A 121,896-nucleotide genomic window follows, 5' to 3' on the forward strand; every position below is an offset into this window, starting at 1 on the left:
CTTGAACTTAGATTGAGCAATTTGGAACTATGCCCAAAGGGCTATGGGACTGTTCATACCCTTTGACCCAGTAATACCACTACTAGGTCTGTATCCCAAAGAGATCATAGAAGAGGGAAAAGGACCCACATGTACAAAAATATTTACAACAGCTCTCTTTGTAGTGGCAAAGAATTGGAAATTGAGGGAATGTCCATCAATTGGGGAATGGCTAAACAAGTTGTGGTATATGAATGTAATGGAATACTATTGTGCTGTAAGAAATGATGAGCAGGAGGATTTCAGAGAAACCTGGAAGAATTTACATGAACTGATGCTGAGTAAGAGGAGCAGAACCAGGAGGACATCTTACACAGTAACAGCAACATTGTGTGATAATCAACTGTGGTAGACTTGGCTCTTCTCAACAGAGCAATGATCCAAAACAATTTCAAAGAACTCAGGATAGAAAATGTTCTCCACATCCAGAAAAAAGAACTGTGGATTCTGAATACAGATTGAACTATACTGTTTTTACTTTGGGGCTTTTTCCCTTCTTTTTTGAGATTTTCCCCTTGTGTTCTGATTCTTCTTTCACAATATGACTAATGCAGAAACATGTTTAATGTGATTGTACATATATAACCTATATCAGATTGTTTTCCATCTTGGGGAGGGGTGAGGGAAGGGAGGGTAAGAGAAAAATTTGGAACTAAAAATCCTATGAAAAAAATGTTGAAAACTATCCTTAGATGTACCTGGAAAATAATAAAATACTTTTATGATTAACAAAACAAAAAAATAAAATTTTTAAAAAGATTTGAACTCAGATCTTTCTGGTTTTAAAGGTGACTGTCCATTGTGCCATGCTGACCCTCTTAAAAGTATTTTTAAGTGTATATTAAATCTAATACAATAGCACCAAAACTTCCCTCTTTTCCATTTCCTTCTATTTTTTTAGATATTTCATTAATCCTCTCTTCTTTTTTCTCTTTTCTTTTCTTTTTAAATCACTCTTATCTCTCCCCACAGATCCCCTCATAACCCTTACCTCCCCAGAAAAACAAAAGCCCCACCTTGGAGCAAATAAGTAGTCAAACAAAACAAACCCCGTCTGGCAGCATCTGAAGTGGTTGCTTCATTCTGCAGCTCCCTGGCAAGAGGTGGGGGCCATGTTCACCATTGGTCATCTGTAACTGGTCATTCTGTTGATCAAAGCTGTTTCCCTTTACATTATTGTACTTATCCTGTATAAATCTTGTTTGTACATAAATGTTTCCATGTTGTCTCCCCCATCAAACCATGAGCTCTTTGAGAACAAGGACTGTCTTTTACCTTTCTTTTTTAGCATTTAGAACTGTGCCTAGCACATAATAGGCACTTAATCAATGTCTATTGACTGATGACTACTGATTAAATTGTTCCCCTGCTTCTGCTCCTCTTATTTTGCAGTTGTACTCTGAGCCTTTCTGTCATGAGAGGACCTGCCTGGGCCTATTCTCCATCATACCTCCAGGAACTTCAATCAAATCCACCTTTGTATTCATCCCTCATCAGTTCCCTACAGCTGGGACTCCTCCAATTGCAAAGCAATGAGCTCCTCCCAGAACCTCCATTCACAGAAGGCTCCCAGACCAGCCATCCCTTCCTTTCTCACCTAGCTGCAGCCCTCACGATTGCTTTATCATGCTGGGCACTTTCTTGACATTCTGTGTTCTGCTCTGAGGCCCCTCCAATGCCTGACATGCTGTGTCTTAAAGTCCCTTCCTTGCCCTGACATTCCATGTTCTATTTGAAATCCATGCAGAATGGCTCTTTGTGCCTTCTTTCAAACCTTTAGAGCCCTGGAGTAGGCAGAGTTCATTATGGTCTTATAAATACAGCAAATTAATGGGGGATGGAATGCCACCACCTTGTCATTATGCAAATTGGAGTGCCAACTGAATCAGATCCTCCACAGTCTCTTGGAGGTAACTGCAGGCAGTCCCTACTCAGTGTTCATTGGGGCCAAGCTAATTAGCACCACCTTGAAACACTTGGGGAAGAAGCTTTTCCTTTAACCCTTGGTATCAGGAGTCACACTGCTCCCACACCAAGGATGAAGGCCAGGAGAGCATGATATGGGCTAGGAAGACTTAATAGAGTCACAGAATCTCAGTGCAAGGGGTTTTATCTCAGCTGAGTGAGAATCCTTCTACAATATCCCTATCAAGCAATCATCCAGGCATCATTTGAAAATCTCTAATGATGGGGGCAGCTAGGTGGCGCAGTGGATAGAGCACCAGCCCTGGAGTCAGGAGTACCTGTGAGTTCAAATCTGGCCTCAGACACTTGACACCTACTAGCTGTCTGACCCTGGGCAAGTCACTTAACCCTAATTGCCTCACAAAAAAAAAGAAGAAAAGAAAAGAAAAAAAGAAAATCTCTAACGATGGAGAGTTTGCTACCTTCCAAATTGGGGCCAGTCTATTCCTCTTTGAGGTACCTCTGCCTGTTAGAAAGTGTGTCCTTATACTGAGCCAAAACTCCTTCTTGAACCAACCAGAAAAAACCCAGTCCTTTCTTCCCCAATGAAGTGCTCCAAATACTTGGAGACAGTGATCAAATCTCCATCCCCCGCCCCCCCCATCCTTAGCTTCCTCAGTCTAAATATCATATTCAGTTCTGGGCACATTTTAGGAAGAACAATAACAAATGGGAGAGTTCAAAGGAGGGAGACCAGGATGGTAAAGAACAGGCCTTATTAGGGTTGGTTGCTGGATCTGGGAATGGTTAGTGTAGAGAAGATTCAGGAGAACATATCTTCAAATATCTGCAGGGCTAACAGGTTCCTCTTGAGGCTGGAGGGAAAACCTGAAGACAGCACAGTGATAGGGAAGCAGATTTTGACTATATATGAAGAAAATCTTCCTAAAGATTAAAAAAACATTTTTTAAAAATAAAGATTAGAGACTCCAAAGTGGAATAGGCTCCTCCTCATAGCAAATGAACACCCCATCACTAGTTATCTTCATTGCTGTTTGTCCTTCTCTTTTTCTTTCTTTCTTTTTTGTTTTTTGTTTGTTTTTCTTGTGAGGCAATTGGGGTTAAGTGACTTGCCTAGGGTCACACAGCTAGTAAGTGTCAAGTGTCTGAGGCTGGATTTGAACTCAGGTCCTCCTGAATCCAGGGCCGGTGCTCTATCCACTGCACCACCTAGCTGCCCCGTCCTTCATTCTTTTTTTATTTTGCGGGGCAATGGGGGTTAAGTGACTTACCCAGGGTCACACAGCCAGTAAGTGTCAAGTGTCTGAGGCTGGATTTGAACTCAGGGACTCCTGAATCCAGGGCCGGTGCTCTATCCACTGCACCACCTAGCTTACCCACCACCCCCCACCCCAGTCCTTCATTCTCAAAGAGGACCAAATGAGATGAGTAATTTGCAAACCTTAAAGTTCTATCTAAATGCTAGCTATTACCTTCAGTTACCGGGAAGAGTCATTTTTTTGACGGCCAGGCGGATGTTTGGCATTTTTTCCTTCTTTCTTCAGAATCATTACTCAAATGGCATGTGGTACACTGCACACTCCATGGAAGGCAACTCTAAAATTCTGTGGTTCTTTGACAAAGATACAGGTGGAGTCTTATCTCAAGACTTCCTCCCCTTCCTCTGCCTTTGCCTCTTGACATACATATGAAAGATCAACTGTGTTATAAGGACCTTAAATCCAGTTATGCCTATAGTTAGAAAGTATAGATACTTTCTGTAGTTAGAAAGTATAGCTATAGATACCAGATATAGTATATAGATACTTTCTGTAGTTAGAAAGTATAGCTATAGATACCAGATATAGTATATAGATACTTTCTGTAGTTAGAAAGTATAGCTATAGATACCAGATATAGTATATAGATACTTTCTGTAGTTAGAAAGTATAGCTATAGATACCAGATATAGTATATAGATACTTTCTGTAGTTAGAAAGTATAGCTATAGATACCAGATATAGTATATAGATACTTTCTGTAGTTAGAAAGTATAGCTATAGATACCAGATATAGTATATAGATACTTTCTGTAGTTAGAAAGTATAGATATCAAAAAACCTTTTGGGGATGGTGAGAAAGAATCAGGAAGTTCCTGGAGAACTTCTAATATCAAGGGCCCCATGATCGAAATGATCAAGATATCAGAGATCCCACTTTGAGAGTCTCTCTACAGATGAAGGAATTGAAATAAATTCTGTGGGGGGGGGGGGGGGGGTGATGTGTGTAATTAGCATCACAGAAGCCCAGTGCTTGTGGGGAGGAGTCAAGCAAACACAAGATAATAAAAACCAGAGTCATAAAAATGGATAGATTAGGGTCATAAGGTCTAGAAAGGGAAGGAATCCTAGATACCGTCCAGTTCAGGGACTGTCCCCCTTCTTTGTATCCTGGTCCCTTTTGACAATCTGGTAGAGCCCAGGGACCCCGCTCAGAATAAGGTTTAGAAATGTATAAGATAGAATATGTAAGATTACAAAGGATACCAATGATATTGACACAGTTATCAAAATATTTTTTAGAAAAGTTTATGGACCCCAGATTAAGAACCCCTGATTTAGCCCAGCCTTTTTCATTCTATAAGTGAGGAAACTAGCTCAAGAAATGGATGAGACGTGGAAGCCCCAAAATGAAATATTTAGATCTGGAAAGGCCCATGGGAATCAAATCCATCCCCTCATTTTAATAATAATCATAGCTCTTATTTTTATAGCACTTTAAGGTTTGCAAAGTGCTTTACATGTTATCTCATTTGATTCTCATGGTAATTCTGGGAGGGGGGAGATGCTATTATTGTCCCATTTTATAGATGAGAAAACTGAGGCTGGGACTACAGATGAGGAAATGGAAGTCAGATGAAATGATTTGCCCAAGGTTGCACATATTATAAGCAGCAGAGGTATTCAAACCTACAAAGAGTAAAATGAAGTGTTGTCCTTTAATTGCAACAGAGTCTAGTGAAAGGAGGCTTGGACTTAAAGATAAGAGGTAGGTTTGACACTTAAACTATGATCCAATTCTTTAAAAGTCTTATTTACACTTTCCATGAAGGGAAGCAACACCTGGCTACTCGTTACAGTGCCCCCTAGTGGCTTCCTGATTTATAACCAGTGAATGACTCAAGAATATTATCAGGGGCCCTCTGCTGAGTGAGCATGAGACAGTGTGAGAACATTATTACCAGGCCCCCTGCTGAGTGAGCATGAGACCACCCTCAACCAATCAGCTTGAAGCAGTGTGTAAGGCAGTTGGTTTTGTCAGCTAATGGTCAGTTGGTGGTTGGAACCTCGGGAGAGGTGGAGCTCTGATTGCTCCTGGAGGGTAGTTAGGTTTTCCTATTCTTTCAGAGACACTTGTTCTCTCTTTGTTAACCTCTAATATATTTTATTAAACGTTTAATACCTAAACTGTTAAACTGTTGTCCTAGTTAGCTTTCCCCACACTGGGGACAGGTAAGGTGACCACACACATTTAGTTTTACCCATCACATGACTAAGATAGCATGGAAAAGCTCATTGAAGGAACTCAGAATCCCCTGGCTTATTATCTCTGATCCCTCTCCACATGTAGCCAAAGTTTCCTTTTGGAGAGAGGTTCATAGATTAATCCGTGCCATAAAATAATAGATTTAGAGCTGAAAGGGACTCTAGGGGTCACCTGGTCCCACCACCTCATTCTACAGATTAGGAAACTGAGTCATACAAACAGGTCGTGGCAGAGCCAGGATTTGAACCTGGAGACACTCCAAATCCAGTGCTCTCTCCACTGTACCACAGACTCCCCAGCACCCAATAGTATGTGTAATAAAAATGGTAATAGCTTTCTTCTCCTTGGCATTTCATGGTTTGCCATTCAAATGACTGCCCCCAGGGAGGGAGGGGTGGAGTACAAGTATTATCCACAGTTTAAAGATGAGGAAACTAAGGCGCAGAGCCCATGGTCTCATAGCTAATAAGCGTCGGGGTCAAGTCTCTTATTTCAAAGTTCCAAGCTCTCCCTAGGTACCATGTTAGTTTGGGGACAGCAGAGTCCTTTCAAGTCAATGTAAGGGGCAATGAAAAGCTTGTTTTCCATATTTCTGCGAGTTCCAGAAGCCCAAACAATTTAAAAGAGAGAAAAAGATCAAATAACAACACCAAAAAATAACAATTTGTATTTCTCTGGTCCTTTAAGATTTACAGAGCACTTTTCTCACATCGGATAACAGAACTAGAAGGGACTTTAGACACCATCATGTTCCCTCATTTACAGAGGGGGAAACTGAGGTCCACAGAAAGACAACATCTTATCCAAGATCACATAGCAGGTTAGCTGTAGAGCTGGTCTTGACATCAAATCTCTATGACTCATTCTATTACACTATGTGCCTAAGAGGATTTTCTAGGCACTGTGTACAATGAAAAAATCATGTTAACAACAGTTTTTATTCATTACAATAGTTGATACTAATAATTATTATTACAAACAATAATTTAAAATTCATGTAAGGCTCAGGAAAGTTATAAAGAGCATCACAGTGACAATGTGGTCCTGTGTAATATGATACAAATTCATTTCTGCCCAGCCCCAAGACCAACACAAAACTGATGGAACCAGAAGGTGTAATTCATTTCCAGTGTACCCCTTGAAAAGCAGGCAGTCCCTCCCCATGCCACACTTGGCATAGCCAAGCATGAGGTAGCACCAGGGACTGTAGTCAGTGTGGTGGGCAGAATTTAAAGAGCTTCAGCTGGGGGCTGACATTGATGGACACCCACACACTTGATGAAGCTAAACAGCCCAGCCCAGGCCCCAAAGACCGGGAGAATCAATTACATCAGCCCACGAGCAAGGAAAGCCCCTAGAACTTTAATTAGAATATGTACAGGACATTCCATAAAGCTCATTATGTTTAGTGTCAAGTCCAAGTAGTTACCAGCTGATGTTAAATATACACACTCGTGTCTGGCCCCGGTGTTATTGCTAAAAGCCATGTTCATCATCAAATCTCAGAGTTAACAGATGGGACAAGTTGATTTGCTGGCTGGAAGAGGCCACATGAAGGTCTTGGGAGATTCCACATACACTTAGTTCCAGTCCCATAATGTTGTGTCTTCTCCCCGGGGATCAGTTTGGAAACAATTTAATTTAATGCGTAGTTAAACTGGTTGGCAAACTTCTCGTGCTTCTTCTGGTCCATACGATTCATGGCCTTTATCACCCGTTTCATCGCTCCTCTGCAGAAAAAATCACCCAGAAGAGTCAGTTATAGGACACATTGGGCAGATGTTGAGGGTGGGAGACAGATGGAGGGGGTGAGAATCATAAAACCACAGACTGAGAGCTAGGGGGGCCCCAAGAGGCCATCCAATCCCAAACCTTCATTTTACAGATGTAGAAACTGAGCCATAGAGGTTAAATGACTGGTGTCTGAGGCAGGATTTGAACCCAAGGCTTCCTGACACCCTATGCATTCCATCCCACTGCCTCTCAAATGTCCACATTATGGCTATCCCCTTCCTAAGAGGGATCTGGGGAGGCCATGTATTTCCCCCAGCAGGCTGCCATCACCTTGTCAGCACCCCAACTACAAAAGGCCTTCAGACTCAGCAGTATAGGCATCTTCTCACTTTGGGGAGGAGGAGGCAGGGGACAAAACTTCCTCCTCTGAGGATCACTTGCATTTCTGGAAAGGATCAAGACTCATCCAGAGCCCAGTATGGTGAAGCTGCTTTGGATCCAAAACACAGTGAGCCTCTCAAGTAAGGAGGGAGATGACTAGTCGGGCCTCTGAGGCCATGCCCACAGGAGCATCTGAGCACCTTGTGCCTGGCACCAACAAGCCCAGAGGAATTAGTTCCCGGCCTAAACAAGGTCTGCTCTGGAGAGCACAGCCTTCCTGTGGCATCCGGCCTGCTCGGCTGCTTGTGATGAAGTTTGCATCCTTACTGGATAGCGACACCTCATAGTCTGAGCACAAAGAGTGGACCCATGCATCCTGAGTCCCAGCCCACTGCTCCCCCACTAAACTATGATGCCTGAGTCATGAAAGAACACTTAGGAAGGTCTTCAGGAAAACTGAAGGAAGGACAAGTCATCACTCATCAGGTCTAATGTTGCACTAATAAGGCAGAACAAATTTGTCATGATAAAAAAATTAGCTCTTGTGATATGCAAATACTTTTCATTTAGCAAGGTTTTATGAACAGAAATAAACAAGTTCCCATTTTATTTATTCCACTCTCAGTATCATGCTGTTCTTGGGGCACCGGCCCAGCAGGCGGCAAAAATCCTTCATACTCATGAGCTTCTTGTGCCCTCACAACAGCCCTGAGCTGGGCAGGGCACACAGCATCTGTTTATCTGGAAAAGGAAGCTTAGGTCATGGAGCAGAAGCAAAGGAACAGCTACACTGCTTAACTACTGCTCCTCTTCCTCTTCTTTCATCCCTTCCTCTTGCTCCTGCTTTGTCTCCTCTTGTTCTTCCTTTTCCTTGCCTGCCCCCTGGCTTCCTGAAGGAGGCTCCATCCTACCGCCTTGCTCTCCTGACAGGTTACTCCCCCCATGAGACCACCCTTCACCTCACTCACATTCTCTCCTCATCTTTTGCCTTGACCTCCCGGAAAAGCTTTCAAGCTCTGCTCTGCCAGCTCCCACTTCCAGCTCCCTGCCACCCTCCCCCATTAGAACCTAAGTTTCTTGAGGACAGGAACCACCTTGTTGGCTTCATCTGAATCCCAAGAGCTTAGCACGTTGCCTGACACACTGAAGATGCTTCATAACTGGGTGAATGATTATGGTGTGTGCCAGTGCAACAAAGAACTATGATGGTGAGACTGTGAAACACCTAGAGGAACAAAGCACTATTGTCGCCGTCCTGTGGGTGAGGAAGCTCAGGATCATCAAAGGTAACACATGCCCAGTCACACAAGTGTACAGGGGTAGGGCTGGGACAAGAACTTGAGTCTCCAAACTCTTAGTCTGCTGGACTAAGGCTAGTGGACAGTCAGTGACTGAAAACTATCAGTTGTTTTGAGCTATTCAGTAGCCCAATAATAACAGTAATAACTCTGGATAATAATAATTACAGGGGTAGCCTGGGTTTCAATGAGTCAGCTAACATTAAAAGCATGCCATGGGGGGCAGCTAGGTGGTGCAGTGGATAGAGCACCTGCTCTGGAGTCTGGAGGGCCTGAGTTCAAATTCGGCCTCAGACATTTGACACTAGCTGTGTGACCCTGGGCAAGCCACTTAACCCCAATTGCCTCACCAAAAAAAAAAAAAAAAGCATACCGTGGGCTAAGTAGGCATTATGCTAAGCTGGGAGTACAAAGGCAAAAAGCAGTCCCTGCCCTCAGGGAGCTCACAGTCTAATGGAGGAGACAACATGCAACCATGTACTGGTTAAGTTGGAGGTAGTCTAGAACCTAGCTTCTTAAACTGTGGGTCACAACTCTTTATGGGATCATGTAACTGAATGTGGGGGTCATGAAAAAATGTGTCAACAGCAAAAAGATCCACCAGGATCATGTAAAAATTTATTGGGAAAAAAGGGGTCATTAGAGGAAAAAGTCTAAGAAGCCCTGATCTAGAAGGACGGCTCTAAGATGGAAGTCCTCTAGGGAGGACTAGGAGGGGGTGCTTGCAGAAGGCCAGAAATCAGCTGAGAATAGAGAAAAGCCAGGGAAGCTGGGAAGGAGGTGGAGATAAAGTGAGAGAGTATTCTAAGCATGGGGACAGCAGTGAAAACACTTGGATCTGGGAGATGGGGGTCCCTGGAGTGACACACATGGAGGCAAGGAACAGCAAGGAAGTCAGTGTCACTGGATGGGTGTAAGGGGTAAGAAGACTGGAAAGGCAGGAAGGGACCAGGTTGTAAAGGTATCTGAAAGCCAAATAGAGGATTTTACTTTTGATCCTAGAGGTAGCAGGGAGCCACTGGAGTCGACTGAATTGTCGGACTTATATTTTAGGAAGATCAAATTGATGTCCACTTGAGACTATTTGATATATTTAATTTTTTTAAATTATGAAGTTAAAAGGATGGATAATCATAGTGAATATTCCTGTTTTTCCTTTTAAGTATATAAAAAACTCAACATGTAACTTTTCAAAGCTATTCTGCTTGTCTGTGTTTCTTTCTGGCCCTCCAGTTCTGTGCTTTTAAAAAATTATTTCAATGACCCTCTTTTCTTTCTTTTTCTTCTTTTTTTGGGGATAGGGGGGCACAACTAAATAACTGGCTCCCCTCTCCCTCCTCACCCCTCAATCAAAAATAGAAAAGAAAAAACCCCTATGACAACTATACATAGTTAACTAAAACAATTCCTACATTGGTCATGTCTGAATATGTATGAGCCTATCTGACATGTCAAGAGAGAGAGGGATTGGAGTTAGGAAGACATGTGTTTGAATTCTGTGTCCAAAACTTACTAGTAGTGTGACCAAGGATAAGTTCCTCATCTGTAAAACAAGGATAATAGTCCCTACCTTACAGGGCTGCCATGACACACAAATGAGATAAGGTACCTTATTGCATTTTACAAACCTCAAAGCACTTTACAGATGTCAAATATTGTTAATATAATCTGCAAATATCCAACCACTGAATAGCTAGAGCAAAATCAGTGTGACCATGAGTCCGTGGCACATACTGAGCACCTATTGTGTACACAAGGCACCACTGATGCAAGTTGTCCAATGAATGTCCCCAACAACATGTCCCTAAGTTTACTCTCCCACAGGCCTCTGCTTTCTGAATCACTGCACCAATAATGACAGGTGGGGCTTACGACAAAGTCAGCCCTCCTCCTGGAACACAGGGTTCACCTGGTGTAACCAGCAGGGAGCAGCAGGCCCTGTCAGTACCTGGGCTGAGGCAGTGCAGTGTAATGCAGAGAGCCTCCACCATTACCAGCAGGGTGAGTCTGAGGGAGGGGGGTCATCTCTGTAAGCTTTCATCTCCTCCTTTGCCAAAAGGAGATAGTGCTACTTGCATAGCATTGCCTATCAAGGGTTGCTAAAAGGCTCAAATAGAACTATTGGTGACAACAGAAAGCGATGGCTTCCATTTCTCTACTGCTTTGAGATTCCCACACCAGATTCCTCACAACAGCCCAGTGAGGCAGGTAACTGACCTAAGGTCACAAAGCCATGGTGCATCAATGTGGGAAGACAAACATAGGTCTGCCAACTCTTTCCAGCACACTGCCTGCCTCCTGCTGCATGGAGGGGAGCTGTTATCATGATGCCAGGCTTGATGGGAACAGAGATGAGGTGAAGTTCACTTCCCCATTTCCTTCTAAGCTAACATTTCTGCCCTCTTCATTATTCTTCACTCTGGACATGCAGCCTGGTAATCTAAGTCTAGTCAGAGAGGAGAAGAGTGAATATTCAGCACAGAGAGGGGAGCTGGTGCTCTGGAAGACTTGGGGCTCCACTCAGGGGCAGGTGCTCATTCAGAGTTGAGCCAGCTCCAACAGCCAGGACACAAGATCCTTCCCTTCTGCCAGCAGGGACAGCTTCCCAGTGACCCGGGTAGATTCCCACGTGGCAGGGCCATCACCTCCTTTAGTGTGCTCGTCTCCCCCTGAATCCTGTTTACTTCCCTAGGACCATGGTTACACATACGCACAAAGCCAATGGCAAGCAGGACTACAACCTGGGTAAAAGTTGCATCTCCATGTGAGACAGAGAAGAGAACAGGTAACAGATTATTCTGGTTATTCAAACTTTCTGGCTATTAATTTTTTCATGTTTAAGAACATGAAAAGGTCAGAAAATTTTAAAACAGAGAGACCTGGTGACTGGATAATTTTTTAAATTTCAAATGAATGAACTACAGGACAAGTCACTTAACATCTCATTGGCTGGGGCAGCTAGGTGGCACAGTGGATAAAAGCACCGGCCCTGGATTCAGGAGGACCTGAGTTCAAATCCGGCCTCAGACACTTGACACTTACTAGCTGTGTGACCCTGGGCAAGTCACTTAACCCTCATTGCCCCACATAAAATTTAACATTTAAAAATTTTTTTTTTTAAATCTCATTGGTCCAGCCAACTCTAAGGCTCCAGGCTGCAGAGAAGGGGCTCACCTCTGCCAGCAGAGGAAATTCTTCACTGGCAAGTTCTCCAGACCAAAGAAATGCTAGGCCCAGCCTTCTGCCCTCCCTTTTCCTCCCTTTTCTTAAGTGGATCACAAATGCTCTCTGAAGGTCATTCCCAAAGAGCAGCTACAGGCACAGGATCCCAGAATGCTCAGAGCTGGAAAGAGGCAGTCCATTCCATTTTCCAACAGCTTTGTTTTTAGGAAGTTCTTCCTTGTGCAGATACCTGCCTCTCCAGAACCTCCTCCCATGGATCCTGTGAGGCCAAGTTGAACGAGCCTCATCTCTCCCCATCAGGGCTTTGCAAATCTTCAAAGGTTCCTTGGGTCCCATCTGCCCAAGGCTTCTCCATCCCTAAACATCACATCCTGAAGACAACCACCCTGCAAAGGCCAAGGCCAACCTTCAGGGTCACAAGGAATGTCCTCATTTTACAGAGGAAGAAACTAGACCCACAGGGCAGCAATTTGCCCAAGGTCCCATAGCCACTGAGGGGTACAGCTGATACTTGAACCAGGTTCTTCTGATTTGAAACCTAGGCTGCCTTGGAAAAATAAGACTAACACAGCAATGGAGAGGGAAGCAAGGCCAGGAGGAGGTGGCTTTGGGTGGTGGACATTACTTACTTGTCAAACACCTTTTTCCCAATCCTTGTCCGGGACGTATTGGCTTGCTGCTTCAGGTCGGTCAGATTTGGGTACTTCTTTTTCTTTCCTTTGCTCTTCCCCTCTGTTCCTTTTTTACTGTACCTAGCAGAGCCGAGGTCCACTCCAGTAGCTGCTTCAAGTTCCTTCATAAACTCTGCATCTTGCCATTCTGTTAAAAGGAAATCAGTGTTTTAGAAAAATGCTTTCTATTCCCTTTTCTTCTATAATTCAAAGGCCTCCCAAAAGCCTCACTGTGGCACAGAGGTGATCCTGGCTTCACTACAGCCATTCACCAGGGCACAAATTCTGAGAGGCTCTACCAAGCTGAAGGGCCTCCAAGTACAGACCTGGTTTGGTCAAATACAGGACTGGGCCCGTACAGATGATGAATTATTCAGCCTTTAGCAACCCAGGAAAGGGAAACAAATTACAAAACAGACCTTAGGTGTAGCCTCCTCTAACCCTATGGAGACAGAGGCAAAGAAAAGTGGGCATAGAATGCCAAGAATCACACAGCTTTTAGACCATCTATAAATAGTCATTGAATCACTGGTACTCTAAACGTGAGATCTACTACCTGTCACCTAGTAGGTGCTTAATAGTAGGTCTGTTTGTTGATTGACCCTTTGTCCAATGACCACTGACTTTATAAGCAACATCAATGATGCCATTCTTGTTGTATATGAAAGCAGACGACACAATAGCTGACTGGAAGGGTAACTTAAAGAGCTAACAAAGAGTTTACAAGATTGGTTCCATCATGTACTCAAAGACAACAAGAAATGTAATTTCATGAGACCAGATCATCTCATCTGGAATGAAGACAATTACAGCTTTTATACTAAGATCTGTTGCCAAAGATGAAGGAAAGAAATTCTACAAAGAACTCAGCAGGATCTTCCAATCTAAGTACATATAAACACACACACACACACACACGTTGATTTCAATGCAAAAGTAAGCACAGGGAAAAAAATTTTTTGGAAATTATGATTCAGGATTAAAAAACAAGAGAGATTAGGGGGTAGATAGGTGGTACAGTGGATAAAGCACCAAACCTGGATTCAGGAGGACCTGAGTTCAAATCCGACCTCAGATACTTGACACTTACTAGCTGTGTGACTCTGGGCAAGTCACTTAACCCTCACTGCCCCACAAAAAAGAAAAAGAAAGAAACAAGAGAGATTAAGAGGCTTATAGACTACTCAGAAGCCTCATGCCTTCTATAATAAAAAGTTGGAAGGTACTGGACATGGTAAGAACAGAACATCATTACAAGAAATAAAACTGACTATATCTTAACAGACAGAAAATAACTTGTTAGTATATGAGACTTAATAATCAATGGATTATGTATAGTCTGATACTATTTTATTAGGGCAAAGGTCAAGATTAACTCCAAATTAGAAGAAAAAGTAAAGATAAGCAGATACAATGGGCAACTGCAACAACTTCACCTTACCATATTCCAATAAGCTGTTGACTTTGAAAAAACAGGAAATGGATAAAATAAGACACTGACAGAGAATATCACCATTTCCTGTAGAAGTTTAACCAATGGAGAGCACTCAACACAATGATGACGCTAAAAGAGCCCACAACTGGCCTGTCTAGTAAATATTTGAACTCCTTGCCAATTTATTTATCATATAAACTACTCTACAAAACATTACATAGGAGGATAGTGAAAGATTACAAGCAGTATCATCTCATAAAATAGAAAAGTGCAGTAGAGGGAAAATGAGTCTTTAAAAGCTTGAAATGAGTCTGAAACAGGTCAGATTATCTCAAGAACATTTACAGGGGGCTCCTGAAAGAGATAACAAATAAATGGAAAATGGAACAGATCTGTCAATTTTCGATAACAAATTATTTTCATCATCGAAGACAGTGGAACCACATCTACATTCCAATCCCTCAGTCTCTGATGTGCTGCATGAGAAAGAAAAAGCACACCCAAGAATACAATTATAGGGAAAAAGCAGTTGGACAAATTTATTACATTTAGAAGAAATTCGTGCCGGAGTTGACACAAATTTGAAAGAATTAAGGAATAATTATTCAAGATATCTGAAAGAGCAGAAGATACTAAATGAATGAAAGCATGAATGTTATTATCAAATAAAAAGATAATTAAGAGGATGCTCATAACTAATGATTTATATGCCTACTTTCTCATCTCTATAAAATTTTTATGAGAATGAGATACACATATATTTGCTTGCCTCAGTTTTCTTTTCTGTTTTTGTTTTTTTGTTTGTTTTTGTGAGGCAATTGGGGTTGTTAAGTGACTTGCCTAGGGTCACACAGCTAGTAAGTGTCAAGCATCTGAGGCCAGATTTGAACTCAGGTACTCCTGACTCCAGGGCCGGTACTCTATCCACTGCGTCCACCTAGCTGCCCCCTCGGTTTTCTTTTCTGAAGCCCAAGGGACCATGACAACTCATCACTGACCTTCCTCACTGACTGTAGTGAGCTCATTATGACATGCATTTAAAATGCATCTATGATGTCATCCATGTGGATACTCCTTTCCCACAGGAGTGGGTTTTTACACAGAAATTTCTCCTTAAGACTACATCTTTAGGGGGCAGCTAGGTGGCGCGGTGGATTAAGCACTGGCCCTGGATTCAGGAGGACCTGAGTTCAAATCCCGCCTCAGACGCTTGACACTCACTAGCTGTGTGACCCTGGGCAAGTCACTTAACCCCCATTGCCCTGCCCTAAATAAATAAATAATATGGGAAGACTACATCTTTATAGTAGTCACCTAACTGACTAAAATATATAAAGAATATAAGATCCTACTATTTGTTGACTGCAAAAAAAAAAAAAGCATTTGACAGAGTAGAGGGAAAAATTAAGCCTTAAAGGCTCTTTTCCAGTATCTTGTTTCTCATTAACATGTTAACTATCTTACAAGATTCCCATTCAACAATCCTTTGATTAACAATATCAAGTGGGACATGTGCACTTCCTATAGATATTTGCCAATTCTGTCTTGCACATAGAACAAATGCAAGAAGGACTTCCTATAGATGGTAAGGTCTTCAAGATGCTCCTTTCTGTAGATGACATCAGGATGACTGCCTCAAGCCCCATAACACTGCAACATTTCCTCAATGAGATCTGTAATCACCCAGAAGAGATCAGTCCAATATACATAGGGAAAAAAAATGAATGTAGCCCACTTATGTTCAGAGAAGCAGCTTTGAGTTAGTCTGTCAGTGCATGTATCCTGGAAAGGCACTGCAGAGAGATAATTAGTTAGACCTAGAATGAATCAAATAGGGAAAGAAGAATGGGCTACATTCCATTTGTGAAGTTATGCAGTGCTTTCAACAATCCCGAACTACTGCTCCTGGACAAAAAAAAAACACATCGTTTGAACACTAGGACTCTTGCAGTTATGTTATTTAGTCAGGAGTCATGAAAGGCCACAGTTTTCTTTTTTTTTTTTTTTTTTTTTTGAGATATTTTATTTTTTCCGTTACATGTAAAGATAGTTCTCAACTTTTGTTTATACATGCTTTACAATTTCAGATTTTTCTCCCTCCCTCCCTCCCCTCCCTCCCCCCTCCCCTAGACAGCAGGTAATCTGATATAGGTTATATCTATATATATCTATACATATACATATAGATATATATATACACACACATATATATACACATAATAACATTAATCCTATTTCTGCATTAATCCTGTTACAAGAGAAAGAATCAGAGCAGTGATGCAAAACCTCAAAATAGAAAAAAAAAACAACAGCACCCAAAACAAAAGAAATAATATGGTTCAATCAGCATCTATACTCCACAGTTCTTTCTTTCTTTTTTTTTCTTGGATTTGGAGATCCTCTTCTATCATGAGTTCCCTGGAACTCTTCTGTACCATTGCATTGGTGAGAAGAATATAGTCCATCACAGTAGGTCAACACTCAATGTTGATGATACTGTGTACAATGTTCTTCTGGTTCTGCTCATCTCACTCATCATCAGCTCACGTAAGACCCTCCAGGTTTCTCTGAACTCTTCCTGCTCATCATTTCTTACAGCACAATAGTATTCCATTGTATTCATATACCACAACTTGTCCAGCCATTCCCCAATTGATGGGCACCCCCTCAACTTCCAATTCCTTGCTACCACGTAAAGAGCAGCTATAAATATTTTTGTACATGTGGGTCCCTTTCCCCCTTCCATGATTTCTTTGGGCAAAAGACCTAAAAGTGGGATTGCTGGGTCAAAGGGTATGCACAGCTTTATCGCCCTTTGGGCATAATTCCAAATTGCTCTCCAGAATGGTTGGATCAGCTCACAGCTCCACCAACAATGCATTAGTGTTCCAATTTTCCCACAGCCTCTCCAACATTTATTATCTTCCTTTTTTTGTCATTTTAGCCAATCTGATAGGTGTCAGGTGGTACCTCAGAGTTGTTTTAATTTGCATCTCTCTAATCATTAGAGATTTAGAGCATTTTTTCATATGGGAATAGATAGCTTTGGTTTCTTCATCAGAAAACTGCCTGTTCATATCCTTTGACCATTTCTCAATTGGGGAATGACTTGGATTCTTATAAATTTGATTTAATTCCCTATATATTTTAGAGATGAGGCCTTTATCAGAAGCACTGGCCTCAAAAATTGTTTCCCAGCTTTCTGCCTCCCTTCTAATTTTGGATGCATTGCTTCTGTTTGTACAAAAATTTTTTAATTTAATATAATCAAAATCATCCACTTTGCATTTTATAATATACTCTATCTCATGTTTGGTCAAAAACTGTTCTCCTTTCCAAAGATCTGATAGGTACACTATTCCTTTCTCTCCTAATTTACCTATGGTATCACCTCTTATGTCTAAATCATGTATCCATTTTGACCTTATTTTAGTATAAGGTGTAAGATGTTGGTCTAAGCCTAATTTCTGCCATACTATCTTCCAGTTTTCCCAGCAGTTTTTGTCAAATACTGAGTTCCTATCCCAGAAGCTGGAGTCTTTGGGTTTATCAAACACTACATTACTAGTGTCATTTACTACTGCATTTCCTGAGCCTAGCCTATTCCATTGATCTACCACTCTATTTTTTAGCCAGTACCAGATAGTTTTGATGACTGCCGCTTTATAGTAAAGCTCCAGGTTTGGTACCGCTAACCCACCTTCCTGTGAATTTTTTTTCATTATTTCCCTGGATATTCTTGATTTTTTGTTTTTCCAGATGAATTTTGTTATTATTTTTTCTAGCTGTATAAAATAATTTTTAGGTAGCCTGATTGGTATGGCACTGAATAAGTAAATTAATTTAGGCAGTATTGTCATTTTTACTATATTAGCTCTGCCTATCCATGAGCAATTGATATCTTTCCAATTATTTAGATCTGATTTGATTTGTGTGAAGAGTGTTTGGTAGTTGTGTTCATAGAGTTCCTGGGTTTGTCTTGGCAAGTAGACTCCCAAGTATTTTATATTACCTACCGTTACTTTAAATGGAATTTCTCTTTCTATCTCTTGCTGCTGGACTTTGTTGGTCATGTATAGAAATGCTGATGATTTATGTGGATTTATTTTATATCCTGCTACTTTGCTAAAGTTGTTAATTGTTTCAAGTAATTTTTGACTTGATTCTCGAGGATTCCTTAAGTATACCATCATATCATCTGCAAAGAGTGATAGTTTTGTTTCCTCCTTGCCTATTCTAATTCCTTTAATTCCTTTCTCTTCTCTGATTGCTAAAGCTAACATTTCTAGGACAATATTAAATAATAGGGGTGATAATGGACATCCCTGTTTCACCCCTGATCTTATTGGGAAGGCCTCTAATTTATCTCCATTGCATATAATACTTGCTGATGGCTTTAGGTAGATACTGTTTATTATTCTAAGGAAAGCTCCCCCTATTCCTAAACTCTCTAGTGTTTTTATTAGGAATGGGTGCTGTACTTTGTCAAAAGCTTTCTCTGCATCTATTGAGATAATCATATGATTTTGGTTGGTTTTCTTATTGATGTGGTTGATTATGTTAATAGTTTTCCTAATGTTGAACCAGCCCTGCATTCCTGGTATAAATCCCACCTGGTCATAGTGTATTATCCTGGTGATCACTTGCTGTAATCTCCTTGCTAATATCTTATTTAAGATTTTAGCATCAATATTCATTAGGGAGATTGGTCTATAATTTTCTTTCTCTGTTTTTGCTTTGCCTGGTTTTGGTATCACCACCATATTTGTGTCATAAAATGAATTTGGTAGAACTCCTTCTTCACCTATTTTTCCAAATAATTTGTATAATATTGGAATTAATTGTTCTTTAAATGTTTGGTAAAATTCACCCATAAACCCATCTGGCCCTGGGGATTTTTTCTTAGGGAGTTCATTAATAGCTTGTTCAATTTCTTTTTCTAATATCGGTTTATTTAAGGATTTTATTTCCTCTTCAGTTAACCTGGGCAGCTTGTATTTTTGTAAATATTCATCCATTTCATTTAGATTGTCAAATTTATTGGCATACAGTTGGGCAAAATATTTCCTAATTATTGCTTTAATTTCCACTTCATTGGTGGTAACATCACCCTTTTCATTTTTGATACTGGTAATTTGGTTTTCTTCTTTCTTTTTTTTAATCAAATTAACCAGTATTTTATCTATTTTATTGGTTTTTTCATAAAACCAGCTCTTAGTTTTATTGATTAGTTCTATAGTTTTTTTGCTTTCAATCTTATTGATTTCTCCTTTAATTTTCAGGATCTCTAATTTAGTGTCTAATTGGGGATTTCTAATTTGTTCTTTTTCTAGCTTTTTAAGTTGCATGCCCAATTCATTAATCTCCTCTTTCTCTTTTTTATTCATGTAAGCATTTAGAGCTATAAATTTTCCCCTAAGCACTGCTTTGGCTGCATCCCATAGATTTTGGTATGTTGTCTCATTATTGTCATTCTCTTGGATAAAGTTATTGATTGTTTCTATGATTTCTTGTTTGGCCCATTCATTCTTTAGAATGAAATTATTTAGTTTCCAATTGATTTTCATTCTACTTTTCCCTGGCTCTTTCTTACATGTAATTTTTATTGCATCATGATCTGAGAAGGATGCATTTACTATTTCTGCCTTTCTACATTTGACTATGATGTTTTTGTGCCCTAATACATGGTCAATTTTTGAAAATGTGCCATGTACTGCTGAGAAAAAGGTATATTCCTTTCTATCCCCATTCAATTTTCTCCAGACATCTATCATGTCTAACTTTTCTAGTAATCTATTCACCTCTTTCACTTCTTTCTTATTTATTTTTTGGCTAGATTTATCTAATTCTGAGAGGGGGAGATTCAGATCCCCCACTAGTATAGTATTACTATCTAATTCCTCTTGTAACTCATTTAACTTCTCCTCTAAGAACTTGGATGCTATACCACTTGGCGCATACATATTCAATATTGATATTACTTCATTATCTATAGTACCTTTAAGTAAGATGTAATTTCCTTCCTTATCTCTTTTAATGAGATCTATTTTTGCCTGCACTTTGTCTGAGATAAGGATTGCTACCCCTGCCTTTTTTACTTTAGCTGAGGCATAATATATTCTGCTCCAGCCTTTTACCTTTACTCTGTGTGTATCTCTCTGCTTCAAATGTGTTTCTTGTAAACAGCATATTGTAGGGTTCTGGTTTTTAATCCACTCTGCAATTCGCTTCCGTTTTATAGCAGAGTTCATCCCATTCACATTCACAGTTATTATTACTGACTGTCTATTCCCCTCCATTCTATTTACCCCCTTTGTACTTTTCCCCCCTTCTTTCACCCTATTCCTCCTCACCGACGTTTTACTTCTTACCCCTGCCTCCCCCAATCTGCCCTCCCTTTTTATCACCCCCCTCTCTTTTCTTTACCCTTTTCTCCCTTGCTTTTGTCCTCCCTTCTCAGTCCCCCCCTTTCCCTTCCCCTTTTGTTTCCCTAAAGAGTGAGTTAAGTTTCTTTATCCCAATGAACGTATATGTTATTCCCTCTTTGAGTCAAATCTAATGAGAATAGGGTTGAAACCATGTTCCCCCCTCCTTTCTTTCCCTCTATTATAATAGGTTTTTTTCCACCTCTTCATATGATATAATTCATCCCATTCCACCTCCCCTTTCCTCTCCTCCCCATAGACTCCCTTTTTATCTCCTTAATTCTTTTGTATCATCACATCAAAGACAATTTATATTTATACCCTCTATATAAAGTCCTTCTCTCTGCCCAAATACATTTACAGTTCTTAAGAGTTATGAGTATTATCTTCCTGTGTAGGGATATAAACAGTTTAACCTAATAGGGTAACTTTTTTTTTCCCCCTCTGTTTACCTTTTTAAACTTCTCTTGAGTCTTGTATGTTGAGATCAAATTTTCTATTCAGTTCTGGTCTTTTCACCAGGAAAGATTGAAAGTCCCCAATGTCATTAAATGTCCATCTTTTCCCCTGAAAGAAAATGCACATTTTTGCTGGGTAATAGATTCTCGGCTGCAATCCAATCTCCTTTGCCTTCCGGAATATCATATTCCAAGTCTTGCGGTCCTTTAATGTTGAAGCTGCCAGGTCCTGAGCAATCCTGACTGTGGCTCCATGATATTTAAATTGCTTCTTTCTGGCTGCTTGGAGTATTTTCTCCTTCACCTGATAATTCTGGAATTTGGCTACAATATTCCTTGGAGTTTTCCTTTTGGTGTCTCTTTCAGGAGGTGATCGATGGATTCTTTCAATGATGATTTTATCCTCTGATTCTATGATATCAGGGCAGTTCTCCTTAATAATTTCCTGGAATATGGTATCTAGATTCTTTTTCTGGTCATGGCTTTCAGGCAGTCCAATGATTCTCAAATTGTCTCTCCTCGATCTGTTTTCCAGATCAGTTGTCTTTCCAATGAGGTATTTCACATTTTCTTCTATTTTTTCATTTTTTTTATTCTGCTTGACCGATTCTTGGTGTCTCATGGATTCCTTTTCTTCCAACTGTCCCACTTTAATTTTTAAGGCATTGTTTTCTTCAGTGAGATTATGCACCTTTTTTTCCATTTGGCTAAGTGAATTTTTTAAGGTATTGTTTTCTTCAGTGAGATTATGTACCTTTTTTTCCGTTTGGCTAAGTGAATTTTTTAAGGTATTGTTTTCTTCAGTGAGATTATGCAGCTTTTTTTCCATTTGGCCAAGTGAATTTTTTAAGGCTTTGTTTTCTTCAGCTTCCTTTTCTAAGCTGCTGATTCTTTTTTCATAGTTTTTTTGTGTTGCTTTCATTTCTCTCCCCATTTTTTCTTCTACCTCTTGCAATTGATTTTTAAAATCCTTTTTGAGCTCTTCCAGGAAGGCTTTTTGTTCTTGCGACCAATTCACCTTCCCTTGTGAGGCTTCAGATGTAGACAATTTGAGGCTATTGTCCTCATCTGAGTTTGTGTTGGCTTCTTCCCTATTGATACAGAAGCTCTCAATGGAGAGGGCTCTTTTTTGCTTCTTACTCATTATTGCAGCTTATTTATTTATTCTTTAAGTTGAGGTCTGCTCTGGGGGCACCAGGGTCCCTGTTTTGGGCTTCTTGTGCAGGTGTATAGGTGCTGTGTGACCGGGCTTTTACTCTGAGGCCTTTATGGTGTGTGGAGATCCCCTGTCCTGCACTTCCTGTCTGATTGTGCTCGGCCAGCCAGGCGCCAGACCCCGTCGTCTGATCCCGCCGTTCGTGGCCCTCTCGGCCGGTGCAGGTAAGTTTTTCCACTGTCCTTCTTGGCCACCAGATTTTTGAACCAGGTTCCGGGAGCCTCAGTTGTTCGGCTGTGACCCGCAGCTCCTGCTGATTTGCCCCGACCCCCTCGGCGCTGGGTTGCTGCCCTGCGCTGGGCCTCCCTTTTGCCCGAGTCAGACCGACCTTTTCCTGAAGTCTTCTAAATTATCTCTGGTTGGAGGACTGTGTCTCTCTGTCTCTTTGCAGGTTCTGTAGTTTCAGAATCCGTCCAGAGGCTTGATTTAATGTTCGTTTTGAGGGAACAGAAGGAGAGCTCAGGCAGCTTGCTGCTTCCTCTCCGCCATCTTGGCTCCGCCCTCAAGGCCACAGTTTTCAAAAAGGCAATAGGAAAACATGAATCACACAGGATGAGAAGCTGTGGGTGGACTGGAGTCCATCCTGCGGCAAAGGAGTATCCACATGGATGACATTTAAGTGCATGTAATAATAAGCTCACAACACCCAATGAGGAAGGTCCCTTGGGCTTCAGATAAGAAAACCGAGGCAAGCAAAGCTTTCCTTATTCACAGAATCACAGAGTTGGAAGGGATCTCACAGGAGACCTAGCCCAACAAATTCCTGAACAATAATCCCTTCCTCAATAACCTCAACAAGTGGTTACTCAACCTTTTCTAGAAGAACTCCAGTAAAGAGGAAATGCACCCCATCTTCAGGCAGCCCAGTCTACTTTAGGATAGAGCTTATTATTCAGATCTTTTTCCTTATTTTAAACCTGAATCTGCTTTTTTTTTTTTTGCAACTTCCACCCAGTGATCCTGGATGCAAAGCATGTTTGATACCTTCTCAACACGGTAACCCCTCAGATATTGCTATCCTGTCCTCTGCCCTGACAAATATTCTCTAGTTCTAAAGGAACCAATCCTCAAGGCTATCCCATCATTCTTAGATACCCTCTGGTGGATGCTTTCCAGCTTATAGCTCTACCTCCAAAACTATGTCCCCCACAATGGAATATAATACTCTGGATATGGTCTGGCCAGGGTAGAGGACAGTGGCATTATCACCTTCCTAGTGCTGGACACTGTGTCCCTCTTCATGCAGCCTAACGCAATGTTAGTGGGGTTTTGACTGCTGTAGCAAACTGTTAACTCATGTCAAGCTTTCAATTCATCAAAACTCCAATCCCTTTTTCAGATGAACTATTCTTTGGCAAAATATTTCCTCATTTTGGACTTGTTAAATTGATTCTACAAGCTGAATTTAAGATTTTACATTTATTGCTATTATATTTCATTGTGTGAGATTTGACCTGCTAAGATGTTTTTAATCCCCACTCTAACATTCAACTTGTAAACTCTCCCTCTTGGCTGTTTAATTTGTAAATAATTTGATGAGTATATCATTTTTGCCTTTAACCAAGTCACATTCAATAAATACGTAATAAATACTTACTATGAATCATGCCAAAGGTGAACAGAAAGATAAAAGCAGGTAGATACAGTATGTTACCCAAAATGACTTGAATACAAGAAATGGTATAAAAGACATTATTAGCAGGAGGAGTTCAGAGAAACCTGGAAGGACTTGCATGAACTGATGATGAGTGAGATGAGCAGAACCAGAAGAGCATTATACACAGTATCATCAATATTATGTGTTGATCAACTATGATAGACTAGATTCTTCTCACCAATACAACAGTACGAGAAAGTTCCAAAGGACTCATGATAGAAAAGGCTCTCCAGATCCAGAAGAAAAAAAAAGAACTGTGGAATATGGATGCTGATTGGACCATAGTATTTCTTCTATTTTTGGTGCTGTTGGTTTTTCTTTTTTGAGGTTTTCCCTTTTTGCTCCGATTCCTCTCTTATAACATGACTAATGCAGAAATATGTTTAATGTTATTATTTATATATATACCTATATCAGATTACCTGCTGTCTAGGGGACAGGGGGAGGGAGAAAAATTGGAAATTGGAAATCTTATATAAATAAATGTTGAAAACTATCTCTACTGGAAAATAATAAAATACTTTTTTTTTAAATACATTACTGATCTATGATTTATTAAGTGCCTGCATACTATGTGCGAAGAATGGTGCTGGGATGCTAGGTGACGCAGTGGATAAAGCACTGGACCTGGAGTCAGGAGGACCTGAGTTCAAATCCGTCCTCAGACACTTTACACTTACTAGCTGTGTGACCCTAGGCAAGTCACTTAACCCCAATTGCCTCACCAAAAAAAAAAAAAAAATGATGCTAAGCACTGTGGATACAGAAAAAAAAACCATCTCTGATCTCAAAGAATTTACATTTAAATTAGAGGAGGCAACATGTATTCATGTAACTATTTACAAAATATGTGCAAAGAAATACAAGGTAATTTTTTTGAGGGGTGGGAAGATCAGGAAAGACCTCCCCTATAGGAGATAGCATTTGAGATGAGTTTTGAAAAACTCAGGATTCTAAGAGGGAGAGATGAGGAGGGTGTGCACTCCAGACATAGGACACAGTCCCTGCCAAGGCATGGAGATGTCTGGATCATGGACATGGATGACCAGAAAGAGAAGTGATCTCGTCATATATCGATAGTGAGAAGTGGGGGAGGTATCTGGATGAGGCAGAAAACTTATGAAAAGGGGGCAGCTAGGTGGCGCAGTGGATAGAGCACAGGCCCTGGATTCAGGAGGACCTGAGTTCAAATCCAACCTCAGACACTCGGCACTTACTAGCTGTGTGACCCTGGGCAAGTCACTTAACCCCAATTGCCTCACACACACACACAAAGAAAACATGAAAAATCACAGACAAAAATCAGACAGGATAAGAGAGCATGAGAGTGGGGCAGCTAGGTGGTGCAGTGGATTGAGCACAGGCCCTGGATTCAGGAGGACCCGAGTTCAAATCCCGCCTGAGCCACTTAACAATTACTAGCTGTGTGACCCTAGGCAAGTCACTTAACTCCAATTGCCTTACACACACAAAAAAAGAGCATGAGAGCATACATACATAGAGAGATGATACACTGTACTAGTGAAGACGATAAATAAAAGATTCCAGAATCTTTTAAGCATTTAAATATTTTTTGCAGTTATTTTGAGCTGGGAATGCAAAGATGAAAAAGAATTCAGGCCCTGCCTCAAAGAGCTCACAATACAGTAGGAGAAGAATTATGACATGGATAAGAATAAGGTACAGCTAAGGGAAGGCTTTATCGAGGGACTGGAAGCTGAGCTGTCTATTTGACTGAAGTGATTGGTCATTTCAGTAAAAACAGACAATTAATGTGGTCACTCCTACAGACTCAGCTTCAGAATGATGAGCTATCCCAGTGCCTATCACCAGACTGAGAAGTACTAAACAAAAGAGGGTTGGCTGAAGGAGGTCTCAGGACTTATATTCACAGTAAAGAAAACCTTTTCCCCCCTTTAACCTAAAGATAGCTAACTTTACTATCACTACATGTAACTGGAAAATAATAAAATACTTTTATGGAAAAAAAATAGCTAACTTCCACCATCCAAGGCTCTGCAGAGAAAGAGGATGCATGGTAGACACAATCAATACATATTAGAAAAGCAGGGTTTTCATTCCCTTAAACAACATCCTACCTACCCAATCAATTTAAATATACATTTGTTCTAAGCTACAAACATATGGCCCCCTGAGATCCATATGCCACAGAGGAAAGAAGAAGAGATTACGGCTACCAGAGGCAGGAGAAGAAATCTTTTCCTGTTGTCCCATACAATCTATAAGAGCAAAACAAATCTCAAATCACGCCACATCCATCCTGCCCAATGCTAAACAACTCCAAGAAAACCCCTATAAGTCTGGGCACAGTTTGCAATGGACCAGAAGATAAATATTATCAACTTATTAGCTCCTGATGTAAAACATTAGCTTTCAATAACTTCCAAGCCCTCTTGAGTGTGGGGTAGGTACTTAATAACTGTTTGTTAAATTGAATGGAAGTCAAATTAATGCATGCTGAGAACAGCCCTGGCCTTTCTCCAGGCACTGTCATTGGCCCAGCATTAAAACCATAAGTGCATGTGGCTAAATGTGTAAAATTAAGAGTCAGATTTAAACACAGAGATAGAAGGAGAAAGAAAATGAAGCTGTGAAGCAAAAGTTAAGGAAAAGAAACACCCTGGGGAATACAACACATACATTTGACAGATAGGAAGACTTCGCCAAGTTTATTTTTCTGAAGTGAAGGAATACCGGGGAGCACAATTCAGATACAGGAACGATTAATCCAAGATTAAGGAAAACTGTCTAAACAGTTTATCTCCCAGTAATAAGAAGGCGTCACAGTTTAAGAACCCAGTGAATGGAGCAATTGTTTAAACACAACGAAAAAATGCCCGCATCCAGTAGAGACGAAATGAGCATTGGAGTAAAATGAAGGAGCAATTTAAAAGCCTTTGAAAAAAATCAATAGACTGGCAGAGAAGAGCAGCCTTTTTGAGCATTGATGGGCCCCTAAAGCTCTTCATACATTGTTACTGAGTTTAGCAGCCGGGAAAAGAAAATTACACAGTTTGCAAGGGTAGGCGGGAATCAATACTGTAGTTAGTAAAGAGATGCTATTTCACATCTGACTGGCCAGAGGCCTGCTTTCCTCGCTTGTCCTGATACCTGTTTGTTAACAAGTCACTAAGGGCTGAAAAACCAGATACTCTTCAGGGTTGACACAAAAAATAGGCACTTAATTTGCTGCCCCGTGCGCACTATTGGGGAAGGATGAACGCAGCAGATTAGTGGGGTCAGCACGATCCCTCACAGGGCATTGTCTCAAGACTGGAGTTTCGAAGACTGTTGTCTGGGCACTTAGTTAAAATCTCATATTTTAGACCAAGAATTCCCATACACACAGAACAGTCACTAATTATGACAAATAAAGAGCAGAGAGTGGCACTGTTGCTCAAAAAACCTGGGCTGGGTGCTCCCATGAACTCGATTATTCTCCCAGTGTATTCATTATTGCTTTTCCCCTCTGTTATATCACCTGAGGTTGAAAATGTAATTTCTCTTCCAAAGGAGCCTAGAATAAAGGAAGCAGTGCTAAGATCATGCCCAATAAAATATAGATTAAACCGTTATTACATACCAGGGTAAAGAAATAGGGAAAAGAACATGTTATGAACTTAGAAGCATTAACACCGAACTAAGGAAGGGCAGGGAAGGGAATAAGCATTTCTGTAGCACTTGCAAGGTGCCAGGCCCTGTTCTAAGCTCTTTATATGAATGCTGTCTCATTTTATCCTCACAACATCCCTTCAAGGTAGGTGCTGTGAACATCGATATTTTACAGTTGAGGAAACTGAGGCCCACAGCGGTTAAAAACCAGTGAGCACACTAGGTGCTGGCATGAAAGGAACAAATTGGGGGTCCTAAGCCTGGGGTTCACATCTTGGGTCTGTTACTGTGTAATCTCAGGCAGGTCTGAGGCCTGCTTGGGAGCTGAGCTACATGATCTCAGAGGTCCCTACTATCTCTGAATGCCATTAACCTGTGACATTAATTTGCATTATGTGGAGCACAAGGCTGAATACCTGGGCTCCCACAGAACCCTTAATAGTTACACTTGGGGGGCAGCTAGGTGGCGCAGTAGATAGAGTACCAGATCTGGATTCAGAAGGACCTAAGTTCAAAACCAGCTTCAGATACTTGACACTTACTGGCTATGTGACCCTGGGCAAGTGACTTAACCCCCACTGCCCCGAAAAAAAATAAAATAAAAATAATAATAATTAGACTCAGGATTAGGTGATGACCGTGTCCTTAGAATTCATCTAGTACAAACCCTTCATTTTCCTGATGAGAAAACTGAGGTCTAGAGACAGGAAGGGACTTTTCCAAGGTCCCACTGGCAGTAAACAGCACCCGGTCCCTTGGACTCTCAGTCTCGTGCTTTTTGCACCAAACAGCTAGGTGGCGCCATACTGCATAGAGTGCTGGGCCTGGAGTCAGGAAGACTCACCTCCTGGAGTTCAAATCTGGCCTCAGACACTTACTAGCTGTGTGGCCTTGGGCCAGTCACTCAGTTTCCTCAACTGTAAAATGACCAAGAGCACGAAATGACAAATCACTCTATTATCTTTACTAAGAAAACTCCAAAATAAGGTCACAAAGAGTTGGCCACAACTGAAAAGACTCAACAATAAAAACAAAACCCTTGTAATAAATATTAAGATGCATTTTCAAAAGAAACTGAGTTAACACCCACCAATTTAATGTTATTTAAGCTCAATATTTATTGGCTAGAAAACTGTCTTGAGGGGGTGAGAGTTAAAGGCTAACTTGCCTTCTCTGACCCTATTCAGGGAAGTCCAAGTTTTCTCATCTATAAAATAAACCAGGTGTTTGAACTAAAGTGATCCCTGTATCCCTTCCAGCTCTATGCTTTGTGATGCTAAGTTGAAACATATTCATTAGGCTTCTGAAAATTAGAATTTTATTACCTCTGAACACTTGCTAAGAAGCCAAATGCCAGAAGTCTCCACAATCACAGCACATTCTTCCCAGAAGGGTCTCAGCAAGCAGCCATGGGGCTATCTCTCCTTTGAGCTAGAGGAAGGATTTAGAACTTCATTTGCTGGGAATTAGTCAACATTTCACAATGGCTCATTATTGTTATTGTTCATCCTCTGAAAACCTGTCTCCAGGATGGTTAATGGCTGAACCAATCACTGGTTTAAAAATCACTTCAGAATGGGTGGAACTCTATTTGACACAGGCGGGCTAGGAGAAATGTGTCTTACTGAGAAGAAATGAGGTTAGCTTTAAGTAAGTACTATGGCTAAGTCAATTAACTTCTCTTGCCTCAACTGCTTCATCAAAAAGAAAAAACTTTAATCTTTTAAGGGTCTGTGAACCCCACTGGTGAGCTTCTCTCCAACAATGCAGATCATAACTTCTCTAAGAGATAGATGTTCTTCATGAATTCATGAAGTGGCTGAAAAACGCATCAGCCTGTGACCATCATCCGGTGACAAGTAAGATTCCCTGTACTTAGCTCAGCTGGTCCTTGGACGACAGTTCATCACTGGGGCTACTATGCTCAAAGCCTGTCTTCCTTGACTGAATGTATTAGAAGTTGGTTGTACTTAAATCACCTTTGAGAATGTCCACAACACAAATAGGTGTCAGAGGAGGGATTCTAGAGCAAAGTTTCTTAAACTGTGGGTCAAGACCCTATATGCGGTCGGGTTACTGAGTTTTGCAGTCAATGTTTGATTTGTATACCTATTTAAATATCTATATACCTGGGGTTGCATAAAAATTTCTCAGGTGAAAAGGGATTGCAAGTAGAAAAAGTTTAAGTCCTGTTCTACAGAAAAGAGATTAGGGGAGATATATAGAGTGAGGATAAACACAAGTCACCCAGTCTTCAAGGAAAAATGAGACAATTTCTAGGAAGTGAAGGATATGCTTACATTTTATGTTCAATTGAACCATGAAAACAGAGCCCAAATGGAAAGGTTCACATGGTCAATAATTAAACCAAATTAGGAAGCAGGAGAACTTCCATGACATGATTCTTCCTTATGTGGAAGTACCATGTAATAAATCCTAACACTTCCCATGAAAGCATGTACCGGTCTGTCTCAAACTGATGAAGTGTCTGAGTTCCAAAAGCGTATTTCACAGTCAGTAGTTTGGAACTCAGGACCCATTTTTCCAATGCTAGAAAGGGACACAGAATCACAGAACCTCAAAGGCTACCTAGTCCAACCCATACCTGATGAAGTATTTATAACAGAGAACCACAGAATCAAACAGATGAAAGGGCACTCTGAGACTTCAAGTACAACCCATGCCTGAACAACAATCTCTTCTACAAGATCAGTGACAACTGTCATCCAATCTCTATCTGAACCCACCCCCCACCAAGGAAGGGGCACCCACTGCTTCCTGGGGCAATATGTGTGTATACACATATATGTGTGTGTGTGTGTATATATATATATATATATGTGTGTGTGTATATATATATATATGTATATGTATATGTATATGTATATGTATATGTATATATGTGTGTTTGTGTATATACACACGTATGCACACACATATATACATATGTACACACGGGATATATATATATCTAATGCTCTTTCTATATCTATCTAATGCTATATGGATATATATATATATACTTAAGGGATATATACATATATATGGGGATCTAGGGATATATGTATACACATGTATAATATATATACATATATATCCCCTCATATATATGTATATGTATATATGTAGTGTGTGTGTGTGTGTGTGTGTGTGTGTGTCCCTTTGGGACAACCACAGTGCTAAGAAGTTTTTCCTTGTATGAAGCCAAAATCTTCTGCCCTCTGCTCATAGTTCTCTCCTCTGGAACTAGCCCAGCCCAAAAAGCCATTCACTGAAGCCTTCCTCCAATGGCTCAATGTGGCGTGAAAGTTACTATAGGTTCTCAAAGGCTGGGCAAGAAAAACCACAAGCTTTGTCAAGTGCCACCCCAGCTGGAAAGCTTCTGATTACTAACTGATAATGGACCATGCATCCGTCTTCCAGGAGGACCCCAGTTACACTGGGAAAAGTTTGTCCTTAGAGGGTTGGCTACCAAGTGATAATATTTTTGGTCCACAGCAACTCAGGAAAATCATCTTTTCAAGAATGGCAGGGTTGGAATTGGAGACAACTGAGGGAGGGTCGACACCCCCAGAATCACAGCATCACTGAAGCAGCTAACTAGCACTAAAACAGAACCACAAGACTAGACGGGGTTATGGGCAGTGGGAGGCAGAAGGCAACATCCTCATAGGAAGGATGAGGAAGAACGCAGAGCTCTAAGCAAATTTTTGAAGTGGGCAAAGGTTATCTTTGGAATCCTCCTATATACTAATTCCACGCAGACCAGCTGTCACTTCTCAGTGCCCCACATCTCCAACCATAATCAAACCTCAGAGCTATCAGTTAGGTGCTAGGAAAAAAGGAAAGCTTATTGACCTAAGGTGTGAAGGACTGAATTTTTAAATGAGGACATGTAGTTAAGTCAAATAAAGCTTTGATAAGTGGAATTTCAAACAGTGAGCCATTATCAACTGGGAGCAATGGATAGATCAAGCCTACCTGGGAATTTTCTCAGCGTCCGTTCCTTTAGCCTGTTCCTGCTTTTCCTGATTTCTCCCCTTTCTCTACTTCTGAAACCATGAGGCTTATGGTCAGAGCACCAGATGTCAGGGGGAAAAGAGGGAAGAGAGGAAGGGCCATTGTGAGGTTGGGAATGACTGAGAAGAGTACAGGGTTTGCCATCTGTATGTAAGTCAGCTGTATCCAGTCCTTCTCTCTCCTTGAAGCCTATTTTATTCCCTTCCACCTGTTACCTACCTGGGTGCTGTGCCTGCTTCTCAAATTTCTTCTTTTCCTCTCTGGCTTTGTCTTCTGGGTTGATAGGATTGCCACACTCGTCCCGGGGAATGATTTTCCCATGGAATGGGCACTAGTAAAAGAAAAAAAAAAGGAGGAGGAGGAGGAGGGTTTGGATCAAGGAGGAAAGAGGACATGTCTGAAACAGCCTCACGTCCATGCTGGAAGGCCAGGAACACTCAGGGAGAGAAAGTACAGTACAGTGGAAGGTGAGTTAGACCTGAAGTTAGGATTCCTGGCTTGGCTCAGATACTTATTAGCTATGTGACCACAGGCAAAACATTTCCTCATTCTGGGCCTCAGTCATCTCATCTATAAAATGGGGGTAAACAAACAACTCTGATACACTGGAGAATACTGACCAATGCAATGCAAGACTATTCATGATTCCAGAGGACTGATGATCATCTGTGTTACTCATCTCTGAACAGAGGCAGAATGAGACATACATTTCTGGACATGAATGATGTGGGGATTCAGTTTACCTGATTCTGCACATTTGTTTCACAGCTGTTTTTGGTTTTTGGGTTTTTTTACTGAGAAAACAGGATGGAAGGCTGAGAAGATAAAGGCCTTTTCATTGGCTGTCCTCCATACTGGAATGCTTTCCCTCCTCAACTCTGCCTCTCGGCTTCCCTAGATTTCCTCAAGACTCAGCTCAAACCTCATCTTCATCAGGATGGCTTCCCAAGGACTTATCTGTACAAAAATATTTCTAGCAGCTCTTTTTGTGGTGGCTAAGAACTGGAAATCAAAGGGATGCCCATCCATTGGGGAATGGCTAAACAAGCTGTGGTATATAATGATGGTGGAATATTATTATGCTAAAAGAAATGACAAACAGGATGATTTCAGAAAGGCCTGGAAAGACTTATATGAACTGATGCAAAGTGAAGTGAGAACAACCAGGAGAACTTTATATACAGCAACAGCAATACTGTACAATGAAGAATTGTGAGTGACTTAGCTATTCTTAGCAATACAGTGATCCAAGACAATCCCAAAGAACTAATGAAGCATACTGTCTCAAGAGAAAGAACTGATCTAGTCTGAATACAGACTGAAGCACACTATTTTTCACTTTCTCTTTTTCACTCTTTTTTTTTATTTAAGCCTTCTTGTACAAAATGACTAATATGGAAATGTTTTACACGATTGCACATCTTATCCTCTCAGGGAGTGGGGAGGGGAAAGAAGGAAAGAGGGATAAAATTTGGAGCTCAAAACTTTTTTAAAATGTTAAAAAATGTAATTAAAACATGTAATTTTTTTTAAAAGATGGCTTTCCCAGTCCCCCCCCCCCACACAATGCATTTGCACTGTATATATCATATATGTGCATAATTGTTTGTATCTTGTCTCTTCCATTGGAATGTGAACTCCTTGAGGGTAGAGACAAAGTCTGTGCTATTCTTTGTATTCCCAGGGCTTAGCACAGAGCCTGGCACATAGTGGGAACTTAATATATGCTTATGGATGGTGGTAATTACTTGTTAATTAGAAATAAAATAAAATTATAGATTAAAAAATAAAATAAGATAATAATTTCACTTGCACTACCTACCTCCTGGTATGTTGTGAGTAAAATGCTTTGTAAACCTTAAAAGCGCTATAGCACCATGATTTGTGACTCACTGCCTCCATGTTATTAGGCAAGAACATCCCCCTCCTGGAAGCAAGAAGTTCAAATTCTATAAAGACATAACAGGCTGTTAAGAGTTCCAAGGGAGCTAAGAAATGCTCTAACGCAATAAGGTCCGAGAAACTCAAGGTCCCAGGATCATATATCTCCCTAAAGAAAGTGAGAGCCAGAGAAATTATATGACCTGCCTAAGAGCCCTCAGGCAACAGGGTCATGATTAAACTCCAGTCCTCTGACTTCCAATCCAGCCTTCTCTCTACTCTTCCATGTGGCCTCAAGTGTCCAACAAGCTAGAAAAGGGACAGATCAACTTGTGGCAGGAGATCCAAATCTTCTAGCTGCAAATTCAGTGCTCTTCTATCACACCATGTTATAAAATGATTTATGATCTAGAATTTCTAGAAATAAAGTATTAAGTTGGTATAGGAAATTTAAATCTAAGAATTTGTTTGAGATTAGAAGGCTAAAAATTCATGTGCTACTACCAAAATTTCTTTATGCTTTGGGAAGGAAGGAAGGAAGGAAGGAAAATTTTTAATCTTTAATGTTTTTACAAGTGACCAGCTATATGAGAAGACAGGATTCAGAAGTTTCAGAAGGGACTTTCCCTGCATAAAAATACTCTTCTTTGGAATTTTGAAAGGAAGGTAAAGACTAGAATTTATATGGAAGAATATGACCAGGTTACAGAATCACAGAATTTATAGTTGGAAGAGCCCAAACTTATCATCTAAGCTTCCTTCTCCCTATCATTCTCCTCCCATCTCCATTTTACAGCTAAGGAAACTGAAGTCCAGAGAGTGTAAGGGATTTGTCCAAGACCACATAATTATTAGGCAGGATTTGAATCCATGTCTTTGGATTCTAAACCCAGTGTTCTTTGCTCTACAGCATGTTTCCATAATTATCCTCACCTATCACACACAAGGTTTCTTTTTAGCTAATTAAGAACAGCCCTCTTCCCCATGACTGAAAATATTTAATGCATTCCACCTCTCACAACTGAAAAAGCATAATTTAAATAACGTGCTTTATGTATGCTTGATTTCCAGGCACTGCATGGAGGATGCTCTAGAAAGTGCTTTTTTTAAGCAAGCCAGATTTCCACAGCTCTATGAATTTCACTTTTGTTTTCTGCAACGTTAAACATTGTTTGCATCCCCAAAAAAGTAGCCCGCCTTCAGAGAAAATCCTGAGTTGTTCCCTCCCTCCACACATATACATTCATATCCCTATGAAATTAGGTTATCATGAAGGGGAGCCTGGAGAGCAGGTCAGGGAAATAAAGATGAGAAGGAGGAGACCCAAGTGATGAGAACCCCATTCTTTTGTTCATAGAGAAAGACAAGGAGTTTTGTGTCTTTGTATAAAATCAACCCTGAGTCTCTACCAGCAAAGCAGGCCTGGGATAATTCATTCATTTTCTAGTAATAAAGCTATCTCTGTATATCTTTAATATTTTTATTCTGAACTTATTAAACACAATAGCATATGTAAAGAAGAAAAAAAAGATTATACATGAAAACTAAAGGTCTCTATTATAACCAACTCACTTTTCTTTTTAAGTATTTGCCATGATCTACTTGTAGCTTTCAAAGCTACCCTCCTGTTCTTTTCTTTCCATTTATTTTTTGTTTTGTTTTGTTTTGGGGGGGTGGGGTTTAGGCAGGGCAATGAGGGTTAAGTGATTTGCCCAGGGTCACATAGCCAGTAAGTGTCAAGTGTCTGAAGCTGGATTTGAACTGAAGTCCTCCTGAATCCAGGGCCGGTGCTCTATCCACTGAGCCACCTAGCTTCTCCCTTTTCTCTCCATTTAAAAAAAAAAAAGTGCATCAGTGACTTTCTGTTCTTTCTTTCCTCTTTTTCCTTTTTATCCTACCATTTACCAATGCTTTCTCATCCTTCTCCCTGGATTCCCCTCCCTCAAACTGGGAAAAGCTACAAGCCAAGCCCTCCTGGCCCAGGCACACCTTCAGTCGATCCTGCCTCTCACAGAGGCTCCCATTGGGCATCAGGGCCCCACACTTGTGCTTCACAGGCTCAAACTTTCCAGCAAAGGTGATGTAGCGACTCTTCAACATCTCAGCAATTTCTGTACTTTCTACTTCCTCTTCTGTCTCGTTTGGCTTCCAGAAGCGATGCTGGGAACCAAATCTGAAATTAAAAACAGAGATATTGTTATACATAAAAACATACTTTTTCCAAATAATTCCAGAGTCCCAAACTCTCTGTGGGTACATCCCTTACACTTGTGAGTGTTTTGCTAATGAAAACTTATCATTTGTCCAGAGAGTATTTATCAAGTCCCAGCTATGCAAAAAATACTGTGTTAGGTACTGAAAATACAAAGCTGGAAAATAACAGTTCCTCCTCTCAAGAAGCTTACAGTCTACAAAGGGGAATATGAAACCTATAAAAATAAGTATGATAGGGGCAGCTCGGTGGTGCAGTGGATAGAGCACTGGCCCTGGAGTCGGGAGGACCTGGATTCAAATCCGGCCTCAGACACTTTACATTTACTGGCTGTGTGACCCTGGGCGGGTCACTTGACCCCAATTGCCTCACCAAAAATTTAAAAATTTTTAAAAATAAGTATGATATGGGATAGAATATGTTCAGAGCAAAGTAGAAATAAAGTATGCTGGGAAAATTTGAGGGAGAAATCACTTTCAACTGGGTGGGAGAGAGTAAGAAAAGAGAAGATGATAGACTATTTGTTTTAAATTAGAAGAGGACCAAATCAAGTACCTTTCACGACTATCTTGAGGGGGGTAAATTCTTAACCAAATAAAGGACAGATGTAATTACTAAAGATAAAATAGTTAAGTTTGATTACATGAAATTGAAAAACTTTTGCACAAACAAAATTAATACAACTAAGAAATAAAGTAACAATCAAATGAAAAAAAATCTTTGCACCAAAAATCTTTGATAAGAGTAAAAATATAGGCAACTAACAGAAATATGTAAGCCCAAAAGCCATTGCCCAATAGATAAATGACAAAGATTAGAGACCGTTCTCAGAAGAAGAATTACAAAATATAAATGACTATATGAAAGTACACCAAATCACTAATAAGAGAAATGCAAATCAAAGCAATTCTGAGGATTCATCTCACATCTAGAAAATTAGCCAAGTTGATAAAAGATGGAAATAGTCAATGTTGTGGAAATAGACATTCTGTCCCACTGGTGAAGCTGTGAATCAGTTCAACCATTCTGAAAAGCTTTTTCGAATTTACACAAAGAAAGTACCTAAAACAACTATGCATTTTGATCTGAAGATTCCACTGATAGGCATATGGCCCAAGAAAGTTAATAATAAGGAGAAAAATCTACCAAATATGCACCAAAGTATATATAGTAGCATTTTTTTTTCTAGAAGCAAAGAATTGGAAACAAAGTAAATGTCACTAATTGGGGAACACTCAAGCCGTGGTGCATGAATGTAATGGAATATTACTGTGCTGTAAGACATGAGGAATATCATGAATACAGAAAAGCAAAGTAAACAGAACCAGGAAAACAATAATGCACAATAACAAAATAATGTAAATAGAAAGAACAAAACAATTGAAATTGAATGCTGCATAGAGGGAACTGAAGCTCAGAAAGGAAAAGTGATCAGAGAATGCATTAGTGTTAGAACAAAGATTAGAAGACTGGCTTCCTTACTGATAAATTTTGTAAACTTTAAAGGGCACTAAAAATATGAGCTATCATTATTGTTATTGCTGTTACTATTGTGACTTCAGAATTGCCCTGGGGGGGATCACATAAAAGCAGAGCTAACTCACACAGTTTTTTCCAAGAAGACTTCCTGTACCGAAGCCCACATATGGACTACACACCAGACATTTTTTTGAGTTAACAGCAGGGGAAAACTCCTATGAAGTGATATAAGGGAAGAAGGGAGACCCAATACTGTCCTAATTCAAACAGGCTTTGTTTCTCCTAGGAAGCAGAGAGCAGTAAGGACACGGGTCCGCGAGGCAGGAGAGCACAATGGAACAAAGCACTGGAAGGCTGAGGCTGTAGTTTTAGCTCTACCACTAATTCAGTGGGTGTGACTTTCAACACATGCTGTTCCCTCTCAGGGAAATCCCAGATATCTCCTATAGCCAATGAGAGATACAGTCTAGCTTGATTTTGAATTCATTGTTATGGGATGGCTCTCTGGAGAGGGCAGGCAACAAGATATATTGGAAAATGAAGGTAATATAAAAACAAAAAGTAGCAATCAAAAACTTTAAGCGTAATGTTTGTTATAGCACATGTACAAAATACAATAAGTACGTATTTTCTATATGGACATCCTTTTAGATGTTTGGAATTTTTCATACAAATGGAGCTGGGAACTGGTAAACCTCTAGGAATGAGGCCGCTCCCAATTTTGGTCAGCTGTATTCATTTAAAAAGTAGCCTCCCCCCCCCCAAAAAAATTAAAAGTAGGCAAAATCCTGAAGACTAAAGCAGCCATCAGCCTGCAGCTGTAAACAACAGAACCACAGAAATTACTGTACTTTCTGACTCTGGCTCATTTCTGAATGGAAACTAAGGAAACAACCGACCTCCCCCCAAAAAACTTTATACACATCATATCTAATTTGTACTCCAAAGAACTCCCTTTCACAGGGAGGGGGCATATGTGTATGTGTATGTGTATGTGTATGTGTATGTGTATGTGTATATATATGTATATATATATATATATATATATATGTGTGTGTGTGTGTGTGTGTGTGTGCATGTGTGTGGGAGAGTATAAACATTTTACTATTTTAAAAGCAAAATTTTGACAAACTTCTTAACTTTTTGAAATGCTGAACACTCTTGATCACAAAAACGATGATTTCCAAAGCTTTCTGTATGGGCTTATTCTGGGCCCTCCCAACTCTAGGCACTTAACGTCTTTAAGTGGAGATGCAAAAGGTGTCCAGTGTGTTCAGAGAACTGTCCTAATAAAAGGGAAGGCTTTATCCCAGTATGCCACCAGGGAGGCTAGTGCATGTGAGGCCCAGGGACATCCATCCTCTACTAGAGATAGTAAGCCAAATAGCCCAGGCCTCTTTTTCTCTTATTTATTTATTTTTTTAATTTATAAATTCTTCCTTCCTCCCCAGGGCCATAAACATTCTAAATTTTTCAAATCATAGGTCTTTAGAACTCATTATGCTGGGTTTTTGTTGTTCAGTCATTTTCAGTCATGTCTGACTCTTTGTGACTCTATTTGGTGTTTTCTTGGCAAAGATACTGGAGTGGTTTGCCCTTTCCTTCTCCAGTTCATTTTACAGTTAGAGAAACTGAGGCAAATAGGGTTAAAAGACTTGCCTAGGGTCACACACCTAGTGTCTAAGCCTGGATTTGAACTAAGAAAGATGAATCTTTTTGATTCCAGGCCCAGATGCGCCATGTTATACTATTACCATTAATTATCTAAAAATACAAAAATCTAAAATCTGGATTATTTGTTCCGTATAGATATTCAGCATAGGATCATAGGGTCAGAGATATAGAGCTGGAAAGGGATGTTAGAGGTTATCAAATCCAATGTTCCTCATTTTAAAGATCTGAAAACTGAGGCCTAAGGAGGTTAAGGGGCTTGTCTAGGGTAGAATGTGAGTCCGGGTCTTCCAGCACTAAATCATATGGAGGCAACTTGGTAGAAGGGGAAAAACAATGGACTTACGATCAGTCTTGGCACCAGCAGGAAAAGCTACTACACCTTGGACCTACACCCAAACACACTAACATGCATGCTGAGAGAGGCAGATACATTATGTAGTGCTGGCCAGGTGTGTGTATGTGTGTACACATTTATTTATGTTCAGAAGATAGACAGTGACCTTTTCAGACTTGCAATGGTTTTGTCCCTAAAGAAAACTCATACGTGTCTTCCCATCAGACCCTGTCCCTAACAGTCGCTGCCTTATGTTCAGTTGAGGGGAAGAGAGGTAGATGAGAATAATAATCAACCTGTAACTGTGTATTGAACAGACTTAAAATAAATTCATATGTATTGAAATATACACATGTGCTCTTTCTGACTAAAAAATCCACATTCTGCAAACATATTCATAAAAATATAAGTATCATTCATTCAAAAAAACAACTTATTATGTGCCTGCTGTGTATGAAGTTCTGTGCCTTGCAACAGACATGTAGAAATGAATAGAACACAGGCTCTTCTTGCAGCCTAAGGGTAAGGCAGGAGCCTAAGTGACTATGACAAGGGAGCACAATCCAATCTCCAAGCAAAGGCTACAAGAAACCAGAGGATGCTGATTTTCACCAGGGGTGGGGGAAGGTCATATAGGAGATGGCATCTGAGTGGGACCTTGAAGGAAAGAAGGAACTTTAATAGAGATATGGGGGAGGGGGGGCGGTGCTGAAGGAGAAATTGGTGGAGCCGGGAGCCCATTCCAAGAATGAGTGAGGAAAGCATAGATGAAAATGTGAGATGGAAGGCAATCTTATTTGGTTAGAACAGAGAGCACTTAAAAGAAAGTAGTATGAGATGTGGCTAAACAGGAAAGTTACACACACGTACATGCACATGTATGTGCACACACATTATACTGTAAGTTCCTTGAGGTCAGAGACTGCCTTTTGCCTCTTTTTGATTCCTCAGTGTGGGGCACATGGTAAGTACTTAGTAAATGTTTACTGAACTGCATATACTCACAATGGTGGGACATATTGTGTACCTGGTAGGTGGGTTGCTCTGCTCTTTTACTAGTGATCCATATAAGCTTCCATGTAGTTTTCCATAAACAAATGCTAAAACAACACTAAAGAGGTTTAGTGCTACTCTGTATATTGATGCTACTTTGAAATGGCTTCTTCTGTTCCAGTCATTTAACATTAGCAGGGTTTATACTACAGTAGGGTAATTATTAGCTTCATTATCTTGTAATAAGAGGTGCCTCTGAAGAACCTTTGTTGAAACGTACACAAGGGTAGAAATTTCACAGGGAGGAACATGCAATATGTGTGGGGTACAGTCAGATCAGAAAATTCTGGCCTCACACACACACATTTCTTTTTTAAATCCCACCAAAGAGTCTCTCAGATCATCTTCTCTTAGGCCCTAAGCAAAAACCCTTAACTTTAATTACTATGAATATGTATTTGCTCTATGTCTGATTTATGAAGCAAATTAAATAACAGTATAAAATCAGACAACATTGCACTGGTTTGGAATTTGTATCTTAGACACACTAGAAATCGCTCCAATTATTAGAAAAATGAAAATAGAATTGAACAGAACCTAGGTTACATGTCTGGCTCAAAAACTCTACAATTGTTTGGCAATTTGTTGGTACAACATTCCCACCAGATATCAGTGACATGCGCATTGGGACAATGGGGCACAGTGGAACAATGACTAGACTTTGAACCAGAATAACTGGGTCCAAGTCCTGATCTGTCACTAACTTGCTGTGTGACACCAGGGCACATATGACCTCTCTGAGCCTTAGTATCTTCATCTGAAAACTATCAATCAACAAGTATTTATGAAGAATTTCCTATGTACTTGGTATTACCGAAACACTGGAGATACAAGAAAAAGCAAAAACAGTCCCTACCTTCAAAGAGGGAAGAGAGCACATACATGCATCAGTGCACATAAAATCAACAAGAGACAGAAGGCCCTAACAACTGCAAAGACCCAAACAGGCCTCTTGCAGGGGGCGGCCCTTGAGCTGAGTCTTAAAGAAGCCAGGATTCTATAAGGCAGAAGGAACAGACAAATGTGAGCATTCCAGGCATGCAGGACAGCCAGTGCAAAGGCAGGGAGATGGGAGATGAGTGCCGTGTGTGAGGAATAGCAAACGAGCCAGGACAGCTGGACTCATGGAGCATGTGGAGGGAAGTAATGTGTTAAAATGTTAGAAAGCAAGGTCACAGGCGGGCTGCCAAGCAGAGGAGCCTGTATTTGATTCCAGGATAATAGGGAGCCACTGGAGTTTATTGATCAGGGGATCATCACAGTTAGACCTATGCTTGAGGGAGACCACTTTGGCAGCTGTGGAGAATGGACCAAAGTAGGAGATGTGAGGCAGGGAGTCCAATCAGACGGCTGTTTCGATGGTTCAGACATGCATGACGTGACTGAGGTGGTGGCTGAGTGGGGAAAGAGGACAGATGTGAGAAAAGCCACATGGAAAGATCTGGAATCTGAATGGAGAGATGAGGTATAAGGGACCTGACTGCTCACATGGGCCCTGTGAAGACCAAATAGGTATCTGTTCAAAGCTGCGTGAACTAGAAAAGCTGCATCTGTGGAGCTATGACCACAGTGTTTTATCCTCTCCCATTTTACAAATGAGCAGAGGCATTCCAAGGGTAGTCTGGGGGACACTAGGATTGTCACATTTCAGTGAAGGCTACCAAGTTGAAAGGCTGGTTAGTTACAGAGGGAGGCTACAGGGTCGGTCCCTTCTAGGAGATTTTTAAGAAGATGGTCAATTCTCTGCTGAGACGACTGAAAAGGATGGTCTACAAGACTAGGGGACGTCCCAGATGACCTCTTACCATCTTCTAGTTCTAAGATTCAAATAACACTTGCGAGGTGATTCAGCTACAGGTCTCTAATTAAATGGGAAGCAAAAACTTGCTGTAGAAATCAGTCTGCTTTTTGCTCACTCCATGACTCCCCAAAAGCCATGAAAACATTTACCTACAGTTTCCTCAAAGAAACAGAGGCGGCAAATGCAGGGATGGAAGGAAGTACAGGAGGTAGACTGAGGCAATCCGAAGGACACTGGAGCTGGCAAGGGGCTCAGAGACCATGAGTCTGTGGGCTTTAGATGAGGAGATTGAGGCCAAGGGAAGAAACAATTTGCCTAAGGTCACACAGCCAATTAGAGGCAAAACTCAGACTAGAATTCAGATTCCCAGTCCAGTACTCTTTCTCCTATACCATACAGCCTTCAGGGAAGAAAGCAAGGGAAAAATGGTTTTAAAACTCATTTCATGGTTAACTCTGAACAATGTTCATAGTTAATTATCTGATTATTGTTTCTTAAGATCTCTTAGGGGTATCATCAGGCTGATTGGGCCCCGGTAATAGGAAAGGGAAGTACTGGAGGAACTCAACCTCTGCTGATACGGGTGTGATCAGGCCCTGGAGAAGGGTGGAACAGCCCCTCTTTGTCAGCAGCTCTTGGAGATATAATGGTACTGCAGCTACTGCTGTTCCCTAAAGAGAACTGGGGAGAAAGGACACCCAATGACTCCATTTGGAAAAGGAGAGGTCCACTTACAGACAGAAGTGAGTCATCAGGCAGTTCCTTGGGACCCTTACCCAACTAGGGTCATCATTATAGGGCACACAGAAAGCCGCATACATCATAGGATCAGAGAACGCCTTTTTCCCCAAGAAATTTTCATGTGACCCTGGGTATATAGGCATATAAAATAGGTATACATTACCTTTTACTGTTGCCACCCCCACATTCAGTTATACCACCCACAGTTTAAGAAGCTGAGATCCAGTCCAACCTCCTGTTTCTAAAAATGAAGACTCTGAGGATCAATGACCTGTCCAAGGTCACAGCCACTAAATAACAAAGCCATGATTCCAGTCCAGGGAGGCTGATTCCAAATCCTGTGCCTTTTGCAATATAAGACCATGTTCACCAACATCACCATCTCCAATCACATATTTGATATTGTCAAACTATTACCTCCTGCGTCATAACCACCTAATCTTTCCCTGACCCCAATCAAAGGGAACTGACTCTCTAAAGGGAAAAAGTTCTTAATACCCGTCAGGGAACAATGCAGAAGAATGCAGGTGTTAATTGGTTGTATAATGATTTTGCCCACTGGGAACTGTGTAGAAACACAACTCCACTTAAACCACCACCACCACAATGGGAAAAGATTTATCTCAGGTTCAGGTTTTCTAACTGGAAACAATCACTCTTTGGTTGTCAGAATAAACTAGGCAGGCAAAGCTGGGCCTGGACTGAAGGCCAACACAAATGGCTTTTGTGAGCCAATATGATGATTTCTTAAGTCTCAATAACAACAAAAAACATATTCCCCAAAATGTCTAAATATCCATAAACTTCTTCTGAAAAACAGACTAAGAGGTAATTTTCCAGGTGCAAAAGTATCACAGAGCATAGAATGTCAGTACTTCAGAGCAGAAAGAGCCCTGAGAAATAATCTCTTCCAACCCCTAACTCCCCCATTTCATATATGGAGAAATGGTGGTCCAGGGAAGGAAAGGAGGAGCCACAGGGCTGAGCAGAGAACACAGGTCTCATAATCCTCAAAGCCATCACATACTCTATTGCTTCTAAAACTGTCCACAGTAGATAGTTCCTGAGAACCATATCCAGTGACATGAAATGGCCAGGGAAGAGATTTTCATGTGTGTAGACAGACAATGATGAACTCTTTCAAGGTAAAAATACACTGTTGTTTTATCTCTCACTTTTTTTCTCTCCTTTATTCCTTCCCATCACTTCTACTCCCACTGCCCCATCACCACATTCCAAATATAGAAGGAGATCAAGAAGCAGACAGGGCAGAGGAAAGAAGAGAGACTCAGATGAAAGAGAGGAAGAATGACAACAGAAATTGGGCTCAATCAAGCCTGTAGAGCACGGGTTTAAAGGACAAGGGTATTAAGGGTAGAAAAACATCCAGGCATTCATTCAACAAATATGCCAAGCACTGAGATACAAATAAATAAAATACAATTCCTGTCTTCATGGAGCTCAGAGATTAGACGGAAGAAAAGACACAAAAAGGGGGTGCAGAGTTTAGTGTACAGAGAGACAGCCTCAAAGCTGGGAGGACATGGGTTCAAGTCCCATCTGTGACCCATACTGGATGTAAGATCCTGAGAAAATCACTTAACTTCTCATTGCTCTAGGCAACCCCGTTAACACTCTAAGTTGCAGAGAAGTTGCTGGTCTGAATTAGTAGGATGAGTTTCCTTACTAAAAAAACAAAAACAAAAACACAGAACCAGTTCCTATCCTAAGACACAAGCATAAATATCTATATAGAGGTCTATTTCTGGAGTCAATGGATCTGGAGTCAAACCACACTCTGATACTACCTTTGTGACCTTGGACAAGTCACTTAAGTCTCTGTGGGCCTCAGTTTCCTTGTCTGTAAAATGGAGGACTGGATTAGATGGCCTCTAAAATCCCTTCTAGCTCTACAGCTATGATCCTATACCTATATATTTGCACATCTATGTATATATGCATATACATATGTGTTAGAAAAACACAAAAGACACTTCTATACAAGGTCTGAAGGACAAGGTCAGTACCAATCAGGGAGGGTGGTGGTGTGAAGTGGATTTGGAAATCAGGGAAAACTTCACAGAAGGTAGTTACTGAGGCAATGACTTCCTATTTGACCAAAAAACACTTCCAAAACCTGGAAAGCAGTTTGACAGAAGTTAGGTTTAGACAAACATCATATACAACATATTAAACAATAAGGTTCAAATGGACACAACCTACACATAAAAGGACAAATCATTAAAAAAATCAGAAGGGAATAGAAGGAAGTACCTTGTATACCTATGGATAGGAGACGAATTCGAATTATTCTTAATTAAATGAGAAATTGAGATGATCATAGAAGACAAAATGGACAATTTTGATTACAGAACATTAAAAAGTGTCTAAATGAACAAAATCAGTGCAGTTAGATGAGAAAAAAAGCAATTAACTAAGAAAAAAAACTCATAGCAAGTATCTTTGGCAAAGGTCTAATGTCAATGATATGTAGGGAATTGTTACAAATATATGAGAAAAAGAACTATCCCCTAATAGATAAATAGTCAAAGGACATGGAAAGGAAGTTCTCAAATGAGGAAATTAAAGCTATTACAATATGGGGGGAAAAAGCTCCAAGTCACTAATAATACAAATAAATGAAGACTAAAGATAAATCAAGATTTTTAAAACTCAGTTTCACATCACGCATTAGATTGTATAGATGACAAAAGACTAAATGGTCAATGTTGGAAGGGCTGTGGGAAGACAGGCACTGTAATGCACTGAGGCTGGAGCTCTACATTGGTCCAACCAGTCTAGAAAAACAATTTGGGATGAAACTAAAAAAGTCACCACACTGTAAATACCTTTGAGCTAGCAGAGCCAGTACTAGACATAGACCCCAAGGAGCAAAGTCAAAGACAGAGGAAAGAAGTCGCACATATATAAAACCACTTACAGTGCTCATGGAAAGATCAATAATAACAAAACAACCCAACTGAATATTGTGAAATTCTCAGGACCTAGCTCGACCTCAAAGAAGAGCTAAGAGAAGGAACCTCCTTCCCTTCTTTGTGAAGGTGGAGGATGATGGGTATTAAACACAACACATAATGTCAGACATTTTAAATGCATGGGTCAGTTTTGCTAAACTGCTTTTTCCCTATTCTTTGTTATAAAGGGCAGCTCTCTTAGAGGGGAAAAGGAGGAATGGATACATCTGGTGATGTCAAAACTAAAGATATCAAAAAATATCTTTTAAAAATAATAAATTCTGTTATAGAAACAAACATCAACAACAAAAGGCAAAGGGAGAAGTAAGGGGGGCCAGTAGCTCAACGGTACAGAAGAAGCCTTAGCAGCTGGGCAGGGAGTCACTTTGCCTCTTCAGTGGCCCATGCAGACTAAAGTACTCACTTAAGGATCTTCCCGGCTGTAGGCTGCTCTTCCCCCCAGTAGTAAAGGTCCATCCCAAACGGCATCACAGGTGCTCTCGCTCGCTCTTCTGCTAGCTTCCTTGCCTTGCTGTCATCAGCCTCTCCCATAGAAGCTGCCAGGGCACTTCCCGATACACTAGAAATCACAGAAAAAGCCAATGATGAAAGATAATAACAATGTCGCCATGACTCTGGCCTCCAAGGAGAGGCCATGTGGCTTCCTGCAAAGAGCAAGGGGCTTGGAGTCTGAAAAATCCCACTTCTGACACTAACTAGCTTTGTGGTCATGGGGAAATTACCTTCCTTTCTGACCTACAATCTCTTCTACTTCAAAATGGGGGTGATAATTCTTCTGCTACAGGGAATTCTTCTGTTACAGGGAAAGTCAGAAATGTGAATCTTTTTCTGGGGCATTTCTCTGTCTCTGGCTGCTTAGGTGTACAGACGGAAGTCTTCCTAATTTCAGATGAGAAGCTCCTGGATTAGACAAAGGGAATCCAGTCCAAACCCACCTTGGGGCCAGGTACGTCCATTCAAGCGGGGTTTAACAAGGGCATGAGCCTCAGATCTCAAATTGGAGGAGCCACAAGCAGAACAGTAACCATGGAGAACATAACACTCAGCTCTGAATTCTTTTCTTCCACTGGCCCAAGATGGCTAGCCCAAGATCATAAGATTTAGAACTTGAGGAGACCTTAGTCTAACCCCTCATTTTATAGGTGGGGAAACTGAGGTTTAAAGAAAGAAGGGATTTGCCTAAGGTCCCACAATTCTGACACTAAATCCAGGTATATTCTTTCACCAAGGTAACTTGGAGAAAGAAAAATTGGTTTATCTACCTCAGAAAGAAATTATTTCTTTTTAAAAGACCATTTTGGGGGTGGCTAGGTGGCGCAGTGGATAAAGCACTGGCCCTGGATTCAGGAGTACCTGAGTTTAAATCCGGCCTCAGACACTTGACACTTACTAGCTGTGTGACCCTGGGCAAGTCATTTAACCCCCATTGCCCTTAAAAAAAAAATAAATAAATAAATAACCTTTTTTTTTTTTTAAGAGACCATTTTGCAGATGCTCCCTATATACCTTTTAAAAATAGTTGGCATGGGGCAGCTAGGTGGCGCAGTGGATAGAGCACCGGCCCTGGAGTCAGGAGTACCTGAGTTCAAATACGGCCTCAGACACTTGACACTTACTAGCTGTGTGACTCTGGGCAAGTCACTTAACCCCAAGTGCCTCACTAAAAAAAAAAAAAAAGTTGGCCAGGGGCAGCTAGGTGGCACAATGGATAAATCACCCACCCTGGATCCAGGAAGACCTGAGTTCAAATCTGATCTCAGACACTTGACACTTCCTAACTGTGTGACCCTGGGCAAGTCACTTAACCCTCATTGCCCCACAAAAAAAACAAACAAAATAGTTGACCAACTGTGAAAATCCATTATAACTTTTCATCAATAAATATAGTAAAATACTCTTGAAAACAAAATGCCCGTTTTTATCCTTTTAAAACCTACTCTAGCCAGAGCAGTCCTGGAAAATCTTTGGCATAGAAAATAATATTCTTCTTCCATAATGGTCTACTATGGCTTTCATACCCCTCCTTCCCCATCTTCCACCCCTCCCACCATAGGCCATTTTTGCAATTACAAAATCATTCCAAAACCCTTTAAAGATATAGATAATATATTCATAGACTTTCAAGGTTCAAATGGCCCTTAGAAATTACCTAATTCAATCTCATGTTCAAATGATGAATCTCTTCTACAACATCTCCAATAATTAGTCATCCAGCCTCTGTTTGAAGACCTCCAACAATGGGGAACTCATTACCTCTTGAAGCACTCCATTCCACGTAGTGTGGGTACTCTGTTCCTCTGCAAGTGGTCTTAAGCCTATTCTAGCAGTAGATCGCTCTGAAATTATTGTTATTACTTATACTGGACTCCATCTCCTCCATCTCCTGCAACCCTGTAATGTCCTCCCATTGTCCTCAGTCCTGCTTTCTAGAACAAGTCTATTCTCTTCCACAGGAAGACCCTTCAGCTACCAAACAGAGGGGTGATCCCTACCAGCCCACCCACTCCATCTTCTCTTCCTGTAAAATGTAAACCATTCATGAAGGTTCAACTAAAGAATAAGACAGACTGGTCAGTAAAGCCTAGAGTTCTAAACAACGCAGCGCCAGAAAGACACATCAATAATTTGGTAGCCTTAGGGATCAGTCTGTGCAGCAAGGCCCATAGGCCCAGTGTTTCTGGAGGAATACAAAGGCTGGAGACCTGCTGGGCAGAGGAGAGAACTTGGGGAGCCTGTCTTGGAGCACCCTCAGGGTTGCTGCAGCACAGGTTGGGTCCAATTCTTCTTCATTGCGTCTTGGGTTAGCAGCTGAACTGAGACCGCCTGACTTCATTCCTCCTCCTTTACTTGGGGCTGACAGATGTGACAGAGGCTCTAGCCCTGAAACAAAGAAGTGTCTGTTAGTGGTATTTATACAGATCAAGGTGTTTCACAGTTTCCCATTGAACTCTTCTGGATTCTCTACTTGGTTAGCAACTGAAAAGGACTTCCACACTCCCACTGTTGGGATGGAGGAACAAAAGGCTAGTGGGGTTAAATCCTGGTCAAAGGCCCACAGCCAAAAAGGAAGGCAGTTAGTAAGATGTCCTCCAAATCTGGATGGCTCACTCTCCATTTGCTAAATCACGTTGTTCCTCAGTTTAAATAACCTTTAGAATAACACAATTTATTTGCTGAAAATATCCCTGAAAAAGGAAAGAGCAAAATGATTAGCATTCTAAATCTACTCTGTTTTTTGAGCCACCCTCTCAAGGGCCTTGGGGCTCCCCAATATAGACAGTTCCCAAACATTTAATTCTGAAAAGGGAAATTGATTCTTTCCAAATGAACAGCCAAGCTAAGCCAGAAGAGAACTACCCAAGTGACCCACCACCCTAAGGCCAACTCTTAGATTACTCATTGAAACAGCATCCAGAGCTGTTAAATTAGCCCAAACCAGAGGCAGGAGGAAAAGAAGTGGTAACAAAGATTTGGGCTGTGACAAGAATTTACATATGTATACAGTGGAAAACTGATAAGATTAAATCCAAATGAAATTAACTTGTCTACAAAAGTAAATCAGCAATGCCTTGATTTAAGCTACAATAAAGAAGGAATAAAGCAGATTTACCTTCTTCACCAAACACCATGTTCCATTTCCCAAGTTTTAATAGAAATACCAAAAGAGCCTAAGACTGTCCCCCTCGAAGCCCACACAAATATCAGCATAATTGACAGTAACTTGTCTCTAGTACGTTCTAGTAGCTAGATTCACATACCCTCACCTCTCAGGTGCAGATACCAAAAGGGCTAAGAAATAACCAGTAGGTTACAAGAGAGAACTATATACAGTGACAGTTCTTAAGGATACCTACTTTGGGGAACGGAGATCTCAGATAAATTAATCCGTTCAACCCTGAAAGCCACCTGTTAAGCTAATAGTTTAAGGGAAAATAACACTGCATTTATATACAGAATTTTAAGGATTCAAAAATACATTGTACACATTCTTCACATAGTTCATACAACAGCCCTAAAGGCAGCTAATTCAAGCACTAACACCTCCACTTTACAGGTGAGTAAATGGACAGCCCAGGGTACACAGTTAAGTGTCAGAAGCAGGACCCAAACCCAAGTCCAGTTCCCTGATTTCCATAATGTACATTGATAATCCTAGGGATCATCTCACCATCCCACCTCAACCCCATCCTCACCAGGTCCGGGAGGTGAAGGGACACCCAAGACCACACGGGTAGGCCTGCTGGCTCTGAGACATCCCTTCTTTACCCTTAGCCTGTACAGAGACTATACTGTCTTCCTCATTTGATTGGTGACCCAAGAGCCCCCTTCCTCATATTATGGATGTTCTTATGACCAGAGGAATAATTTTTTTTTAAGTGTACCTTCTGACCAGAAGTAATAAAAAGTGCACCCCAGGGGGCAGCCAGGTGGTGCAGTGAATAAAGCACTGGCCCTGGATTCAGGAGGACCTGAATTCAAATCCGACCTCAGACACTTGACACTTACTAGCTGTGTGACCCTGGGCAAGTCACTTAACCCCAGCTGCCTCACCAAAAAAAAAAAAGAAAAGAAAGAGTATCTGTGTTCAAATCCTCCCCCTGCTTCTTTGTGTCTACAACCAGTGTGATGTTAAGCAAGTCATTTAACTTCTGAGCCTGATTTGCAGCCCTATAAAATAAGTAAGTCAGACCAGATGGTCTCTTAAGGTCTCTTCCATGCCCAGATGCTATCATTATCTACAACAGAAGGACAGTTCTTAAAGTCCTGAGTGAGAAAATAATATTCATTTTTTATGATTATTTTACCTCAACTAAATCCTTCCAAAGATAGATATCTTGCCAACATAAAAAGTACCAAAGGAGGAAAACAGCAAGTTCAATGAGTCAGAAACACAGGCTCTTAAGATGACAGAGCAATAAGGCTCATGATCAAAGGAACAGACATCTTGCAGACATGCTTATGTTCAACCTGGGGGATAGCTCAAAAATGGAACCCTTTTTCCCTACTTCTCTTCCATAAGAGGTATTTATGTTGTTCAGCCATGTTGTTTTCTTCTTCTAAGACTCGGTCATCAAAAGCAAGCTAAATTAAATCTTTTTGAGTAAATCTCAATTCTATTATTAAAATCCATTATAATGAAACTTATTCTTCTGAATTCCCCTGCAACATGATGAAGATGTCTTTTTCCTCAAGTAAGGAATCCTGATTTATTTGGAGGGAACAGGGTACAAGAGGAGGGGGCACACACTTATAAGGATCATTGAAGTTCAGGAGCCCCTAAGTATCACTCACACCTTACCACATGAAAAGAGATGTAAAATATGGTGTTTCTAAAGTATATGTATTTTTGGTATGTATTCAAAAGACTGATGGGAAGAATCTCTGTCCAAAAGCATCATCCAAAAAAAGCTCAAATTTCCAATTTCTTACACAATTTCAGAGGCAAACCCACCCTTATTGACAATGACATACATGTACAAGGGAGCATCAGGAGCACATGTGTGCATACACACACACACACACACACTCACCCCCACTGAGGAAGGGCAAGACTGATAAGTGAACAATGTGACATTTAGATAGATACAATCACAACTAAAAGATCAATACAAGAATTCCTAAGAGTTACAAGAATGAAATATATTTTTCATTGATTTGTTGTTTTAAGCCATTAAAAAGATGGGTAAGCGTGTTAAAGAAGGGTAAATACTAACGGTGTTTAAAAAAAAACCTCCCATTTTAACATTGTTGTAGAAAATCAATCTCACTGACATACTTTTAAAGTAAAAGTCCCTAAAGCAGACAACATTCCTCAGACACCAAAGAACATTCGTTTTCAGAAAGAATAATGAGCTCTTGGAAAAACAAGAAACAAAATGGGATGGTTACAAACACCCAAATCAAGGAATTTCAACTGCCTCTTGCCTCCCGGCAGATACAAGTACAGGGTCTTGGCTCAAGCGTACTTCCAGAGTTGCCTTTAGAAAGAATCATAAAAATGTCCAAATCCCCTTTTTTGTTTAAATTGACCAAATGGCACCTATTTGCCTGAAGCAATAAAGCAGACAGTGTTCAAGAGATAAATCGATAGGAGGAAATAGAGAGGCTGGGGTTTCAGCTGAAAGTTAGGCTGCTGAATGCTGACATTATTGATTTTACCTAGTTCAGCTGGCCTTGTAATTAAAATGTAAATTTGAGAAAGAGATTATGTCCTGACAGAAATGGTGGGATTAAGGGGAAGATAAAAGCCCCTCAGTGAAAATTCAGAGAAAGAAATGAGAAAGAAAAAGAGCCCAGGTTTCTTCAGCTGTGTGGATTTAGCCTAAATCTAACGACTTCAGATTCACCTAAGTTTAATTGAAAAAACGGTGACAGAATATAAACTAATGTTATGAACTGCAACTCACCCCAAGGGCCATATTTACTATGGAGTTTGGGTGCTACCTTTTATGAACTCCAATGTAAAGCAATCTATCCCTGCTGGGGAAAGATAACCAACTGTATTTTCTCAAGTATTTTTAAAGTCATGCAGGTGCTTTGGTGCCTTTCTGCAAAATCCCATGCCTGATGGTGGGATGGGAGGTGAAGGGGGATGGGAGGGGGTCCTGGGGAGGGCTCTGGGAGCCAGGTCAGAGCCAGACAGAGGCTGGGGTTCTTTAACTCTCCTCAGAAGGAACCTCAGCGGTGGGCATAAGCAGGCCTTTCCAATGTGCTCACTGATAAGGATGACAGTGGTTGAAACTGAGAGCCTGAAAGGAGAAGGGACTTGGCCACCATCACAAGGGGCAAAAGCATTAAGATTCTACCCCTCTGCACATCCTCTGACTCCTAAGCCAGTGAGAATCCTGGGAGATCTGGTAGTGATCTCAGAAGAGGCTGGCAGTACCACTGCCAACCTCAGAAGGAAGGGCACAAGTGACTCATCAAAGGGATGAAAGTCCATCTCTGCAAACATGCCTGCATCTCCCTAGAAATGGTTTTCAGGATCCCAGGATGTGTTCTTGAGCCTGACAATGGTCATCCAACAAGAGGCACACACACATATGAAAAATCAAAGCATTTGTTCCAAGACTTGCTGCTATGATTACTGAACTTTTTGAAATTGTTTTGATGATTCCATTTCAAGACTAAACTTCCCCTCCCCACCCCAAATCCTGCAAGGGGCATACACTTTTAACAAAAGGGGATTAAAAATTATTGCACTGGGGGCAGCTAGGTGGCGCAGTGGATAAAGCACCGGCCCTGGATTCAGGAGGACCTGAAATCAAATTTGGCCTCAGACACTTGATACTTACTAGCTGGGTGACCCTGGGCAAGTCACTTAACCCCCACTGCCCCCCCCCAAAATCATTGCACTGATTTTTTTTCACAGTAATATCACAAATCAGGGCTAATGAGTATTCAGGGGTTAGTTTCAGTCCAAAGCTGCCTACATTACTGGAAAGAATAGTGGAAAAGATGAGGACTAGACATTGTTAAACGTGATTCCCGCTGGTTTTCTTGTTACTTCTCAAACACAATCATCCATCTCCCATCTCTGGGTCTTTGTACTGGCTGTGTCCCATGCCTGGAATGCCCTCCCTCCTTATCTCTGCCTCTCAAAATCCCTTTCTTCCTTAAAAATTAAACTCAAGGGGGCAGCTAGGTGGCACAGTGGATAAAGCACCGGCCCTGGATTCAGGAGTACCTGAGTTCAAATCTGGCTTCAGACACTTGACACTAGCTGTGTGACCCTAGGCAAGTCACTTAACCCCCATTGCCCCGCAAAAAAAAAAAATTAAACTCAAATGACCCCTTCCACCTGAAGCTTTCCTGATCTCAGCTGTGTGTCCACCCCTCTTCAAATTCTCTTGTATTTATTTCACATATATTTGGAATATATGCATTTTCCCCTCTCCAAATATCTGGACAATGTGTCTCCCCATCCAATAGAACTGAAACTCACTCAGGTTGGAGCCTTTCATTTTTGTCTTTGAATCTTCAGCACCTGACTCAGGGAAAGGGCTTGAAGAATTCTTATTGATAGAGTGATTAATTGATTGATAAATTTGTTCTGACCCCACCAGCTATGAGACCTTGGTTAAGTCACATCAGCCTCTCTGGGCCTCACTTTCCTTATCTGTGAGATGGTGATAAAAATACTTGTAGTAATTCCCTCACATGGTAAGGATAAAATGAAATTATGTATATAAAGTATTTTGTAAACTATATATAAATTCCTACTATTGTTAGTAGCAGTATCAGCACTTAAAAGCAGCATGGAGTAGTGGAAAGAAGGTTGGCCTGAGTCAGGAGGAGCTGGGGGTCACAGAGGGCATGTGACCTAGACCTTTGACTATGAGCAGGCAATTTTTCCCTACTCTAAGTTAGAGACAAGCTGCTAAACTGCAGCAGGGAAATGAGTTTCCATACAGGGAGTTCCCCATAGCAATTAAATAATAGGTCCAGACCCCTCCCCAAAGACACAATTACCCCCAGTAAAGGTTTTGCCCCACTTTGAAAATGCTTTAGAGTATAAAGCTGACAGAAACATGAGCTGTTTGTATTTAGCTCCATTCCAATAGGAGGCAGTGGAGGCTAGTAGAAAGAGTATCAGACAGTCACTGGCCAAATTCAAATCCCAGCTCTGGTATTACCATCTCTGTGATCCTGGGCAGGTCGCTTAATCTGTCTAAGATTCTTCAGAGAGCAGGAAACAAGCATTACAAAGCACTTACTACATGCCAGGCACTGAGCTGAGTTCTTTATAATGATCTCATTTGATCTTCACAGAACCTATGCAAAGGCATGGAGACATGAGGTATGAGAGTATCATTTACAGAGAATAGCAGGTACAGTAGGCCTGTTTGTCTGGAATGTGGCATACATAAATGGAAGTCAAATGAAATAAGTCTGCAAAGACAGGCTGAAACTGTAAAAAGCCTTGAATGCCAAACAGAGGGGTCTGCATTTTATCTTGGGGCACCAGAGAGCCACTGGAATCTATTGAGCAGAGGAATGCTATTGTCAAGCCTGTGCTTTAGAAAGTCAGTATATTTCCCTAAAGGTGCCCCAGGATCACACTGGCTTTTTTGATTATTCTATCACACGTTTGGTTCAGATTGAGCTTAGAATTCACTAAAACCTTCAAGGGTTATTTTTCCACATAAACCATGATTTAGCTGTGTTTCCCCCATCTTGTACTTGTGAGGCTTTTTGTGTTGTTGTTTTTTTTAAGAATGCAATTTCAATGTAAGTCAAAATGTGATACAGTAGCCAAAAGTAATAATTCCACCTTAGGCTTCAATGAGAGAGGCAGAGGGCATGTCATGGTCCTGTGATGCCCTGTCTTGATCAGACCAAACTCCTGGTCAGTTCTGGGTGACATTTCTAGAAGGCCAATGAGAAGCCAGAGTATGTTCAGAAGATCGATCGGAATGGTGAAGTGCCTTGAGATCATGCCCTCTCTGAGTGGCTGAAAGAACTGGGGATGGCTAACCTAAAGAAGAGGATGCTTAAAGGAGCATGATCGTCAGTTTGAAGCATCTGAAAGGGGATCACATGGAAGAGGAATGCAATTTGTTCCTCTTGGCTCTGGGAAACAGAACTAAGAACAGTGGACACAAGATTCAAGTAGAGGTAGATTTGGGCTTGATGTGAGGAAAACAATCTCAAACCAATAAAGCTCATCTAAATAGGAATGGGTTCATCAGGAGCCGGTAGATCCCCCAAGGAGAAGCTGGATGGCCACTTGTCAGGTACGTTAGGATACAAGGGGCTGACTATTCAGGTACAGATTGGACTAGAGAGCCTGGGGGGGGGGGGGCGTCCACCTCTTCCATTCTGTGAGAGTCTGTGAAGCATCATAGTTGGTGCCCAAAGATCTGGCACACTGGAGGCTGGCAGCGAAGAGGCACAGGGCCAATTAGTGTACACTTTTCCTTGCATCGAGAGTACAAGGCTCCAGCAGAATAAGATAGAGACCCCTTCTACTACACTGCTTTCAGAGCTCAGTGGAGACCAAAACAATGGAGAGCCATCAGTTTCTGTCCCAGCAACCTTGATGACAAGAACCAATGAGAGTTTGCTGCAAACCCACATCCTTCTTTCTGGCTTGTCCTTGAAGACTTGTCAGGAGCCTTCATTCAGCAATGCTGATGAGGTCTGTTTCACTTTTCTCCAATCTCACACAGCATAGGATAGAGCTTCAGCCTGAAATTTTCCAGGAGTTACTACTGTTGGGATCCAGCCAGTCATCCTAATTACAATGTCATCAAGCCCACATCTTTCCGTCTCGTCTGGAAAAATAGCCTGGAAATCCCAGTCAAATGTCAGATGCTTTGAGAACACTTACTTAGTTACGAGACTTCATTATCAAATGAGATGGACAGAATTTTAAGGGAATGTTCCAAACTAACTAAAGGCTAATCCTTTAAAATCTGCAGCTCTTGTGGCTTTTTCTCCTCTTTAAAAAGGGAATAATCATCTTTTCACTTCCAACTTCACAAGTATTTTTGAGGGAACTACTGAGTAGTACTTCACATTTATTCATACTTTGAATCACTGTGGTTGATTGATTAGGCAACACAATGTACTAGAAAGAAGTCTAGATTTGGAATCAAAAAAGCCTCAGTTTCAGTGGCAACTAGGTGGCACAGTGGATATCGCACCAGCCCTGGATTCAGGAGTACCTGAGTTCAAATCCGGCCTCAGACACTTAACACTTACTAGCTGTGTGACCCTGGGCAAGTCACTTAACCCCAATTGCCTCACTAAAAAAAATAATAATTAAAAAATAACAATTAAAAAAAAAGCCTCAGTTTCAATCCCAACTCTGCTGCCTCCTTGATCTTTGTGACCTTGGGCAAGTCACTTCCTCTTTTGGGCCACAGTTTTCTCAGATGCAAAATGAGGGGGGTTGACAAAGTGACCTCTGAGGGCCCCCTCCAGTTTGCAGCTCTCACTAATTGTGGGTTTCCCCCAAGACTTTGTCCTGGGCCCTCTTCTCTTCTCCCTCCATACCATTTCACTTGGTGATCCCATCTGCTCCCATGTATTCAATTATCATCTCCAGGCAGATAATTTACTGGAGGTCCTAACCTGACCTCCAGTTTGGTATCTTCAACTGCCCATTGGATACCTCAAAATGGCTGTTTCATAGACATCTTAAACTCGACGTGTCCAATAATGAACTCATTACCTTTTCCCCAAAACCTTCCTTCTGAACTTCTCTTTTACTATTGAGGGCACCGGCATCCTCCTCCTGATCATCCAGGCTCACAACCAAGGTATCCTTTATGACTCCGTACTCTCCCTCACCACACGTATGCAATCTTGACAAATCCAATCTTCCAACCTTCACGACATCTCTGGTATATATCCCCTTATCTCCTCCAACATAGCCACTGGTTTTGTTCACACCAGGACTACTGAAATAGAATGCTACTTGGTCTCCATGCCTCAGGTCTTCCCCCACTCCAATCCGTCCTCTTTTCAACTCCCAGAATGACCTTCCTAAAAGTGCACATCTGGCTATGTCACTCCCATACTCAATAAACTTTAATAGCTCCCTAATAATACTTCAAACATCAAATAGAAAAACTTCTGGCTTTTAAAGTCCTTCACAACCACTCCCCCCTTTCTATCTTGCTAGTCTTCTTACATTTTATGCCCCTTTACACACCCTAGGGATACACTGAAACTGGCCTTCTTGGCCTTCCCCTAATGACACTTCACCTCTCATTGTGGTGACTTTTTTTTTAATAGTTGTTACCAGTTTATTTATATAAAATCAATTTTACTTTTATAACAGTTATAAAAACAAAACTCTCTGATTCTCTTCTTTTTATAAAATAATATATATTTTTATTTACAGTTTTGAGTTCCAAATTTTGTCCCTCCTTCCCTTCCTCCCCTTGCCCCTCCCATAAGTTGTAAGCAATCAGATATGGGTTATACATGTACAATTATGTAAAACATTACCATATTAGTCATTTTGTGCAAGGAAACTTGAATAAAAGAAAAAAATGAAAGTGAAAAATAGCATGCTTCATTCTGTGTTCCATCAAAATCCATTCTTTCTTTGGAGGTGGATAGTATGGTTTCATCATTAGTCCTTTGGGACTGTCTTGCATCATTGTATTGCTGAGAATAGTCAAGTCATTTACTGTTTTTCATCAAACAATATTACTGTCTCTGTGCAATATTCTCTTGGTTCTGCTCACTTCACTATACATCAGTTCGTACATGTCTTTCCAGGCCTTTCTGAAATCATCCTGCTTGTCATTTCTTATAGCACAGTAATATTCCATCACCATCATATACCACAGCTTGTTCAGCCATTCCCCACTTGATGGGCATTCCTTTGATTTCCAATTCTTAGCTACTACAAAAAGAGCTGCTATAAATATTTTTGTACAAATAGGTCTTTTTCTCTTGGGGGGATGTCTTTGGTATATAAACCTAGCAGTGGTATTGCTGGATCAAAGGGTATGCACAGTTCTATAGCCCTTCGGGCATAGTTCCAAATTGCTCTCCAGAATGGTTGGATCTTTTCACAACTCCATGGTGACTTTCTGATGGCTCTTCTCTCTCTCTCCTCTTTCCACCATCCCACACTATCTTCCTCTTCATTGCAAGGTTCCAGAGAACTTATTTCTAAGAATCAATCCATTCCTTCCACTGCCATGAAAATCTTTCCTTTGCATAGATCAGTTCACATCACTCCTCTGCTCAAAAATCTTCAAGCCCATTTGAGGAGCCTGCCCCAAGCAGGCTAGGGTGAATGCATCAGATCCAAGGTGCCCAACCCCCTCATTTTACAGATGAAGAAAGTAAGACCCAGGAAGGTCAAGTGACCAGTCCCAAGGTCACAGATCTAAAAAGGAACATAACCAGGCCTCGACCCAGGCCCTCTGACTCTAACAGAGGTGCTCTCTTGCCATGCTGATCTACTGACCTACCTTTCTCTCTTGTACAGTCTCTCTGGCAAAGCAGCATTTCAGGAAAAACCAGAGGTCACGTCAGCCTTCTGGAATCCCCAATAAACCACCTCTTTCCTTCCAGGGTTGACGTGGTTATCCTAGTTACCCCATCTACTAGTTAATTACTTTTTAAACTTGCAGACACATCCTCCATTTAAATGGTGGCTCTGTGTGTCTGAGATAAAATGCCAAGTTTACATTTTATCTTCTTCCAGAAAGGGCTAAGAGAGCCTGCAAAATACCTAGCCTGCGGTCCCAGCAGGCCCCAGGTGTGCATAAGGGTAAATAGGGATTATACAAATGAGAGGTCATTAAAGGGCTGGTAATGTTAATTTGGCATGACACCCCTAATGGGTTATATCTTCACACTTGAGTTACCTAATCATCTAAATTCTTTTAACAAATTTACATTTCATTTTAGAGATCCAGATTCAAATTGACTTGTCCTCTATCACCAACAAAGCTTTGGATATTGTTTTTATTTGCTAACCTACCCATCACTTAAATTTGGCTTTAGGGGTCTAGAAATATGCTTGGGTGTACATTTTTCTTCCAGAAAGAGATCTAAAACCCTGAGATGCCAAAAATCCACATAGCTGATTTAATTCAACAAATGTTTATTAAGTCCCACTATGTGCAAGGTACTGTGCTAAATCCTGAGAAATAGGAAGATAAAATGTGACAGTCTTTGTCCTCAAGAGTATACTCCAAAGCACAGCACATAAACACAGGAAGGTATAATACATGTTAGAATGTAATAGGAGGAAAGGAGAGATCCAGGCAAAGGCTCAGAGAACATTCTCTGATAGAAGATCAGGAGAGGCTTTGCAAATAGTCTAGGTGGGCTAAGCATAGTTGAGAAAGAGAAGAATTCTGAAAGCTAGAAAGGATGAGATGCCCAAACTATGCATGAGGGAGGAGAGAGAGAGATGGCCTAATCCTGGAGTCAAAGAATCAGACATGGAGAAATCAATAACAATAATAGTAGTAATAATCACTAGCAATTTATATAGCACTTTAAGGTTGACAAAGTGCTTAATAAACTTTTTCTCATTTTATCTTCATGACAACCCTGGAAGGTAAGTGTTTTACAGATAAGGAAACCAAGGCAGACAGAGGTGAAATGACTTGTCCAGAGTCATACTGTGACTTCCTGACTCTGCCTGTCTATCCAGTGTACCACCTAGCTGCTTCTGAACAAGCAACAAGTAGAAAAGAAGATGTGAGAGCTTTTGTGGCCAATAGGCTGAATGTGAATACCTGAGATTCTGTAGCCTGATACACAGTCACTAACCCCATGCATCTGTTTTAACCTGGCTGTTTTCATCATTCACACACACACACACACCTATTCCCTTCTCCCCCTCTCCCCAGTTTCCCACCTCTTGCCCTCATAATTGAAGTAAAAATACAACATTGCCTAGATGGTGCTCTTGTCCTGCTCTCCAACTCCATAACTTCCCAGATGGTAACTCCCTTCCCTGACCACCAACCTCCTTTGTGTTGTCTCCCCATGACCATGTTCCTTGAGGAGCAGAGACTGTCTTGATTTTGTCTTTGTATCTTCAGTATTTAGCACTTATTAAGTATTTAGTAAATAATTTTTATTTAGATGCCTAGAAGCCTACTTTCCCTAGAATGGCCAAGTGTGTGAAGGGCTATGATATGAAAGAAGATGGGAAAGGTAAGCTGCAGCCAGATTGTGGAAGGCCATGAATGCCTGAGGAAAGAATGTGTATTCCTTAAGAGAGGCATGGGGGCAGCTAGGTGGCACAGTGGATAGAGCACTGGCCCTGGATTCAGGAGGACCTGAGTTCAAATCCGGCCTCAGGCACTTAACACTTACTAGCTGTGTGACCCTGGGCAAGTCACTTAACTCCAACTGCCTCAAAGAGAGAGAGAGAGAGAGAGAGAGAGAGAGAGAGGGAAGGAGGGAGGGAGGGAGGGAGGGAGAGGGGCAGGCATTAAGGAGCCACTGAGCAGGAAATGATGTGATTCTGAATTCAAAGGTAAATATTTTTTTTCTTTTTGGGGAAAAAAAAAATCCAGAACACATTTCTCTAGAATAAGGAACAGATGAAGTGTTCAAATTAAACTATGGAGTCAGAACCTTGGTCAATTTCAAGAAGTGTGTGTTATGGGTTGCTGTATCATATAACACAAATAGCAATTTGATTATTTCTCAAATATGTTTTTTAAAGCCTACAATTATTGAGACAGAAGATAAAAAATGTGAAACAGTACTGGAAATTTTCCATGGCATAAAAACAATGTCAGTCATATTAACATTTCTTACCACTGAAAATGCCTATTTCTAAAAGCTAATTTTAAAAGTTTAAGTCTCAAGCCAATGAGACTCAGTGGTTAATAATTAATATGTGCTACAGTAGTAGCACAATGTACTTTTTTTAAAGGACAGTAAAAGGGAGGCAGTAAAGTCACCGTGGCAGCTTCATGCTGATGCCCAGCCTGCCTTGAAGGTGGGCACACACTCTACTTGCTGGGAACTATGGCTGAGATCTGGGAAGAATGGGTCCCGGTGGTAAGGGAATCTATCCCAACAGGACACAGTGTGGCCAAAGCTCTACTGTGCTCAGACAACACCATCTGAGAATGTCCCTGGGGCTTCCCTGTACCACTGGTCTGTCAAAAAATGGTATATGTCTGGTCTGAGGCTTGGATGCTGCCCCTCTAATATAATAAAGACTCTGTGGGCCTACGCATGCACAAAAGGAAGCAGCACCAAACATATAGTGTATTCTGTTAAACAGGTTGACTCTTTTCTTCTCAGTCTCCATAAGGTACTTGAGAAATCCCCATAAAATGCTTCTGATAAGAATGGGGAGAGGGGAAGGAACTGGAAAGGAAGAGACAGAAAAGAGAAAGGGCTATAAATGAGGGGATCAATATTAAATCAGTGATGAGTCTGTGTCAACACACTCAGATTCAACCGATTTGGGTCCAATCAGTCAATGCAGTTTACTGCCTTGGAAACTTGGATGTAAGAAACCTAGGAGTAGAGGCAGACAAAACATTGTACAATGAACACCCCACTGAACTTGAGGTCAGAAGATTTGCAGCCTAGACTGCCCTGGAGTGGTGACCTTGAACTGGTCATTTCCTCATAAGAATGCTTTCGCTATGTACCTCACAGGGTTGCTAAGAGGAAAGGGCTTTGGAAACTAGAAGATACTATACAGATGCTATAATTAGAAGCACCCATCATACCACTTTGTATTCTTAAGTTTCAGATAAGCAGAAATTAATTTAGGGCCCATGGAATTATGATCATCTCAGTTTACATTTATATAGCACTTCACCATTATCGAGTGTTTCAGATACACTACTAATTTGATCCAACAACCCTGTGAGACAGATAGTGAAAGCATCTTAATCCCCATTTTACAAGGGCTGGAAGGCGTGAAATGATTTTCCTTGTAGTGAGTGGAAGAGCTGAGGGTGGAGCCCAGGCCCCCCAACCCCAAGTCCCAAGACCTTCCATTAACACTGCTTCTCAAAGTTCACCATTCAGGATGAGAATTGAACAAGCCACTCTCCATCCATATCTATGATAAAGATTCATCAACTGGGGTAAAATCCCCTAGAAACAAAGGACTACATGGAAAAACCAATATACAATACATGATGAACATTCTACCTTCTGTGAGCATTTAATTTACCATAGAACATAGAGAATCTAAATAATTTTGGATAATAAAATAAACTCGGAAATCAAAAAGGGTTTGGCCTGTGAAACCACAGGTTTCAGTGGGGATAGAACCGACTACCTTTCAAATACAGAGCACCTTACTTTTATCCCTTGAGCTGAGAGAGATGTTCTTTTGGTTAGTGCAGAAGCTGAATTATTTTCCCTGAACATCAAAGAAACTGGAGCACTAATGCTAATAATATGCTAAGCAGGACATCATGGTACATTATTAGTATAATTCTATTAGACTTTGAGGCAGGGGAGGAAGAGTTAGTTGTTTCTTAAAATTCTTCTCACCTGGTTGAAAATGTTTAAAATAAAACTTTATTAGTAGGCTCTCAAAACCATAAAACATTAAAACTGGAGGAACATTAGAGACCAGATAGTCCCATCTCATTTTACAAAGGAAGGAATTGAAGCTCAGAGAGAGAAAGGGACTTAGTTGCCCAAAGTCACACAGCTTTTGTAGACCTCATTACCACAAATCTGATTTTCTAGAAATGTCTTTTCTGAAGATCAGGCAACACAGTTCCTCCTTGTACACACAAGTGACCCTCCTCACATCAGCAGAGCCAAGGTCCTCTTACTAAACATCAAAGGCCCAGGCACCACTGGGCTCTGTCAGTCACAGGGTTTCTACCACTTCCCCAGCTGATGGTAAATCTACATCTCCCCCCAACAAAGTTAAAAGATGAGAGAACACTAAATGTGAACCACAGAACAATTAACAAGTTTGTGTGTAACTAGAACCTGCGTGGCCCAGTGGAGAAAATGCTGGGGAGGAGATCCTGCTCACAGGCCACAACTCATTTCCCCTGAACTCTTTATCTTTAATTTCCTTATCTATAAAATGGGGCTAACAATAGTTGCACTATTTAAGCAGTTGGAGAGAGTGTTGAACCTGGAGTCAGAAAAACCTGAGTCCAAATCCTTTCCTCAGGTATACACCAGCTGGGTGATCCTGGAAAAGCCTATCTGCCTCAGTTTCCTCTTTTGTAAATGAGAATACTAAAAGCACCTATTGCCCAGGGTTGTTATGAGGGTAAAAGGAGCTCACATTTGCAAAATACTTTGCAAACCTCAAAGCACTATGTAAATGCTAGGTATTATTTACCTTGTGGAAGCATTAAAAGGATCAAAGGAGAAAACTGTATCAGCTACAAATTTGTCATCATCATTATTATTACAGAACAGAAACTGGAATCTGGGTGGAGGAATTTACAAGTGGCAGGGCTTTTGTTTGGACTTGGAGCTCAGACTACCCCAATTCCCCTTTGCTCATCTCCTCCCAAGGCATCCTATCCACCCCAACAAGGGGCATTCATTACATAAATCCATCAGCTACATTCTGGAAGGCTGTGGGTGGCAGAGGGGGAGTTGTACTTGATGGAACTATCATTTCAGTTCTTTATGGTCCACTAATTCACCTGTCAGCTTTATTAGTGCCCAATAATGTGTTTAATCCCCCAAACCTTTCCCTAGTGCTTGGGAAGGCAGTAAGAATAAAATCCCATCTGGTCACTGATGAGCGACCAGCCCACAGAGCACTGGGGCTATGCCCCAGTGACCACTCCCCATCCCTTGAGAGGTGGGTGAAGCCCAGCTTCCAGTCAGACCCGAGCTGCTGATATTGTCATTGCAGCAAGCAGTGTAAAATACTACCCAGTTTCCCCAAGACCTCATCATCCATATTTCTACCCACTGGCTATTTATACACTTAAACTTTTTTCTCCCTTTGAGCAAATAAATATCTTGGTTTCCCAAGCACCCAACAGCTTTCCTCAGCAAGCCATGGCAGAGCTCAGCTGAATGAAATAAGTGCCTGGGCTCTCCAGTGCTGCTTCTCCTCGAAAGTATTTGTTTATCTAGACCCAATCACAGCTCCCCTATCTGTGTAATGACTTCCTCCCAGCAGCCAGAGAGATTACCCACACCACTGATCACTTTATTACTTCATAATGGCTGTTTATTTACTTTACTGCAGCAGTAACACGGAGGGATAAAGCCTTTCACAGCTGGGCAAACTCACCATACTCCTTCCGCAGGTGGTCTGGAATGTGGGGCTCATAACCTTCCTTCTCGGGCACCTCCACAAAATCCACTTCATCTTCATCTTCATCGGAGTCAGCATCTAAGGCTTGCCTCTAGGGAAAGAATCATGCCCTAAGCACAGACAAAAACTCATTTGGAGCCACCTCAGATGAAAATATTTGTCTACCAAAAGGAGGGGAGAGTGTCTATCAAACACCCTCCCACCCCACTCCAGTAAGTTCATTTATAACTCAAGTTTTCTCCCTGTGACTGGAGGACAAGTCATTACCTATGGCAGGACTATATTTCAAAATACTAAATATCTCCTAAACCATCCTGGATCCTTAAAATCTCTCCCTAAAATGTGAGCTTTGAGGATTCTCCCTTAAGTATGTTATTTGCCAATCCAGGGCCATTCTAAAAGAAAACAGAAAGCAGGCATATCAAAATAGCAGTCACCTCCAAGAGATGGCCTCCAAGTACCAGTCTTTCTTTGTTGAGGCCTTTGCTGTGAGGATTGTATAAAATAATCACTGTTTCACAGAACAAACTGATAGGCAGAAAGAAAGAGTGCAGAAGAATGGGGGGCTTAACACTGATAAAAGCAAGGAAATTCAGTCTGCTTTCAATATATTTTTACTCTATCAATCCTCTCTTTTCTTATAAGCAAAAAAACTTAAGAAGAGCTGAAAATTCTCACAAGTCCATGTTCTTCAAGCTTGATAAAATTTACAAAACCTAATATTGCAAAAAACATTAACCAGGCCAAATCTAATCTTTTTCATTTCTTTCAGGTACAATGTATACAGTATCTGGCAACACACACATACACAATGAATACCAGATACACTATTCAAGAACAGACTACACATCTTAAAAACCAATGTAACACTTACCTTGCTAGATACGTTTTAATGTTACTTGGTCACTGGTTTAAAAAAAATGTTTCTTTTGAATAGCTTTAAATTAAAAATAACTGATCTAAGTCACCATGCCAACCTTTAAAATGAAATTGTAATCAATTCCAGTGAATGCTAACTAGTGCCAAGGTGGCTGCCTGTCAAGGAGGATCATTCATGGCTAAGTTCTAAATAAATGACTGAGACCCTACAAGTCCGCCAGGCCACAGATGTCTCAGAATGGTGAAGGTTTCATATTTCATTTGCTTTTCCCCTTCTCTGCAGAACGAAAGAATTCTGCTTACCCCATTTTATTAAAAAGCAACAGAAATCAGCATGCGTTTATATCATCTGCTCTTTTCTGGAAATCAAAACCAAGTTATAGCCTGAGAGACAATCTGAGGAGCATTTTGCACAGGGAACAAAAGCAAGAGCCAGGAAGGAGAACCCAATGACTTCCAGGGTCCCTGCTCCAAACACATCTTGAGCATGGATATCTATATAAACTACCAGGTATATAAAGAAGGGAGGGGGGAGTGGTGTGGGGGAAGAGAGAGAGAGAGAGAGAGAGAGAGAGAGAGAGAGGGAGGGAGGGAGGGAGGAATATGATTTCCCCCAGCAGCAGTATCATACCAATTTAATTCACTAATCTAATCATGTGTCACAGCAGCATAGGCTGAGATACTGCAGCTTAAGAGAAAAAAAAAAAAGGCAGAAACCTGGAGGGGAAAAAAACACAAAAAAACCCTAACCCAGTAAGCTACACTAATACAGCATCACTTCTTGATCAGCAATTCTTATAGGCAAGAGTCAAGATCCTTCTCCAGCTATGCAGATAGAAGTCTTCTGAATTGCTACTATGACCCACTACTGCTTTTAAATAGATGAAGAGATAGATGTACATAATAATTGTGGAAACCTAGTTCAAGCATCCCTTCTACAGAATCCCCTCCCAGAAGGATGCTTGCTTAAAGAAAAAAAGAATTAGTGAACATCCCAGAAGACACAGGCACTTTGGGGTGTCCATATCAAACAGGTTTTTATTCCCCCTCCTATTTTCTTTTCACTGTAAATTCCTTCAACAACCATGACTGAAACCACCCCTGCTGTTTATGATAAACAGGCCTCAAAATTGAAATCCCCCAGTCGAAGCATTGCTTTCCTCTTCCTCACACAGAGAAAAAGAAAGGGTCACCAGGCTCTGGGAAGTATTAGAGCGACATATTTTGCTTCTGACTACAAACATCTCTCCCTGGTCACAGAAAGGAAACTAGTCCTTCAAGTCTGCCTGATGTGGATGGGACAAAAACCTATCCAAGGTGCCATTCTTGGGCCATAGGGATGTCAGATAGTGTACCACTATCGAAAACCTGCTAAGCTATTGGCTAAGGACAAGTGTCCATTTTCAAAATCCAGATATAGAACAGCTCCCAGTATACTCCAAGAAAGCAAAGTACTGTATTTGGGGCTTTTGCGCCAAGCCAGATGGGAATGCAAAGAATTCCATCATCTAACTCAGTGAGTCAAGTCTAATGAACAAGAGATAGAAGCATGACGTAAGCCAATGAAGCTTAGGTAATTCCCACCTTCATTTTGTCAGGCATTTCTGGCGCAAGCATAAACATCCATAGAGAGTTTTTAAAATGCATTTGGTGGGGGGGACCACAAATATAGTGGCATCATTTTTGTATTTCCAAGAAACAAATCATTTGAAGAGAGAGAGAGAGAGAGAGAGAGAGAGAGAGAGAGAGAGAGAGAAAGAGAAAGAGACATTTCCAGTGTTTAAAAGGCAAAACATTAAAGCTCCAAACTAAAGGTCCTAGCTTTTAAAAACTTGGGTCGTATTTCCCAAACCAAAGCCATACTTCAGCTTCTCTACAAGATGATGACTGGCATCTCAGACGCTCAGAGATTTGAGCTCTGATTTTCCACTGGAAGAGTAGAGATCAATGAACTCAAGCCACAAGTGTTCCAATAACCAGACAAACAAGGCTAAGTTCAATGGTATCTGCAACTTCAGCCTGTCCTTCCTTAGTTCTCAAGAGCCTAGCTTCACATCCAGGGCTGGCCTTAGACACATTATTAGCATGCTAATTTCACATGAGGAGAGCATCCCCAGCCTGCCATGCTAGCTCCAGCATTCAGCCTGGCAGGGATACTGAATGCCCAGGGTATACCTGTCTCAGACACTCCTGAGCCTATGAAAATCTCTCCTGAGGAAAGGCCTAATCAGATGCAAATTCACTTTGTTTAGGTCCGATCTGTGAGCTGTGCATTTAGGGGCTATAGGAAACATTAATCATTGGAAACTGTAATTTTTGTTATCAGTCTAACACTAATCAAAAGGGAAACCTGTCACTACCGCTGACCTGTGAAACGTCCCAATTATACTCTTCGGAAATGACAGGAGCACTTAACTTCCTCACTGAGTAAATGACGACGATCAATCAAGTCTGAATAACAATGAGCCACGGAGCTGAAAATTATTTTTTGTATAGAATCTACCCAGGAATTTATGAAAGGTGAAAAGCAACCCAAGGTTTTAGGGGCATTATGGCTCCCAGCTAGTGCAGTGCATATCAAACACTAAACAGAATTTATGTGTTTTAATTTTCTAAAAGGTAGATGTGGACTTGGTGCTACAATGCATAACATATAATGCCAGATTTTAAATATGGGGGTCATTTTCATAAAATATTATGCTTATTGTTTGCACCCTTGAATTTCAGTGGGGACTTTGATTAAATTTCTATTTTCTGGAAAATATTTAACTGCTTAGCTAACTAGAAGGAATTAAGCCTTCTTTTCCTCATTGGAAATGTTTATTTTGGGGGCTAAATCAGAAATCTGGGCCTCCTTTTTATTCTGGAATAGAAACTGATGAGGTTGGGTTCCCATCCCCATATCTATAAATAGTTATGTTCATTAAGTCATTTTAAAAAAATACAGATGCACAACTGATTATCTTCTCTATAGCAATTCAATTCCCCTTCTCCTAAAAGGGTATTTGTTCAGGGCCTCAGTTGTCCTCTTCTGCTCTTCCTCAAGAGCTAAACACACATTTTTTCTCTTCATTTTCTTTAACAAGTTAAAAGTAAGGCAACATATTCAATCTAAATTAATCTGGAATTGAGAGTGTTCACTACTTCTGTTCAAAAGACTCAAATTATAAATCTTATCTTCCCCAAGTTAAATATCTAACCATCCCATACAACTGTAATACATAAATTATGCTTTCATATAAAATACAATTTAATTATAACTCAAGGAAAGATGGCCATTATCTTTGTTAATAACGGTGGTGAATAAGAACTCAGTGGTGAGTTCTGGCCTCTCTTTGATGTGCAAACTAAACATTTTATATAAACTTTGCAACCCAGAGAGGCAAAGTGGGATAACAGAGACCCATTGGAGAGAGGGGATAGAAGAGAATCAGTAAAAAAAAAATCCCTACTTGACCATTCTTTAAACATTTCATTCTTAAGACAACAAATAAATGGCTCAAGAGGATCACATGATTTAGAGCAATGGTTCTCAAAATACGGTCTGAGGACCCCTGAAAGTCCTTGAGACTCATTGAGTCCCCAAGGTCCAAACTACTTTCACAAAAATACTAAGACATTATTTACCTATTAAAATACTCCCCCTTTCCCAACTACAAATCTGTATAAGGTCAGATTTTCTTCACATACACCAACCAAAACAACATATCACAATGGATCGAATGCAGAAGTCGATATGAGAATCTAACTGTAGCCAAACATTGAAGAGATTGGCAAAAATATGTAAAGCAATGCCACTCTTCTTACTAAACTTGGTTTTGGAAAACAGTTATTTTCCATAAAAAGGTTATGTTACCATGTAATTAGTTTATTGTTATTTTTAACTAATTAATAAATATTGTAAATGTACATTTTAATTTCCAATATGGTAAATATTGATAGATAAAAGCCACATAAACAAAACTCTTTAGGGTCCTAAATAATCTTTAAAAGAATCCTAAAACCAAAAAGTTTGAGAACTGTTGATTTATGGCATTTAGGATTGTTTGTAGAGATCTTAGCTGAAACTCTTCATTTTACAGATAGTGAAACTGAGGCCCAGAGAAGTGAAAGGAACCCTCCAGAGGCACTCGGCTAGTGAGTGGCAGGGCCAGTATTTGAAGTCAGGTGTCCCAACTCCAAGTCCAGTAGTCTTTTCACTGTACCTGAAGGTTGTTATAGGATAGGAAGCTTTCAGTTTGAGGCTCAAATCCAGTTGCAGACACTGGTGAGGAGGGACCTCACTAAAAAACACCCAGAAATACAAAATGACTAATATGGTCCTATTTTACATAATTGCACATGTATAACCTATACCTGATTGCTTACCACCTCAGGGAGGGAGGAGGAAGGGGAGGAAAAGAGGGATAGTAGCTAGAACTCAAAACTTTAAAAATGTTTATTAAAAAACAAACAACAACAACAAATACCCAGACGTGTTCCACAGGTCGCATAGGCCTTGGCTAGATAGGCCAAAAGAGAAAGCCTATATCTAATGGAAATGACCTTCAGAACAATCTTCTAAGAATTAAGCCTTGTGAAGAGCAGTTTCCCCTAGAGCAAGATGCTTTCAAATCACCTGAGAGCTGAGTTCTCAAATCATGATTCAAAAAGATAAATAAATAAAACTCTTTAAAAATAAAACCGCAACCATCTTTCCGTCACTCTATCCTCCCTATCTACTCCCCGCAAAAATATGTTTGAAGAAAATGAAATCCTTCATGTTTTATTCTGCACTGTCATTTCTGGGGAAGAATGAGGAAGACAGAGGAATCCTCAGGAACAGGTTGGTGTGGTTTTAATCTGTGAGGGAATACCCAAGAAGTGCTGACAGAAGCTTTCTCTGGCCAATCAGATGCTTCCCCTCCTCATGACTGTTTAGTAAAAAGGAACCACACAAGACAGAGTACAAAACTGTGATGGGATTTCCTCCTCCTCCTTGTCTGTTGTTTTTATTTTATTTTATTTTAAGTGTTTGAATAGAGCCAAGACTGACTATCTCTCATTAAAGTCAAACACACAATTAATGGTGATGGCTCTCAGTCACCCAAAATTAAATCGACACCAACCAAGCACAAACAAGGCCGCACACAGATTTAACTCACAAGGGAGAGATGAAGAAGTGTCCTTGTTTCTTGCCCTGGTTTTATACAAATTGATTCTTACCCACAGTTAAAAGGATTTAGAAAAATGAGCCCCTGCAATCATAATTAAACAAGCAATAAAGCTGCGAAAATATACAATGCAATCAGTTTACAGAACTCGATGCAGTGAGAACGCTAATTATTTGAGAGGGAAAGAGAGAGAAGGAGCAGAGGCAGTACAGAAAGGAGCCATATCTACTGACTGGAGCCACCCGCTGGGTGGAAACTACAGCTGGGACCATTAAATAAATTTTGTACGGTCTAATTAACTTGCTTCGCAATCTCAATTACTTTTCACCCAAGAAATCACTTTTGTTCAGTTTTATGTGTGTCTGTTTCCCTTTTTTAAAAAAAATGATGTAAGGCATCCTCAGACAAGTGAACTCTAAACTTCATTTGTCTTTCAGCCGGCTTGATGGCTATGCATTTAAAAACCCATTCTATCTTATAAACTAAAAATTAAATGTACTCAGCTGTGATGGTCGCCATTGCATCTGCTATTTATATGCTAATACCCTCCCTGGAAGATCTTGCAAATTATTCCACCATGCCAATATCTCATGTGCATCTACTCAGAGCCAACTAAACATTTTTTTTTTCTAGAGGACAGAAGATTTTGGCCAAGGGACTATAATACTTAGCACAGTGGAACCCATTTAAAGAGGCAGCTAGATGTTAGGTGAAGATATTTTTGTATAAAATAAAAATATGAATAGAATTGCAGTCAGGTCTTTTTAAATGAGCAGGGCTTGAGCTTTAGAAATCCAATTATTTCCATTACCTGAGTACAAATCTTTTAAAACAAAAACCTACAAAGAGATGCATTTTACAGAAAAATACCTTCTCTGTTAACATACTCTAAACAGAGTGGGGAAAAAAGATTTCTATGTTAATATTGAAAAATTTTGAAATTACAGGTGGCAATAGCTTCCCCCCCTCCCCTTCATGAATGATGATACTATTCCAAACTAAATTAGAAACAAGATTTTAAACAAAAACCAAGGGCAAAAGGGTCTTTTTATCTACCAAGGAAAAACCTTTATTTGTATTATTTCAACAAAAAACATAGGGACATTCTAGAATCTCCCTTTTGTACAACTTCCTATTGCTCAGGTGTTAGGAAGCTATTTCCAAGAGCAGCTGATAGATAGGTGGGCACCTAGGGGGCCTTGAAGTTAGTACCTTCACAGTCTAAGCTTGTTAAATTAAATAGAATTAAAAGGTACTACAGTAGAAAGGGCACTGGATCCAGAGTTAGTAGATCTGGGTTCAAATCCCTTTTTTGATATTTAGTAGCTGTATAAGCTTGGGAAGGTTATTCCATCTATCTGGGTCTCAACTTCATCTGAAAAACAAGGGTGCTGAATAAGAGTATGGGTTCTAAATCTGGGGTCCTGTGGATAGATTTCAGGAAGTCCATGAACTTGGTTGGATAAGAAAAAAAAATTTACATCTTCATTTTCACTAAACTCTAACTGAAATTTAGCATTTCTATCAATTACAATTTAAAAAAAAAACATTATTCGGGGGTCAGATTGTAATCCAAGCTAACAGGGAGGCTGAGGCTGACAAGATCTCTTGAGCTTGAGAGTTTTGAGCTACAGTGGGCTAAGCCTATCAGGTGTCTACACAAGGTTTGATATTAATATAATCGGTCTCCAGGAAGAGGAGGTCATCAGGTTGCCTAAAGAAGGGCAGACTGGTTCCAAGTCAGAAAATAAGGTCACAGTTCTCATGCTAATTAGAGTGGGAGTGAGCCCATGAGTAACCCCTGCCCTTCTAGCCTGGGCAAGAGAGGAAGACCCAGAGTCAAAAACCAAAACAAAACATTCTGAGGAGTCCACAGGATTCACTACACTTCTAAAGAGGTCCATCACACACACACACACACACACACACACACACACACACACACACACACACACACACACACACACACACACACACACACACACAGAGTTAAGAACCCCTGGACCAGATGGTGTCCTTCTTCTAGCTCTAAATCTTTGATCACTATTATTAACCCTCTGGTCTAAAATAAAGTGAAGTACAATAATATTGGGTCAATGACTTACAGAGGTGTCAAACTCACCGACAGCCTAAGGGCCACAAACTACCCACAAAATTCTTAAGTGTGGCCCAAACAAGATTACAATAGAATTGGGAAACGTTTAACAAAATAAATAAAAAACATAATACAACATAAATAATGTCAATTTGTTATTTTATAAGGATCTGACACCACTGATTACAATATCTCAATACTCAATGCTGCTAATAGCCAAAAAGGCTAAATGTAGCCACCCACCTTAATCTTTTCTGTTTTCAGGTAAATATAAAAGTAATACTACAAGTTGAGTAGTCCATGATTGCTGTGACTAAAAAAAAATCAATCCCCTGGTGACCAATAGCCTGGGAATGAGCCACATGATCCTTAGCTACACTGACCTTCAGGTCAGAGACATACAGTTACAGTCTGTCCACTATTGGCATAGCCTTTGAAAACCCAAGGTCACCTTCCACCTATAGTGAGGTGTCTTAAGAGGACTCCAGTCTAGTTACAAGAGTCATTCTAGTAGGCCTATAAAGACACAGTCTTTAAAAAAAGTGGGGGGTGGGGTGGGGAACAGCTAGGTGGCACAGTGGATAAAGCACTGGCCCTGGATTCAGGAAGCCCTGAGTTCAAATCTAACTCAGACACTTGACGATTACTAGCTGTGTGACCCTGGGCAAGTCACAACCCTCGTTGCCCCACAAAAAAAAAAAAAGAATATGAAGCAATATGGCAAAGTATAAAGTCCACTGGGCTCAGAGTGGGAAGGGCTGGGTGTGAGGGCCACTCTAGTCACATCCTTGCTTTAAGAACAGTCTCCTCATCTGTAAAATGGGGAGAAGAATACTTGCCCTAATTACCTCAGGATTCTGGTGAGAATTAAATGAGATAATGGATATGAAGATACTACATAAATATGGGCTATTATAATTCAGTTGATCTGTTATCTAGTTTTATAAACACGAATTAGCACAATCTTGTAAGATTCTATGTAGGAAATACAGTTTATTTTGCTAAGTAATTTGCTTACAAAGTGTGTCTTGTGTAGTGGCTACAGAACTAGTTACTGCTGAACACTGAACAGTCTCAAAGCATTGGTACATGAGAAAAATAGGCCAAGTTATCACTTGGGTTAGTTGAACTTTACATAAAACTAACATCATATTCAATGGAGTGTGTAATAGTTTCTTAGTTAGAGCAACCTAAGATCTCAAAATCTAATAACTCTTATTCCCCTCCCTCCAAGTGTTACAGCTCCCCACAGTCAGCTAACTTTGGGTTATGTTGTTCAATGTACAGGGAAAAAAAAAAAACAATGTCAAGGGACTCTGGTTCATGCTGCTAAATTATTTTAAATGAAAATTTTACATTGAAGATATTTGCACACATGTATTGTGGGAAGGAGAATGCCTGTCTTGCATCAGTGTGTCTTATCAAACACACCTGCTCACATGAATAAAACCACTGCCAAGCGTGTCATTGGAAGTGCTTAATGCAGGCTTTTTGATTTTGATGATGATAAGGATGTTCTTCAAATAAAACGGCACTTACTAAGGATAATCAACACTAACACTCAAGAGCCAGTGGGCGTACAACTCAATGGATTTATTTTTAACTTTGTGATTTTAATAGTTATTTTCTCTGGTCCTTAACCTTCCTTTGTTCAACCTTTCATTTATCTGATGTCTATCAATAATAAGAACTCTAGTCCCTTGGATTTACATAGAGCTTTGAGACCTACAAATCACTTTAATTACAACAATCCTGGAAATTTGGTATTAGGAAAATTGTCATCTCAGTTTTACAGATAAGGAAACCAAGGCCCAGAGAAGGTAACCTGCTCATGGCTACACAGGGGGGAGAGAGTTGGAGCCAAGATTTGAATTCATCTCTGATGACTTCCAAGTCAAATTTCTTTCCAGTACACTGGGATGCTTTCTTTGTGTAAGGTACTGTCCTAGGTACCATGGCAGGTGCTAACAGGAATATGAAGTATGGGCCCAAGAGCCTACAGTTTTGTAGGACAGACAAAAAATATACATGAAAAGTTCAAAAGCAATACAAAGAAATGTATGATATGAGCCCCAAAAGGGATAAGTTTAAATGTGTTATATTCCATCTTACCCATATATTTCCTTTTTCTGGACATGTTAGCCACAGAAAGCCAAGAATACAACCACACCTTCCAAAAAAGAAAAAAAAACAACCTTTTTTTCTTAGACCCTAACAAACACGTGTATTTTACACGTGTTGTTGTTTGTTGTTGAGTCATTTCAGTAATGCTCAACTCTTTGTGATTCCCATTTGGGGTTTCCTTTGGCAGAGATACTGGAGTAGTTTACCCTTTCCTTCTTGAACTCATTTTGCAGATGAGGAAATTGAGGCAACAGGGTTAAGTGACTTGCCCAGGGTCACATAGCTAGTAAGTGTCTGCGTCCAGATTAGAACTCAGAAAGTTAAGTCTTCCTAATTTGAGGCATGGCACTCTATCCACTCTACCACCTAGCTGCTCTAACCTTACACATAGTAGGTACTTAATAAATCTTCATTTGTTGTTGTCGTTCTAACTAAATTTCAGTAAAACTGTGATCTCACTTAACTAAGTCATTCTGTAAGATTATCCCAGTGAGCAGGTTGCCAACCTGACCCATCCACTAACTGGCACACACCACACCTGGTGGAATACATTTAGCAAGGAAAACATGTTTAAACACAACACTATATTCTTTTCTTCCTTCACCCCATATTTCATTTTCTTACCTTCACTGGTCTAGAGAGAGGGCAAAGTGACGATAAAAAAACAAAAATACATATTGATTTCAAATGGATTAGTTTCTACTTCTATGAATGACTTAATATATTTCCACAGTCAAATTTTTTATTGCTACATCAACCCCACATTTGACAGTCTTTTCCAATTAAATAAAATAATTTTAAAGTTCAAAAAAACTATTACTGCTACTATAAAATGGACTGATACTTAAAATGAATTTTTTTTAACTTATTGACTGTAAGGATACTCAACTATTACCAATTGCACAACATAAACTAATTGGTAACCATAACTGCATAATTAAGTGGCATTTTAGAAGTTTTCAAAGGAATATTATAATTATAACTGAGAGACCAGCCATGGATTACATCTTTTCAAAGTTGCAAATAGAAAATTATTTGGCCAAGACTAAGTTTGGATCCCTATTTGTTTATTTATGCCACACAGCCTGCCTGCTTTCCAAAGGACTTGATCTTTCTGGACTCATTTTCCCCCATCTGTAATGTAAGGGGCTAAATTAAAGGATCTCTAAGGTCCTTTCCAGTTCCAACATGCTATGATTCTATGCCTTAAGGTGATTACTAAGGAACACATAGTAAAAAGTACAGAAACTGAACTATATATCTCTCTAACAAGTCCAACGACAACAAAAAAGAAAGGCTATTACCCAAGAACTAATGCCAATGCAAAAGAAAAAATTAAGACAAAGATTAAAATCTCATTTGTCTCCATCTATATCATGCTGTAAATAAAAAGAGGGTGTTCACAAATGCCTATGTGCTCTAAAATAATATAATGAAGGGGCAGCTAGATGGCGCAGTGGATAGAGCACCAGCCCTGGATTCAGGAGTACCTGAGTTCAAATCCGGCCTCAGACACTTAATACTTACTAGCTGTGTGACCCTGGGCAAGTCGCTTAACCCCAATTGCCTCACTTAAAAAAAAAATAATATAATGAATAAAAATGTATAAAGAGGTGTTTCTCTTCAGTCTTGAATTGTTTTGGTACCCATTACATAGAAGTTGATATGGTCTTTTATATATTTGTCAAAAGTTTTAAAACATTTAAATTACACATTATTAAATTAGTGTTTAAAGCTAAGTCTGTTCTATAGACAGAGTTAACGATGCCATTCCCATGTTAAATGAGGAAACACTTGAGCAAATGACTTAAACCACTCTGTAAATTTTATTTGAAAATTAATCAAGAACTCATTCATAATTTTTAATTAAAACAGCTATAATTAACATGAACATTCATTAACATTAGCCCACATCTGCCCTCTGTACACACCATTTCAGATGCTTGAGCATTATCTGGTCCAGATCTTTTTCTACTTAAATGGCTGCAATGCAGGACTCCATCATTTACCACCATTCTCTGTCACAATGTAAGCTATACCCAAGTCACATGATAAAATGGGGCACACTCACCTATGCTTGGAATTCCCAACCAACTAGGTGAATTACCTCAAGCACACATTTGCTCTCCTTCTATCTCTCAGGTCCATAAGGGCTGACCTGAGCAAAAGAGCTTGGATTTCAGATCCAATCCCTATTTTTATCAGCTTGTCAGAAAGCATCTGGAAAAGAGTCACTCATATGACAAAAGAGGGGGAATTTTTCCACTAACCATCAGTTCTAGTACCAACCAAACCAAAATAAGTCTAACCTGACAGACAACTTTGACCAAGGAGCACTCAAAGGCCATGAAACCATTTTCTAACTAAATCCTCTAACACTTCATTTCAGTCTCTCTTGACAAGTTCTAAAACTAATAACCCAAGATAAGTGACCTTAGTCACTGTGTTAACCTATTCAAGTCACTGAGGCTGGGTTTAAAGAGAAAGAGGGAACTAAGATCTAAGTGTCTGTTGAATGAACAGATCCAGCTGTTTCAATTTGCCATGAGTCATCTACAGAGTCACAGGAGCATTGAGGATGCCTATCTCCTTACTCAAAGAGTCATCTCGATACACCATGGGCCTGATCACACCTGCTATACACCAATTCCATCATGCATAAGGAGCCTCAATCTCAGCGCACTCAGAAAACTGTGCTAATACAACTCCTTTAACCAGAGAAGCAAGTTAGCATGTTCCAAAAAGTTAGGCTTAATATGATGATGAGTCACATCACATCCAATAGCTAACCTATCAACAGATATAAAATAGCAGGCAAGCAGGTGGAAAAGAATTGGGGGGGGGGGGCAGGACAGGACAATGAGGGTTAAGTGACTTGCCCAGGGTCACACAGCTAGTAAGTGTCAAGTGTCTGAGGTCAGATTTGAACTCAGGTCCTCCTGAATCCAGGGATGGTATTTTATCCACAGTGCCACCTAGCCGCCCTAAAAAGAAATTTTCTAACTTTTAGTTAGACTTTTGGCAAATTTTGTGTTTGTGAAGAAATGGTAAAGTTCAGTCTCAAAAGCTGGAAGGGACGTCCAAAGTCCGCTAAGTCCTCCCTGAATACGAAGCACCCCCCCATACACGTCGTCTCTCGTGAGTGGTGCTTTGTCTTTAGCCAAACGTTTAAGTTCTTTTACTAGCAATGTAGGTAGCATTAAAAAAAAACAAAAAGGACTTAGATATAGAGTAGGAAAAAATATTAGAATTTCAGATCCTTCTTTATCTGCACATTGACCAAGATTTTATTCGTTTCCATCACCAATTAATTTATAACTGATTTATATGATTATATATAATTTCAATGTAATAGGATAGAGTCTAGGCCAGAAAGAAAAGGATAAAACTGTTTCAAAAAAGGGAATGGTAATAGATTCATAAGGGATGGAGCCAAGATGGTGGAGCTTCCTGAAGGCACCATCATCTTGGCATTTCTCATCGTGCCTAGCTCAGGGCCATGCATACAGCAGGTACTAAATGCAGCAAAGGCTGCTCTTCCTAGAGCATTGCCCTTTGAAGTATCTGACTTCAAAGGGATCTTCTGGGTTACAGGGGCTCAATCCACATTTGTCCATCTCTGCCTGAGAAAGCAAGTTACCCCCAATAAAGCAGCCTTGCTGAGAAATCAAAATGGCTGCTCTGATGATGACCACTTGGATCAGAGAAGTACATTTATTCCCAAGCAACTCAGGCCATTTTGAAAGCTTTCCAGAGGCAGGAACAAAACAGTTTGCATTTGGCTGACTTCTAAAGGCAAATCAACTGGAATTTAACATTGTTAATGGAAAAGGCTTCATTTAGACTACCCTCAATCTTAACTTTCTCAAAAGCCTGATATAGCTGCTCCTCTAGGGTTATTTACAGTAACAAGAAATGGCTTCCAACACAGCCTCACTTCAAAAAACAGCATACAAATCTGAATTTATTATTCTTATTCTAATTACCAATTACTATAATTACTTATTGCTACAACTCTGTCTACTTAGACTGACAGAACCATTCATAACATGTTAGAGCTGGAAGGAACCTTAGAATTAACTTAGCCTAGTCTCATTATTTTATTTTACATGTGGGGAAACTGAGGCAGATTAGGTAAGTGATTTGATCAAGGTTACAAAGTTCATTAGCAGCATAGTTGAGGCTAGAATTCAGGTATCCTGAGTCCCCATCTATGGTTTCTTCATGGTCCCATTAATGAGTTTATAAGAGAACCACTTTCAATTTTTAAATGGCCCTAGAAACATACTTTTCCAAACAACAGTAAACAGGGTGCTTTCCCGAGCTGGGTACTACAGTGTGAGCCAAAGTCACAAAGGGGTCTGATGTTTTAATAACTTTTTGAAAATTATTTTTATTTATTTCCTCTGTGTGTGTGTGTGTGTGTGTGTATACCATATATGATGCTATGGTATTGTAAATTAAAACAAAAAATAAAGGAGTTATTAAATATTGAAACCCCTATGTGACTTTTGGCCCATCCTATATAAATACTAGCTTTTATGCCATGCTTTGAAGGTGTGCAACACAATTAACACATGCTGGCTCATTTGATTCTCTCAACAACCCTGTGAGATAGGTTCAATTGTTATGCCCATTTTACATGTGGGAGAACTGAAACTGAGAAAAGGTAAAGGACTTGCTGAGGGTTACACAGCTAATATCTGAGGCAGGATCTGAACCCAGACCTTCCTGTCACAAGTCCAGCACTCTATCCCTGTGCCACCTAGCTGTCTCATAGAACAAATACTGGATTCGAACAATGGATAAAGCATTGGCCCTGGATTCAGGAGGACTTGAGTTCAAATCCAGCCCCAGACACTTGACACACTTACTACCTGTGTGACCCTGGGCAAGTCACTTAACCCTCATTGCCCTGCAAAAAAAAAAAAGAAAAAAAAAAAGAATACTGGATTCAGATTCAAAGAACCTTCTTTTGAATGGAGGCTCTGCTACTTACCACCTCTGTGACCTCGCAATGTCTAACTGGCAATCACAACCTCTCTGGGCCTCACTTTCCTGAGCTCTCAAATAAAATGAAAAAGTTGGGCTGGATGATCTCTGAAGTCTTTCCCAGCTTTTCCATTTTTCACAAAGTTCAACCCCAAGAGTATAAATGAGTAGGGACGTGTGGCTACCTCCAAAATGAAGGGCATGGGGCAGCTAGATGGCGCAGTGGATGGAGCACCGGCCCTGGAGTCAGGAGTACCTGAGTTCAAATCCGGCCTCAGACACTTAACACTTAACTAGCTGTGTGACCCTGGGCAAGTCACTTAGCCCCAATTGCCTCACTAAAAAAATAAATAAATAAATAAAAATAAAAATAAAAAACAAAATGAAGGGCATTTTTGGATGGAACTGCCTTCTCACCCTAGGAGATACCTCTACCCCTTTGGCCTTCTCAGCCAGGAAGGCCTTTCCAGCCCCAGAACCACCTTCCAGAACCTCCACTTTGAGGAAGGGCCCAGGTCAGCATCCTTCATTCTGTTCTGCTTCAAACTCTCAAGTTCACTAACACAGACCACGATGAGTAACTTCTTCGCCCCCTCCACTTTTCACCTCCCTTTTCTGTGTTATCTTCCTCCATTAGAATGTAAGCTCCTTGAGGACAGGGACTAGTTTTCTTTTTCCCTGTATTTGTAGTCTCGGCACTCAGCACAGGGCCTAACACATAGTAATCACTTAACGAATGCTTGTTAACTTGACACGGAAATGTTTTCACTTGTTTCAAATTCTTACAAGAATGTTCAAGGTTTGGTTTCTTGTTTTTGTTCTTGTTTTATTTTAAAGCTTTCTTACAGGGTATCTAAGCATGTATAGCAGGTTATATTTTTTTTCATGTAATCTGCTAAGTTGCAAAAATAAAAGCACACCTGCATTACAGGTAGGCAAAAAGGTAGGGAGAGAAGGGAAGAAGCCTAGCGCCCAGTATGTGCCAAGCACTGTGCTAAATACTTTCAAAATGTTATCTCATTTGATCCTCACAACAACCCTGAGACAGGTGTTATTATCACCCTCATTTTACAGTTGAGGAAACTGAGGCTAAGTGACCTGCACAGGCTCAGCTGGCTTTTCTGAGACAGCCAAAAGAAAAACACTCCACGAATGTCTAAAGTAACATTTAACTTCCCAGTCTTTAGCTACAAAAATGCATCTCAGTCAAACATCACCAAAAAAGTTCATTGAAAAGGCTGACCTCACATTTCCCCACGAAGCAAAGTCTTATGGAATTTTAATAAACCCTAACAGAAATATGCTTTGTAATATTTTAAAGCATAATCATTAAACAGAGTCTTTGACCAGGCTAATTTTTATGACAGCAGTTGTATTCTCAATATTAGGCTATAAATTTCCATGGAAATACAAAAGGTGTGGATTCCCAACATTTGGAGAAAGCCATGAAGGAAAAGGAGCATGCAGTAAGTACTCCCTCTGCTGGCCCTCTCTGGTCATTTTACACATGGGAGGAAAAAAGGATGGAACGTCTTACAAGTAAAACAAATGAAAAATTTAGCTGACTTTTCACTTTTGTATCACAACAGAATTTTTTTTTCTATCAAGGATATTTGTGGAGAAACCCTGTCCCAGACCTCAATGAATGACTGTCTAGAACCAAATAGAAAATCTTGACCTTGTTGTTTTTCTCCTATAAATATGTGTGCATGTGTACATTTTTTTTCCCTTATCAAGCATAAGAAAGCTCAAGTTACAAGTAGAGGATGAATTGAGAATTTAGGCAGCACAGTAAATGGAACGAAAGCAAACTTTGAATGAGGACACTTGGGCCAAGATTCTCTGTTCCCTTGTGGTACCACCTCAATCCAGAACAAAGGAAGAAAGTATTTGGCATTGAGTTGACAACAAATGGTGCCCACAGAGCTTCTCTGTCCTATGATTTAATGTATTAGTTTGATCTCAAAACACTCAACAGACTCTTGCTGCTGCTGCTAAGGCTGTTTTGGTTTTTCCTTAAATAAAGGGACCCCAAATTAATTCTCCCATTCCTGAGAAAGTCCCCAGAGCCTCCAGGCCTCGGCCTGGAATCCACAGGCTAGAATGTTGGGTTGATTGTTTGGCTTATCTTAAAAACCAGCATGGTAGGGGCGGCTAGGTGGCTCGGTGGATAAAGCACCGGCCCTGGATTCAGGAGGACCTGAGTTCAAACTTGGCCTCAAACACTTGACACTTACTAGCTGTGTGACCCTGGGCAAGTCACTTAACCCCCATTACCCTGCAAAAACAAAAACAAAAACAAAAAAAAACCCAGCATGGCATACTAGCAAGTGGGCAGCCAGCAGAGTCAGGGGTCTGGGGTTAGAAGCCCAGCAGCAACACTTACTAATAACCCCGTGACCCTGGCCAAATTACTTACCCTCTCCAAGCCTCAGTTTCCTCATCTGTAAAGACAGGGATAATAATAACTTATATCATCACCTTCAAAGGGTTGTTGTAATGAAAGTAATTTGCAAACCGGCAGCCTTATAGCAATAGGAGCTGTCAGTTTTCAAACAACAGCACTCTGATACTCACAAAGAACAAACCTGTATTTTAAAAATTCTTTCCCTCATTTATAGATGACCTTATTTTCTTTCTAAGTCTAGGACTAAAAAATAGCAAAGTCATGCTTGTGATGAGCACAACATTTCGAAGTTTCCCTCTGACTTCCTATTGAGTAAGCCTTGAAGGTTAAATGGCACAGTATTAATGGGATCCTTCATTTCTCTATCTTCCTGTTACCATTACAGAGGCATGAAAACAAGGGCAGTTTGTTCCCAAAGATCCATAAATTCTTTACATCAAAAAGAGCTGAGTGTAGGTGAATAAGGCAACCACCCTGAAGCCCTTTCATATATACACATTGAGCCTTCTTCAGAAGTCTGGATCAATAGGAGCAACATAGTACAGTGGAAAGAGTGCTGGCTCTGGAGTCAGAGGAACTGGGTTCAAATGTTGTCTCTGGTGCTTATTACTTTGGACCAGTCACACTTTCCTTGGCATGACCTTTAAACACTGAGAAATCTGGCCTTTTTAATTAGGGTTTATTGATATACCAGTGGCCATCAAAACCCCAAAATCTGATGTTCAAAGGCTGAGTGTACATCAGTGTCATTTTCAAGTGTGGTCATTTTCTAGTTTAGATTTAGGGACATTTTACAATGGCTTTGAATTTGGATGACATATTTATATACATAGATACATATAAGGGGCAGCTAGGTGGCGTAGTGGATAGAGCACCGGCCCTGGAATCAGGAGGACCTGAGTACAAATCCGGCCTCAGACACTTAACAACTACTAACTGTGTGACCCTGGGAAAGTCACTTAACCCCAGTTGCCTCACTAAAAAACCAAACAAATAAATAAAAAATACATATATACACACATAAACACATACATACATACATATAGAGATAGTTATGTGTTTGTGTGTGCTTGTGTACATGAATCACAGGATCAGGATTCAGAGCTAGTAGAGATTTTAGAAGTCCCCAAGTAGTCTAACCCCTTTGACCACTGTGGAAACTTGGGCCCAGAAAGGAGAAATGATTACTACAAGGCAATAATCGGCAGAGAAAAGACTTGAACCCAAGTCTTCTGACTCTAAACCCAAAGCTCTTTCCACTGTACTGAGAAGAAATAGTCTGTGCTGAGTGTTCCTTGTAAAGCCCATGGGCTCAGTGCTGCTCAGTGACTTGGACTAAGTCTTTCCTCCTCTGATGGATATTCTCCACCTTTGTTCCTATTCCTCCTTCTGACCACTGACAAGCTTCCTCAGGAAAGCTAGCTGGATCAGGTTGCAGTGTCTAGGGAATAGCTTTTCTCTATGTGAAGTTACATGTCCCATTCAGGAATTAAACCCAGAATAACATCCTGAATTAAAAAGCAAGCCTTCAGGATCCTGGGAGATGATTGTACACTGGTAAGGGAACTAACTTAGAGACAAGAAACAAACTGTAAACTGTGAGGGTCCCTTCCCCAACCAGGTTCAGTGGTAGTATCGGTCTTATTTCACATTTATGAAAATTATCTCACAGATAAAATGTACGTTGAAACTACTCTTCCAAGGGGGATATGTGGGATGTGGCAAGGACCAAGTGATTAGAAAAGAAACAGAAAACCAAATCATATAACCCAGTATGCCACTGGGGAAAACAAATGATAAGATGTGGTACCAACAGAGCTGCAGCTTAAACTGAAAATCCATGAAGAAATGACTGTGTCTAACCTCTTGGCTAACAAGATTTGGTCATGACTCAGATATCTCAGATATATCATATTCAATTTTTAAAAATTATATGGTGGGGCAGCTAGGTGGTGCAGTGGATAAAGCACCGGCCCTGGATTCAGGAGTACCTGAATTCAAATCCAGCCTCAGACACTTGACACTTACTAGCTGTGTGACCCTGGGCAAGTCACTTAACCCCTAATGCCCTGCAAAAAAAAAAAAAAAAGGAAAAAAAAATTTTTTTAATGATATGGTGACCCAGAGCTGAGCTCATCAGCTTTCCTCAAAAATAAGCCCCACCTCCTACTTCTCGTAATGGCAGGCATCACCATCCTACCAACCACCCTACTTGTGACCTCAGACATCTGACTTCTCTGGATGTCCTATACATCCAATCTGTCATCAAGTCCTGTTGATTCTACCCTCACAATGTTACTGCATCCACCTCTCTACTCATAGCACTACTACCCTAATTCAGTCCCTCAATATCTCTTAACCTGGTCTGCTTGCCTCTGGACTTTCTCTTCCCCAATTCCTCCTCCATATGCTGCCAAATTAATCTTTCTAATGCATATCTCAGATCACATCACTACCCTGTGCAAATTCTTCAAAGACTCTCATTGACTACCAAAAAAAGGCCAAACATCATAGGCTAACATTCAAGGTCCTCTATAATCAAGCACAATCAATCAATCAACATTTATTAAGTACCAACTTGTGCCAGGTGGTGTGCTAAGTGCTAGGGACAAAAAAGAAGGCAAAAGACAGTCCCTGCCCTTAAGGAGTTCACAATCTAATTATTCTTCTAGACTTATCTCACACTACTCCCTTCTTATATAATTTCCTCTGTCTCAGACTTTCTTGCCTCTGCACCTACGATGATGCCATATCCCACTTGCAATTCCCCCAACCTCTGGTCTGCAGAAATCCCAAGGCTAAGAAATAGAAAGTATTTTGTCCAAGGTCATACAGACAGTAAATGGCAGCTGTGATGCACACCCAGGTTATCTGGCTCCAAGTACCATGCTATTTACACTTGGGGTTCACCTTTCCCCCCAATAATGGGCTTTTTAACCAGTAAAATGAATAATTACATTTCCTAAAGCTGATTAAGTATTTGACATACTTCAAGGATCCATGACTTCATCAACATGAGTCTTATCCCACACTGGAGCAACTGGTTTTTATGAATTGCTATGAGTGAGCCAGCCCTCTGGAAATGAGCTTCTGCACACTTGTCTGGGCTGGCACTCGGGCCACTGCATAGCCCTTCCATCTTGGGGGGTGGGGAGCTGACAGGACTTGCATTTTCCCTGGCATACAAGAGCCGAGGGTCATCCTCATGGCATGAGCAGACATCTGAGAAGTCCTTTATTGAAGAGGTTTGACACAACTATCAAAATTACACCCCTACACCATGCTGTTAGTTTTGAATACAACAATAACTACATTCGAAGACAGGGACTGTATTTTATTCATTTTTGTACCTGAACAGGGCCTTGTATGATGAAGACACCTAAAAAATGCCAATCACATATCAAAGAAATCAATGAAAAAAATATGAAAGAAGGTGGTCTAGCAGTACCAGATCTCAAACTGTATTATAAAGCAGTAATTATCAAAACAATCTGGGGGGAAAACATCTGGTACTGGCTAAGAAATAGAGGTGGATTAGAATAACAGAATAAGTAGAAATTACACTATAGTAAATGACTATAGTAATCTAGCATATGATAGACCCAAAGATCCAAACTTTTCTGAAAAACAGTATGACAGAAACTATGTATAGACCAACATTTCACACCATATACTAAAATAAGGTCCAAATGGGTACACATAAAGGATGACATCATAATCAAATAAAAAGAGCATGTAATCATTTATCTGTCAGATTTATGGACAGAAGAAGAATTTTGGGCCAAAGAAGATATAGACAACAACACAAAATGTAAAATAGATAATTTTGATTGTATAAAATTTAAAAGGTTTTGCACAAACAAAACTAATGTAACCAAGATTATAAGAGAAGCAGAAAACTGAGAATTTTTGAAACCAGTATCTCTGATAAAGGCCTCATTTCTCAAATATATAGAAAACTAAGTCAAATTTATAAAAATACAAGTCATTCCCCCAAATGGTCAAAGGATATGAACAGGCAGTTTTCAGACAAAGAAATCAAAGCTATCTATAATCATATGAAAAAATACTCTAAATAACTATTGATAAGAAAAAGGCAAATTAAAATGACTCTGAGGTATCACCTCACACCTATCAGAGTGGCAAATGTAACAAAAAAGGAAAATGTTGGATGTTGAAGGGGAAGTGGAAAAATTGGGACACTAATCCACTGCTGGTGGAGTTGTGAAAAGATCCAACCATTCTGGAGAACAGTTTGGAACTATGCCCAAAGGGTTATAGAACTGTGTGTAGCTTTTGATCCAGAAATACCACTGCTAGGTTTATATCCCAAAGACAATCCCCAAAAAAGAGAAAAAGACCTATTTGTACAAAAATATTTCTAGCAGCTCTTTTTGTGGTAGCTAAGAAGTGGAAATCAAAGGAATGCTCATCAATTGGGGAATGGCTAAACAAGCTGTGGTATATGATGGTGATGGAATATTATTGTGCTATAGCACAATAGAAATAGACATGACAAACAGAATGATTTCAAGAAGGCCTGGAAAGACTTGTATGAACTGATGTACAGTGAAGTGAGCAGAACCAAGAGAACGCTGTGCACAGAGACAGCAATATTGTTTGATGAAGAATAGTGAATGACTTAACTATTCTCAGCAATACAAAGATCCAAGACAATCCCAAAGGACTAATGATGAAGCATACTATCCACTTCCAAGGAAAAAACTGATATTGATGGAACACAGACTGAAGCATGTTATTTTTCACTTTCTTTCATTTTTTTATTTTATTCAAGTTTTCTTCTACAAAATGACTAATATGGTAATGTTTTATATAACTGCACATGTATGACTCATATCTGATTGCTTACCACCTCAGGGAAGGAAGAATGGATACAATTTGGAACTCAAAACTATAAATAAAAATGTATATTATTAGAAAAAAAATTTTTAATGCCAACCACAGAATCTGGGAGGTGATTTTGTCCCTTCTTTGTCTGAGCAAGTATCCCCTCTCAATGTCCCTGCCATGCCTTTGTCTGAAGACCTCAGGGAGGGGAACCTGAGACCATCGGATGCAGCCCACTTTACTTCTGGGTGGCTCTAATTGTTAGGGAGACTTTTTTTCTAACATCAAAGCTCAATTTGAATATATGCACCTTCTTCTAACCACGGCTTCTTGTTCTGCTCTCCTGGGCCAAGCAGAACAAATGCATTCCCTCTTCTTCATAATATTCTTTCAAATATTTGAAGACAGCTCTCATGGTCATCTTGGTGGTGCGAGCCCCATGTTCTATCCTGTCTAGACCTTTTAAAATTATGACTGTTATTCAGCACAGTGGCTGTCCCTCCCAGCTTTGCATCATCTTGAAATCTGATAAGCACCTTTGTCATTAATCCTATTTTATTTTTTGCATTTAAAGACACCATTCTGAGGAGTCCCATATACAGACTGCCAATGGGGCCCATGACACACAAAAAATCAAGATTCCCTGCTTTAAACAGTGACACACTCAACCAACCCAACATGAAGGAGGAAAATGAAGAGTGAGGTTTTTGTCTACTTTCTAAAAACTTTTCACCTCAAAGGTAAGAAAGCTCAAAATGAATCATTTCAGTACCTGAAGGATCTGTGATTTCATCAGTACGAAAGCACACCACAATAGCCCCACACATACACCCCTTAGCCAGTTTTCATGAGTTGTTGTGAACAATTTCATCCCCCAGTGGCCAACATCCTAGTGATGAGCCCTTCTACATTTAGGGAGGCCAGTTCTTGGATGACAGACACATCGTCCATCACTGGGCCTGTCCTTCAAGTTATACCAGCTTGGCAAGAGGTACTAGGGTTTGTAATCCCTAAGCACTGTTCTCAAGGGCCCAGGGTTCTCTCTATGCCACAAGAAGGCACTGGTGAATGAATTCAGTGGAGGGGGGCAGAAACAATTACTTAAAATGCAGCACCAAAAAAATATCCAAATTAGGGTGTATCATTAAAACATTTTAAAGTATACAGAAGCAAACAAAAAAGTTCAGAAAGGGGATTAAAAACAGAACAATTTTCTCACTGCTTTGTAATATATGCTTTAAGAAAAAACTATATCATTGGAGTCTACCGTTTCTTACATAATACTTCATTTAGCTCTTTACATATTGAAACAATGGTGTTTGCTGATGATTATTAAGTTCACAACTTAAAAGGAATTTTTAAAATCCATTAACTATTTGCCTTAACCTGCAAGGGCAATTTACTTAGGTCAGAGAAGAAACTGGCCCAACATTCACAAGGACAGCCCAATTTTGAAAGGTGCCTAATAAAATGCTCGACCTGTGCTTGAGGTAAATTAAAGCCCCCGACTCTCTGTCAGTCACCCTGAGCACAGGTCATATGGAAGCATCTTTCTTTTCAATTCAATAAACATGTTTTCAGTGCCTGCCATGAGCAAGGGTCTGTTTCTGGTGCCTGGGGGGCTACCAAGTTTACATAAAACATGATACCAACCATGCCTGATATTATATGATAAGTGGATCCAAGAAGGATGAACAACAAACACACATTTAGCATGGTACATGAAACATGGAAAGTGCTTCATAATGTTCCTGAAACTGAACTCAACTAAAAGCAACCCCTGCTCCCCTGCTCCTCCCATTCAAGCACAAAAGCTCTTAGAGCTTCAGAAATAGGTTGACTCTGCCCCTAATGGAAACAAGGGAAAGAGGCTTTGGCCTGCAAGTCCTGTGTGACCTTAAGGAGATCACTTCAGTTTCCTCATCATCAAATGAGGGGGTTGAGCTCCATGCTCTTAAGTCATCTTCCAGTTCTCAACCTATGATCCCATGACAAGGACAGTGTGACAAATGGACACTTCAGTGAAGCAATCTGAGAGCTGTAGAACCGAAGGATGACAGAGACAGGGAGAACAGTAGAGACTATCCAAACCAAGCTGCTCATCTTCATCACTAAGGAAAGGAGGGAGCGGGAAGGGAAAGGACTGCCCAGAGTCCCCCGGTGAGTAGAGGGAGCAGAGCTCCTTCAGCTATCCCACAGTGCCTCCAACTGTACAGCCATTTCTAAATGGAGAAACACAAGACCTCAAGGAGGCCTGGGCTCACCACCAGTGAAGCAACAAGTGGCCAAATGGGTTACATGTAAAGTCATTGCACTAAAGGTATCGGGTAAAGAACAAGGCTGAAAGGGAAGTGCCTCGATTCAGCAGAACATTATATATTTGTCTCCTTGTATTATCCAAAAAGCAAGAAAAGATGTGTAGTTTTGGCAAAATTTGGGAGAAGGAAGAGGAAGAGTTTTCCAGACCTCTTGCAGGGCTGCAATTCTAAAACAACTGTACCTTGAATTATAAAATAGATGTTCTCTCCAGGTCTCAAAACACTCTCCATTTCATCTACTAAGAACTCCAATACTCACCATTTTCCTTTCTCTTACTTCAGGTTCAATATTCATTTCCTTATATTTTCCAACAGCAATTTCTAATTTCTTCTTAAGATCAATGGCACGTTTCAAGCGTTCATCATGAATCCCTGCTCGAGTAAACAGCTGCAAGTCAAGAAGTAACAATTACTGTGGTTTTAAATCAGTACTAGGACAACATCATTTCAAAACGCACTTGCTGCTTCTTTTTGTAGCTTCTCACTTATTCTATATTTTTCCTAGACTCTTTCATCTGGTTTGCCACAAAGAAAAGTCCTGATAGAACAGTTACAGATGGTAGCATTAGAACTGCTCAAGCTTCCATCAGTCCTTTTTCTAAGAGCTGTACCAGTAGGTGTTCAAGCATAAGGAAGAAGGAATATTTACATCAATGTGGTGCATCATGGTTTACAAAGTCCTTTTATCACTGACCCTGTAAAGAAGTAGAACAAGTTTTATGACCCCCATGTTACAGATACTGGAAACTGAGGCTCTGAAACTACCCATAATCACAGTTAGTAAGTGAGGCAGAATTCAAACAAGGGTCTTTCAACTTCAAGGCCAGTGCTTTCTCATAACACTCATTCCATATTTCTATATCATCTTTCAAGTTTCATTATCTTTCCCATTTAGTAATTTTATAGCTTCATCTGAATCTCATAAAACCTTTGTTATTGCCAGTGTTCAGACTTGCCCTAAGGCTGGGTTTTTGTAGCAACTGACAATCCGTGATGCTGTTTGATAAGGATTTTAATATTTTATGTCAATCAAGGTTCAAAGTAATTTAAAATATAAGAAGGAAGAGTAAGGCCCCAGGATATGGGCCCTTATAGTCAGTCAATGAGCATTTATTAAGAGCCTACTATGTGTCAGGCACTGTGCTAAGTAAGCATTATCCCTACCTGAATCCATGACTGAACAGAAGGCAGGAACTTATTTTTAATGAGCTTAAGTCCATCCATGGCACTGTTTACCACAGCCCTGTTATCTTCATTCTCATGCACTTGCAAACCTGCCAAAAACAAAACACACACACACATCCAAAGCAGTCAACAAGAGCACATGGTTGGCTCTTTAAAATCCTAGAATGAAAGATGACTGGATGCATGATGATTTGTATTAGAGGCACTTATGAGAGTCTGCTGGCTCACCTGAGAGGCACTAGGGAACTCAGAACTAAGTTGGGATTCTCCTAAGTCCTTTGATAAACAAGATGCACTCATTTGATGTAACTTTGTAGTAAAAGTGTGAGAACTGGGGGAAACTCCCAAGCTGGAATCCCACAATCCCTGGACTTTCTCCATCTAAGTTACAGCACAAAGATGGACAAGCACAAAGGTCAGTTCCCAAAGTAAAAATCCTGGTCATTTTAGTCCTAACTCTGAGCTGGAGATAAAAAACTGGATTTCTCTTTGAAAAATCCTCTCCATATACCATTCATTTGCACAGCTGTTTGCTCAAGACTGTTGTGGTTTAATTTACAGAAATAAATAATGTTGACCACAACAAATTCCAGTTTATCTAAAATCCCAAAAAACATAAAGAGGCTCCATAAATGGAAACTTCTCCTTGAGGCTAAACAATACTCACAATGATGATTGCTAGGCACTACAAGATCCTAGTCAAAGAAAGAAAGCCTAAGTTATGTTCAGTACATCTTCAGGGCAAAGTGAATTTTAGCGTATTCCAATTCTTTGATAACTGGTAATCGTAGTGTCCTGCTGTTTAATAGCTGTGTGACCCTGGAGGAGTCATCTCCTTTCCTGGGGCCTCAGTTCCCTCCTCTGAAAACTGAAGGCTCAAAAAAACTGGGGGAAAAATGGGTGCCCAAAATGAGTAAGAAGATCTTGGTTCAAATCTCACTTCTGAAACTTACTATCTGTGTGACCCTGGTCAAGTCATTTAACTTCCTTGGGCCTTAGTTTCCTCATTTGTAAAATGAAGGGGGTGCTTAATGACCTCTGAGGTCTCTTCCAGCTCCAGATGATAAGAAACTGTAGCATATGATTATAATGGATTATTTTGCAGTAAGAAACAAGAAATATCAGGAATTCAGAGAAACACTGGAAGACTTGTATGAACCAAAGTAGAATGAAATAAGAACCAGCCTTCCAGAGTTATAGGGAGGATCTAAGGAGATACCATGGAAGCACCTTACAAAGATTGGCATATTATTATTAGGAATATTGCATTACTAATTGCCGGGAGAAGGCAGTTATCAAACCAAAGGAATTTTTAATGGTAGACTTCTGGGCACTATGGCACCTAAGCAAGGGGGAAATTGGCAGGCAAAGAAGCTTTTTCTCCTAATTTGCATCCATGAAAGTTCTTTTACTTCTATGATGTGGTAGGAAAGTAATCTCTGCTCTCCTCTCTTTGGGGCTTATCAGAGCAGGTGTGTTTTGAACTTTCCACTGGCCTCATAGTTCCAAGAATTCAAAAGCTTTGTATATGTTTTCTGGATAACCTTGCAGTCTTATCGGGAGAGAGGCATGGAATCAGGAATTATCCCAACTTGGTAGATAGGAAGCACTTAAGTGATGAAGTGACTTGTTCTAGGTGATACAGATCATTAAAAGGCCCTGCCTGTGGTGAACCCAGATATGCCGGCTTCCAGGCCAGGGTCCTTTCTCTCAGCCTGTGTGGCCTCACAGTGACTGTGGGGTGTAGGAGTGGCTGGGACTATTTCTTCTTTACCTGTGTTTACCATTGCCCTTCACTCCACCCAACACTGGCAGGGGCCTCTGCAACCATGCTCAGTGGCTCTGCTTTGAGCAGTGCTGGCATGTCACTAAGACTCCAACGAGCACAATGAAATATTAGGCAGAGTGTGTGCTTACACCCTCTCTGGTACAGTAGGTGCATGACAAGAGAACAACTTATATGGTTGACATGCAGTCCAGAAGACAAATAAAAAGTTTAAAGGAAAACTTGATTGCATCCTACAAATCTCACCCACAACATAAATATTAAAGGGAGGTCTTCAATAGGGAAGGCCCTGAAGCCTGACTTTGATTCATGACTAGCAAAAAATGTAAAGGAGATAAAAGGAAACCAAAGGACAGGAATTCAAGGAGAAGCCTGGGCTATCAAGCATATAGCCACTATGCGATGGAAATATCCATTTTCAATAAAGATCATGCTATTCCAGACAAAAAAGGACTTATTTAATTTAAAAATTCTCAAATGGTCTCTCCAATAAAGAGTTACACTTCCAAGTACAATAAATGACTTGTGGCATGATGGAAAGAAGACTGAAGTTAAAAATGGGAAACTCTGTTTCAAATTCTCCCTCTAACACTTAACTAGGCACAGGATCACAGGCAAATTATTTAACCTCCCTGAGCCTCATTTCAACAAAATTATCAGTTAACATTTATCAAGTGCCTACTACGTGCAAGGCCATGCTAGGACCTGAGGAGATAAAGGTAAAAATAAACAGTTGCAGCCTTTTGGCAGTTTAATTTCTACTAAAATTATAAAACATGAACACAGACAAGGATACACAAGGTAATGTGAGGGGGAGAACATGAACAAGTGGGGGGAGAGAGGAATCAGGGGAGAATTCACCTGATGGTACCTGAGCTTCACTTTGCAGGTAGATAAGGACTGTGAGAGGCAGAGATGAGGAATGGCATTCCAGGCCTGGGGAATATGCTTGTAGAAATACACAGAGGCAGGGGATGTAATGCCAAATATATAGAAAAGCTAGTAATAATCCAGTTTGGCTGGATGTCAAGCATTATGAAATAAACTAAAAATGAGTAGCAAGGGGCAGCCAGGTGGCGCAGTGGATAGAGCACCAGCCCTGGATTCAGGAGTACCTCAGTTCAAATCCGGCCTCAGACACTTGACACTTACTAGTTGTGTGACCCTAGGCAAGTCACTTAACCCCCCCAAAAAAAAGAGTAGCAAATACTCATACTAGCTACATTGCAAGACTGTTGTAAGGAAAGCACACTATAATCAATGAAGCACTATAGAAATGAGGGTTCTCTTTACCTGTAGGGATTTCCAAATTCAAAGAGTACTTATGGGAGCCAAGACCGTGGCTTCTTATAAAGTCATCCCCATCCCCATCCGCATCATCATCATCATCGTCGTCGTCATCATAATCATCATCATTGTAGTCGACTTCATCGTCATCATCGTCGTCATCAGAATCATCTTCTGCACACTCCCTGTGATCCACCTCCTTTGGCTCTGAAGGTCTCGACCTCATTGGCCAATCTCTGTTTCCAACTTCTTTCGGGCAGAGAAATGGAGGAAGTAAGTCTTTACTGCAACAAGGCTGCTCCTGGTCATCAGGCCTCAAACCAGATGCTGGCTGTGTGACTGTACCATTCAAAGCCACTGACAAGGCATCTCTGTGTGACCTAGCAGCCCTGGCTGCCACCGCTCCTACCTCCACATCTCTCATGGTCAAATCAAAGGGCATTAACAGTCTGAAGCAATTCTCCATCTCTGTTAGGCACATTTCAATCTCTTCAGACATTTCTGCCAAAAGACAGGGGAGGTATTTCAGTGCTGCTAGATGGATTAGTAAACACCAAAATCTCAAAAGCGAATCCATACATACAGGCTCAGCCTCCTCCCCTTGGAGCAAGTAGGCAAATCCTCTTATATCTGCCAAATAATGCTCCTCTATCTGCCAGAGGAGAGGTTGACTTTTCAGCACCAAATAAGATGGGCTGTGATGGGCTGTAAAAGTGTTCTATGTTCACAATCCTATTCACATATTCTCTCTCTCTGTCCCTATCTCTCTTCTCTCCCTTACACATACACACACACACACACACACACACACATCCCTCTAAAAACAACCTCTCCCACAGTATATTCCACTCAAACCCTCAGTATGTTTATCAATGATGGCTTTTTAATTGCTTAATAAACCATAAAGAACAACAGATGGATCTGCAAGGTTATTCTCAGAGATGACACTGCGTAATGATGCTGCACTTCCTAAAACGTATGTTGTTCTGGCAGGCCATTGGTCGATCTATGAATACCAAGTAAGATGTTAAAGCAGAAATAGCTTGGTAAAGTTCGCTGTCAGTTTAAAATTATTAAGGGACACTGAATTCCCAATCCCAAGCCGACTTTTTACTTACCTGAGAAAAGAATAAAGGTCCTATGAATTATTCAACACCCTCATCTGCTTTGTTACTACTTCTCCTTCCTGCCACTTTTCTTTCTGTAATTGGCCAGTTACTCCAAGTGAAGAAATTGCTCCCTGTGAAAGAGGGAGGCTCTCTAATGCTTTGGGGTCATTAGAACTCTTATCTCATGCACCGGTTTCTAATTAGCTAAATAATCCCTTGATCAATTTTTCTCAAACTGGGGTCTCTGGGCCACAAGATCCCCCATGAGGTTCTCTAGGTAGTCTTCAGACAATCAAAATTCAAGGGCAGGGGGGCAGCTAGATGTCGTAGTGGATAAAGCACTTACCCTGGATTCAGGAGAACCTGAATTCAAATCTGGCCTCAGACACTTGACACTTACTAGCTGTGTGACCCTGGGCAAGTCACTTAACCCTCACTGCCCCACCAAAAAAAAAAATTCAAGGGCAGATCATACATACTATCATCCAGGTAAGGCTCTCAGAGAGCATGGAGTAAATAGTTTTATTTAGGAAACTCAACAACCAAGGTCATGGTCAGGTCAAATAAGATGCTGACTCCAGGTCTTAATGCTGAACCCAAGTCAAAAAGGAAGAGGACAATGTGAAAAGAGAGGTCTCACAGAATCTCAGAATTACAAAGGTCTTTAGAGGGCTTCTAAGTCCAAACTCTACCTGAGTAGGAATCCCCTCAGCCTTCACTTGGAGGCATTCCATCTCCCAAGGAGATCACTCCACTTTTGGACACAAAGTTCTCCAGAGTGAACAAAAATCTGCTACTCTGTCCTTCAAAATAAAACATAACAAGTCTAATCCTCATTCAAATACCTAAAAAGAGTGAGCATGACTTCCTAGGCCCAAGTTTTCTCTTTCATCCCCAATTCTTCCAACTTCTCCCCTCACCCCATAGTCTCCAGGCCCCTCACTATCTTGGCCACCCTCCTCTAGACCTGCTCACTTTTTTTTGTTGTTGTTGTCGCTGTTTTTTGGTTTTGGGGTTTTTTTTTGGTGAGACAATTGGGGTTAAGTGACTTGCCCAGGGTCACACAGCTAGTAAGTGTTAAATGTCTGAGGCCAGATTTGAACTCGGGTCCTCCTGACTCCAGGGCCGGTGCTCTATCCACTGCGCCACCTAGCTGCCCCTGACCTGCTCGTTTTTGATGCCTTTCAGAAAATGTTACCCAGAGCCAAACACAAGAGCACAGCCATGGTCTGATCAAGACAAAGGAACAACAGGACTACCATCCCTAACTCTGATCCTGGGCACTACAGAGAACTTTCTTAAAGGAGACAACTGTAATATTTTAGTCTTGTTCCTTCTCCCTCTTCTCCTCCAGACTCCATTTTCCAACCTCTCTAGGCACCTTCCCGACATTTTAGTATGAAATGCAACTCTTTACTGGCCAACCATAAAGTAGACCAAAGGATACTGACCTAGAGGAAATTCCGGGGCAAATAGTAGATGGGATAGCTAAGAAATTCTGGCCATCAGTAATCCAAAGACCACAGCCAAGAAACTTAAAGTTCTAAGTATATCCTAGACCTGGGGTTCTTAATCTTGGAACCTCAGACACTATACTCCACCCCCTGGAAAAAGAACCCCTATCTTAGCGCATCTTTCCTTAAGAGCAAGGAAAGGCCAAGGACATGCTAATCCAGCCAAGTTTGAGTGAGGCCACTAGATGGCAAAGGAGAGGCATTGAAAATCTCTTGCTACTGTTGCTTTACAAATTTGCTGAACCATCAGCACACAATCTGGCTTTCTTTCAGACTTCATTACGGAATAGTAAATATATGCACAATAATGTATTTATCATCATTAAATAATGTACATATGCATTTTTCAAAGATTTGTTCTGAAGAGGAATGCAGATGAGATGATCAGAAGGGAAGAGAATAAGCATTACTCTAGCACCTAATGTGGGCCAGGGAAGTATCATTTCACTTGATCCTAACAACAATGCCACAGTTGAGGAAAGTCAGGCAAACAGTGTTAAGTGACTTGTCCAAAGTCACACAGCTAGTAAGTATCTGAGGCCAAATTTGAACTCAGGACTTCCTGACCCCAGGCTCAGCACTCCATCGACTGAGCCACCTCACTGCCTCTATCAGGAACAATCTCCCCCTCGGGAACCCCAGAGCCACACTTGGCCTCGCCTGCCCCAGGCCAAGTCCTATAACCTGTCTTTGGTTGTCATTTGTGCTGCTTATGTCAGGAATGGGCCTGGAGTCCTCAGAGCTCCACAAGGGTAAAGCAGTGGGCACTGGGAGGAATCCCACACTCTGCCAACTAGGCTAATATCATCAGTAGCTCCACTTACACTAGCTTGCCCAGCTAAAGCACACTCAGCACTTCACTCAGTGACCTGGTAAAAGATGCAGAGCTTAAGAACTGTTTTCATCGTACAGGCAAGGAAACGGAGGGCCAGAGAGGGTCAGAGCTGAGCCCACACTATAAAAGGCACATCACAACACTTTATGAATAGACAGTTTTAAAAAAACATTTTTCTCTTAATGAACACGGCTTTCAACAACTTGCCTTGCATTTCTTTTTCCATTCTTTTGGCCCTTTCTTTATAGATGCTGTCTAACCGTTTTTGCTTCTCCTCGTCCCTTTTTCTTTCGGCCAAGTCCTGGCACTAACATCTTGAAAATCCACCTGAGAAATTAAAAATAAGCATTAGGCCTGTCCATAGAAAATACCAAAGAGCTTCAAATGTCCACAAACAAGTTATCTACTAAAATGAAACTTGGATATCAAAAAAGAAGAATGCGCATTTAGATGCAGCCCTTTATGTTAGCAGCCTAGAAGTGCTTCCACACTCGTTACCTTCTGATCCTCACAACCACCTTGGGAGCTGGGGACTTTTCTTAAGTACCACCCAACCCATTACACAAATGGGAAGCTTGAGGCTCAGACTCGCCTGGGGTTACACACCTGCTAAGTAGCAGAGAGCTCTTAAACTCAAGATTCTTACCCCTCCCTCACACTGCCAGGAGTATTTATAGCCTCAAATTTAAGATCAACACATTATAAATCTATTAGAAATATGCAATCATTCAGTGGTCTTACTACTGACCACAAAAGAGGCAGCTGTTGTAAAGAAAGAAGAAAGGAATAGGCTTCGAAACATGAGAAAGCTAACGGCACTAGGATGGGAACACATCTTTTAAAACAATTTGGAAAGTAAGAGGTGGGTCTAAGATAGGGCTGCAGAATGCAGGCTGGTATGGCTAAGGGGCGAGGCTCTGACAATCTGAAGAAGAAACACAGGTGCCCCTCTTAAAGAAGGCAAGCACCTTTTCATGGGAAGGGCACAAATTTAGACTCCAAAGACCTTGCTTCAATGTTGTGTTCTACCACTTGTGACAAGAGTCACTTCCCCCAGGCTTAGGGCTGAGACCTCAGATATCAAGCACTGAAACACAAGATTTTTTTCCCAAGGACATACATATGCTTCCCAAGGGAAGCATACAGAGAAAGCCACCCAGTTTGGGGGGAATAGTCCCTTTCCTAAGCTTCATGGCTTAGCCAAGCTGAGGCTTTACATGGCTTTCTTACCGGCCCTCCTTCCAACACAGCCAGTTCTACAGCCAGTGTCAGACCCAGTCTTGGAGCACCAGACCAGAGGTATAGGCTCTGAAAGCTTTATGTGATGGGTCCAGAGGAAGGGGACAGGTTGGTCCCTTCACTGGGGTCACAGGCAGCAGCTGCTGCCTTCCTTTCACCCAATTCTACTTTCTACTTCCATGATGATACTAGTAATATATGCCATATCATGATTTTAAATAGCTCAAAGAACTTTTAATTGAGACTAAGGAAAAGGGGACAGCTAGTTGGCACAGTGGATAAAGTACCGGCCCTTGATTCAGGAGGAACTGAGTTCAAATCCAGCCTCAGACACTTGACACTTACTAGCTGTGTGACCCTGGGCAAGTCACTTAACCCTCATTGCTCTGCAAAAAAGAGAGAGAGAGAGAGAAACTAAGGAAAAGACTTCCCTAGAAATGTCAGTCTTCTGATTATTTTGTTTTAGAATTATCTTCACACAGTATGAAAGACTAGGTGCTCCCCATGTCTTTCCATGGATCCCAAAGAGTTGACCCTAAAGACAGTGAACCTTCCCAACACCCCTGTAGCTGAGACCTCCTTTCCCCCTGTTTCTCCCCCACCAGAATAATGAGCTCCCCGAGGTCAAGGGGCCTGCCTTGACTTTCTATTTTTTAATCCAGAGCTTAGCACAGTGATTTACACACAGTTACCACTTAAGAAATGCTTTTTCATTCACTCAGTCATGAAGACTTTTTCCCCCAAAATCAAGCTTTGACTAGAATGAGCCCTTTACATTGATTTCACTAACAAAAACAGGTAGTCCAGGTGGATTTTGGGGAGTTGCTGCTGATTTATGATGCCATGAACTACTTTCTGAGGTTCTCCCCACCCCAGAAAAATTCTTCCCCAATAATCCTGTGGTTTCTTCAGGCCACTGACTTCAGCTTACACACATAAGCTAGTCATACCCCCTAACCTTCAAGAAACCATAGTCCCAGTCAGAAGGCAAGAGAACAGATGCTCCAAAGCACATTCTCCAGTACTAGGTGCCAAGAACAGTCAATCCAATAGTGAGAAATATCCAACTAACATCATAGTGACTGCATGGTGAACTTGGAAGTAAGGAAGCCATGATTTTTTTTTCATGAATTCAGATTATTGTTAATAATAACTAGCATTTATACAGTGCCAACTATGTGTTACACACTGTGTTGTTTGGTTTTTTTTCACATTGATTTTTTTTTGGGGGCAGGACAATGAGGATTAAGTGACTTGCCCAGGATCACACAGCTAGTAAGTGTCAAGTGTCTGAGGCCGGATTTGAACTCAGGTCCTCCTGACTCCAGGGCCAGTGCTTTATCCACTGCGCCCCCTAGAGGCCCCCTCCACTGTGTATTTTTAACAAAGAATCTCATTGATCCTCACAAACAACCCTCAGAGGTAGGAGTTATATTATCCCTACTTTACAGATGAGGGAACCCAGGCCAAAAAAATTAAATGACTTGCCAGGATCACACAGCTACTAAATATCTAAAGCTGAATTTGACTCAGCATTTCCTGACTCCAGGCCCAGTGCTCTATCCACAGTACCACCTGGCTGTCTCTTCCTCTCTATGTTGATGGGGATAATCGCGGGGTTGCTGTGAGGCTCAAATGAGATAATGTACCCTTAATACACTTTGCTGAACCAAACTAAACTATTATGATGATTACCTGCAGGTACGTTGAAGGGGGGAAAAGAAGCATCAGCCTATGACAATTTAATCCCCCTAGAGCATGGCTCTTCTCCAAATGGATGAGAGCCTACACCCAAGCCCTGGGGAGGCAGCGTGCACAAACAGTATGCATTACTTTTTCTCTGCTGTCCTTATATTCTTTCCTGGGCTGATTTGCAGGCAAACATACTGGCCATGGCACTCTCTCCCAATGGCATACCCCCTTATGCTGCTCCCACCAGCCCAGTGCACTGGGCCAGGGCTGCTCTGCAGGTATACAGATTACTGCTGAGGGCATAGAAGGTTGGAGCTAGACAGCCAATCAAGAGGATTCTATTAAAATAAGTTATAAATTAACCATGATCACACAGGGTTTTACCTACATCTGCTCATCTGAAGGGGCAGCTAGGTGGCCCAGAGCACCAGGCCTGGAGTCAGGAAGGCCCTGAGTTCATATCTGGCCTCAAACACTTGCTAGCAGTGTAACCCTGGGTAAGACACTTAACTTTGCTTCAGTTGCCCTATCTACAAATGAGCAGAAGGAAATAGCAAACCACCCCATTAACTCTGCCAAGAAAACTGCAAATGGGGTCATGAAAAGTCAAACCCAAAAAGCTCATTCAATCCTCACAAGGAGTCCTCATAATTGGACTGGATAAGTGCTATGATCTCAATTTTACAAGTAAGGAAACTGAGGCTGGGAAAGATGAAATCTTTGTGTTTTGTGATTTGTCCAAGGTCACACAGCAAGAAAAAGCTCAGTCTGGGTTAAAGTCAAGCTTTGTTTCTGAAGGATTAGAAGAAACATAGTATTTTAGAACAACTAGGGCTTTTGCTGAGCCCAGATGTTTTCGGACATTATAATTATATTGCTGGGGCAGCTAGGTGGCACAGTGGATTAAAGCACTGGCCCCTGGATTCAGGAGGACCTGAGTTCACATTCGGCCTCAGACACTTAAACACTTACTAGCTGTGTGTCCCTGGACAAGTCACTTAACCCTCATTGCCCTAAAAAAAAAATTATATTGCTTAAGCTACAATAATAATATTCCACTCCTCCCTAAGATGGAATGTTCCTGGCTCTTTCATGTTATAAAATTCAATAACCCCCCCCCCCAACCTATTATCGTCTTTTCCCTTGCCTTAATGGATCTAGCAGAGAAGAGCAAGGTCTCTATCTCTGAAAGTTGGGGATGATTGACTTAAATGTTGATAAATTTTTAATGACTCCATTACATTTTCAGCAATAACTTGGATGAAAGGATAGGTGTCACAAGTACATCAAATCTTCAGATGACACAAAGCTGGGAGGGAGAGCAAACACATCAGATAGCAGAATCAGAATCTAAAAAGATCTTGGCAAGCTGGATATAAAGAAAAATTCCCATGGACTAGAGTTTTCCAAAGGGGTATGGACTGCCTCAATAGGTAATGAGTTCCCTGTCTCTCAACATAGTCAAGAGAAAGATGGATGACAACTCTCCAGGGGGCTTATGAAGTGATTCCCATTTAACTACAAGCTGTACTAGATTATAAGCTGTGGTCTCTTCCAACTCCAAGATTCTACAACTATGAGAAGCAGCTTACAGCAGTAAAAACTTGGGAGTTGGGAGACTGGGGTCCCTGTCTTGTATCTGTCATCTTAATGGCCCAAGTGAAGATGGGACAAATCACTTCGTCTGACTGGAATCCCTATTTGGTCTCCACACCTCCGAAGAGACCTGAAATTTTCCTAAGATTATTTTATCTGGCTCTCTCCTTGATCACATCCTATCTTACAGGACAGTTGTGAGGGTCACTGACCTATTGTTTATTTATAATGTACTTCATTCACCCTAAAGCACGATGTAAATGTCAGTTATTACTATTGTTAGGCCCAGTTCTTATGTACGTGTCCCTAGGATTGCATGCTGCTTAGGGGTAGGGAATACTGCATTTTCATCTTTGTCTCTCCAGGGCTTTGCCCATGGTAGATGCTCATTAATAAATATTTGTTGAATTCATTCAAACAAGGATATTCCCAGACAACAAGAAGTCTAAAGAACTCAAGGTGTCATGTATAAGAAGAAAGCAGCATTGATTCGATTGAGTTTGTCTAGAAGCAAGTGAAATGCCTCTACCTCCCCCACTGTTGCCTACATTACAAGTTCTCTTAGTAAATCAAACAGTAACATTTTCTCATTCATAATGGAAATAAATAACTGCCCTGGTAGTATAGAGAAGAGTCCAGCCACAGGTTAAGTGTTGACCCAGGGTCTGGAAAACTGCAAGAGCACAGGCACAAGGTGTCATTGCATATTACTAAACAAGTCCCTTTTATAATTTTTTTCAGTTCAGATTACTCATCTCTATTCACCTGTAAAATGGGCTAATAATGTTTCCCTGACACCCAGAAGTATAGTAAAACTTGAATAATAGAGCCTTGTAAAGTATGGGAATGAAGTTATGTGATTCTCCTAGTGAAAAGTTGTACAGAACTGCAAATATGTCACCTCTCTTAAATCATCAGGTGATAAAATACTTGCTGCTTTATGGGGAGAAAAGCAAATGGAAAAGGCCAAGGCCTCAACTTCAAAATCATATGTGGTCACTGAAGGCAGTAGTAGGTCTCTCTTTTAGACTCACTCAAGATATGTTTGGGTAAAAATGAAAACCACTACTGCCCCCCTCTCATCATTTTATTCCAACCTTTTACAAATGCCAAACTGAAAACTATTTCATTTATTGTCTAGACAGTGGACCCTGTCATCATTTGCTGAAGTGGTTCACTACAGGCTTTAAAAGAAACTGACCAGAAGTTTGAAGTTAAACAACAACAACAAAAAAGAAAATTAAATGGAGATTTTAAAAATGTTCTCAATCAAAAGACAGTGGGACAAGAACTGCTCATTGGGACGTGACTTCAGATTCCTTACAAAATATTTATAAGGTGTGTATGGCCCTCAAGTGCCATAAAGCACATGCAAATAGATTTATTTAGTCATGCTATTCCATCCTCTCGCCATGATAATTCCTTTATTCCTTTTTATCCATGCTCATGCCTACCCTAACATAAGGAATGGAGAATACATATGAAGCTACCAGATCCTGGGATTTAGACTTGGAAGAGAACCCAGGGATCATCTAGTTCCAGATGAGTAAATGGGTTCAGAGACACACAGTCACAAAGATTCAAAGCTAGGTTAAGAGTTGAAGTCCTGAGCCTCCAAATTCAACACTTTTTTCCAGTGCAGAAACCATTTCATAAGCATTATTTTTCTACCTGGAATTTTGGGAGGTTTAAAAAACCTCCCAAACTATATAGCAACTATATTTGCTATAACCATATCATAGGAATAAATTCCATGGTTAAAAAAAAAAGTTCTATTATGCCACACTCTAGCATGACCAATAAATACCAGTAGAAATATCCACTAAATGGCAAAGAATTGGACATTGAAGGGATGCTAATCAACTGGGGAATGGATAAACAAATTGTGGTATATGATTATAATGGAATACTATTGTGCTATAAGAAAATGATAAGCAGAATGCTTTCAGAAAAACCTGGAAAGACTTACATGAACTGATGCAAAGTGAAGTGAGCAGAAGCAGAAGAGTATACACAGTAACAGCAATATTATACGATGATCAACTGTGAATGGCTTAGCTATTCACACCAATACAATGATCTAAGACAATTCCAAAGGACTTATGATGAAAAAATGCTATCCACCTCCAGAGAAATCGAAGCATACTTTTTTTTTACTTTTTTTTTTCTTGTTTTTTTGTTTTTTGGTCTGTGTTTTTTCACAACATTGACTAATATGGAAATGTTTTACATGATTGCACATGTATAACCTAAAAAAAAAAAGAAAGAAAAGAATATATTGTACAGGAGTGATGCTTATGAATACTTCGAGTGCTTGGTTTCTTATTTCTTGATTATATATTATATTTTCCAGCATAAAAAATAACCACTAAAGCCCTCCTCTGATGTTTCATCACGGTATAGAGGTGACCTGGAATTAGAGAAGACTATGTCAATGGAGCACAGCTTCCAAGAGGCCCTAGAAATACATAGAATCTCCCACAAGGACTAGCCTTGCTAAGTGTAGAAAGGCTCATCAATGGACAGCTGGCCACAAAGGAATAGATTTTGTTGGTCACAGGAAATCATTAAACAACCACACCAAGGCACAAAGAGGCCCTGATTGAGAGGGAGCATCAGCATCGATGAAATCATAGGTATTTGAAATATTGAAGTATAAATAGCCACAAATGCTCTGAGGCTTGGTGGCAAAAATGGATCCTCATTTCTCCTATAGTCTCTGTAATTTTCTATTTCATTTTCATCTCTGCTCTCAGATTCTGATCTCAAACTAAATACTGAATCTTGTTAGAGTCAATTTGGTAATAGCTATTATAGCATATCACTGTTTTGCTCATCATTTAAATTCTGTATAATCTTTGTATGGATTATAGTAAAATACAGATTCTGACTCATCGATATAAACAAAGTCTTCCAGAGTTTCAAACATTTAACTGTTCTACAGTTCTAGCCAAATTCCTTGATGGAGTTTGCCTGCACCTTTCTGCCTCTGTTCATTCACATAGGCCTTGAATAGATTTCGGTCACCATCTACTTAAATCCACCTTTCCCTTTAATTTTAGGTGCCAACTTCTCTCTCTTCATCCATTTTTCTTCAAATCTTCTTATAGCCTTGTATATGTCTCTACCTTACATCAAATTTGTGGACATACTGTAATCCATTAGACTGTAAGCTCTAGGAGGACAGGCACTATGCCATTTTTTATCTTGGCATTCCCAGACCAAGCACCATGCTTTTCACATAGCAGACTCTTAAATATTTGTTGAATTGATTGTCCTTTAGATTAAAAAAAAAACTAACTAGGAAATTAAGGACAAAATAAACCCACTTTACTTATCTTTCCCTACCCTACTCAGTATTCTTATGGCTGGCTCAAGAAGAAAATGCCAAGGAAGGTAAGAGTTAAATGATCATTTTTTACTGTAAGATGCACAACCTGAAAAAAAACCCTCTAAAGTAACAAGGTTGAAGAGAGAAAATGATAAATAGGAGGCAACCAAAGAAATTATCTTACTCTATTAGGCATTTCCTGAAGTGCAACCTTAAGTAACAGGCTACTACATAGTTTGCTATCAACAGGTCCCTCCTCTTGTGTGACACAGGCTAAGGACCAACCCTAGAGTTTCCAGGCAGGGAAAATCATACTGTGTATTCCATCCCAAACCCCCCTCTTCTATACAGGTGAAATAATGTTAAAACTAATAACCCAGGTGGCCTTGAAGGGGGAAAGTAACAAAAGGAAAGACTGAGACTGGGGAAGAATTAAACTTCAAGAGGACTGCAGGGCTCCCAAGCTGACTAAATTTGGACCTTGGGGCTTTTCTTCTAGCAAATGACTAACCTTCCCTGTTCCCTCTTCCCCTCTGCAGTTACCTCCTTGAGTCACTGCCTAACTATTAGTTAGATGGGGTTCAAATGTGATGCAAGACTAAATTGGCTGGGGACAGCCAGGTGGTGCAGTGGATAAAGCACTGGCCCTGGATTCAGGAGGACCTGAGTTCAAACCCGGCCTCAGATACTTTACACTTACTAGCTGTGTGACCCTGGGCAAGTCACTTAACCCTCATTGCCCCACACACACACAAAAAAAGACTAAATTGGCTGTGTCGAGGAAGAATTCTTCATAGTAAATCAAATAACAAGAGTTCCTACCCAAAAGTAAAGACTCCCACAATCATGTGGAAAGGCTAATTGACTACATTTTTTCTGCTGTATTTGTTGGTAGTTCTATTACATATAAAACATTTATATAATAGATATATCTGCAAGCAAACCTTGACCCCTCACCAGAGACCTGCCCTGGAGGCTGCTATGTGGCTTCCACAGGCTGCAGGAGCCAACCTGGAGGGGAGAAGAAAGGAAGCACATCATCTTCCTCTTCCTCACATGAGAGTATTCTAAAGGCTCTTCTAGCTGCTATACCTTATTAATTCTGACAACACTTCAGTGAAGAAAGGGCAAAAAACACTGTTCCTTTTTTATAACTGAAGAAATTTAAGACAAATCATAAACCACCCCTATGTTTTGCATACTTCCATGGTAGGAAACATTACAGCAATAGGATACACAATTGACAATGTTATCTCTAAGATTTTATTGAAAATTACTTTAGATTTGTAATTTAATAATTATGGGCTATAAATGATAAAATAAGTGGATCCCATTTTCAGCCTACTGGTATTGCATGGCTGATACTGTACATGGCTTTAAACTAGGCTTAAAAAAAAGTGAATAAAATGTGCATGACCCCTAGGAAGAAACTCACTGTCTACTACATCCCACTGACTTTCCAACTAAGAAATGGGTCCAGAACTAGGGTACCACTGGCCCAAGGCTAAAATAAACCCTGCAGAAATCTCTAAAAGATACATTGAGGTTTACAAATGATGTCAAAAAGCATGTGCTGAAAATAAACAGTAATCCCAAAGAACAGAGAATGATCTCCTCAGGCACAGGAAAGTGCAATGATTACTTGCAAATAATGATACCATTATTGAAAATTCTACCACAATATTAAGGTTTTTTTGTTTATAAGAGAAAAAGCTGAAGGAGTTTTAGCTCACAGAGTTGTGAGGCAAAGTATTTTGTAAATCATAAAACAATATAGAAAGATGAAATGTTATGATGATAAAGATGATGCAAAATACCTTTTTGTTATGCTTTAAGAAATGATATCCAAGAGAAAGCTTCTTGTAGGCATCTCCATATTTCTCATTCCATTCTGTAATAGATTTGAGGGCAGCTTTCTTCAGTTTCTGGGCTACTTCTTTTGGGGGTGGGAGAGGCTGCTCATAGTCTGTTTCCACTGTGAGTTCCAGGAATTCTTGGAAGTTGGAAATAATTAGTGTCCGAAATTGATGTGACCTGGTAAAGAGCTCATCCACAATCTGAAAAGCTGAGAAACGTATCTCAGCATGTTCTTGATTCAACTGAGTCATGAGTAAATGGTAAGCATGACTGATATGCTCCTCTGAAGATCTGTTGAAATATTAACAATCCTTAGCCAACAACACAAATACAAACTGGTTTAGCATTTTCTCCTCATTTTAGGTAAGCCTTCTTTTTATATAAATAGTATATAACTTTAAGCTAAATAACTCAAGATAAATCCCCACATCAATCAATAAGCTTTTGGCTCTTAGATATTTTTTAGCTGGGTTCCTAGACTGAAAACTGTGTTCTTTTCACACAATCCTAATATTTCTAAGGAAAGTAATTGTCTTTAAATTATGAGAAAATTATCATTCTTTGAAACCTCAGATATAAAGTAGGAAGGGGCTCCAAAGATATATACTAGAAATCTTAACCACAATGACAGAGAAATTAGGGTAACCAATGCTTGTAAAGTGTCATCCAACAGGTACTTAAATTCGCCTGGAAATAAAGATATTAAAGAAAAAGGAACAGTGAAATCTCAGAAGAAACAAAATTTCAAGTATCCAGAAGGTTAATGGAAATATGCCCAGAGGGTATAAGTAAGCCATAGCATATTACCAAGAATGTGCATGAGAGAAGTGAAGTCAAAGACAGCAATAAGGACCTGTGTCTGGAGAAAGATGAATTAGTCATGCACTATGAATGAGAAGCAACAGACAGACAGGAGACACTGGTACCTGCCACATGTTAAAAGAACCAGAGGAATGCTTTTAGCATCCTCAGTGATTCTTCTGTGAAAGATTTACAGTAACATATGGTTGAGATTCACCCCATATGCAGAGGGATTGGAAAGGTTGTGATCTGTAGAAGTAACTGAGTAAAGTTCTCTATAAAGAGAAAGTCCAGAAGAAATCCAGCATTTTATTAACTACATTAGGACACTAATACCTTGCAAAAAGAATTTGGTTTCACTTCCCACCCCCACCTTCTTTCTTTCTTCCTAATTTTTGGCCCAGCAGTGAGATGAAGATCAGAAGTCACTATGTGGAAAAAGGAGAGAAGACAGATGATGGAGATAAGTGTGGTTGGAAGTAGGGCATAAATGGAATGGGAGATGGCTGTCTAAGGGGCAGCCACAGGATGACAGATTTTCCCATTGCTTCACAAATGATCCCATCCCTTCCTGTCTTCTCCAGCAGATTGCCCCCTCTATCATCCCTACTCTTTCACTTATCTTCAGTCTCTTCCTGTCTATTGGTTTATTTACTATTACCTACAAACATGCCCGTGTCTTCCCTATCCTCAAAAATCCCTTGCTTGATCTATCCATTCCTGCTAACTATTGTCCTGTTTCTCTCCTCCCCTTTGAGGCTAAATTCCTTGAAAAGGCTTCCGTTTCCTTTCCTCTCACCTTCTTCTTTACTCTCTACAGTCTGGCTTCCAATCTCATCATTCCACCAAAACTGCTCTTTCTAAAGTTACTAGTGCTCTCCTATTGTCAAATCCGAGGGCTTTTCTTCAGCCCTCATTCTCCCTGGCTTTTCTGTAGCCTTTGACACTGTTGATCACCCTCTTCTCACTAGGTTTTTGTGATACTGCTCTCTCCTGGGGTTCTCCTCCTACCCATGTAACCAGCCCTCAGTCTTCTTTTTTAATTTTTTAATTTGGGGGGGGGGGGCAATGAGGGTTAAGTGACTTGCCCAGGGTCACACAGCTAGTAAGTGTCAAGTGTCTGAGGCTGGATTTGAACTGAGGTCCTCCTGAATCCAGGGCCAGTGCTTTATCCACTGCGCCACCTAGCTGCCCCTCCCTCAATCTTCTTATCATGCCTGCTAATGGTGGGGCGTGCCCAGGGTTCCATGCTGGGCCCTCTTCAGTATATCATTTGCTGATGTCAGTTCCCATGGATTCAATGATCATCCCTATGCTAACGATTCTCAGGCCTGCATATCCAAGCCTAAACCTTTTTCCTAACCCTCAGACTAGTATCTCCAAGTGCCTACAGGATATGCTGATCTAGATATCCTGTGGAGATCTACAACTCAACATATCCAAAACCTAACTTATCATCTTTCCTCTCAAGCCACACTTCTCCTAAACTTGCCGATCACTGTTGAGGGTGCACTCATCCTCCCAGTCACCCAGGTTCATCCCCAGCTCTTCGCTCTCTCACTACCACCAATCCCATATTCAATTTGTTACCAAGTGCTGCTGATTTTGCCTTTGTGGCATCCCACTTTTATGCCCCCTTCTCCCTTCTGACACTACCAGCACCCTGGTCCAGACCTCATCCCCTCATGCCTAGACTACTGAAGTAGCCTGCTGGCAAATCTCCCTGCCTCAACTCTCTCCCCGTTCCAAGCCATCTTCCACTCAGCTGTCACCATGATCTTCCTAAAGCTCAGGTCTGACCACGTCACCCCTACTCACTCCAGCAGCTCCCTATCCCCTCCCACATCAAATATCAAAGACCCTGTGGGGCATTCAAACAGCTTTGTTACCTGACCCCCTTCTGTCTTCACATACCTTACTCACTTCCACACACTATGAGATCCTTTGGCCTCTTTGCTGTTCCTTGCACAAGACCCTCTAGCACCCCACTCTCCTTCCTTATCTCTACCTCTTAGATTCCCTGGCTTCCTTCAAGTCTCAGCTAAATTCAACCTTCTATAAGAAGCCTTTCTTGATCTCCCCTAAGGCTGTTGATTGTTTCCAATTAGTCCTGTTTACATCTTATTTGTACTTAGCTATTTTCATGTGGTCTCCCCCATTAGACTGTGAGTTCCTTGAGAGCAAGTGATGTCTTTTATTTCTCTTTGTATCCCTAGAGCTTAGCACAGTGCCTGGTACTTACTTACTAAGTATTCATTGATCAACAGGGTACCCTGAACCACCCATCCCGTGACTCCCTAACCATGGGACATACTTGCAGATTTTTTTCACTTCCTTCATTTTTTCAGGATCCAGTTGTGGTTCCCCCGAAGTGGTTAGGTCCTCCACTAACTGAGAAAGCTTCTGATCCATATCTGGAAAGCACCAACAGAGAGACACTAAATCATGACGTGGTTCTTTTAAAAATCACGTAAAATTCTTCTGGGAGTCTAATCCATAGTAAAGTAGGAAAGTCCAAGGTTTTCAGTACTTAGAGATTCACCTGAAGTATTTACCCTTTTCACAGCAATTAATGAAAGCCCAGAGTTTGAGAATGGGAAGAACTAAATTTCAGTTTTGACTTGGAGGCTGCGTCTGATTTAAGCTATTTGCCCAGTTGAATATGTTACTCTTTTAAATCCCTCCAGCTGTGAAACAAGGCTGTACCCAAATCCCAAGGGTGCTATGAGGATTAATGCTTGCAAAGAATTCTGAAGGTACAAAATACTTAACTATTATTCTGTTCTCAGAACACCCATTTTATCTGTTCTGAAAACAAGTACGTACTGGAAAAACCTATAAAGGAAAAAATAATAAAAAACCCCTAACAAACAGGTTTTTATTAGCTACCAGTGATATCATATATCCCCCAAGGCATATTGCAAGATGGTCCACATACATCTGGAGAAGCAATTTTAGAAAGGAATATACAACACTGTACATCTCCCCAGACAGCCCTTAGCAGATGGCAAGCCATTTCTGATAAATAGCGATATCCCATTGCCTTCTACAGTTTCTGTCTTGTGCCAGTCCCATTATGAACTGGTAACACTGAATTTAACAATGACTTTGGGCTGTTGGGTTGGTGAAAAGAAAGCCATGTTAACAAAAAAACAAAATGGAAACAGCCTATATGGCCAATGACTGCGGAATGACTAAATGAACTGTGGCATATCAATGCAATGGATTATTATTGCAGCATAAAAGGACAAATATGAAGACTATAAATGAATATGGAAAGACATATGAAGTGATACAGAGTGAAGAAAGCAGTTAAAACATACTGCTTATATAAAAAGTAACAGCAACAAAACCTGAAAAGTACACACAAAACAGACTAGAAACAAATAAGATGAAGGGAATTGTTATTGTGATCATTTTTCCTGGATAAGATTCTTAATGGGAACACAAACCAATATAATTTATTATTGTGAATCAGCACTCTGTCCCCCCCAAAAAAGAGAATCCAAACTGACTGCCTAGAATAAAAGGGGCTCAGAGGCTCCAAGTTCATAGGTTCTATGCAGGCAGGATGTGTTACTGGGGATGTGGAGGGATAGGAAGCACAGTCCTGAGCCACCAGTATTAGCAGCATACAAGCAGTACTTTTTCCTACAACAAAGCAGAGTTGAACCAAAGGAGCTATTTATAATTGTATATCAGGTTTGATTTACTGGAGAACTGGTATCCAGTTCTGGGTAGAGATTCTCACCCAGGTGCCTATGGGAGGTGCCTATGAACTGTTATGAGGGCATCAATGAAAATATTTCAACCAATGCTACAGATTCTTTGGAGCTGGGTGACTTGTGAAGCAATGGGATTAAGACATTCAGAAAGATGATGTCATTGATGTCTTATATAAACTGCCTGAAATCTTGTAGCCTTCCCAGATGCTCAAAGAGATACCTGGAAAGGAGGCTACTTGGGAATTAGCCATTAAGCATTCTCTAAGCAAGCTTTGTAGACTAAGATAATGTCCTTCACAGAGAAAGCAGGGTGAAAAGTAGATGGAAAATACTGGACAGTGTCCCAATGCCAAAGAGACAGGAGTTCAACCCAGGGAAGAAGCCATCCTTCAAATGCCCGAAGGCCACTGGATAATGATGGTTATTTTCAGGACGATATGGCCACATGATATTCTTTGATACCTGGTTAGAACACGCCCTAGGTGCTATAGGAGTGTTGAGGGGAGTGAAGCTAAGAACAGTCTTATATACATCCTGAAGATACATTGCCCTGCAGCCACTGTGCTTAAGTGTTGGCTAATGCTGAGAGTGTAGACAACGCCAATGTGACACTATTAACCATCTAACAAAAGAAGGGATAGAAACTGTCCAGCTTTGTCATAAGTTTGGGAAATTGTCACAGAACCCATGATCACAAAGTGCAATGATCCCCATCATTTTGTAGGTGAACTACAAAATGACTGACTCAGTGCCCAAGGGGCATTAAAACTAAAAAAGAAGCATTAGGCTTGACATGCTCCCTGCTGCCCAGGCTCCTGTGTTGCAGCCATTCCTTGCAGCCAGTCATGGCATATCAGAACTTTATTAAAAATATTTCAAGTCCACCAAAGCCCCACTATACCCAGGTTTCCAGGAGATATGGATAAGAATGGGTGGATGGGGGTACATAGTTTATAAAATCAGAAACAATGAAGAAAAAAAAAGCAAAGCCCCGAAGAGTTCAGGTTCAACTGCTTCTGCTTATGGGCATCATTAATTGGCTTTCCCTTAGGCTATACAGAAATGAAACATCAGGCTGGTGGTAAACTGGGGTATTTGACACTAGAATACATGGATTTCCCATATTACCTTTTAGATATTTACTCTCACTATGAAATAAAGTAGTATATATGTTTAATGTTATTATGTGTGTGTGTGTGTGTGTGTGTGTGTGTGTGTGTGTGTGTATATATATATATATATATATATATATATATATATATATATATATATATATATATATATATATATATATATATATATATATATATATATATATAAAACCTATGTCAGATTACCTGCTGTCTAGGGGAGGAGGGAGGGAGGGGAGGGAGGGAGAAAAATCTGAAATTGGAAAGCTTGTATAAACAAAAGTTGAGAACTATCTTTACATGTAACGGGGAAAAAATACTTTATTAATTAAAAAAAAAGAAATAAAGTAGTATGTAAAATATAATTATTAATGTGTTCCAATTCAATTGAAATATCATTTTGTTTTTAAGTTTTTCAGGTTCTCACAACTTTGATCTACAAATATGTGGCAAATCCAGCATTTGCTTTATACTACATCTGGTGGATTAACTGTAATTACCTATAACATAAAATGATCAAAAATTTATGGAACTATCAAAATTTCGTAAGCATGGGGAGCTGTGGTATCAATAAATATCTTGACTTGCTTAAAAACATTAACAGGAGGCTCTTGAAAGGGCCTATTAATACACCCATGAGTGCTTTCAGCTGCTAAGAAATTATCTGGTTGACCAGAGAGGTAGAGGGAGAACATAAGGCAAAGTACTTAGTCGTGATAAAAATAGGCCTTTTATGAATCAAAACTACCTAATCAGGTGCAGGTCACCGAGATCAGAGCTGGGTCTCACCAAAATACTTGGACCAGGTCTGCTGGGAAATGGACTAATATGCAATCTTCTCAGAGATGGGAAGGTTCAGGTCCAACAGACAAGGCTGCCTGCTTAACGGATTCACCTAAAGAGTCTGACCAATGAACTATTCTACTACAGACTTGAACAAGATGGGCACAGGGAAAGTGGATGCTCTCAAGAGGAAAATCTGGCTATGGTCATTCAAAAACCAAAAAGCACCAGACTAACATCAGGAAATGGAGAAGGGAGCTGCCATAGGCCATTAAGAAGGGAAGGAGGGAAGGAGGGAAGGAGGGAGGGAGGGAAGGAAGGAAGGAAGGAAGGAAGGAAGGAAGGAAGGAAGGAAGGAAGGAAGGAAGGAAGGAAGGAAGGAAGGAAGGAAGGAAGGAAGGAAGGAAGAAAGAAAGAAAGAAAGAAAGAAAGAAAGAAAGAAAGAAAGAAAGAAAGAAAGAAAGAAAGAAAGAAAGATGAATCCCTGTTCTGCCAGCTTTGCCCAGATCTTTTGTTAAACTTTATATATGTTTGTGTGTATACATATAAATGTATAGTTAAACTGTAAATCATCTGGCATTTGTATGTTTGTTCATGCAATCCTTATTTTACTTGTTTTGTTGCAATTGTTAAGTTTATCATAAAAATTAAAGTCATATTAATACATTCTTAGACACAAAACAATCAAACAATTTTTTCAACTCACTGGTCATATTGTATGGCTTTAACTAAGTATCAACAAAATATCGTAAAAGTCTCAACTTTTTCACCTGAAAAAATGAGATTGGACTAGAAGACCTCTGAGATCATTTCTAGTTCAAGAGTTCTTTGAATAAGGACTTTCCCTTCCCTCTGCCCAAGTATCACCAACAGGAAGATCATGTCATCTGGTCCCTCCCAACTCCTGCAGTCTATGATTCAATGAGATACAACGTTCCCATACATAAGAATGGCTGCCAAGACAAGAAATCCTTCTCATTAGAGTTGTGATGTATTCTCTGAGTTTCCTGTTGCAACTCAGAATGTAGGTTTACAAAGAAACAATATTACAAATGGTGGTTACTTAAGTACTGTAGGTATCTTCTATGTCTACAAATAGTATCACTGCTATATTTGTGCATGTGTGTATATATGTTTGTGTGTATATATGTGTGTATATATATGTATGTGTGTATATGTGTATGTATGTGTATGTGTATATATATATATATATATACATACATACATACATACATACATACACACTGCAAATGTACTGGCTTTGACCCACATATGTTGGCTTTGTAATCCTGGCCAAGTCACTTAATTTCTAGGTTACACTCTAAATCAGTTAGTATTTATTAAGTGACTACTATATGCCAGGTGGAGGCAGCTAGGTGGTACAGTGGATAGAATACTGTTTAGGAGTCAGGAAGATTCATCTTCCTGAGTTCAAAATTAGCCTCGAACACTTACTAGCTGTGTGACCCTGGGCAAGTCACTTAACCCTATTTGCCTCAGTTTCCTCGTCTATAAAATGAGCTGGAATAGGAAATGGCAAGTCACTCTAGTATCTTTGCCAAGAAAAACCCAAATGGGGTCAAAAACAGTCAGACGGAACCAAAACAAGTGAACAACAAAAAATGTCAGACACTGTGCCTTTAAGCAAAGCACTAGGATACAAAAGAGGCAAAAAGGTAATCTCTTCCCTTAACAAAGTCGGTCAATAAGTATTTTTAAGCACCTTCTATGTGCCAGGCACTATGCTAAGAGCTAGGGACACAAAAAAGAGGCAAAAGACAGTCCTTGGGGCAGTTGGGAGCACAGTGGATAAAGCACTGGCCCTGGATTCAGGAGGACCTGAGTTCAGGTCTAGCCTTATTCACTTGACACTTACTAGCTGGGTGACCCTGGGCAAGTCACTTAACCCCCATTGCCCTGCCAAAAAAAAAAAAAAAAGACAGTCCTTGACTTCAAGGGGATCACAATCCAATGGGGGAGACAACAAGCAAACAAATGTGCACAAATATAAGGCTTGAAGTTGCAGAGAAGATGCCCAACTTTCACTAGTAGAGGGAGTTTCCTCACTGGCAATTCTCTATAGCAATTAAAATACAGATCTAACCCCTTTCCTCATCTTTATCTCCTTCTTATAAACTATATAATGCAGAGTTTGGAATCCCAGCATCTAAAAAGAAGAGTGGGATATATTTCAAGAGGTTGGAAGATGTAAGAAAATCACACAAAGGACAAATGGGGGGGGGGGAACCATAGAACTAAAAAGAAAACATAAGGCTTTTCTAAGACAAGAGGGAGCTGGAGGGTTTGAAGAAGACACAGTTACTTGTGCAGCAAAGAATGAAAATGTGTATACACAAGCCATCCACAGCTGAAGTAGGAGAGAGAAAGCATGAAGGGTACTAGAAAGTGTCCAGACAGGGCACTAGAAGGGTCTAGAGTCCATGTCATTTGAGGACTGGAATTAGGGATATTTAGCTTTTAAAAAGAGCCTCTGGTCATTAAGCCAAGGGGGAAGAACCAAGGGCAATAAACAGGTAGAAGTTGCAAAGAGGTAAATTTACTCTTTGGGTCTTAATTAAAGTTGTCCAGAAATGTAATTGAGCTGCCACAAGAGGTGAGGGGTTTCCTTTCTTTAAAGGGCTTCAAGCAGAGGCTGGATGTGATCATTCGACAAGTATGTTATAGTAGATGTTCATTCTAATACTAGTTAGACTAAGTGGCTGCTGGATGCTTGAATGATGTGCAATTTTTCAGACAAAGAAGTTCGGGACCAGCAGAGGTGGCTACCCACTTTTGGCATGTCATCTGAAGAGTCTGATCAATGATAAAAACCAATGTTAAAAGTCCTGTCCAGCTTTAAAACTTTAGGAGCCTGTGATGTGTCGGTAGTGGGATTCAAACCCAGGTCAGCCTGGCTCCCAGTTCAAGTGTTTCCACATATGATGTACAGGATGTGCTGATAGAAAGATAAAGAGCAAACAGTCTCTGCTCTAAGAGAGAGGCGACATAACATTACATGAAGCATAATTAGAAAAGCAGCTGGAGAGGTTCTCTGTGGGCACACAAGGGTGCATTCTCCCTGCTTATATTTCCTTTTATCATAATTATTAAGGACAACTACCACAGAGGATACTCTATGGACAGAGTGAATTCTGGGGGTCCTCCTAGGGCGGGAACAAAGAGGGATCCGAGAAGGATCCTCAAGAAGGGGTGAACCCCAGGGGCCTCCAGGCTAGCCATTCCCTCGGGGTCTCCTAGGGAGGTCCCTTCCCCCCGGTCTCCAGGCGACCCCGATCTTGGGGTCGCGAGGGTTCTCTGCGTCCGCATCCCAAACACTTCGGGACCGACTGATGCCTTAGAGCCGAGCCCTGACTCCTTGTATGGAGAAGGAAACTGAGGCCGGGAGATTAGAAGGGGTTGGGCCAAGGTCAGAGAGCGAATCTGAGGCTAAGCAAAATCAACCCCTCCCGCCCGCCCCCCCTCCGGAGCTACAAGAGCTCAACACCCTCAGGCCGGCCGCCTCCTTCCCCGCCTCACCCCCTACTCCTATCAAAAGTCCAGGCCAAAGGCGTCCCTGAACCATCCTCCCTAGGGTCAGCACTGGCCCATCACCCCGGCAACTGCAGCACCTACCCGCCGCGAGACGGGCCGCGAGACCCGCTGTAACACTACTGCCACTGCCGCCGCCGCCGCCGCCGAGCCCCCTCCTTGGCCACGCCCCCGGAAGTAGCATCTAGCCCAGTCCGTCCCACCCCAACGAGGGTGCGACCCAGAGCCAAGCCAACCTTTACGTCATGGTTCCCTACAGGCCTGACCATTGGCTGAGTTCGGGCAGAAGGGGGTGGGGCCTAGGTAAAGGAGGAGGTGGGGCTGTATTGAATGGAAGGGGACAGGAAGGAGGAGGCCAGAGAGCAGTGCAGTGACGTAGTCGCGCTCTTTGCGTGCTGCGTGAGTGGAGACGTGAGACTGACCGCTAGGAGGTCTGGAGAAAATTTGAGAAAAAAAAACAGGACCGGCGGGCCCACCAAGATCTTAAAGGAACAGTACTATAAACCCTTTGCTACATCTCTGCTTCTTTTCCTAGTAGGTTCCCTGGAGTCGTCAACAAGCATTTAGTCAGCCCTTACCGCATGCCGAGCATTGTACTAAGCGCTGGAAATAAAAATGCATCTCGCAAGACCTTATTCTGGGGATTTTCCCTAAGGAGAAGAGAAGAGTTATTATAAAGCCTTAAAAGCTGCTTGGAGAAACTAAGGGTTTTATGTGACTTATCCAGGGTCACCCAGCCACACAGATCTTCCTGATTCCAAAGCTAGCTTTCTATCTACTATGCGAAGCTGCTTCTATGGATCCACTTTATTTTTTTTTAAGTGTTGAATATTAAACTATAGCTTTTGTATCTGCCTGTCTCCTACAAACAAAATCAATAAACAGATCGGAGAAATTATATCTCCTATAATTTGTTCCCATATCTGTCCTCCTATAAAATATAACAGATCAGAGAACATTTTAAGAACCAGATCAGAGAATTTAATATCTCCTACTAGACAAAACCAGATCAAAGACACAGAAAAAAACATAATATCAATTTAATATTTTGTCCCAAGAAGAAAGACGTAACACATAATCATGTGTGGAGTCTCCCCTTCCAAGAGGGAAGCTCAAAGCTCCCCTTCTTTCTAAGGGTTTTTAAGGTTTCTTGCTCACTGGTTACAGGGTGATGTCAGTTTTATTAGCATGATACAAATTAACCTAAAGCAAATACTATAACAGGCAGCTTAAAGACACAGGAAGGGTTTACCAAGGACAAGGCTGTCTAGATTTTTGCTCTATTTACCTTTTAGGGAGAAGATAGTGAATGGGGACTCAATTGAAGTTTAGTCAAAAGGAGGCATTTTGATTTGTTTACTCTCTTGGGGAGAGAAATTAGTAAATAGGGACTTATCTGCTAGCTATCTCAATTCAACCTGAAGTTTTGGCCAAAGGGCATTTTTCAGGGTCTTATAAAATCCATTTGGATAATAAGGTATCCCCATCCAATCCAGGTTATCCATATATTCATATTAACAAAAGTAATAAACACTTTTTGCAAGGCAGTAGGGGTTAAGTGACTTGCCCAGGGTCACACAGCTAGTGTCAAGTGTCTGAAGCCATATTTGAACTCAGGTTCTCCTGAATCCAGGGCTTGTGCTTTATCCACTGTGCCACCTAGCTGCCCCCCAGTAATAAACACTTTTATTTATAGTTTGGGGTTCCAATTTTTGTCCCTCCTTTCCTCCCTTCCCTTACCCCTCCTTGAGGCAGTAAACAATTAGATATGGGTTATATATTTACAATTATGTAAAACATCACCATGTTAGTCATTTTGTATATAAAAACTTTAATAAAAGAAAAAAATGAAAGTGAAAAATAGCATGCTTCAGTCTGTGTTCCATCAATATCAGTTCTTTCTTTGGAGGTGGATAATATGTCCTTTGGAATTGTCTTGAATCATTGTATTGTTTAGAATAGTTAAGTCTTTTACAATTCATCAAACAATATTGCTGTCTCTGTGCATAATGTTCTCTTGGTTCTGCTCTCTTCATTATACATCAGTTTATACAAGTCTTTCCAGGCCTTTCTGGAGTCATAATGTTTGTCATTTCTTGTGGTGTGATAATATTCCATCACCATCATATACCACAGCTTGTTTAGCCATTCCCAATGGATGGGCATTCCTTTGATTGCCAATTCTTAGCCACTACAAAAAGAGCTGCCATAGATATTTTTGTATATCTTTTTGGATAGCCCCACTTTACAAAGGAAGAAAACAGACCTAGAGATGGGGACTGGTCTGTGGTCACATGGTATCAAGAGTTGGGACTCAAACCCAGGACTCAGTTCTCTTAACTGGAAGGGGAAAAAAGAAGGGGGAGAGAGACCGAGACAGAGACAAAGAGAGACAGAGACAGAGACAAAGAGATAGAAAGAGGAGGAAGAGGAGGAAGTGGGAGGAGGAGAAGGGGAGATGAAGGAGGGGGAGAAGAAGAGGAGAAGAAGAGAAACATACATACATGGGGAGTGAGGAATATATGTGTATGTGTGTTTTGCAAACCTTAAACAGCTATTTAATATCAGCTTTATTACCACTGAGGCCAACAGATAACTGTTGTATCCAGTATCACTAAGAGAAAAGAGAAAAGCCAGGTGTTCTACATAAGGATTGAAGGGGAGCAAAGGGGCAGGTTTTCTGTAAGAGATGACATTTGAGTTGAGCTTTAAAGGATGGAAAAAGTGTGTTCCAAACATGAGGAACAGTGTGAGCCAGGGAAGGGGAGAGTGTGTGCCAAGGGCATAGTCATGGGTTTAGCTGAAGTATAGAGTGATGGAGACTAAAGTGAGGTAAGGCTAGATTGATAAAGTGCTGCCTGCCTGACTGTAGAGGCTTTGAACAGTCCCAATTGAGAAAGGAGATGAAACCGTCCTCAGGAGGCAATTGGGAACTTGTGCCAGGCTGTGTCTTCCGCCTGCACAACCAATGTGCTAAAAATTCAAGCATTTGTCCAGATAAAGTGGGACAAAATAGGTTTTCCAGAACTCACTAGGTAATTAAGACAAGATTATTCTTGTTTCAATTATCCAGATCCTATGGGGCAGCTAGGTGGTGCAGTGGATAAAACACCTGCCCTGGATCCAGGAGGACCTGAGTTCAAATCCAGCCTCAGACACTTGACACTAGCTGTGTGACCCTGGGGAAGTCACTTAACCCTCATTGCCCTGAAGAAGAAAAAGGAGAAGAAGAAATCAAAAATACTATAGCCCAGTATTTGATTAACCAAATAATCTGAAGGAAATTCTTGAGCCAGAGTTGTCAAGAGCCGCTGGGAAAACCTAAAAAGCAGATTGGCAGAAATTAGATGTAGACCAAGGTATTACATAATATTCCACAATGAATTTAAATTTGATTAAAGATCATATTATAAAAAAAGAAGAAAACCAGATCATATATGCCTTGTAGCTACCCCTAAGAGGTGAATTCTTAACTAAACAAGGGATAAACATTATTACAAATTATTTTAAGGTAATTTTGATTAAATGAAATTATCTTTTGTAAATTATTTGGTACAAAGATTTTTTTAAATCCCAGTTCCTGCTTTCTTTCCCATAGCATTAATTTCGTTCATGAAATGGAAAAGCTTTTTCATGAACAAAATTAATACAATAAGAAGGGAAGCAGTTACTAGGGGGGGAAATCTTTGTATCAAATAAATATCTCTGATAAGAGTCTGATATAGATAAGAGAATTATAGACTAAAAGCCATTCCCCAATAGATAAGTGGACAAAGGACATAAACAAAGTTCTCAAAAGAAAAATTGCAAACTATTAACAATCTTGTGAAAGAATACTCTAGGGGGCAGCTAGGTGGCGCAGGGGATAAAGCACCAGCTCTGGATTCAGGAGTACCTGAGTTCAAATCCGGCCTCAGGCATTTGACACTTACTAGCTGTGTGACCCTGGGCAAGTCACTTAACCCCCATTGCCCCGCAAAAAAAAAAAAAAAGAAAAGAAAAGAAAAAAGAAAGAAAGAATACTCTAGTCACTAATAAGAGAAAGACAGATCAAAATAAAGCTGCAAATTGGCAAAGATGGCAAAAGATGAGAATACTTTATGTTGGAGACATAGAAACACAGACACACTAATGTATTATTGGTGATGTTGTAAACTGGTCCAGCCATTCTGGATAGCAATTTGGAATTATATGAAGAGAATTATTAAAAGACCAATATCCTTTGACCCAGAAATTCCATTGCCATACATATACTACAAAATGATGAAGGAGAATATGAGGAACCCTATATGCATTAAATATTTATGGCATCATTTTCTGTGGTGGCAAAGAACAGACTAAAAACAAAATTATTTCCATTCAATTGGGGAATAGCTAAAAAATGATAAATTGGAATGGAATATTACTGAGCTGCAGAAAATGATAAATACAGAAAAACATGTGAAGGCTTTTATGACCTGGTGAGGTGACAAGTAAACTGAACCAGAAAACAATATTCACAATCACTACAATAATACAAATTTAAACAACAGCAACAAAAATATTGAAACTGACTGCTATGAAATTATAATGACCAATCTTAGACCCAAGGAAAAAATATGAGAAGGTATCTCTCTCCTACTTCTTTGTAGAGATGGAGGACTACAGATGTGGAACACTCTGAATAATGTCAGACTGTTTGTTGTATTGGTTAGCTTTGCTGAAGTTCCTCTCTCCCCTCTGCCATGACTCCCCCACCCTCACAAACACACAAATCACAAATTTTATTTTGTTTTGGTTTAGTTTGGTTTAGGGTTTTTTGTTTTTATGTTTTGTTTTGTTTTGTTTTTTGTGGGGCAATGAGGGTTAAGTGACTTGCCCAGTGTCTGAGGCCGGATTTGAACTCAGGTCGTCCTGAATCCACTGCGCCACTTAGCTGCCCCCCCAAATCACAAATTTTAAATAAAGGATGGCTCTCTGGCAGAAGGGAGAGATTCATTGGGAAATGCAGGTCACTCAATAAGGAGATCAGTGTTACTGAATCACAAAGTACATGGAAGTGGGGGGCAGATAGATGGTGAAGTGGATAAAGCAGAAACCCTGGATTCAGGAGGACCTGAGTTCAAATTTGCCCTCAGACACTTGACACTGGCTGTGTGGCCCTGGGCAAGTCACTTAACCCTCAT

The 121,896-nt window shown here is 40.6% G+C and overlaps 1 protein-coding gene and 1 pseudogene across 1 annotated transcript; one reads left to right on the forward strand and one right to left on the reverse strand.

Annotated features, from left to right (window-relative positions):
* Positions 1 to 6,189: 6,189 nt before the first annotated feature.
* On the reverse strand, positions 6,190 to 116,900 carry UVSSA (UV stimulated scaffold protein A). Its single transcript, XM_043969481.1, is given in 15 exon segments — positions 6,190 to 7,220; positions 12,716 to 12,905; positions 31,821 to 31,932; positions 35,472 to 35,655; positions 46,176 to 46,331; positions 48,475 to 48,652; positions 64,473 to 64,587; positions 89,572 to 89,700; positions 90,477 to 90,586; positions 93,577 to 94,071; positions 97,236 to 97,325; positions 97,328 to 97,355; positions 106,704 to 107,034; positions 109,859 to 109,958; positions 116,816 to 116,900. Coding segments are annotated over 14 exon segments (2,310 nt in total). The 5' UTR covers positions 109,957 to 109,958; positions 116,816 to 116,900; the 3' UTR covers positions 6,190 to 7,126.
* Positions 112,115 to 112,305, forward strand: LOC122732037 (annotated as a pseudogene).
* Positions 116,901 to 121,896: the final 4,996 nt, after the last annotated feature.

This window comes from Dromiciops gliroides, chromosome 6 (genome assembly GCF_019393635.1).
Source record: "Dromiciops gliroides isolate mDroGli1 chromosome 6, mDroGli1.pri, whole genome shotgun sequence".
Classification (NCBI taxonomy): domain Eukaryota; kingdom Metazoa; phylum Chordata; class Mammalia; order Microbiotheria; family Microbiotheriidae; genus Dromiciops; species Dromiciops gliroides.